This window comes from Bubalus bubalis, chromosome 3 (assembly GCF_019923935.1).
Source record: "Bubalus bubalis isolate 160015118507 breed Murrah chromosome 3, NDDB_SH_1, whole genome shotgun sequence".
Taxonomy (NCBI): domain Eukaryota; kingdom Metazoa; phylum Chordata; class Mammalia; order Artiodactyla; family Bovidae; genus Bubalus; species Bubalus bubalis.
This window is the reverse complement of record NC_059159.1, coordinates 108,910,399-109,054,577: the sequence shown is the minus strand read 5'-3', so window position 1 is coordinate 109,054,577 and position 144,179 is coordinate 108,910,399. Positions and strand designations below refer to the sequence as shown.

General features: G+C 42.7%; 2 protein-coding genes and 3 long non-coding RNA genes across 5 annotated transcripts in view; 3 read left to right on the top strand and 2 right to left on the bottom strand.

Moving 5' to 3' along the window:
- The window catches only part of TRPM3 (transient receptor potential cation channel subfamily M member 3), a gene marked incomplete in the record, with an annotated part of 593,048 nt that extends 587,633 nt beyond the window's left edge, over positions 1 to 5,415 (top strand). The window contains 1 exon segment of the mRNA XM_045165065.1: positions 2 to 5,415. Within this exon segment, the coding sequence (XP_045021000.1) occupies positions 2 to 1,454 (1,453 nt within the window).
- Positions 5,416 to 38,156: 32,741 nt separating this feature from the next.
- LOC123332841 lies at positions 38,157 to 39,744 on the bottom strand. Its single transcript, XR_006549934.2, has 2 exons — positions 38,806 to 39,744; positions 38,157 to 38,320 (listed from the first exon to the last, which is right to left on the bottom strand). It is a non-coding gene; the product is annotated as an uncharacterized LOC123332841 (long non-coding RNA).
- A 14,718-nt stretch (positions 39,745 to 54,462) lies between these two features.
- On the bottom strand, positions 54,463 to 100,960 carry LOC102415561. The gene is made up of 3 exons (XR_329538.4): positions 100,827 to 100,960; positions 58,081 to 58,145; positions 54,463 to 55,167 (listed from the first exon to the last, which is right to left on the bottom strand). It is a non-coding gene; the product is annotated as an uncharacterized LOC102415561 (long non-coding RNA).
- A 3,215-nt stretch (positions 100,961 to 104,175) lies between these two features.
- On the top strand, positions 104,176 to 132,432 carry KLF9 (Kruppel like factor 9). The gene is made up of 2 exons (XM_006080617.4): positions 104,176 to 105,988; positions 129,031 to 132,432. The coding sequence occupies exons 1-2, from the start codon at positions 105,484 to 105,486 to the stop codon at positions 129,258 to 129,260; spliced, it is 735 nt and encodes a 244-aa protein (XP_006080679.1). The 5' UTR covers positions 104,176 to 105,483; the 3' UTR covers positions 129,261 to 132,432.
- Positions 132,433 to 139,080: 6,648 nt separating this feature from the next.
- LOC123332839 overlaps positions 139,081 to 144,179 on the top strand; it is an 11,366-nt gene continuing 6,267 nt past the window's right edge. The window contains exon 1 of the long non-coding RNA XR_006549932.2: positions 139,081 to 139,990. This is a non-coding gene — a long non-coding RNA (uncharacterized LOC123332839). The remainder of the gene's footprint in view (positions 139,991 to 144,179) is intronic.

Sequence of the window (144,179 nt, the reverse complement as noted above, 5' to 3'; positions counted from 1 at the left end):
GGGTGGAGAATATGTCCATGCGGCTGGAGGAAGTCAACGAGAGGGAGCACTGCATGAAAGCCTCGCTCCAGACTGTGGACATCCGGCTGGCGCAGCTTGAGGACCTCATCGGGCGCATGGCCACAGCCCTGGAGCGCCTGACAGGTCTAGAGCGGGCTGAGTCCAACAAAATCCGCTCGCGGACCTCCTCGGACTGCACAGATGCAGCCTACATTGTCCGCCAGAGCAGCTTCAACAGCCAGGAGGGGAACACCTTCAAGCTCCAAGAGAGTATAGACCCTGCAGGTGAGGAGACCTTGTCCCCAACTTCTCCAACCTTAATGCCCCGTATGCGAAGCCATTCTTTCTATTCAGTCAATATGAAAGACAAAGGTGGGATAGAAAAGTTGGAGAGTCTTTTTAAAGAAAGGTCCCTGAGCCTACACCGAGCTACTAGTTCCCACTCCATAGCAAAAGAATCCAAAGCTCCTGCAGCCCCTGCAAACACCTTGGCCATTGTTCCCGACTCCAGAAGACCATCTTCATGTATAGACATCTATGTCTCTGCCATGGATGAGCTCCACTGTGATATAGACCCACTGGACAATTCCATGAACATCCTTGGGCTGGGAGAACCAAGCTTTTCAGCTCCAGTACCTTCCACAGCTCCTTCAAGTAGTGCCTATGCAACTCTTGCACCCACAGACAGACCACCAAGCCGGAGCATTGATTTTGAGGACATCACCTCCATGGACACTAGATCTTTTTCTTCAGACTATACCCACATCCCAGAAGGCCAAAATCCATGGGACACTGACCCTCCAATGTACCACACCATTGAGCGTTCCAAAAGTAGCCGCTACCTAGCCACCACTCCCTTTCTTCTAGAAGAAGCCTCCATCGTGAAATCACATAGCTTTATGTTTTCTCCTTCGAGGAGCTGTTATGCCAACTTTGGGGTGCCCGTGAAAACAGCAGAATATACAAGTATTACAGACTGTATTGACACGAGATGTGTCAATGCTCCTCAAGTGATTGCTGACAGAACCACCTTCCTGGGAGGTCTTGGAGGGAAAGTGGAGGAATCGTTGTGCTGCCATCCCGAGCGAGAGGCAGAACTGAGTCACCCCAGCTCTGATGGTGAGGAGAATGAGGCCAAGGGCCGGAGGGCCACCATCACAGTGCCCCCCCAGGAGGGTGATAATTCAGACAGAACCCTGTCGAACAACATCACAGTTTCCAAGATAGAGCGCGCCAACAGCTACTCAGCAGAGGAGCCAAGCACACCATATGCCCACACCAGGAAGAGCTTCTCCATCAGTGACAAACTTGACAGGCAGCGGAACACAGCAAGCCTGAGAAATCCCTTCCAGAGGAGTAAGCCCTCCAAGCCAGAGGGCCGAGGGGACAGTCTGTCCATGAGGAGACTCTCCAGAATGTCTGCTTTTCACAGCTTTGAAAGCAAGCACAACTAAACCTTCTAATAAGCTTTGCAGGAGGCTCAAGAATCCAGCCCTCAAATTCTCCCTGAAATTCACCTGTTCCCGTTTCTTGAAACTCACCTGCTTTATTCTTAGCTGAGCAAAACAAGTCATTCCTTGGGAGTTGTTAACTAAAAGGTGACTTCTGGGTCACAGATCAAGAAAACATTGGATCTGGCCCAGTGCAAAATGCAGGGGATTTAAGTCATGTTCACACTAGATGGGTAGGGAGGGGAAAGAGGGAGAAGAAGGGTTGAGATGAATGTGTATAACTAGTCATTTCAGAAAGCCATGAGCTCTGGGAATGAATGGGGCATCAAGCATGCTCCATGCCAGGAGGCATCTTTCCATTTCTGACCATTATCAAGAGTTTTAGGATGCAGGGCTAAATTGCAAAATAAAATAAAGTAGCCAGCATACAAATGAGATATTCTAAACTTCAATTCTGTTTTCTTTTCACATTGGCTCCATCACTGGTGACTGATGAAGAGCATCCTTTTTATTCAGTATAAGCCGGCAGCAAGCAGTTCTACCTAACGTCCCACATCCTTCTCATGCCAACACTTCTGTAATTGATCATTATAAAGAAAAAACAAGGTAACAGTCATAGTTCACCTGTCTCTTATATATTCATTTCTGGTGCCACAACTTTTATCTCTTTTGAAGAAAATAAAGGGAAAAGAAATGCCTTTTTGTATTGCAATCAAAATGAAAGAAGAGTTGATGTTAAAAACAATTGTCAAGTGGTTTATTATATACAGTGGGCATTCAAGTATAGTCAAGTAAGCTCAGGATGAATGTAATTAAATAATTTTATATTTTTTAATTTATTTTGTATCTCACTTATCATCAATGAAGCCACTCACTGAATATAATAGTGAACTTTAAAAAAAAAATAGTAGGCAGAACTCACCTAAAACTGCCATATGAGATACTGCTATATTCCCACCATCTATGTTATGTGTGATGCTGCTGTGTGACCCTCATCATGTGTATGAATCCACCATGTCTTCTGAACATCTCCAGGATGTAACTGCCAATTTTCCACACCACCTATCACATGACCATTTTGTATATGAATATCTGGTTACATGTGGATATTTTCATACCTAGAGTTTTGCCATTTAATCTGAGCTCAGCATAAATTTAATTGGAGTTTTTCAAGGGCTGGTATCTTTTTTATGGGAATGTTCCAAAGCACTTTTTAGGGAAGTTTCAAAACCATAAATAACCTTAGAATTGACTGGGAGTTTGGTATCAACCCAAGCCATCAGTAGCAGGCATACCATGAATATTTTTCTTATACACAGAGCTATAAAAAAGATGCAGTAGACTAAAATAGAAAGCAAATAAACATATAAAGAGTTCTGTAGTATATGCTGCTTATATGCATTTACACAGAGAGACATGTTAATATATAGTTTATAAAAAGACATATAGAGCTTTCTTAAAAGGCTTGGACTTTTCTATCATCTTGAGATATAACCAGGATTTTTTAATATCCAAGGAGTTCCACTGAAAGAGTTAATTATATTAAATTTTGACATGTTGAAATTATAAATTTTTAGAATCCCTATGACCTTAGCTTTTCCTTGTACAAAACTAGAGTTGCCAACATCACTCACTACCTTCCCTTTGCCTCTTTTTTCTGTGGAAGCACTTGCTGTCATGGCATCTCGTTTAGTCTGGTTTCTCCTGCACAAAGATTATTTCAAGTACGTACGGTTCTAAACCAGATAGTATTATGGACTCTCAAATATAGGCATACGTTTCTAGATCAGAAACTGGACTTAAAGTGGGATAAAGAAATCTTTATCAAATCTTTGGATTCCTATTTGGATCACTGATTTAAAGGAGAATAAAAATCTTTAAGGAAAAAGACAATACTTGCTGGTTATTTTGTTTTTCTGTGGTTTTGAATTCCAGATTTCTCATTATGTGAAATCAAGTGAATACATGGACAAAATCTCTAGCCTTTAAATATTTAAAACAAAAACCAAAATCTTCTGAACAAGCTTTTCAGGTGTAGAGACAATGATGTTGCTGCATATAAAGAATTAAACAATTCCATCTTCACTCCTTGGATTTAAGTGAGTAAGAAACAAGTCACCAGAGTCCCTCATATATAATTGCTCTAGAAACAATTATATTTTTACTGGCCATTTCCCCTCAATAAACATGCATTTGGTCTAAGAATAGATTAGTTGCCCTAAAACTTCCTTGAGTCATGAATCTCCTTGAAGATCTAATGAAAGCTCTGGGCTCACCTCCCAGAAAAAAAAAAAAAAAAAGTATGTCCATGTAGAGTTGCAATATAACCTTAAAGGGTTCATACCCCTGGTTCCATATTGATTGATAATGAGGAAGAAGAACCATGTTTATTCATAATCCGTGCAGCTGTAATAGACACTTTACATTTCAAGACCATTTCTCTGTGATTCTCAGGAAGGCCAAGTCTCAGCACCAGAGTTTAAACCCAGATTTTGTTACTTTTGTTCCTTGGATTAGCTTTTGCTAGTTTGATGTATTTACATCCTAAACACTTTGATGATTTTAAATATGGAACATACTTACGAAGCCAGAGGCTTCTCTAAATCTGTGGAGGAATCTAAGAAGGAGGTGAAATTATTCTTCTTTGGTCACAGAGCAGGATATCACAGCACCTCCAGGGCCTCATTCTGGACCAGATTGAAAATAGGGGAAAGAAATTATGAGCATGAGTGTTTCCATTCATTGTGATTTCTGGAGAGAACCAAATCTAGGAAACAAAGTATTTAACAGCCTTGACCTTGTGACTCCCTGGTCCTTTTGTTGTGCATGAAAATGAAGTTCTTAAATCTTTTGTGAAGTGTGTGAAATATATAAGTCAAATTTAAGTGACTTTAAACACAACCTGTATAACTTCCATGAGCCATTTCTTTCCTGTGCATTTACATGTGTGTTACGTTTCCATCCATTTCTTTCCATTTCTGGGTGTTCTACACACCAATGTGGCATTGATTCTGTGGCCTTGTACGGTCAGCTTGTGTCTAGACCATTTATTTCGCCATGTCCCTGATCAAGGGGATATTAATTACCTTCTCTGTGAATTAAGCAGCCCATGAGCAGCAAGTTATTGAGGAATATAAATAAAGTCATAGACCGCTCAAGGAAATAATAGCTTTGGTTTAATCATATGCTTCTAAGGTGCCAATTTTTATATACTACTATATGGAATGATTTGTTCTAAATTGCTCAGTCCTTTTGAAAAAAAAAATGTAAGGATGTTTAATGAAAATTACCTTGGGAATTCCTGATTAATCAACAAACTTTATATTTATACTTAGAAACTCTCTCCTGGGTGAATTTGAATGAAGCTGGAAAGCTTGGCTATAATTGGCGGGGCTAGTTTGTTTCTCCAGCCAGAAGGTGTATTAGGGGTCAGAATGCAGCACTTTACAGAACTGGATTTTTTTTAAAATCTAAGCTTCCAGGTCTAGGATATTATGTAGCACTTTGAAAGTTCCCCCTTAAAAAAAAAAAATATATATATATATATATATATATATCAGAATTATCAAATAAAAATGTACTTGTAAGAAACACAAAATGTGTTTCTTCTGAATGTTTCAAATGTATTCTAAAAGATGGTTTCTATAGATAATATTATGGTAGATAACTGGATAGTACATTTTTTCCACTTTCTAAGGCTATACAGTCTAATCTTTCTGAACGTTTGGGCTGTTTCTATAATTATATATTATCCAGTCATCAATCATGCTATATCTATAAGCTATACTGTTCAGTGTGTGTGGGGCAATGCTGTATTATAAAACACATGTAAACATATATGTAGCCCGTATTTAACTCAGCATAGCTGTAGCATGTGGTTGTATTAATGAGCGTTACAGGATAACTTTATAATCCTTTACAAATCTGTAACATTCAATAAAGAAGCACATGTTGCAAGGATTAATGATGTTCCCAACTCCATGTTATTTAGCATCCTCGTGAAATGGGTACTTTTGTTCCTGATCTGCTTCATCTTTTCCACATTCCCATAGACCATTGTAAAATATTTGTATGAGCTGATGTGCATCCTCTGACCAGCCCTGCAAGCTGTGGTAGGCAAGTTACGGTTTTGTGAAAGATGAACTGGCATGTTATGCAAAAACTATATGACAAATTGAAAATAATATCTTAAGCTCCAGTTGAATTAGCTGTCTGTTTACATCTGCTAACCCAATGTGGAAGCAGTGTACAGTATTTTAAGTATGTTCATGTAGTAACACTAATATGTTTGTTTCTCGATAAAGTGATGCTAGTGTGTAGGTGGTTATATACTTGCTCTAAATACTGCATTATAGCTCACTGTTCTTTAACAATATTAATGTGACTTAAATGAAGTAATCCCTCTCCAAATCCAGTCTTAATTTTTGTGGCGACAAAATGCATGCACTGCTTTATGCATTTAATTTAACCTTTTAAAGGCACTTAATGTTTTACTATTGCCTGCTGTGATACTTAAACCAGTTAGGAACTCACTCAAATTGTTGGGCTTCTTACACTGTTTGGGGATTATGTCCAATTTAAAAAAATTAAAAACAAAAAAGTAACCAAGGATTTTTTACTATTTTTTTAAGCTCTGAACAAATAATATGGAATAAAGTATTAACTGCAGGGCCTATAGCTATGTAACCTGGAGATAGCTAGCCAACACCACTTGGGTTTACCAAGCTCTAGTGTTGGTGCATCTGTGATATATGAAGGACATATTTCTGAGTCTTTAGGGCCATTGGGTGCAAGTTGCTAAACCAGAGATGAGAGTGAGGAGTCCATTCAAGACAGTGTAGAAATCCACGTATCAGTATGGATGAATCCATTGGACAATATGTGACCACTCTCCTACCTTGGGGCTTTTCTCACATTGTGTGTGAGCCTGGCCTGGGGGGGGGGTGGTGAGAGATGGGTGACTGCGTGTCTCATTGAGCACAGGTTGACTCTGAAGAGTGTGCGCTTCAAGGAAGTCACCATTTCATTGTGAAAAGCCATTCAACATCTGAACAAGGGAGGATGAAATTTGCATAGTCTTATAAATGATGGCTCCTCAAAAAGTAGAGAGAACTTTTCTGTCAGCCTGCACTGGCCTAGGCTTTCTTTTTACCTGTCAAACAGTCTCTTTCTCAGATTGGAGTCAATCAAAGGAGCAGTTGGTTCTGATTTTAAGGAAAACAGGATTTTTTTTTTTTTTTGGTACTTTATTTGAGAAGTTGGTTGCGTTACCTTTTCTCTGATGAATTCCTTGCACTGATCACTGTTAATGAAATCAAGACATGACCATTTCTACATGTGTCTAAGAGGAATTCAGTGGCCAAGTAATCCAGGTGGCAGTAAGAGTGAGGTAAATTTTCCCTTCCCTAACTGACCTGCTCTCCCAGCCCCATTAAACCTTCAAGCCATTGCCCATTTACACAAAGTTTGTGTGCTGGGAAGTGAAAAGAACATGTATGGCTAGAAGGCCATAGGTTTTCTGAACAGCGTCAGTGCCAACCTTGACCTAGGCCTTCCTCTGGAGCTGGGGGGCTGCTGAGGGCTGGGGGATGCAGAGAGAGGTTCAGCCTTGGGCCTGGATACACAGCCTTCTTCACCCCCTTCTTTCTTTCTTGCTCTTGGCCCAGCACAAGGTTTTTTGTTTTTTTCTGCCAGACCAGTTGACTTTATCTCCTATCACCTCCTACCCTCTGGACCCTGGCAGAGGAAACTGAACCAGCGGCTGCAAGCCTTCAGACTTTGTCCAGCCCTCATCTTCCCACTGACTTAGCTTCCTCCCCGCAACTTCACCCCATGCTCCTAACTTCACTGGTCTTTGCATCAACCTCATCAATTCTTTGCCTGTCTGAATCCCAGAAGAATCAGTCACATCTTTACCCCAGCTTATCACGTATCATCAGCAGCAGCCGTCTGCCTCTAGATTGTGGGGTTGCAAATACAAATACGTGGAGGGGCTGGATCCAGAACACAAATGCGGAGGTTGGGCTGGGAAAAACAACATAAAGAAGTAGGGCTTACAGGGCTTGAGAGAGCACGTGTCTGCTACGAAGACATTCACATTCAGATTTGCAAACATTGCGCTAGCCAAACGTGTCTGCCAGCAGCTTTCAAACCTGGAGGCAATAGTTTGGGACCTCTGAGTCAGAGCCAACCAGGACCATATTCCTGATTCCAACTTAGTGAATACATAAACAAAATACACTGAAAATGGAGGTGGGAGAGAAAGGAACTCACCCTATTCAGGGTTCTTTCTGTTCTCTCAAATGATATGTGCATGTATATTTGCTAGCTGCATCATTCTGGACCTAAATGTGGGATCTTTGTGAGGGAGATTCAGAAGAAGAGTACCATAGCATTGTATCAAGGCTTATCTGCTTCCTGCCACTACAGTGTCTGACCTGAGTTTATTTTGCTTCTCCTGCTGTTCAGAACAGTCCATGCAGTATACTATACTCATTGCTGTTCCATAACACAGAACTTAGACTCTCATTTGTAAACGTTCTAACCATAGTTTATAATGGGGAAAGTTATTCAAATATCATTTTTAAATGAATTCCTATAAATAAAATAATTTTGCAATTGGGTTTCTTAAGTATATATACATCTTTTCCTTCTTTGTGTATAGATAGACAGTGGTTTGCATATCTATCAACATTATAAATATATATAAATCCTTAGAGGAAGTTTTCTTTTTTAAAGGTCTTATTGGATTCACAATGCACTTTGAGCTTGTTTGTTTAGATAAATAATTCGAAGCAGAAGTTGGCAGATACCATGGGAAAAACTTTCTGAAATTTCTGTAACAAATGTTTTGCAATAAAAAAAAAAAAAAAAACCTCAGTAGTTCAAAACATGACTTGGACTTCTTTGTGCATTTATTTGCCACCATGTGATTCCTACCATTCTCATGACAAGAATTGCTGGGGTACAGAGAGATGATTGCCTTGGGCTCTATAATTACTTGTAGAGCAGAGGCTGCAACTGGTGGTCTGTGGGTCATATCCAGGCATCAGAGAAGGAATGTTGTTGTCCAGCACAAATGTTTTAACTTCAAATAATAATGGGAAAAGAAATTGAAGAACACATATATGTACAATCTTTTATTTTTACAAAAAATTTGTTGAGTACCTGTTCTGTGCTCAATGGTGTGCCAAGGTGAATAAAGCAGGCAGAGTCCCTGCCCTGTGGAGTTTTGACTCTGACTATAATAAAGTATGATCAGATATAATTTTGTAATTACTATTTCACCACCTAAGAAGTAGAGCATGAAAAATAAAGAGTCTAGAAATTCAGAGGAGCAACTGTGCTCTGCAGCTCAGGGCAAGGAAGGCCCTTTGGGGCAGATTACACCAGAATGTGCCCTGAAGAACAAAGAGGGTTTAGCTAGTCGACAGGAGGACGACATGCCATGTAAGGGGGACATTAACTTTTTTAATTGATGTATAATTGCTGTACAATATTATATAAGTTGCAGGTGTACAATATAGTGATTCACAATTTTTAAAGGTAAGGGGAATGTTAATTTGCTAAGCACCCAAATGTTACAGTGCTTCATCCTCATTAGAACCTCTAGACAGCCCCAACCTCGTGGACTTTGTCTCCAGTATGGACCCCAGTGTGGAGAATGAATGAGGCTTTGCTCCAAAGAGTACCTTTATCTTTACCTTTCCCACTGGCTCTGTTTTCAGTTTTTTGGAAAATGGAATGGCTGGCATAGCTTTCTACAAGCAGATTGTCTATGTTCATAAATGTGCACATTTATGTAACACATACAATATTCAATCATGTGTCCTCAGATTTCCTGGAAAATTGGATCATCCATCATTTGCTGCCAAAATCTCAGATTTAGATCAACATGGAGCTTCCTTGAAGGACATATTAATGGAGGTAGAGAAAGATTAAATTTTCTAGAGATAATTTATCACATTTACTTGTTTATATTACCCAATTTGATTAAAAGCCTGAAGATAACTTACCCTAGAAAGGCCTGGGTTACCACACCCTTGTCTATAGAAAGTTCTCAGTAATTGTTTCCTTTCTACCATGCCCGATCTCTGGTGGTTAACTTGGCCTCTGCCATAACATCCAGCAAACTACTTTTTTATAGTATGAGCCATTTTCCAGAAGGCTTGGTCTTGGTCACAGTCGTTATCTTACAGTTGATGACACAAAGCAGGCACCACAGAGAGGCCTTCACTCAAAATCATCATCTATTGTCCCAATATTCTTTATCTCAAGCACTAAACAACTTTTTATTTTTAAGACTGGGTGTATTAATCTGCTAGGACTGCCTTAACAAAACAGCACAAACTGGGTGACTTAAGCAACAGAAATGGATTGAATCTAGATCTGGAGGCTGGAAGTCCAAGACCGGTGTTGGCAGATTCGGTTCCTTATGAGGGCTGTGAGGGAGTATCTGTTCCCGGCCTCTGTCCTGCTGCTGGTGAGTTTCTGGCGATCTTTGGCATTCCTCAGTTTATAGAAGCATCATCCTATCTCTGCTTTCATCTTCACATAATATCCTCCCTGTGGTTTATACTCAAATTTTCCCCTTTTATAAGGACACTGATATGGGGCCCAACCTACCTGAATATGGCCTTATCTCAACTAGTTGCTCCTGCAAAGACCTATCCCTTAATAAGGTCACAATCTGAGCTACTGGAGGTTAAGATTTCAACATATAAATATGGGGGTGGCAAAATTTAACACTTAACACTGGGTGAATTTGTGAATAGGAGTGTGGTGGTCATCTATCTTTTTAATATCTTTTAAGGTAAAAAAAAAATCAGAATTCAAGAATCAATTGGAAATATGTTGATCAATAGAAGAAAAATATGGATCAATTGTGCGACCACCTGGAGCCATTAAAAATGATTAAATCTTTGTATATTGACATTGGCTTCCCCCATGGCACAATGGTAAAGAATTTGCCTGCCACTGCAGGAGATGAGGACCCTCAGCTTCAATCCCTGGGTCAGAAAGATCCTCTGGAGGAGGGCATGGAAACCCACTCCAGTATTCTTGTCTGGAAAATTCCATGGACAGAGAAGCCTGGCAAGCTAGAGTCCATGGAGTCACAAAGAGTCAGAGCATGAACTCGCATATTGACATTAAAAAATGTCACTGGTATATTGTCTTTTTAAAAGGAAATACAAAGCATCATATAGGGTGTAATCTGAATTTTTATAAAAACTAAACCAAGTATACAGATACAGATATATATACAGTATATATACTATATATACTGTATACAGATATACAGATACAGTATATAAATAGTAAAAAGACTAGAAGAATACAGAAAAAGGGAGAGAAAGGAATAAGTTTTGCAACAGAATTTTTTCAGAAATTCGAATACTGTTGAAGAGTAACCTAAAGTGGCCTAAGTCAAGTTGGTTCAAGTACCAGTAGACATCAACCAAGAGGGTTTTCTCTGACTTCTTTCTGTCCTGGGCGCTGCAATAATCACAAGCTCTGTAATAGCAAGTCCTCTCCACTAAAAAATGATAAAGGTGGAAGAAAGAAAAGTGTTAGCAATGCTTTAACTATTAATGTCATGAAACTGTAATTTTAGGCACAAATACAATCAGTGCCTTTCTAGCAGGTACTTTGTTCCTCTGGAAGAACTGAAAATTTTATTAAAAAGGCAAGACTGTCATGACTTAAAAGATAATTACATACTCCAGTTATTTAATTAGAGCTGCTGAAAAAAATGGAATGAGCAGCCCAAGTTTAGCTCATCAACACTAGAAGTGTTCATGTAGAAGCAGCATGGCCACCAGGAAGGCAGTGTGTGGATGGTTTTACATTCAGGCAGGAAACAGGGCTGTGTTATGTCCTCTGAGACTCTGCATAGAACAGCACAGAGATGCTTTTAGAAGTAAGAGGTCAGAAAGAGTATTGTAGCTAGGCAGGGCCTCAAGGAATGTTCAGGACTGAAAAGACAGGAGGTGAGGGGAAGGCTGGGGTCCAAGGCAAAACAAACGTGTAGCCATGAGAACACATAAGACACTGGGAGAACTCTGGGAAGCCAACCTATAAGGGTAGAGGGTCCACGCTGGAGACTTGTGGGAAAGAAGAACTATCCCTAATACTCACTTAATCTTCTCAACACATCTGTGAAATTGGCATTCTTCTTCTTCTTCCCCAGACAGGAAAAGATGACTCAGCATTTTATACATAAATGCCAGGTTTGAGTTTGAATTCCATTCTGTATTAAAAAGAAAGCGACTGAAGAATTCTGGGGGAAACTGTGATGTGTAAAAACATGGTATGGTCAAGAAGGGAGAGGAGCAGTCAGGGGAACTGCAGGATTAGGCAAAAGGAGATTAAACCCCCTTGATGAAAAGACATTCTGAAGAAATTTCACAACTCCCTAATTCCAGAAATATTTCATGGGTACTGTATGAGAAACACTCAACCAAGTGTTGGCGCATTCTGTTTGAAATGTCATCCTCTTACTTCATTCCCTGGTGAATAACTAGTCATCCTTTCTAGAGGATTATTTTTTAGTATGTGCCCAGCTGAGAATCCTTTGAGATACCTCCTTGCTGGCAGTTGTTTTGTACAATGTGGACAAGCTGTACCTTTTCCCTCAGGCACAATTTTGGCTACATCTTTGGGAATTTGGAGTAGAGGCAGGGGTAGGGACAATCGCTGGCTATAACCATAATTTGCAGACTCAGAAATTGTCTACAGTCATCTCCCTACATGGGCTTCCCTGTAGCTCAGCTGGTAAAGAATCCACCTGCAATGGAGGAGAACCCGGTTCGATTCCTGGGTTGGGATGATCTTCTAGAGAGAAGAGATAGGCCACCCACTCCAGTATTCTTGGGCTTCCCTGGTGGTTCAGCTGGCAAAGAATCCACCTGCAATGTGGGAGACCTGGGTTTGATCCCTGGGTTGGAAAGATCCCCTGGAGAAGGGAATGGCTACCCACTCCAATACTCTGGCCTGGAGAATTCCATAGACTGTACAGTCCATGGGGTCACAAAGAGTCGGACACGACTGAGCTACTTTCACTTTCACTTTCTGTCTTACATGGTAAGCACAGCAATGCTTCATCAAATAGGGTGCTGTCTTTGTTTAAAAAAGAAAACTGAGCTCTCTTTTGCATCAGTTTTGCCAAGGGACCCACTTTTTCTTTAAGACAGTGGGTGGAGGGGCCATGAGGGGAGGGCCGTGGATGGAGAGATGGAATTTGTTGATAGAGATCTTTCTCAATGATATTTTTTCTCCAAGCTCAAACGTAATCTACACAAAGGAGCTGCTCCTAAATTATGTTTCTTTCTTAGGAATTTCAACCAGACTTGTCTGCTATTTGGGGTTTCTATGCTGACAGCAAAAGCTCCCTAGTGGCTCTATTTCATTCAACCAATTTTACTGGGCCATTAGCTCAGTCTGCAGTGGCAGAAAATCAGGTCAGTCCTGTAAAGTATATGGACATTCCCAAATTCAATAACTGCTTCCTTTCCTAATTTGTTCTCTCAGTTTCTCTGTCTGTTATGAGATGTTTAGAGCCTGGACCAGATTAATGGTGCTTACATTTCTTGAGTTATTACCACTTATGGGATCTATTGAAAGCTAGGAACCCTCCTTAGGGAAAAAAAAAAAGGTTAGATCTGGGAGACCATTTAAAGGGGCTCCTGGAAGCCACAAAAGCCACCCATAGTCACCAAGGGAAGACTGTCTGAACCCTAAGTTAAGAACCAAATGTTCCTCCAGCTCTAAAGCTCTGAGACTCAATGGAGACTGTCAAAACAGAAAGCACAGGGTCATTTTGAAACATCGTCTGCAGAAAAAATCAAGTTGACAGCTGTATGAGCCTTGATGCAAGCGACAGGTGCTCATCTGTCCTCCTCCACAGCTGCTGAATAAAATGCACTGAAGTTGGACCAGAAAGACCTGGAATAAAGTTGGTCAATCTATTCCCAGTGAAGTCAGTATGAACCATTTGTGTGCCTTCAAGTCTCCTGCAAAGCACAGATTCCACAGCCCTCCAACCGGAAGCTCTGCCTGCAAATAAGGGTTGATAAATAATCTCAATTATCTGTTTGTAGAGATCAAGCTCCCTGACTCCCTCTCATGAAGCACTGTGCATTGATGAGAAAGCCACCCCTATCTAAGCACCCACCTTTTCTCATCATGACTTTATGGAGTTGACTAACAGTTTTAGTAACTATTGAGACATTCCTTGACTTAATCAATTATTATATAGGGCATTGCAAAATGCACCCTCCCTCCCTCCAGAAAGACTCAATACAAAGGAGCAGTCCTACACTCACATTCAAGCGAGGTGAGAACTAGATCTGATCAATGTGCCGCTACCACGACTTCTTGATGTCACATGGTGTCACTGTGGAACACTGGCTCTGCACAGTCTCAAATGTCTGGCCCGAATCAGACCACTTTGAGCCTCTTCCCTGAACAGGCTGCTGTGTCTGTTAAAAAGGCCTGTCCCTGTACAAGAGTGCGAAGTGGAGCTGTGGACTTCGCTCCCCTTGGGTTCCCACTTCAGGTCTCTAGTGCACATACACCAGCGATCCCAGCACATCCACCCACCCCTGGAGTGCTGATTCACAATGACTCTGGCATCTCCCACTCATGGACCCCATGATGGAAGTAACTCCGTTCCTTTCCCAGACCCACATTAGGGAACAAGTGGTTTTTCCTTCAGAAAAAGCGGATCTGATGAGCTCCCTTTCCCATGTACCCTTCTAGGGGAAGTCATGCTCATGTCCCAGAGATAAAGTACCCTTCCAAGAGTATCTCCCCCAATGACTCTAAGGTAATTACACCCTTCCTTCTATGGGTCACCTTCAAAGTTTCCAAAGTTATTTCTGGCATCTCTACACAGAGAAGAGCAAATGCACAGATTTAATCTCCAGTGGACCCTCCTATGTGTTATCCATCTGCAAAGTACCTGCTATTGACACTTACACAATATACCTATGCTCCCATGGTTTTATAGCTCTTCATATACTTTCTTCATAAGGTATTGATACAACCTGTGACTATATATAAGCTAGTCAGATAATTAGCTAACCTCTTTCAAAACCTAATAATCTTCAGCCAGACCAGAGGACAGAACTGAAAAGCACTAATATTAGTATATAAAGGAATCCTAAGAGGCAACTCTACAGGGCAAATAGCTCTGGTTAAACTAAGTGTACTGAATTTATCAGCACAGACTACAGACACCGTTATCATCATCAGAACCACCATTTATTAGGCATCTGGTGACTGAGCCATGAAATTAAAAGACTTTTGCTCCTTGGAAAAAAGCTATGACCAACCTAGACAGCATTAAAAAGCAGTTACATTTCTTTGCCAACAAAGGTCTATCTAGTGAAAGCTATGGTTTTTCCAGTAGTCATGTATGGATGTGAGAGTTGGACTATAAAGAAAGCTGAGTGCCAAAGAATTGATGCTTTTGAACTGTGGTGTTGGAGAAGACTCTTGAGAGTCCCTTGGACTGCAAGGAGATCAAAGCGGTCAATCCTAAAGGAAATCAGTCCTGAATATTCACTGGAAGGACTGATGCTGAAGCTGAAGCTCCAATACTTTGGCCACCTGATGCGAAGAACCGACTCATTGGAAAAGATCCTGATGCTGGGAAAGATTGAAGGCAGGAGAAGGGGACGACAGAGGATGAGATGGTTGGATGGCATCACAGACTTGATGGATGTGAATTTGAGCAGGTTCCAGGAGTTGGTGATGGACAGGGAAGCCTGGTGTGCTGCAGACCATGGGGTCACAAAAAGTTGGACATAACTGAGTGGCTGAAATGAACTAATTGTTGTAAGACACTTCATGTACAGTATGTCTTACCTTCGAAACAGTTCTACAATGTAGATTTTCTTACTTCCAACTTAATGGATAGGAAAGTTGAGACTCAGCATAGTTAAAGATATTTCCAAAGTCACACAGCTAACAAGCAATGGAGCCCAAATTCAAACACAGATCTCTCAGACTCTAAAGCCTATGTTTTTCCCACCTCTGCCTCTAAGAGAGTATGCAAACCATGTATCTGCAGCTCTATACCTCTTAGGGTTCTGGGATGCCAAAGAGTAACTCTTCAGTTGGAACTCATTTGATGGAACTAACCAATGAATGCTGACAATGAATTATCTTCTCAAATCTCTGCCTTCCATATTTGTTTTTATAAAGTACTATAAAATAGGTTTAGTCTTAGTATTTATCTTCTCCAAATTCTTTTGTGCCAAGAAAATCTTTAAAAAAAAAAAACAAAACCTGAATAAGGTTTTCAAGGCACTTTTTGTGTTAAATTTCGTCAATAAGTAAAACTGATAGGGGAGGGAGGACTGGAATCATAAATATCTATTTCCTGAGCTTGCTGTTAAGCTAAGCTGAAATGCTTAAATGTTTCCCACTTCTACATTACAAAAGAATGACCACAGCATCCCATTACTTACTATTTTGACAACATGTAATCCATCTCATCCAACTCACCTGTTGGAAAGCAAATGGCTCCACTGAGCAAGCCAGAAGATGATAAATGGAGAGCAGAGTCTCTGCTGGCTGTGGTTCATCCATCATGTCTCCCAGGAAGTGAAACCCAGGGGAGCAGCTATGAGTGAGGAGACACCCCATGTTGCCACCAGGAAGGAAGAGGCCACCAACATGGCATCTCCATACCTGCTCAGCTTCAGGATACAGCATTGCCAGGTTTCTTCCCCTTGTACTCAGCATCTGAGTCCTCTAACCACACTTCTCTGAGGCAGCCCCCGCTTTCATCAAGAGGCACTCAGATAGACAAACTTTTCATGTATTTTTCAGTTCTCTATTTGCTCACTTTGATAAAAGAGAAGAAGGTCAGTGTTCACCAAGTGCTGGCTCTGAGGCAGCCAGTCTGACACATGTTCACGCTGAACAGCTACCGCAGCCCTAGAAAGTGGGCATTATTATTCCCTTTTAACAGAGAGATTGTATCTCTTGCTCAAGGACACACAAATATCACATAACAGCATTGAGAAATAATCCCAGGTCTGTGTGGCTGGCTAGTCTGTTAACTCTTGACCCTCCTTGTAAGCATGTCCCTCTTCTGTTCTTTAAGAACATGTGTCACCAGGATGCACTTCAAACACTGTTTTAGCCTCTGGAGACTTGGAGCTGAAAGAGAAACTAAGTTATCTACTTCCAATGGCTCTTGCCTCTCTTCTCTGCTATAATGACTTATACTCCCTTGGCTAAGCCACTCTATGCTGGCAGTAATCTCATTCAAGAAAGCAAATCAGAACTCAAAAGATTTGAGCAGCATAATGATTCAGGACCACGTTGAATCTGTGTTCATTTTTTAAGTAAATGTTTACAGCCTTCACAATTTTATTATTTTATCTTTAATTACTGCTGTATTATTCTCTATTATTCTATCACAATCCTGGGTTGAGAATCCTGATCGAGTTCAACCAATAATCAAGGAAAGTAAAGCCCCAGTGAAGATAAGTGATTTGCCCAGGTCACACCACTCCAGGCCTTTGTTCCTACCACTACACCACAATATCCCACTATCAGTCCTGGGCCAGGACAATGTCTTGTTCCTAATTCTTCCTGACTCCCCTCTCTGTGCCCTCTCTTCACCTTCTTGCTATCTTTTCATTGCTAAGTCTGGATCTTTTATGGACAGAGACTGTCTTTCTCTCCACCCCACTCCCACACCCAATGCCTCTCTTAACTGGCTATCTCAGAAAAACAGAATTCAGCCCACATTCCAAGGAAGCTGTGCCACAGAGCAGTGGTTCTCAAATAGTTTGATCTCAGGCTGCTTTACACTCTTCGAAATTATTGAGGACTCCATAAAGCTCCAAAGCAAGCAAACAAACAAAAGCATTAGTTTATATTTGCAAACCTCTTTAATGTCTGGCTTAAGAGAAGACAACAGGATTCTCAAATTTGCTTCTGCATTCGATTCATTGTGATGTCACCTATTGTGTAGCCTCTGGAAAACTCCACCATACAATCATGAGAGTAAAAGGGGCAGATACTATTTTAATAATACTATGAAAATAGTTCTGATTTCACAGACCCACTGAAATAGTCTCCAGGACCACCAGATGTCCCAGGATCATATATTGAAAAATCAATGCATGGAGCATGGAGCTCCTGGAGTTACAGGAGCTCCAATCCTGGTGAGTGCTTAATAGCTACATGACCTAAATTCATGCAGAAGAAACAGCCTGGCATATACAGTATATTAAAAAGTTTTTAAAGCCTTCCCAAAAGATATTTATGTAAGAAGGGAGCATGCCTAGGGATAGTACCTGAATACAGTGAATGACTCTAATGATGGGATATCAGGCAGGCAAGGAAACAGGAAGTGAAATGTGAAAACTGGTGGCAGTGGTATGGATTATCACTTCCAGATGTCTTTAGGTTCACGTAACACATGTGCCTGCTTTCTGGAAAGATTCTGGCTATAGCTGCATGTGTTCTACTTAGTCCAGTGATATGTGGGTCTTTCGGTCCACACTGACTCATCTGAACCCACCTCTGCCTACAGCATAGAATAGGAAATCTTCTGAGGTTTGCCCTGCAGAAATGAGTCCTTGACTGAATGATCCATCTAAGCGTGTTTGTCTTTGGGCCTCCCTTTCCCCTCAGCCTGATGGATATCCCCTGGGAAGCCCTTCTCCTCCCACCATCCCCATGCCATAGGCATGGATGGGGTCTGGGATGCATTTCAATCTATTTTCTCACTAGATAAGGAGCAGGAACTCTTAATTTTACTTAGTGTTTTGGGGATTGTTTTTGTGGGTGTTATAAATATTAGAGTGTGGTCTGCATTCCGAATTATGAAAATTATTTTTGGTGGCCTGGTGCACTCTGCTCTTCCTATTCACCTTTCACAGCCACGAAGGACCAAGAATGAGCAGTAAAATCATATTCCTACCACTGAGGAAGCAGGGTTTTAAGGAACTTCTGACTGTAATTTTAACTGAAACACACTGTCCAACACTCCCTGTCCCCCACAGAAAAACACAAAGACCTGAGGGAGGATCGTGAGGCCCTTGCAGCCCTATCTGGCCCATCCTTTGAATTTCGATTGGAATTTAGTTGGAAACCCATGACTAAAATATTTAAGAAGAAAAAAAGGCGGTGGTGGTGGGGAATACAAATGCCATTACCTGCTGCCCTCATCTAGGCACTGTCAGATGGGAATTGTGGTTGGCAGGGAAGTACACGCTCCATCTAAAGGGGACTGCTATCTATCACACTACAGAGTGGGCCCCATGGTGCCAAAAGCTTTCTCTCAAATCTCTCTTTCCAAGAGATTCTAGAAATCTGGGCTTTTCTTTTTTTTTTTTTTTTTCACATGTGAAATCTTCCCACACAAGTGTTTATATGTTTTTGAATAATGTGTTTTTCCCCAGTTTTATTGAGATATAATTGACATACAGCAATGTGTAAGCCTAAGGTATACAGCATAATGATTTGACTTACATACATTATGAAATGATTATCACACTAAGTTTAGTGAACACCATCATCTCATATAGATACAAAATTAAAGAAATAGAAAAACATTTTTTTTCTTGTGACAAAAGCTCAGGATTATACTCACCAACTTTCATATATAACATGACAGCATTAATGATTATATTTATCATGTTGTACATTACATTCCTAGTACTTTTTTATAACCAGAAGCTTGTAGTTTTGACTGACTACCTTCATCCCAGTTACCATTTCCCTCTTTCACCTCCTGCCTCTAGTAACCACATATCTGATATGTTTTTCTGTGAGTTTGTTTCTTTGTTTTTGAAGTATGATTACAACAGTGTTAGTTCCTAGTACACTACATAGTGTTCAGTATTTCTATATATTTCCAAACGATCACCACAGTAAATGCACTTACCATCTATCAGCATACAAAGATACTACATAATTATTAACGCTATTCCCCACCCTGTATATTTCATCCCCAAGACTCATGTATTTTGCAACTGGAAGTATATACTTCTTTTTTTTTTTTAATTTATTTATTGACTTTAATTGGAGGGTAATTACAACATTGTGATGTTTTGCCATACATCAATAAGTTTGTTCTTCTTGGTGGTGGTGGTTTAGTCTTCACCTATTTCTCTAGTACTTAAATGTTTACAAGTTTCTGAATGATTCATTTTTTGTATTTTTCAATAAAAATTCAACAATTTTTTTTTTTCAAAGTCAATTTCAACAAAAGCATCTGTGGGCTGCCAGTTTGTCCTCTAGCCCCAAATGTCAATTCTCAGGATGTAAGACTGTTTCTCCCAACCCCAAACACTGTGGCTCCTGCCTAACATTACCTAGGGCTCAGTTTTTGTTTTTGTCTTCTACTATGATGAAAATTTGCACTTTACACGGTCACAGAACACGTAGGAATGTAACTGATGTTTCACAATTTCAGGAGCTGATCTGGTGTACTTTTGACAGATCTGACATGTTTACACAAGAATATTCTTCTGGAAAGTTACCGAGATCACCAAGTAATTATGGCCCTGGAGTTCTCTCTTACTTCAGTGACCATCGTTGCATCCCCTTGGTCCCCCAGGGTGCATTGCTGCCCAGCATGGTCAATGTTTTTCTTGATAACCTTGGCACAGATGTGTTAAAGTAGAGATATCAATCAATCAATCAATCCTAAATCATCAGGGAGAACTGAAAGGAAAAGCAGAGCAATAAACAGAGAAAAAGAGAGAATAACACTATAAAAACACTTCAATTTACCAAGTACAATTCTCTGTTCCCTTCTTTCATAGGGGAAAAAAGGGCTTTATTCCTGTTTTAATGCTGTTGCTATTTATATGCCATAAATGATACACAGTACTGTCTCATAGATTTTAATTTTTCGTAAATGATATATCACTGTATTTGTCCTATAATCTTTTGTATTTAATATTATGTTTTTGAAATCGTTTTTGTTATATATTGACCTAATTCAGGTCCTCTCTCTTTTCATCTTGGTGACCCTGACTAGAGGATTGTCAGTTTTGTTTACTGTTTCAAAGAACTAGCTCTTGCTATTGTTTTCTTAATCTCTATTTGTTTCTTTCCTGATCTTTACTATCTCCTTTCTTCTGCTGACTTTAGGTTTCGTCTTTTCTTTTTTCTAATTCTTTTAGGTGTTATAATAAGTTAGGTTTTTTATTTGAGATTTTTCTTGTTTTTTGAGGAAGGCCTGTATCGCTGTGAACTTCTATCTCAGAATTACTCTTGCAGCATCCCATAGATTTTGTATGGTTGTTATGGATCTAGTTCATTCCTCTTCATTGCTATATAGTTTTCTATCACTTACATCACAGTTTAATTTAGCCATTCTCCTTTTGATACACATTTAGGATTTTCTTTTTTTTATTCCCACTACTATGAATGATGTTGTACGCCTTCAACACTAAGTCTTTCTGGAAAGAGAATTGCTGAGTTGTAGCCAATATACTTTCCTCTGTTTCAGATTTTGTCAAATTGTTTTTCAAAGTAGTTGCAACAATTGACAGTTTCCAACTGTCTATGGGAGGCTCTTCTAAAAGGGTCTTGTTTTTAACTGTGTGGTCCTGAAGGCTGGTAAGATCTGGTTAGTACATGAATACAGTGAGAAATATGCCCTTTTAGAAATGTGGAATATCTCTGAATAACGGGCTGTGCTGTGCTTAGTTGCTCAGTCATGTCTGATTCTTTGTGTCCATGAGGATTCTCCAGGTAAGAATACTGGAGTGGGTTACCATGCCCTCCTCCAGGGGATCTTCCCAATCCAGGGATCAAACCCAGGTCTCCTGCATTGCAGGAGGATTCTTTACCATCTGAGCCATCAGGGAAGCCCAAGAATATTGGAGTGGGTAGCCTATCTACTCAGTAGTAATATTCAAGATAGATTGTTAAGTACAAAAAGAAAGAAGGAAACAAAAAGTATGTATGGTATACTATAACTTATCTAAGAATTAGAAGGATATAAGTAGATATATGCACGTTGCTTATACTTTTTAATGGAATGATAAAACAATTTTTAACTACAGATAGAAGAAGAAATAGGTAGAGGGAACAGGAAAAAGGCTAGACTTCTTTGAATATACCTTTGTTTTATAGATTTAATTTTGGGACTATTTACTATCTTGCATAATTATAACAAAGTTAATATAGTATAAAAACAACCCTAAAAGTCAGAAGTAGAATAAAGCAAATCAATCTAAGTATGTGTATAATTGGTGGCAGAACCACTCCAAGATGAACTAATCTAAATCACTTTATGATATAGAACTGAAAAAAAAAACAACCTTATGTTAATAATTAAATTATTGGTTGTGGTGTTGGTATTGTTAGTTTTAGACTGGAAGAGGGTGAGAATAGAGCAATTTAGCAATTATATTGTATCATTAGAAATCATACTTTTTAACATGAGAGAAAGATATACACATATACATACTTTTCACCATATTTCCACTGATGCACCTCCTGAATTTGGGTAACACTTTGAGCCTGTGTTGAATGGGAGGCAGAGGAGACCATGTCTAAAGGGGTTTGACTCTTCAAGATGAAAGATACTGTGAAATGTCCATTTCTATAATTTCTATATGTTGGACAATACCTAGACCATTAGAAAATATAAATTATAATTCATATATATTCTTTATATAAAAATATATGTCCTTTTATCTTTTTATATAAAAATGGAACCTCAGAGAACAGCTCCAGAAACTGTTACCATGCCAAGGTTTGTGACTTTTTTACAAGGAGGGGATTTCTGATATATTGTGAACACAGCATTAAAGGGATGAAACAATTTCTTAAAAGAAGGACTAAAAAAAGCAGACAGCTCCCCTGCTTCTCATGGTGTCTCAATCTTTTCCATATTTAGTGAGTAAGAGTCAAAAATATCAAAACTCCTGGGAAATTCTCAGTAAAAGAATTTATTTTTGCTCAGCATAATTTAGTTCCATTTGTGGCTTTATCATGCAAGGCTCAGGATCCCTTATACTTGAGAGAGAGATTGGAAACAGGATGATCCACGATTGTCAATCAGCAGTCCAAAGATTCCTTTTCATTTGGTCATTTTCTAACACAGGTTTATGATATCAACAAAATGGGATCAAAAAGAATGAGTGTGGTCTTAAATAACAAACAATCCTTAAATAAAGAACACTAGGCTGTGATTTCATTAATGATAAAAGAGATCTTATATCATCTATAAGACCACATAATGAAGGAAGCAAATTTATGATAAACAGTGCCATGCAATGAGCAGGACATTAATTTAAATTGCTCTTAATTTATTCTGCAAGCCAGACACAAGGCAAGGCTTGGAGAAAGTAATGATTTTTTTTAAACCTAAACCCTGACATAGAAGAGTCCATAAGGACAGAGAACTGGGTTCTGCTTGAATCATCCTTTAAGAAGACATTTTTCCTTCTTCCGAAGTAGCTTCTATATCTACTGTCCTGTAATATGGGCTAGGATCTTCCCTCATAGCTCAGTGGGTAAAGAATCTGCCTGAAAGGCAGGAGACCTGGGGTCTGTTTCCTGGGTTGGGAAGATCCCATGGAGAAGGAAATGGCAACCCACTTCAGTATTCTTGCCTGGAGAATCCCATGGACAGAGGAGCCTGGCAGGCTATACTCCATGGGGTCGCAAGGGTTGGACACGACTTAGCGACTAAACCACCACCACCACCACCACCAATATGGGCATATGTTAAAATCTTGGACCCAGAACCAGACTTGCAGTTACTGTGAATGCAGGATTCCAAGTCTCAGCTAAGAAGGAAATTCGGTGCCATATAGCAGAAGCAACCAGGTATTTTTAAGGCATAATACTTGCTCTAGGTGTTTGGCTATGCTATTTTAAGTCCATTAGTAATGGCTGATTTAAAAGTTAGCACATCCAAACTGGAATAAACCTTGGGAATAATGCCATATCTGCTGGCTGTGGGCTAAACTGTATCTGCCTACAAAGTTCATATGGTGAAGCCCTAATCCCCCGCCATATGACTGTATTTGGAGGTAGGGCTTGGAAGAGATGATTAGGTTAAAAGAGGTAATAAAGTATGGTCCTGATCCAATAGGACTGTGATATTATATGAAGAGGCAAAAGGAGATCTCTATCTCTCTGTCTGTCCCTGGCACACACTGGGGAAAGGCTGTTTGAGAACAGTGAGAAGCTGAGCCATCTACAACCAGGAAAAGGGACCTCAGCTGAAACCAAGTGACCAGCACCCAGAGCTTGGCCTTCTAGCCTCCAGAACTGTGAGAAACACAATTCTGTTGTTTAAACCATCCAATCTATGGTATTTTGTTATGGCAGCCAGAGCTGACAAATACACTGCTTTTAAAAATTGCCATGCAGATGCTATAGGTAAATCATGTTTAATGAGCTCAGGTTTCTAATTTAGTATACAATCATATAATTTTAGGATTTTTCAAGTTTAGCGAAATTCTAAAAAATGTCTAGTCCTGGGATACCTTGCCTCATGTCACTGGTGGTATGTATGGGCACTGTGCTAAGGACTCTGGTTAGGGTTGAGCTCAATGAGAAGAGAGAGCTGAGATCAATTAGGGCTGCTACTGCCACCTCTCGATCCCTGGAGTGTGCCTGTGGGGGCACGGAGGGAAAAGAGGCATGTGTGGATTACATTAACATACATCTGCCACCCCTGGTCAGAGCCAACAGCCCACTTGGGGGCAAAAGACCCAGATTTACTCCTAAACTCTACCACTAACTGGTCAGGGCCAGTAACCTTAGAAAGCAAAAATAAGTCACCTAAAATATTTAAGCCCGGGGTTATTCATCAGCAGTCAAGTGAAGATAGTAATTAATAGTACTTGCTCCAGCTCTCAGAGAAGCCAGGTGATGAGATCAAATAAGGTGATGTTTATGCAAAGGTTTTGCAAATCCCAAACACTATGCAAATATCAGTTTGATTTAAAAAAATAATTAATCATCCCATGTAGATAGATGGCTACTTATCTTTCACCCACGTGGAACCACTGCTGGCTGTAATCCCCATGTGGGCACTCCAGTATAATTAGGAAATAAAATCAGCCAGAACCGTTTTTAAGCAATGTGGGTTTCTTTTCTAAAGGGGTGACTATTTTTAAAAGTTTCCACTTATTAATTATATGTATTTACATATCCCCTCTTATCCACAAAGCCTTGGAGGCAGTGTACAAACTGCATAAAAGTACATACAATACATGTTACTAGAACCAAAGGGAAAGGGCACAAAACTGTCAGACAACATGGAAATTTAGAATCTGAGCTTCCTGACAACCGAGGAAAAATAAAACAACAGAGTTATATAATTCTCATGTTGAAAAAGGAAAAAAAAAGCTTTACATAAGAGTTATAATGAAAAGAAACTTTCTTCACCGTACAGAAAAAGATAGCCAATATTTTTCCATCAAGCCCCATTTGCCCATGTAAATGTGGACAGACCTAACAGTCTCTCAAGAGAACTGTAAATATAAAAGAGTCCGTGTCCAGGAGTGAGGACGTGCCCCTGAGGCTGCACAGAACCCTGTTAAGAACGTGGAACTGAGAATCTAAACCTGTTCAAGGCCCAGGTTTAGATTTTCTTGGCTGGGTAGCCACAGGGAAATATTTTAATTCTCTGGGTCTTGGTTCTCTCTCTAATAAGAAGGAATAATTATACCTACCTTTGAGAGTTGTGATGAGGAAAACACAAAACCTATTTGGCAAATGCTTAACTTGTAAAGCAGTAATGACATGTTTGTTTTTATTAATCCTCTTGTTTACAGCTCATGAATGTACCTAAAAGCAATGTGCAGCATGTATTGAATGCACACTAATCCCACATCTTCCTTGTTGGAGATTTAATGTGTCCATCAGCATGTTGCAGGCCTGAAAAGTCCCACAAATAAAATGCTGTTTAGCTGTTTTCACTGCCTATTTCCAGAGTTACTGAAATACAGATCCCACTTTTTTTTGTATGACTCCTAGTCCATAATCCATTTTGAGAGAACATTAAACTAACCTATGTAGGGGAGCAACTTGGCCAGCATTCTTCCCCCAGTTTTTCTAGATATTTCTTCTTCACCTTCTTATAATGCCTCTTCACTCAAAGGAGTTGAATGTTTTCACATGATCTCATATTTTATCTTCACTCTAGTCACATATACTAGGAACCTAATACAAGTTGCACAAATTACAATGCCCCTGGGATCCAGCTCTCCAAATTACCCCCAGTGAATTTCACCTCCTGTCATTCACACACTTGTGTAGTTCCCTCCCACACTGAATGAAGCCACTATCTGAACACATTCCTGGTTATCAGAACAGGTATGTGGTGGGGAGTGAGGGGAAAGTGAGGGGAAGGCGGGAAGAATTCCTGTCACTTGATGTGCAGAAACCAAGGATTCTGCTAAATGTCTTCCAATGCACTGGACAGGACCTCCCCTCCAACAAAGAATTCCCAGACTCAAAATGTCAGTAATGCCAAGGTTGAGAGTGAGTGAAGTCGCTCAGTCACGTCCGACTCTTTGCGACCACCAGGCTCCTCCAGCCATGGGATTTTCCAGGCAAGAATACTGGAGTGGGTTGCCATTTCCTTCTCCAGGAGATCTTCCCGACCCAGGGATTGAACCCAGGTCTCCATCACTGTAGGCAGACGCTTTACAGTCTGAGCCACAAGGGAAGTCCTGGTGCATGGGCACCAGGGATGCTGAGGTTACAAAACTCTAAATTAACCCCTTCTTTAAAATATTTATATTTCCAACCTGCCTATTCTTTCAGGGCTGACTGGCCCAGAAATCTATTAATACTACCTTCTGTGATGCGTGAAATATTTCCTTCCCTCTGATCTTCTTTAGTTGGCTTAGCTTATGTATCTATGGTACTCCAGGGTGTCACAAACAATCCATGGGACTCTCATGGGTTAAATTCTCACCTTGCTGAGTCAGATTAAATCCATCAGTGCTGTGCATTCCAGGCCAGTCATAACTACATAGTTGTGTCGGGGGTCAGCACCGTCCTTGCCAACTCCCCTGCTTCTCTCACGGCTGCCCATCCTGCATCTTCTCCGAGACGGTACAGCTCCTTCCTGGAGTGAAGGACCAATCCACAGCCAGTGCTGCAGATACAGCAGAGCCTTGCCGTGAGCTGGTCACTTCCCACCAGAGACCACCGATACACTTCCCAGGCCACAGTCCAGAGCCAGAAAACATCACCTCCTCACCATAGTTTGCAAAATGTCTTTCTCTGTATAATGCATACAAGAACCAGCTAAATTGTGCCCATAAGGTAACTTTCTTTCCTTTCCTGTGATTAAGTTCCCTTTTTCAGCTCCCACTGTGCTCAAGGGTAGAGCCTTAATCTCAGTAAGTTGGGGATTCCTAGAGTCCCATTACCTCAGAGCTCCCAGGATTTCAGGGGATGGAGGCAGTAGGTCCACTGTGTCATCATCTACCACAGTGACACCACAGAGGGCTCCCCACCCCCTACCGTCGTCCGCCATGTTGTTCTGGTTGCGCTCATGTTCACTGACTCTGTGCCCCATCCATGCCACTTTCAGAAGCACGAGTCCAGGCTGCAGTTCTCACATTACCCTGGGCCTCAAGAAACTCAGAGGATTTGTCTGAGGACCTTCACATTCCATACTCTGCTGGGCACTTTCTTGGGCTCAACCTTCATGCCCTGTGCCTCAGTTTCTCAAAAGCACCTTGGGTACCATCATTTCTCCCCCAGACTTGGGCCAAGGTCAGGCAGGGCACAGAAATCCTTCCCAAAGACTCATCTCTCCCCATATTTCTCTTCCCCACTCTGACTTTTACTCTGAAAGAGTGTTTCCCTGTTTGCCTATTTTCATTCTTTTTTCCTTCTCATTATGTATTCTCTCTGCTCTGAGTTCCCTTATGACCCATGCTTTTGAAACTCCAAAGCTTAAGCTTTTCCTTTTTTTTTTTTTAAACTCAAAGTACCATCTCCTCTTTTTGATTTTCAAAAGTCTGTTTAGATTCTTCACTCTCTCTCTGCATTTTCACTGAGTCATTCATTCACCAAGAGACTAGAAGCAGAATGTTGTTAGCCTGAATTCAGGGAAGGGCTAGGGGCCTAAGGAAATGAGGGGGAAAACTTTGGTTAAACTTCAAAATAATATAATTATCCCGTAATAGTGAGCCCCTGGCCATTTGTGGGTCCACTTTAGTGGCCTGTCCATGATTTTGTATCCTATCTTGACAGAGTTTAAAGTTTCACTCCCTGGAAGAGCTGGGTGTAGGGGTAATAGATTTCATCTCACTTTCTAAATTCAGTTGATTGATAGTGGCTGCATGGAATAGTGTTGAAAAGGATTTCTGAGGCCTCTTGGGCTCAGTGGGCATAAGTGGATTAGTCACATTTGCTATGGGTAAAAAAGGAGAGATGTGATAGCCTCTGTGCCAAGAATTAGCCATCACCAGCTTACTCTTATCTCATCTAGAACTTCCCTTTTTCAGTTCATACAAGTCATATTGTTAGAGGGCCTGATAGAAAGCCTACGGTAAGAGGAAGTTCTCCAATAAAAAGGGTGATGAGCTAATAAAGGCAGGATCATCCCAGAACTGACTCCCCAAGTGGTACCCCTCAGAATGGGAATGGGCTATGACATATTTTCCCTCCTTCTCCCCAGCTTCCAGGCCTGCCCTCGGGGAGGGGTGGAAGAATTAATGGGGTTTGTACCCTCTGGAGTTAAGCATGGGATATTTTGTTTACACAAACTAATTATTTATACCACAGGCAATAAGAGCCAATAAGGATGGGTTTTGAGTAAAGGAATAACAAGAGAAGACAGGGCTTTAGCTAAATGAACTTAGAAGCCACAGAGAATGGATTGGAAGGGAGAGTTTAGAGGAAAAGTTGCCATAGTAGTCTATGAAAGGGAATGAGTGAAGAGATAATGTTTAGACAACACAGACGGCCGACCACCCTCACCTAGTTGCAGGCCAAGTCACAGGCCTTCCAGAAGCCCATGTTGCAAGCTTTCTTGATAATACTTTGTGCCTCTAGCCTCTGCCTTTTCTTTCAGGGGAGCAAGGGATTTGCAAAAGTCCGAGTGCCTGAAAACAGAATGCTGCCAGCCTGGTCTGATGCAGGGAGACCTAGTTGGCTAGTTGGAGCCCTAAAAGGAGACAGAATGCACCCAGCCCCTGCAGGCTCCAGGGCAGCAGGCACCGGGCATGCCCAGTTCCCAGTGCCTGCATGGCCATGGGCAGCTTCTGGTCTGGGCTGGCTCTAGGCCATCCTGAGAAAGGTCAGGCTGCACTGTGATGTGGCTATAGCTCTGGGCTAGGCGTTTCTCCAAGGCTGGGAATAATTCCTCCAAGGCACAAATCAGTCCCTCCCACTGAAACAAACTAAACCAGAAACAGAAACGAAGCTGGGTACAGCAAAGAGATGCCTAAGGAGGAATACACTCTGGGCTCGGACTGCTTTTTGACCTATCCAATTGAGGGTAACAGGTGGACAGGGTTGGGGGGTGCTGTATATCCTGACATGGGAGTGGAAGGAAGCATAGAGATAGTGGGAGTCACTCAGCAAGATAAGGAAGATCCTTTTCTCCTCCCCCAAGGTCTGGGGTCCCTAAATCTATTCCCCTCCCCTTCCATGTCTCCATGACATTGATTTGCCTTTTTCTCTGTTCCTGGCTGATCTTTCCTCCCCAGTTTACCTTTCTTGCTCTCTCTACTTTCCCCTTTTCTCATCCCTCTACCTAAACCCAGTCACAACAGAATGTACTTCTGGGTCAACCTAAAAGAACCCAGAGCAAAACATTTATGACCATCTCTTCCAGACCCTCAATCCCAGGGTGACCCCAGGGAAATGTCCACGGAAAAATTACTCTGGCTGAGTTATCCAGAGTTGCCTCCATCACCCATTCCTAAAACCTCACCCATGAATCAGGAAAACACGTGGGTTCTTGGGCCAGGGCTAACAGAACTTCAGCCTGGCTCTGCTGGTTTCTCGTACTGAGGACACGCAGGGTGAAGGGCTGGGCGGGTCAGCCTTCATGTGGCTGCAGCCCTCACTCCGAGACCCACCCCACCCCAGCACATCAGGACACGTCAACAGGCGAAGAGGTTACTAACCACATGAGGCAGCAGGACACATTCCCAGCAGACACAGACCAGGCTGTCAATGCCAAGTTCCGAGGGAGAGGAGAGACCATGGGAAGGAGCCTCACAGGCAGAGAGAGAAAGTGCATCCCAGGAGGGGATGGAAAAGGAAAGAACCCCAAGCAGGGCATTCTGGGGACTCTGAGGAGGGCAGGACTGCATGGAAGGAAGGGAGAACTTGTGGTGGGGAGTGGGCGAGAGGAAAAGCTAGAGAGCTAAATTGGAACTAGTTTGCAGGGAGCCTTGAATGCCAAGAGTTTGGAATTTCTCCATTCATATTAGTGAGATATGGAAGACTGTGGAATGAGAGGAACATTATCAAAATGATGTATAAGAAGATATAAAACAGGGCCTTTCTTGTTGCAGCAGAATTGGCACTCGCCCACAGCTGAAAACAACAGCTGTTAAACAACATATATTGTGAAATGTAAAGGAAAAAATGGGGCCAGAGACCACTCTTCCAGGGGCTGTGGTTCCACTCGAATCCCCCCACTTTGAAGAGCTAGGTAAGCACTTCTGCTGGGGCAGGTGTAGAGATTGGAAGGAGTGGGGGAGGGGGAGTCCCAGTGGCTTTGCCTCTTCCATGCAGCAGGGATGCTCCTTCTTCCCTGCCCCATCCCGCTAGCCGTGTCAGGAAGAGACTCCCACAGAGACCCAGGCACTTGAAAGAAGGGGAGGCAGCCATCCTTGGCCTGTCTAGGCAGCAGGGTGTTATTCTCCATCTGAACCAGGAAAAAGGAAATCCAGTGACAGCAGGTGGCAAGGGAAGGCAGCTGTCAGGCACCCGCACAGCCACCATTTGGCACCAAAGTTCTCGGTGGGCTTCCTGGGGGTCACCAGGATGCCTCGAAAGTAGCTGGGCTTAGAGACACAGAAGGTCACATAATGCGTGGTTCCATATATGTGAAATACCTGGAACAGGAAAATTCATAGAAAGCAGATTATTGGTTATCAAGAGCTAGAGAGAATGGGAAATAGGGAGTAAATGCTTAAAGGGTTGGAGAAGGAAATGGCAACCCACTCCAGTATTCTTTCCTGGAAAATCCTGTGGACAGAGAAGCCTGGTGGGCTGCTGTCCATAGGGTCGCACACAGTCGGACATGACTGAAGCGACTTAGCATGCATGCGTGCACTGGGGAAGGAAATGGCAACCCGCTCCTGTGTTCTTGCCTGGAGAATCCCAGGGACGGAGGAGCCTGGTGGGCCACCATCTCTGGGGTTGCACAAAGTTGGACATGACTGAAGCGACTTAGCAGCAGCAGCTTAATGGATACAGGGTCTCCTTTTGGGATTGATTAAAAGTTCTGGAACTAGATAGTGGTGATGGTTGCACAACACTATGAATGTATCAAATACCACTTATTTGTATACTTTAAAGTAATTAAGTTGGTACATTTCATAGTGTACATTTCACAGTAGAGTGTGTGTGTGTGCATGTGTGCTCAGGCGTGTCAGACTCTTCAAGACTTCATGGACTGTGGGTCCAGGCTCCTCTAACCACGGGATTCTCTAGGCAAGAATACTGGAGTGGGTTGCCATTTCTTTCTCCAGGGGATCTCTCTGACCCATGGATCAAAGCCATGTCTCTTGCATCTCCTGTGTCGGCAGGTGGGCTTTTTACCAGCTAAGCCACCCGGGAAGCTCCTTCATGTAGTAGCAGTTCAGTTCAGTTGCTCAATCATGTCCAGCTCTTTGCGATCACATAGACTGCAGCATGCCAGGTTTCCCTATCCATCACCAACTCCCACAGCCTGCTCAAACTCAAGTCCATTGAGTCAGTGATGCCATCCAACCACTTCATCCTCTGTCATCTCCTTCTCCCCCTGCCTTCAATCTTTCCCAACATCAGGGTCTTTTCCATTGATAAATTCTTCACATCAGGCGGCCAAAGTACTGAAGTTTCAGCTTCAGCATCAGTCCTTCCAATGAATATTCAGGACTTATTTCTTTTAGGATGGACTGGTTGGATCTCCTTGCAGTTCAAGGGACTCTCAAGAGTCTTCTCTAACACCACAATTAAAAAGCATCAGTTCTTTGTCTCTCAGCTTTCTTTATGGTCAAGCTATCACATCCATACATGACTACTGGAAAAAACATAGCTTTGACTAGACAGACCTTTGTCAGCAAAGTAATGTCTCTGCTTTTTAATATGCTGTCATGTAGTATATTTTACCTCAGTAATTTTCTTTAAAAAATAGTAGCTGGGCTTCAGCCATCTTGTCAGTCTCTCACCCAGCGACTCCCTGTAAGAAGAGGAGATCCAGAGGCTGCTGCTGCTGCTGCTGCTAAGTCACTTCACTCGTGTCTGACTCTGCGACCCAGAGACAGCAGCCCACCAGGCTCCTCCATCCCTGGGACTCCCCAGGCAAGAACACTGGAGTGGGTTGCCATTTCCTTCTCTAATGCATGAAAGTGAAAAGTGAAAGTGAAGTCGCTCAGTCGTTTCCGATTCTTAGCGACCCCATGGACTGCAGCCCACCAGGCTCCTCCATCCATGGGATTTTCCAGGCAAGAGTACTGGAGTGGGTTGCCATTACCTTCTCCAAAGGCAGATGCCATGAAATGTACTTCTGGTAATGTGAGGGGTGGGACAGCGGTCTTCAACATGGGGTCTGACTTCCTTTGCCAGAGGAGATCATGCTGAATCTTCTGAAGAACTCACGGATGTGCCCTGTTGTAATTATCAGTGCTGTTTCCAAATGTTCGAATGTTAAGAGCACCCCTTCTGGGCACATGATAAGATTGTACTTCCTGCCCCCTTTTCTGGTTGAGTGGGGCCACATGACTAGTTCTGGCCAATGAAATGTAGGTATAAGTCATTCTCGGCCTCCTGATTCAGTCTTGGTATGAGGCCTTCTGCTAGCTCTTGTTCCTTCCCTAGACTCTGACAATGGTGGAAATGAGGGCTGTCCTGTGAGCCTGAGTCTGGGTGATCTGGTGAGCAGAGCTTCTGCTGACCTACACTGGACATGTAGCATGAAAGAGCAGTAAGCCTTTGCTGATCTAAGTTACTCAAATTTGGGGATGATTTGTTACTACAGCACAACTTAGCCCGGTTTCTAAGTTGTGATAAACTGAAATGACCAGGACACGGTGAGAGCTCCCCAAGTGATAAGGAGAGGGAAAGTCTGCAGAGCTTGACTGACAGCAGTGACTGGGACCTCGGGACTTTACTTCCCAGCAGGAAGCAGACACTACCTTCAGATGGAGGTAATTTAGGAGAGTTTAATAGAACAGGACTATTTACAAGTGCTGGGCAGGTTAAGACTACCAATAGTAAGGAGAGGCTATCATCCTGAAGCCCATAGGTGAGAATTTAGGTGTGGCTATAGAAAGGAGTCCCCAACAGGAGAGGTGTGGTCTATGGGAGAGAAACATAACCACTGCTGACCCTCTGGCCATCTGGGAGGCAGCCCAGGAGAATGAACACCCCAAACATATCTTCCTCCTGCCCTTAGGGTCCTTGCCAGTGTTCCCTAACTGGCTGAACTCAATGGGAAGCTAGAGGACAAGGAATCCCTTTGATACATCCCTAAAGGTCTGTCTCCTAGGACTCAGAGCATGATGGAGAAGGATTTGATCAAGAGGGGCAAATGGAGGCTATCTAGGACCTCCCCCTCCTGAGTGAGACCATGCCATCAATTGTTTTCAGGTGTTTTAGGAATAATATTTTTTTTTAATGGGTGATGCTCTAGATAGGGCAGGATGGAATGGAGATAAGAGGACCACCGAAGAAACAATTATAGTAGATCCTGTCAGATAATGAGTGGACAGGCAGAAGGGAGGATGCAGCAGTGTCTAGGAGAGGAGAGGACAAAGAGGAAGACGCAACCTGAGCAGGAGAGGCTAACCTGTTTTGGGTGTCGCCGGTGACCACCCAGGAGCTCTTGTGGAAGAGTGATGAGGATGAAGACTGTATTAGTTAGTGTCCTGGCAGGAAACAGATGGACACTCAAGAAAGTTGACAGTAAAAAACTTCAGGAAGGGACTCTCTAAGGTGTAGGCAGGATGAAAGGAGCCAGAAAGAGATAATGAGTCATCCAGAGACTCACGACTGCTGGAAGCTGTTTCCATCCCTGTGCCTGAAGGAGCAAGAGAGAGGGTGGTGGCACTGGAGCCATGAAGGAACCCCTCCCACCAGGAGCTGGGCCTACCGAGGAGCACAGCCTCTGCCAGAGCCTTCGTGAGGCTGCCACAGAGGATCAGAGGCAGCCAACGCTTCATTCCACAGCTCTCACACCCTCCAGTCTCCTGTCATGCCTCCACTGGGTGAATCAACCAGAAACCACAGGGCAAGGGAGCCCAGGAGGGGCAGAGAATGGATCTGTGGGGACAGGGGGACAAGTGGAAAAAACACCCACTTGGGGGAAGGAGGAAGTAAAAAGAGGCAAGGAGACAGTGAGGAAATGGCAGCAGGAGCAGTGGGCTATTTTCTGGGTAAAGAGGAAGAGGGATGAGAGAAGAACATCAGGAGCAAGCAAAGGTGTTTTCTAGGCAAAAGCCACGTGAGCTTTCTTTAGACTGAGATCCAATTTACCTAAACCACACCACCGACATCATGGTGATCAGTTAATCCTGGCCCACATCACATTGGAAAGTTTCTGTAATTTCAGGTGCCCCAAAAGATACCAAGGATGAAGTGAAAGGGGCAACATGGTCACAATAACATTGCAAGCTCCTGTTGGCTCTAACTATCCATCTTTCACACAAGAGAAAGGTAATCTTTTAGAATAAGAAGACCTTCAGTCATAGTAACACAAAGACTACCATATTACATTCCCTGGCTCCCTGGAGGCTGGCTGGATCTAGCTCAAATAACTTCTTTCCAGAGTTTCTGTTGCCAAGATTTAGAATAGCAAACAGTGATGGTAGTCAATCTAGGTGAAGTTGCCTGTGCTTTTCAGCCCCTTTTCCTGGGCAATTTGAAGAAATCAGCATCTGACTTTCCAGCAACAGGCAAGTGCCAGCAACCTGTGCTGTGTTCATTTTAAAGGCTTAGCTGTCCTCTGCAACATCATTCATCAGGATGGCTAAAAAGGAAAGATTCTCTTCCTTGAAGTTGGAGTGGTATGCAGTAAGCATCTGAAAAGCCTGCAGAATCTAGATTGCTAATGGGTAGTTAACTAAAAGAGATAGCACAGACTGCTGTATTTGGCATGAAGTGAAAATGCGCAGAAAGGTAGAAAGTGATAAATGGTCTTAGACAGTTAGCTGAACAGGAAAATGAGGAATTAGTCTTCAGAGTTCAACCTCCTCAGTGGTTCATCACCAAAGTCAGGCAGTTCAGGAGTTCAGCCAGGCAGGTTGTGCACAAAACAACCCTCCACCCTTGACTGCAAGCTCTCCTGTCAAAGGGGCAGGGACATTTGAACTCCCATGTACTTTCCTCCCAGCAAGCCATGCAACCTAGCATACAGGTGTCCACTTAGAGGAAAAGGTGACTTTTTCTTTTCATGGAGATGCTATTCCCTTGACAAGCCATGTTCCTTGGAAATGGCACCACTCGGAGATGAAGGGAAGGGTGTATTTCTGATTCTCACAGAGATGGTATATGTTTATAGCAACCCTGGCCAAATTCTTTCTAGTTGCTAGTGATGTTTTTTACTTTTCATCCCTTGCCTGAAAGAGCATTACATCATAATCAGAGTATGAGTGTGAAAAATTCAGAAAAGATGCTAATGGTAATGACAACAATGACAATCCCTCATTTGGATTTAGCCCTTAACCTTTATTATAAAAGTACCTCCTGTATAGGATCTCATTCAAGCCTCAGGACAACACCCCCATTTAACAATTACGGAACTCAGCCAAAGAGAGTCAGGACTGAAACATCAGTTTGCTGATTTCAAGTTCTCTGCTGTTTGCACAATATAAACAACAACAAAAAAAAATCTACACATTTAGAGAGGCTTCTACATATTGAGTTCCTGGATAGCAAGCACCTATTGGTATGTCTCCTGAGTAACAGAACAGTAATTTTCCCCTGGGATCTGCTGCCATTTCTCTGTCCACTTTCTTCAGCCCAGGGAGAGGCTTGTATCTCAGGTCTGGCTCTTCAGGGCACTGCCATAGTGATTGGTTCAGGAATGGCATGTGATCCAATCAGAGCCAGTGAGAGAGTGAGAGACAAGGCTATATTTGCATCAGTTCAGTTCAGTCACTCAGTCATGTCTGGCTCTTTGCAACCCCGTGGACTGCAGCACACCAGGCCTCCCTGTCCATCACCAACTCCTGGAGTTTACTCAAACTCATGTCCATTGAGTCAGTGATGCCCTCCAACCATCTCATCAGCCATCGTCCCCTTCTCCTGCCCTCAATCTTTCCCAGCATCAGGGTCTTTTCAAATGAGTCAGCTGTTCACATCAGGTGGCCAAAGTATTGGAGTTTCAGCTTCAACATCAGTCCTTCCAATAAACACTCAGCACTGATCTCCTTTAGGATGGACTAGTTGGATCTCCTTGCAGTCCAAGGGACTCTCAAGAGTCTTCTTCAACATCACAGTTCAAAAGCATCAGCTTTCTTTATAGTCCAACTCTCACATCCATACGTGATGACTACTGGAAAAACTATAGCCTTGACTAGACAGACCTTTGTTGGCAAAGTAATATCTCCACTTTTTAATATGCTGTCTAGGTTGGTCATAACTTTTCTTCCAAGGAGTAAGCATCTTTTAATTTCATGGCTGCAGTTACCATCTGCAGTGATTTTGGAGCCCCCCAAAATAAAGTCAGCCACTGTTTTCACTATTTCCCCATCTATTTGCTATGAAGTGGTGGGACCAGATGCCATGATCTTCGTTTTCTGAATGTTGAGCTTTAAGCCAACTTTTTCACTCTCCTCTTTCACTTTCATCAAGAGGCTTTTTAGTTCTTCACTTTCTGCCATAAGGGTGGTGTCATCTGCATATCTGAGGTTAGTGATATTTCTCCCGGCAATCTTGATTCCTGTGCTTCTTTCAGTCCAGCGTTGCTCATGATGTACTCTGCATATAAGTTAAATAAGCAGGGTGACAATATACAGCCTTGACGTACTCCTTTTCCTATTTGGAACCAGTCTGTTGTTCCATGTCCAGTTCTAACTGTTGCTTCCTGACCTGCATACAGGTTTCTCAAGAGGCAGGTCAGGTGGTCTGGTATTCCCATCTCTTTCAGAATTTTCCACAGTTGATTGTGATCCACACAGTCAAAGGCTTTGGCATAGTCAATAAAGCAGAAATAGATGTTTCTCTGGAACTCTCTTGCTTTTTCGATGGTCCAGTGGATGTTGGCAATTTGATCTCTGGTTCCTCTGCCATTTCTAAAACCAGCTTGAACATCTGGAAGTTCATGGTTCACGTATTGCTGAAGCCTGGCTTGGAGAATTTTGAGCATTACTTTACTAGCATGTGAGATGAGTGCAATTGTGCGGTAGTTTGAGCATTCTTTGGCATTGCCTTTCTTTGGGATTAGAATGAAAACTGACCTTTTCCAGTCCTATGGCTACTGTTCAGTTTTCCAAATTTGCTGGCATATTGAGTGCAGCACTTTCACAGCATCATCTTTCAGGATTTAAAATAGCTCACCTGGAATTCTATCACCTCCACTAGCTTTGTTTATAGTGATGCTTCCTAAGGCCCACTTGACTTCACATTATAGGATGTCTGGCTCTAGGTGGGTGATCACACCATCGTGGATATCTGGGTCATAAAGATCTTTTTTGTATAGCTCTTCTGTGTATTCTTGCCACCTCTTATCAATACCTTCTGCTTCTGTTAGGTCCATACCATTTCTGTCCTTTATTGTGCTCATCTTTGCATGAAATGTTCCCTTGGTATCTCTAATTTTCTTGAAGAGATCTCTAGTCTTTCCCATTCTATTATTTTCCTCTATTTCTTTGCACTGATCACTGAGGAAGGCTTTCTTATCTCTCCTTGCTATTCTTTGGAACTCTGCATTCAAATGGGTATATCTTTACTTTTCTCCTTTGCTTCTCACTTCTTTTCTTTTCACAGCTATTTGTAAGGCCTCCTCAGACAGCCATTTTGCTGTTTTGCATTTCTTTTTTGGGGGATGATCTTGATTCCTGTCTCCTATACAGTGTCATGAACCTCCATCCATAGTTCATCAGGCACTCTATCAGATCTAGTCCCTTAAATCTATTTCTCACTTGCACTGTATAATCATAAGGGATTTGATTTAGGTCATACCTGAATGGTCTAGTGGTTTTCCCCACTTTCTTCGATTTTAGTCTGAATTTGGCAATAAGGAGTTCATGATCTGAGCCACAGTCAGCTCCCAGTCTTGTTTTTGCTCACTATATAGAGCTTCTCCATCTTTGGCTGCAAAGAATATAATCAATCTGATTTCAGTGTTGGCCATCAGGTGATTTCCATGTGTAGAGTCTTCTCTTGTGTTGTTGAAAACAGGTGTTTGCTATGACCAGTGCTCTCTTGGCAAAACTCTGTTAGCCTTTGCCCTGCTTCATTTTGTACTCCAAGGCCAAATGTACCTGTTATTCCAGGTGTTTCTTGACTTCCTACTTTTGCATTCCTGTCCCCTATAGTGAAAAGGACATTTTGCGGGGGGGGGGGGGGGGGGGGGGGTGTTAGTTCTAAAAGGTCTTGTAGGTCTTCATAGAACCGTTCATCTTCAGCTTCTTCAGCGTTACTGGCGTTTTGCATAGGCGTTTAAGATGGCGGAGCGGGGAGACTTGAACTCACGGCAGAGATGCCAAGTTCAATATTTGGAGTGATTTTCCCTGCAAAGAAACTTAACAACTGGCAGAGCGGCCCCATCACATCAGACAAAAGAGAGGGAAGCCTCATGGAAGCAGGTAGGAACGAGGCAACTGCGCCATCAATCCGACCCTCATGCTTCCCCACCCCCTGGCAGTGGGGCCCACAGTCAGGAGGGAGCTCAAAACCTGGAGCTTCTCTGTGAGGAGCGACGGGCTCCTACCTCACTTTGGGCACTCCCGCTTTAAAGATATTTGCCTTAGTTGGGACGGGTAACACCCACCTTTTCCCCATTGGTCTTGGGCAGGGAAGAAGGTGTGCCTAGGGGTTTTGGCTGCAGTCTTGCCCCCACGTGGAATGTGGGGATAAATAGAACCAGTGTGAGTGATAGCAGCCAGAAAGTGACTGGAGGCAGGGTCCTAGTGGCAGTGTCGGAGCCTGTAGATGAGTCCCATGCCTAAGCACGTTTTATTTACTTGAGCCACTGTATTTCTTTTATTGGGCTTACCTGGTGCCTCAGATGGTGCAGAATCTGCCTTTTGTATTATCTGTCACTTTCAACTAAAATAGCTTGGCTAGTTCAGGTAGTTTCTTCCTCTTTCATCCATTAACCATATGAGAACGCAGGCAGTGCCATTCACAGTGCTGGGGACCAACATAAAGGTTGAGTTGCCAAAGACTGAACTACAGAAATTCCCTCAGTGCTGTTCTATGACTACTCACCAGCCCTTCTCAGCAGCCTGTAAGAGTTGGAAAAATTCCTTTTGCCCAGATGCCAGAAGACTAGCCTAACCTACTGGTAATTGTGAGACAATTGTGTGGTATAAGTAGCCTCAGTAGAGGTTGAGCTGGGCTCTAATTGTGCATGGATACCTGGGTCAGACTGATCCCTGATGGTGAAAAGTTGTCTCTCAGTGGTAATGAAGGCTACATAAAGGGGAATCTTCTCCCCCAGACAGAGGGCATAAGCCGTCTCCTTCAGTCTGACTGGACCACCAGAGGTCATGTACTCCCCACTGGATCAATAAAGGTTGCCAGGAGCAGGCCATTCATTGGTTGGTTTAAACTAATCAGAATCTACCTTGGATCCAGAAATGGTGTCACATTGGTTACCCCTGAGTCACATTTGGGAAAGATAGATGCCAAAACTGGAAATGTGTCTAGAAGAAAGAATTAAGGACTAAACGTTGGGTAAGACCAAGAATGTCCTTATTGATCATGACATTACTACTTGATCATGTGACACTGGGCATATCCCTCTAACTCTTTTGGCCACAGTGTCCTTGTCTGCAAATTGAAGACAGAATGAAGGATATCGACAGTCCCTTTTCTACTCTAATGTGCTCTGACTCTGTTTGACTCCGACTCTATTCAACTCCAAACACAAAACACATGCAGTATGATGTGGAAGGGAAAGTTGATGATGTGGGTAATTAATTCAAAATTGCTTCACTTTGCCGGGGGGGGGGGGGGGGGGGGAGTGTTGTTGATAAGATACAGGTGTGTCCCACCTTAAGTGAAAGTGAAGTCGCTCAGTCATGTCCGACTCTTAGCAACCCCATGGACTGCAGCCTACCAAGCTCCTCCATCCGTGGGATTTTCCAGGCAAGAGTACTGGAGTGGGGTGCCATGTCCTACCTTAGGAAAACCCCAAATCAGATCCACAAAATACAGAAACTTAGGTGAGACGACACATACTACATTTGCTTTGCAAAGGTATTTACCACAGTAAATCGTCTTTCCTGATTTCTATTTATTTCTAGGTACTATGATGTCTTAAGTTTGAAGAAGTTGCTTTTACAACCTTTTGAAGTTTCCTTGATTTTTTTTTTTTTTTGAGAAATTCTGCTGCTTCTCCACACTTGAGAGGGTATTCCAGGTGGTCTTGAGTAATGACTATGAGAGGGAGCAAAGAAAGTGTGGGAAAACAAGCTTCAGCTTAGTTGCTGCAGCTTAGTTCAGCATCAGCATTTAAATTTTTTTTAAATTTTATTCCTGGGTATGCTGGATCTTCGCTGCTGCTCAGGCTTTTCTCTAGCTGTGGTGAGTAGGGGCTACTATGCCATTGCAGTGCGTTGGCTTCTCATTGTGGTGACTTCACCCTAGAGCACAAGCTCAGTTGTGGTGGTGTTGCAAGAAAGGGTCCCCTTCCAGGGCCCAAGAGTGGGTTCTTGTCTAACAGTGGGAAATGAGTTGTCTGAGGAGACACTCATGCTGACAAAACAAGAGATGTTATGGAGAAGGGCCCCCCCAGGGAAGAGAGCAGGAGGGAAGGGGAACCTAGGAGGACTTCTCTGCCATATGACTTGCAGTCTCAGGTTTTATGGTGATGGAATTACTTCCCGAGTTTTCTTTGGCCAATCACTTGACTTAGGGTCCTTCCTGGTGGCTCATGCCATTGCTCAGCCAAGATGGATGCCAACGAGAAGGATTCTGGGAGGTGGTAGGACATATGACATCTCCTTTTGACCTTTCTTGAATTCTTCTGGTTGGTGGTGGCTTATTAATTCCATGTTCTTTACCAGGACCTGCTGTTGTAAAATAACTCAGGCAAATGGTAGCCATGGTGCCTGGCCAGGGTGGGCAGTTTCAATCAGCGTGTTTCCTCCTAACAGTCGCACAGGGGTTTAGTTGCTCCATGGCCTGTGGGATCTTTCCTGACCAGGGATTGAACCCATGTCTCCTACACTGGCAGGCTGATTCCTTACAACTGAGCCACCAGGGAAACACCTCCCCGCCTTTTTTAAAGATTTTTGTTTGTTTGTTTTTGATGTGGACCATTTTTAAAGTCTTTATTTAATTTATTACAATAGTGTTTATGTTTTATGTTTTGGTTTTTTGGTCACAAGGCATATGAGAATCTTAGCTCCCTTACCAGGGTTTGAACCTGCAACCCTTGCATTGGAAGGGGAAATCTTAACCACTGGACCACAGGGAAGTCCCTAGCATTTGTTTTAAAAATGTCCCTTATTACTCCTGAACTCTATTAAGGACAGTTATGTCCAAGCAATGGTTTTCTCCTTTTCCACTGTTCTTTGTTTTTGTTTAGGATGAACTTCCCTGGTGGCTCAAATGGTAAAGAATCTGCCTGCAATGCAGGGAACCCAGGTTTGATCTCTGGGTCAGGAAGATCCCCTGGAGAAGGGAATGGCAACCCACTCCAGTATTCTTGCCTGGAGAATCTCATGGACAGAGGATCCTCGTGGGGTTGGAAAGGATTGGACAGGACTGATCAGCTAACACTTTCACTTCCTTTCAAAGTCATACGAATGAGGGCGCACCATAGCAAGTATATCAACTGGTTCCACAGGCAAATTTTCATTTCAAAATCTAGCAGCTTCTAAAAGCATGACGACAAATCAGTCTTACTCAAATCTAACTCTCAGCACTTCCTTCTCCCTGTGACAAAATTCCAGTGTCCTCTTGGTGCCCTCCTACCTTTGACCTGAAGTACTATCTATCTTGTGCCTCCCCTGATACTATTTGCCAGCCACAAGCAGGGCCATTGTGAGCAGGACCCGTGTTCTTCCATGACACTCCCCTCCTCCCTTCTACCTCAAGACCCATCCCAGGTTTTCCAGACTACTGAAAACCATACAGTACAGCAGGTATGATTCCTTCCAGCACAGAACTCTTTCCAGACCATCTAGCCCATCTAGCATGTCAAATCCTTAAAGCATAGGAAACTGCCAAAGAATAAACTATGTTTTCTAGTGCCTCTGAGAAAAAGAATGCTTCTCCCCCTGCAAAACAGCCTATGGAGGAGTTAGTCCACAGAACAATTGGAAGTTGTAGAAATGGAGTGATTTACTAAAAAAACAAACCAACCCTCCCCCAATTTTTAACAGGTTCCCACCTGTAAAGTTTCAGGGTTCATAAAATGATGATCTAGTCCTCAAATGTGCTTTTTGACATTCAGTGTTCTTAACATTGAGAAATTCTGCATACAGATATTAATGTGTATCTTCCTCCCCCTACCCTGACAAAGTTCTGGCAACATTAAGATCAGATTCATTTGGCAGTAATCAGCCAGAGTTGGGTCAGTATTACCCCTTGAGATAGGACTCCTGCTTCAGCCCAGCACTATGCTCCTGGCTGCCTGGTTTCTTGCCCTTCTCAAGCACTGACCAGTCTGACCAAACCACCCCCCCGCCTCCCCACCCCCGGCAGATGTGTGAGATTGCAAATCCCAGTTTACAAGGCACTGCCCCCACCACCGCGACTGCTTCATAATCTCTTCTAGGCTTCACAACAGTCCTATGGAACAGGCAAAGTGAAGATACCTCCACCATCCCCCTGCCATAATAATTTAAAAAACACTTTTTTCCCAAATTTATTACAAAATCATATTCTATGGCATATAGAAAGCAAATTCTAGGCAATGATAACCTGTTTACGCAAACACTAGATTAAGCTTCCCGACCCTCCCACCAGGTCCAGGAAAAACAGTTATATCTACATTGTAGATACAGTGTATCTACAACATATTGGAAATACTTGGAAAGGATTTTTTGTTTGTTTTTTGGCTTTTTAAAAATTGATTTACAATATGCAATATTAAGAAAAGACCCTAGTGCTGGGAAAGATTGAAGGCAAAAGGAGAAGCAGGTGTCAGGATGAGATGGTTAGGTAGCATCACTGACTCAAGGGTCCTGGATTTGAGCAATGTCCGGGAGATAGTGGAGGACAGGGAAGCCTGGGGTGTTGTAGTCCAAGGGGTCGCAAAGAGTCGGACACAATTTAGTGGCTGAACAACAGCAAGTTCAGCATAGTGATTTAATTTTTTAAGATTATACTGCAGTTAAAGTTATTAGAAAATAATGGCTATATTTCCCCGTGCTGTACAATATATCCTTGTTGCCTATTTGTTTTATACATAGTAGTTTGTATCTCTTAGTCCCATACCCCGTCTTCTCCTCCCCTCTTCCCTCTGCTTGCTGGTAACTGCTAGCTTGTTCTCGTTATGTGTGAGGCTGTTTCTGTTTTGTTATATATATATTTGTTTGTTTTATTTCTTTAGATTCCACATATAAATGGTGACATAGAATATTTGTCCGTATCTGACTTCTCTTTCTAACCTTCTAGGTCCATCAATACTGTTGCAAATGGCAGGATTTCATTCTTTCTTATGGCTCAGTAATGTTCCTTTGTATGTATATGTGTATATCCATACTTTTATCCATTTATCAGTCAATGGACAGTTAGGTTGCTTCCATATCTTAGCTATTATAAATAATGCTGCCATGAACATTGGGGTGCATCTGTTGATACCTTTTCAAGTTAGTGTTTTCCTTTTCTTTTGTTATATACCCTTGAATGAAATTGCTGGGTCATATGGTAGTTCCAGTTCTAGTTTTTTGAGGAACCTCAATGCTGTTTTCCATAGTGGCTGCACCAGTTTACATTCCCACCAACAGTGTACAAGGGTTCCCGTTTCTGTGCAACCTCGCCAACTTTTGTTGTATGTAGGCCTTTTGATCATAGCCATTTTGACAGGTGCGAGGTGGTATTTTGTAATTTTGATTTGCATTTCTCTGTTGATTAGTGATGTTGAGCATCTTTTCAGGTGCCTACCTGGTAAAAATTTTAAAATCCTGATGCCAGGATGCATCCCAAACCATGTAATTCAGACTCTGTAGGGGTGAACACCAGGAATCGATAGTTTCTTTAAATCCCCAGATGATTTAAATATGCTCTCCAGGCTGAGAATCACTGCCTTGGAGTCAGCCCTGAAACCAGCAGCATAGTGAAAGGAAATGAGTTAAGCATTTCCCAGTTCCTGACTATAGCAAAGATACTATTGTTACCAATTTTTTAAGCTAAATATTGTTTTGTTATATTTATTTTTATTTGGCTGTGCTGGGTCTTAGTTGAGGCATGTGGGATCTATTGCCTGACCAGGGATGCAACCTGGGCCCCCTGCATTAGGAGCTTGAAGCCTTAGCCCCTGAACCATCAAGGAAGTTCCAAATAGTTACTTATCTTTAAAGGCTTATAATTCCTGGGAAATTTGGAAAAGAGGTGTTGCTCTTAGAAAAGATTCTAAGCTTTAATAACTAGATGAATGGGAATTCCTACATCTGACAGATTCTAATTAAACCATACTCTCTTGTAAGATGGCCCATTACCCACGTATCTCACATGCAGATGAGTGGCCAGTCATACCTCTGAAAGTACCTCTAACAGAGGCTGTGAATAAGGCTCCTTAGCAGAAGGTCACTGAAATTATTTATTATAAAATTATTTTATATTAACTTATTATGATTTTACTGCAGAGTGCTTTCACTAAAAGGGGCCAAAGAGGGCACTCTGAATGTTCCAAGTATTTACCAGGCAGAAGCACTTAAGCAAGAGGGACACCTTCAGCTGGAAATGCTCCAACCTGGGGCTGGACCAAGTATGTGTTCACCTGTGGCCTTGGCCAGAGTCTAAATGCAGGCACTGGAGGTCAGCTCGGACAGCATAGGGGCATTTAAGGTGAGGCAGTGATTTAGTTCAAGGAATAACCTGTTCTGTTTAAAGCATTTTGAAGTGTTCCCCAGGCTCTGACTTTTGAGACTGACAATATTCCAAGAATCAGAGGCTAAATATTGGAGGCAGGGAAACTATTCCTACCACTCACTCAGAAATATTTGATCATTTCTTGCCGCAGGAGTGGAGAGGAGCTCTATGTTGGAACCAAGAAGTTGTTCACTATTTGTTCAGTCATTATCTCTCTATGACGTGAAGGCTGCAAAGCACTATTAATCACCAGAAGTATTATTAAGCAGCTGCTGGCTTAACAACTGTACAAGATGACTAAAAGGGTTTGGTCTCTAATCCCAGTTGGTGCCTATTAAATATATACAGCAATTGATTGACTTACAAAAATGTATCAGGCTTCCCTGATAGCTCAGTTGGTAAAGAACCCACCTGCAATGCAGGAGTCCCCAGTTCGATTCCTGGGTCATGAGCAGCCCATGGAGAAGGGATAGGCTACCCACTCCAGTATTCTTGGGTTTCCCTTGTGGCTCAGCTGGTAAAGACTCCACCCACAATGTGGGAGACCTGGGTTCGATCCCTGGGTTGGGTAGATCCGCTGCAGAAGGGAAAGGCTACCCACTCCAGTATTCTGGCCTGGAGAATTCCATGACAGTATAGTCCATGGGGTTGCAAAGAGTCGGACATGACTGAGTGACTTTCACTTCATTTCACTTCTGGTAAAACCTGCACTCAATAGCTACCACTCACCCATAGGCTTTACTAAAAAGAAAAGTACTCTTAAGTTTCCTTTCTCTGTTATCACATTATTACCATCACTTATAGCTTATAAACCCAGTATAGACTTATAAGCATATTACTGTAACTCTTGTTCAATATGAGGATTTCATCTCCTTTTGAGATATGCCTTATGATATGCCTGTCATATCAAACCACAGAGGATCATCTCTTATCATGTGCAGTGATGCTAAGCCAACTGTTTGCACCAAGGTGCCAGCATGACCAGCATAGAATCTCCCAGTGTACTCTGAGTGGCTGGAGGATATCAGTACCAGGCAAGGCTCTGTGAGAAGGAACTTTTTTAAATTGAAGTATAATTGCTTTAGCAGTGTTATATTAGTTTCAGGTGTATAGCATAGTAATTTGGGGGTATTTTTTTAACAGATTACATTTTGCTATAGGTTATTATAAGACATTAGGTATGATTCCCTGTACTCTATAGTAAATCCTTGTTACTCATTTGTGTTATGTATAGTAGTTTGTGTCTGTTAATCCCACACTCCTAATTTGCCTCTCCCCTCCCCACTCTCCCATTTGATAACCATAAGTTTCTTTTCCCTATCTGTGAATCTTATTCTGTTTTGCTGTATACATGTATTTGTATTATATTTTAGATTCCACATATAAATGCCATCATATAGTATTTGTCTTTCTCTGCCTGACTTATTTCACAAAGCATAATTTTCTCTAGGTCTATCCACATTGCTGCAAATGACAATATGTCACTCTTTATGACTAAGTAATATTCCATTATGTCAATGGAATATTGTGGACATTATGCGGACATTATGTCAATGTCCACATCCTTTCAATCCAGTTGTTTCTTGATGAGCACTTGGGTTGCTTCCATGCTTTTTTGGCTATTGTAAATAGTGCTGCTATGCCCATTTGGGTACATCTATCTTTTCAAATTAGTGTTTTCATTTTTTTAGGATATATACCCAGCAGTGGAATTGCTGGATCATTAGGTAGGTCCATTTTTAGTTTTTCAAGAAACCTTCACTTTTCCAAAGTGGTTGTATGAATTTACATTCCCACCAACAAGGTAGAAGGATTCTCTTTTCTCACACCTTCTCCAACATTATTTGTAGACTTTTTGATGGTGGTCATTCTGACTGGTGTGAGGTGATACCTCATTGTGCTTTTGATTTGAATTTCTCTAACAGTTATCATTACTGAGCATCTTTCCATGTGCTTGTTGGCCATCTGCATGTTGTCTTTGGAAAAATGTCTGTTTAGGTCCTGTGCCTATTTTTTGCTTGGGTTGTTTGTTTTGTTTTGATATTGAGTTGTATGAGTTGTTTATAGGCAATAGTTTGGATATTAACCACTTGTCAGTTGCATCATTTGAAAATATTTTCTCCCATTCCATAGGCTGTTTTTTTCATTTTGTTGATGGTTTTCTTTGCTGTGCAGAAGCTTTTACATTTGATGAAGTGGCATTGGCTTATTTTTGCTTTTACTTCTTTTGCCTTGGGATGCAGGAAGGATTTATACAGGGGAAAAGGCCATGCTCCTTTATCCCCAGAGCCTTACTAAATCAATAGATTCACTTTGATCTGACCCTCAACCCAACCTGAACTGGAATGAGACTCAGACTAGGCTAATTAGGGAAACTTTTTAGTTGTAGGTTATAGAATCTCAATAGAAACTGACCTAAACAAAGAGATATTTATTAAGATACAGTAGTGGCTGGATCTAAGCACCTCAGAGATGTTTATCCAGAATCAGTTGTTTTCCATTTCTCCACTGTGATTTCCTCCATATTTGCTTCATCTGGGCTTCCCTTGTGGCTCAACTGGTAAAGAATCCGCCTGAAATACTGGAGACCTGGGTTCGATCCCTGAGTTGGGAAGATCCCCTGGAGGAAGGAAAGGATACCCAATCCAGTGTTCTGGCCTGGAGAATTCCATGGACTGTAGTCCGTGGGGTCACAAAGAGTCGGACATGACTGAGCAACTTTCACTTTCACTTTGCTTCATCTTCAGACAGGTGCTCTACAAGAGGTGACAATAATAACAATAATAACCAGAAGTTCCTGGGTCAGATTCAACCAGCTTGGCATCCTCAGATCATTCTTTCAAGAACCTGGGGCTAATTTCCATTGGCCTCGCCAGAGTTACATACCATCTCTGAACCAGTAACTCTGACCAGGGAAATGCAGTTTCTTACCAGCCTGAGCCAGCCTTGGTCTTATGCCCACTCCTCATTCGGGGTAGGGAGGTCAGCCCTGATCATCCAACATGGACTAATACTTCAGGGGGACCAAAAGATAATTGGGATATTTTCCTGGAAGGTGAATGGAAGCTGAGTATCAACAACAATAGCTCTGGGCTATAGTCTGCTTGCTCTGTTTGTGGATGCTGGATACTTCTTCCTCATTGTCATTGAATTTTTTGTATTAATAGCCAATTTAATAATCAGTAGCTTTAAAATTAATAAATTAATGGACGACAGTATAAATATGAATCATTTAAATACTCTACACTGTTTAGTGCCTAAATGGATGATACAAAAGCAAAGATGCAAAGATAAAAGAAGAGATCAGGAGAAGAGGCAAAGTCTGAATGGGGTCTTGAATGATTGATAGGTATAGCGAGGGGCAGGGTGGTGGAGGTGCATTCCAGGCAGGGACACAGCCACTGAGATCAGACAAGCCCCATGCCTCCAGGGAGAGAGAGGCAACTTGGCAGGCTGAGCTTCATGTGGGGAAACGGTGGGGCGTGGGGAAGGTAAGATGGGGCTGATTACAAGTCTGGAATGACCTTCTGCATAGTAGACACTGGGTGGGGTGAAAGGGTGAGTTAGCACTGAAGGAAGGGAGGAAGCATCCAGTTTGGGATAGGATGAGTTGGCAGTGTCCGCAGGAAGCATGAAGTGGGATGACAGTGCTGCTTTGGGAAGATAAGCCTGGTGGAGATGGGGAGGGTGAGGGGTTGTCAGGGGTGAACAGGAAAGCAGGGCAGTAGTTCGGAAATTAGTTTAGACACTGTCGTTTGGTAAAGGTGATGAGAGTCTGGCCACTGTCCTTTCAGACAGCTGTTTGCAACCCAGCCTCAAAAGTCCATTCATCAACCTGCCCCACCCTTATTCTTGCTCTCTTGCTACCTCTCCTGCCTCTACTTCCTGAATGCATTATGAGATATTTGACTATATTCAAGAAATGTTTAAAATACAAGAAGGCTCCATTGAGAGAGGGAGTAAAGAGTACCATGAGAAAAGACCAAGCCTTGCTAAGAGATACACCCAAAGGACTGACGGGGATGACGTAGAGGCCCAGATAGCCCAAAGAAGACATAGCTTATTGTCACTCTCTACTCTGCAAGCTGAGTTTGGATCTCAGCTTCACCATTCACTGGGTGGATGATCAGGGGCATGTTATCTCCCTTAACCTAAATATTTCTTGTCTGTAAAATGGAGGTACTTGTACTTTCCTCAGAGATTTATTATGAGAATTGTGTTAACAATGTTAAGTACAGCTCCTGACTCAATAAATGTTATTATCATTATTATTAGCAACAGCTGCAGCAGTGATAATATATTTACAGCTGTGAACAAAACAAGCAGTCTTGCTGGTGGAATTCACCTTGACATCCTCCCAAAGCTAAAAATTCCTACCTGAAAGGGCAGCCTTTGGAAACTAAGTTAAGCTCTTCTTCACTCATCCTCAGACTGAGCTGAGACTAGTGAACTGTTCTCTCCTGAAAGATACCAACCACTAGAGGGAGAGTGGATTTCTAGAAACCACAGCCCCTTAATCTCTATGTCTTTCACACTGCACATAGCCACACAGTAGTAGTTTTGATACCAATTTACTGCAATCCAAATAGTGTTTTTTTTAATGGAATGGAATAAAATTGAAAATAGCATTAACTGCAGAAGATTCAGGTAGATATTGTTTCATGAAGTCCTTTGTTTTAGTTACATAATTATGTTTGTATGTGTAAAATGTATTTCTCACTGTGAGTCATGATCAGCCATCAGTAGCATAAGAAACACTGCCTTAAAGGATATTCAAGAGAAAACTATCTTTCTTCTTTAATTTTCAGACAGACTGTTGTTCAGTTGTTCAGTTGTGCCCGACTCCTTGCAACCTCATGGACTGCAGGCTTCCCTGTCCTCCACAATCTCACAGAGTTTTCTCAGATTCATGTCCATTGAATTGGTGATGCCATCCAGCCATCTCATCCTTTGTCATGTCATCCTCTTTTCCTCCTGTCTTCAGTCTTTCCCAGCATCAGGGTCTTTTCCAGTGAGTCATTTCTTTGCATCAGGTGGCCAAAGTATTGGAGCTTCAGCTTCAGCATCATTCCTTCCAATGAATATTCAGGGTTGATTTCCTTTAGGACTGACTGACTGGATATCCTTGCTGTCCAAGGGGCTCTCAAGAGTCTTCTCCAGCACTACAGTTTGAAAGCATCAATTCTTTGGCACTCAACCATCTTTATGGTCCAGCTCTCACATCCATACATGACTACTGGAAAAACCATACCCTTGACCAGACGGACCTTTGTTGGCAAAGTGATGTCTCTGCTTTTCAATATGCTATCTAGGTTTGTCAGAGCTTTTCTTCCAAGAAGCAAGGGTTTTTTAATTTCATGGCTGTAGTCACTGTCCACAGTGATTTTGGACCCCAAGAAAAAACTCTGTCACTGTTTCCATTTTTCCCCATCTGTTTGCCATGAAGTGATGGGACCAGATGCCATAATCTTCATTTTTTGAATGTTGGGTTTTAAACCAGCTTTTTTACTCTTCTCTTTCACCTTCATCAAGAGTCTCTTTAGTTTCTCCTCACTTTTTGAAAGTAGGGTGGTGTCATCTGCATGTCTGAAGTTATTGATATTTCTCTCAGCAATCTTGATTCCAGCTTGTGCTTCATCCAGCCCAGCATTTTGCATGATGTACTCTGCATGTAAGTTAAATAAGCAGGGTGACAACATACAGCCTTGATGTACTCCTTTCCCAGTTTGGAACCAGTCTGTTGTTCCATGTCCAGTTCTAACTGTAGCTTCTTGACCTGCATACAGATTTCTCAGGAGGCATGTAAGGTGGTCTGGTATTCCCATCACTGTAAGAATTTTCTGCAGATACCAAACAAGTTACATTCATGTGAGTCATTTTTCTGTATTAAAGAAGAATCAGATACAGGAATGCAGGACTAGATTTAACTAATGGTGCCTAATATTGTTAAAAACTTGTGTTATTTTTTGTATCTTCTTCCTCTGGTATAAACATCTCTCAAGATGTAACCAGGCCATCTTTTTTCACATGTGTGTAAATTACTTTCATAGCTCTTTTTCTAGGTGATGACATCAACTCCCAAGATTTTCAATGGTTCCTTTAAAGTGGCTGAATCCTAAATTACTTCTCTAGCTCTTAACTCCAGACATGTATTTCCAAATGATGGCTGAAGTTCTCTCCATAAGATGTCCCATACAACCCTCAAATTCAACCTATCTGAAAGTCAGTGTATCATTTTCCCTTTATTAAAAAAAAAAGTTGAAAAGCCCTTCCTGTATTCCTTCTCTTGGCCCTTGTCTTAGTCTATTCAGGCTACTATAACAAAATACCACAGATTGGATAGTTTATAAATAACAGAAATATATTTCTCATAGCTCTGGATGCTGCAAGTTGAGGATCATGGTGTCAGCAGGATTGGGCCATGACCCAGGGTCTTCCAGGTCTCCGATTTCATGTTGTATCCTCACATGCATCCTCCTTATTGCCAAATTCAGACTTAAGTTGAAGAAAGTGGGGAAAAATACTAGAGCATTCAGGTGTTACCTAAATCAAATACCTTATGATTATACAATGGAAGTGACAAATAGATTCAAGGGATTAGATATGATAGACAGAGTGCCTGAAGAACTATGGATGAAGGTTCATGACATTGTACAGGAGACAGTGATCAAGACCATCCCCAAGAAAAAGAAATGCAAAAAGGCAAAATGGTTGTCTGAGGAGGCCTTACAAATAACTGTGAAAAGAAGAGAAACAAAAGGCAAAGGAAAAAAGGAAAGATATACCCATTTGAATGCAGAGTTCCAAAGAATAGCAAGGAAAGATAAGAAAGCCTTCCTCAGCCATCAATGCAAAGAAATAGAGGAAAACAATAGAATGAGAAAGACTAGAGATCTCTTCAAGAAAATTAGAGATACCAAGGGAACATTTCATGCAAAGATGAGCACAATAAAGGACAGAAATTGTATGGACCTAACATAAGCAGAAGATAGTAAGAAGAGGTGGCAAGAATACACAGATGAACTACACAAAAAAAGATCTTCACGACCCAGATAACCACAATGGTGTGATCACTCACCTAGAGCCAGACATCCTGGAATGTGTAGTCAAGTAGGCCTTAGGAAGAATCACTAAGAACAAAGCTAGTGGAGGTGATGGAATTCCAGTTGAGCTATTTTAAATCCTAAAAGTGATGATGCTGTGAAAGTGCTGCACTTAATATGCCAGCAAATTTGGAAAACTCAGCAGTGGCCACAGGGCTGGGAAAGGTCCGTTTTCATTCCAATCCCAAAGAAAGGCAATGTCAAAGAATGTTCAAACTACTGCACATTTGCACTCATCTCACATGCTCATTAGCAAAGTAATGCTCCAAATTCTCCAAGCCAGGCTTCAACAGTATGTGAACCATGAACTGCCACATGTTCAAGCTGGATTTAGAAAAGGCAGAGGAACCAGAGATCAAATCGCCAACATCCACTGGATCATCGTAAAAGTGAGTTCCAGAAAAACATCTACATTTGCTTTATTGACTGCACCAAAACCTTTGACTGTGTGGATCACAACAAACTGTGGAAAATTCTGAAAGAGATGGGAATACCAGACCACCTGACCTGCCTCCTTGATCTGTATGCAGGTCAGGAAGCAACAGTTAGAACTGGATATGGAACAGACTGGTTCCAAATCAGGAAAGGCGTATGTCAAGGTTGTATATTGTCACCCTGTTTGTTTATCTTATATGCAGTGTACATCATGTGAAATGCAGGGCTGGATGAAGCACAAGCTGGAATCAAGATTGCTGGGAGAAATATCAATAACCTCAAATACGCAGATGACACCACCCTTATGGCAGAAAGTGAAGAAGAACTAAAGAGCCTCTTGATGAAAGTGAAAGAGGAGAGTGAAAAAGTGGCCTTAAAACTCAACATTCAGAAAATAAGATGATGACATCCGGTCCCATTACTTCATGGCAAATAGATAGGGAAACAATGGAATCAGTGAGAGACTTTATTTTGGGGAGCTCCAAAATCACTGAAGATGGTGACTGCAGCCATGAAGTTAAAAGACGCTTGCTCCTTGGAAGAAAAGCTATGACCAACCTAGACAGCATATTAAAAAGCAGAGACATTACTTTTCCAACAAAGGTCCATCTAGTCAAAGCTATGGTTTTTCCAGTAGTCATTTATGGATCTGAGAGTTGGACTATAAAGTAAGCTGAACATCAAAGAATTGATGCTTTTGAACTGTGGTGTTGAAGAAGACTCTTGAGAGTCCCTTGGACTGCAAGGAGATCCAACCAGTCCACCCTAAAGGACATCAGTTCTGAATATTCATTGGAAGGACTGATGCTGAAGCTGAAACTCTAATACTTTGGCCACCTGATCTGAAGAACTGACTCATTGGAAAAGATCCTGATGCTGGGAAAGATTGAAGGTGAGAGGAAAAGGGGACAACAGAGGATGAGATGGTTGGATGGCATCACTGACATGAGAGACATGAGTTTAAGTAGGCTCTGGGAGTTGGAGATGGACAGGGAAGCCTGGCTTGCTGCAGTCCATGGGGTCGCAAAGAGTCGGACATGACTGAACTGAAATGACTTAATGAGAATACCAGACCATCTTACCTGTCTCCTGAGAAACCTGTTTGTGGGTCAAGAAGTGACAGTCCGAACCCTGAATGGGACAAATATTTGGTTCAGGGTTGAGAAAGGAGTATGACAGGGCTGTCTGCTGTCACCCTGTTTGTTTATATGCTAAGAAAGCTATACATCATGAGAAATGCTGAGCTGGGCTAAATGAGTTACAAGCCGGAATCAAGATAGGTGGGAGAAACATCAACAGCCTCAGATAAGCAGCTGATACCACTCTACTGGCAGAAGGTGAATAGGAACTAAAGAGCCCCTTGATGAGGGTGAAGGAAAAGAGTGAGAGTCGGCTTGAAACTAAATATTAAAAAACTAAGATCATGGAATCCAGTCCCATTCCCAGTATTCCCAGTGTTAGTCACACAGTTGTGTCTGACTCTGTGACTCCATGGACTATAGCCTGCTAGGCTCCTCTGTCCATGGAATGCTCTAGGCAAGAATACTGGAGTGGGTTGCCATTCCCTTCTTCAGGAGATCTTCCCAACCTAGGAATCGAACCTGGGTTTCCTGCATTGCAGGCAGATTCTTTACAGCCTGAACCACTAAGGAAGCCCTCCGGCCCCATTGCTGCTGCTGCTGCTGCTAAGGCAGCCCCATTACCTCATGGCAAATAGAAGGGGAAAAGGTGGAAGTAGTCACAGATTTCCTCTTGGGCTCTAAAATCACTGTGGATGGTGACTGCAGCCATGAAATCAGAAGACATTTGCTTCTTGGCAGGAAAGCTAATGACAAACCTAGACAGTGTGTTGAAAAGCAGAGACATTACTCTGCCAACAAAGGTGCATATAGTCAAGGCTGTGGTCTTCCCAGTGGTCACGAACAGTTGTGAGAGCTGGACCATAAAGCCAGAGTGCCTTCGAACTGTGTTGTCAGAGAACACTCTTGAGAGTCCCTTGGACAGCAAGGAGATCAAACTAGTCAATCGTAAGGGAAATCAACTCTGAATACTTGTTGGAAGGACTGGTGCTGAAGCTGAAACTCTGGTATTTTGGTCATCAGATGCGAACAGCTGACTCATTGGAAAAGTCCCTGATACTGGGAAAGATTGAGGGCAGAAGAAGAGGGCATCAGAGGATGAATGGCTGGATGGCATTCTGATGCAATGGACATGAGCTTGGGCAAACTTGGGGAGATTACCTACCTTCAGGAGGTACAGAGAGGCCTGTTGTGCTGCAGTCCCTGGGGTTGCAAAGAGTCGGACATGACTGATCGACTGAACAGCAACATCTAATGACCTAAAACCCTTATACTGTCAATTTCCTCAGGACATTCAGTAAATTGGGGACCACTGTTGGTAACCTGAAAGAAATCCACACACTGGAGGCCTTTCCTTTCCCTACAGGAAAATGTTTTTTGCTGTATTTTTGTCGCTTGAATGCCTTAGAGGAAAAAAAGAAAGGAAGAAAGAAAGAAATCTAGGAGAGGTGGTGACAGACTTGTTCCTTTCCAGTGTGGAAGCCGGAGCACTGACTCAGAGAAAGGACATCACAGGCATTTTGTTCTTCCAAGAATTTTAATGCTTGGGATTTTTAATTTCGAGCAGTGAAAAGCAAATGATCAGGGCCAAAATCAGAGAGAACACAACGATTTCAACAATTTGGGGGTTATCTTCCCTGTTTTTTCCCCTCTGTGTCTGTATGGTTCCTCAAACAAAGTGGGTTGGAAAAGTTCAAGCTTAGTTCACAGAAGAGAACATTCTGTACTCTGCACAACAGGCTGGGCTGCTCTCTGTAAAACAAAATCAACAGCATGATCTCAGCCACCGCGGCGGCAGGCACCACGCCGCCAGCCCACAGCCCCAGCGTTTGAATAGACCGGCTGTCAAAGGCGCCCCATGGACAGGACATGAGGAAGGTGCAGTGGCATGCGCATGTGCCACACACACACACACACACACACACACACACACACACACCCCTTTTCTGCCCAATTGTTACTTCACACACACACACACACAACTTTCTGCCCCATTGTTACTTCTTCTCCCCAGAGGGTCAAGGAAGTTGTTTGGATATTTCTTTCTGGAGAGTTATTACAGCTGAAGCATTTCCAAGGAAACAGCCCCCGGATGTGCACTTCTGCTCTGGCATTGACTGGGGCTTTTTAGTCTGTTAGGATGTTACTGTGATCAAATGACAGTATCAGCACATCACTGCTTCCCTACTAAGGGAAAGGGAGATGAGGAAAGAGGAATCAAGGTGGTGTTTTCACCCTTCTTCCACCCCATCAGCTTTTCTGTTTACTTCTGGATTCGCAGCCTTTGCTTCTTTTGTCTAGAATGTAGCATGCATGTAATTCAGTAAATATTTGTTGAGTGCATATTTGGTACCAGGTTCACAGTAAAGTAATACCTATAGCAGGGTTATTCTTGCGAAGTGAAAACCTGGCCTTGAAGCCAGGCAGTGGAGGAAGAAAAGAGATTTTTGACTTCCCTGGTGGCTCAGCTGGTAAAGAATCCACCTGCAATGCAGGAGACCTGGGTTCGATTCCTGGGTTGGGAAGATCCCCTGGAGAAGGAAAAGGCTACCCACTCCAGTATTCTGGCCTGGAGAATTCCACGGACTGTATAGTCTATGGGGTCACAAAGAGTTGGACACGACTGAATGAATTTCACTTCACTTCACTTCACCAGTGGAAGGGGGAGAGGGAAAGGAAGGGGGGTTCTCCAGGAGGATTGAGAGATTAAGGTACTAGAAGACCCCAGGCACAGGTGGGTGAGCTTCAGGAAGACAAAGCAGACATCTGGAATGGGGCTGCTAGCCCAGTGCTCCTTCCACACTGAATTCAAGCCTGTTTGTTCTAGGGAGAAAAGACAATAAGAATACACAACTGCCCGCAGCAGAGAGTGGAATTGCTGTCCCAGGCCTTCTTTAAAGTCACCCTTTCTGCAGCTGCTGCAGGACCCAGAGACTGGGGATGAGGTGGGGTTGAGGACAGGGCACGTGGAGACATGGCAAGTGAAAAAGCAGCTTTTTGCCCGGAGGGGCTTGGAATCTTGGCTTACTGTGTGGCCCTAGATGAGGTTCTCAGACTCTGTGCCCGTGAGTCTCTCCAGCTGTGCCCTCCTTCAGCTGTTAACTGGGGTGAGAAATCCCTGTTTATTAGGACTATTGACTATTGTTATTACTAATATATAGTAAGTTCTGTTCAGAGAAAGCTGTTAACCAGGGCATCAGTTAAGAATTCCCACCGGTGTGTCCGCTCAGATGTTTTCGTGCCCTCCTAGTTCACAGCTTCCTGGCTTCCTGGGTGTCTGCTGTCACCTTCACCCAACGTCAAGCTCTGTGCAAGGCAAGACGACAGGCATCGGACCGACAGAAGACTGTCCTCAGGAAGCTCTCTGCCCTGACCAGGGAGGGGTTTACACAGGGCAGTGACCACCCTGGGGCTCAACAGATACTCCTCAGAACCGATCTTCCTTTGTGCTTAGGCTCATTTTTTCTGGGTCCCAGACCACCTCTTTGGCTGTCCAGCTGTCCTACAGAGAAAGCTCCTGGGGGGCGGGGATTGGTTGCAAACAACCCTCATGCAAGACATTTCTCGAGACTGCTCTTCCAGAATGTAAACACCCTTCCTCACTTCAGGACCAGAGCTCCTGCCAGGACTTTGAAAAACAAGTTACACAAGCACCTTTGGGGTGCTTGGTCATGCCACATCCCAGGTGCTGCTACTTGGGGAGGTGGGGGAAGGGTGACCTCAAGGACTCAGTCAGGGACAGTGCATAAATGCCAGACTCACTGGGCCAAGAGTTCAGGAAAACACAAGCCCTTGGGCACCACAGTAAGACACCGCCTGGGGAAGGAGTCAGTCATTTAAAGATCATTTCAGAGTTGCTTCATGCCATCACTGAAACAATCCCAGGGCTCAGTAGAAGAATCATCTGCTATTAGAGCCAGGTCCCAGGCCAAGGTGGCCCTTCCTTAGAACTGCTCACTGTGATATCTTGAATTTTCTCTCCCCTACAGAGATCACCTCCCTGACTATACTCACCCCACCTGTTTAAAATTTTGGGAGCAGACAGCCTGTCACAAAAACACTTCACCCTGTTGAACCTCCTTTACCAAAGGCTCCTGCCAATTCCAGCCAGTTGCAGGTAGAACTTCTCACAAGGACAGAGTGAGCGTGAGACAGCAAAAGCAAAGCCCTAAGGATCTGCAGTAGACCGAGCGAACTATTATAAATCTGGGGACTAAGCAGGTAACCAGAATCTCAGGGAAGAAATGAAGGGAAGTGGTTCCTAGTTCATACCCCTCAACAACACATGCTTGATGGGAGGAGAGCCTAAGAGAGTGATGTAGGTTGGCCATTTATTATATGCCAAGTGCCTTCCATACATTCTCTCACTTAATTCCCATGATAATGCTGTGTGGCAGGTAGTGGTGTTATCCCAGTTTCAAAGGGCTTAAATAACTGGCCCAAGGTCATGCAGCCAAGTACATGGCAGAACTTGCACTTGAAAGCCTGTTTGTCCAACCTAAAAGACCAGGTTCCTTTCATTACACTAATCTGCCTCCCTGTAGCAAGAATCTTACTAGAATACCATTGGAATCATCTTGTACATTGATTTTGGTTTCTCAGAGATGGATGTCTCAAAGTTCTGACACCAAGTCTCACTGTCCAACGTCAGATATTTTATTATACCTTGTCTCAGTAGATACCAGTCAGCAGTAGTTATTGAACATACACCAGCCGTTGTGCTGTGCTCCCTGGGGAAGAGAAAACTGTTATGCATGAGAGCTACCTTCAAGGAACTTATAGTCTACATAGGATATTAACGTACAATTAATTTTTATTTATGTTATTATTCAAATAACTTCTGACTCTAAATGGTCGTTACGACCAAGGTTTACTTCTTACTCATACCACATACCCATTGTGAATCAGCTGGGTCCTCGCTCTTACTGCTTCTTCCCTAAAGGGGCTCATGTCAGTTCTGCTCACATTTCCTTGGCCAAAGCAAATTAAACAGTCACACATAACTTCAAAGGTTTGATAAATACAAACCTACCATGAGTCTGGAAATGGAGAAAGACCTGAAAACTCTGGTCAGTTCAGTTCAGTCACTCATTCGTGTCCTACTCTTTGCGACCCCATGGACTGCAGCATGCCAGGCCTCCCTGTCCATCACCAACTCCTGGAGTTTACTCAAACTCATGTCCATTGAGTCAGTGATGCCATCCAACCATCTTATCCTCTGTCGTCCCCTTCTCCTCCTGCCTTCATTCTTTCCAAACATCAGGGTCTTTTCAAATGAGTCAGTTCTTCACATGAGGTGGCCAAAGTATTGGAGTTTCAGCTTCAACATGAGTGCCGAAGAATTGATGCTTTTGAAATGTGATGTTGGAGAAGACTCTTGAGAGTTCCTTAGACAGCAAGGAGATCCAACCAGTCCATCCTAAAGGAGATCAGTCCTGAGTTCATTGGAAGGACTGATGTTGAAGCTGAAAACTCTGGTAAATAGACCAATTAATGACCACATTCTGGGAAGAGGAACAGCCTCAATGCCTCATGCCCCAGATTACAAACAATGAAAGACGGAAAGATCTAGTGCCATTAGAGAGGATGTATTCAAGACAGATGTCCTAAGGACTCAGGAGAGAATCACGCCTGGACCCAAGACCTCAGTGAAGTACCCTGAGAAAGTGAAGACCTGCATTGAGCCTTGAAGAGTGGGTGGACTTAGATGGACCTACAAGACCAGATCAGTTGCATCCACCTTGGCCTTCAATAATGTGATGGTAATATACCACCAGTCACTCTCATGAACTACATAGGTGCTTTCAGGCCTGGAGAGACCACCCAAATGAGTGCCTGAAGGTGAGAATGTGCACAGTGGGCTTGAGGGGAAAGGCCCATCACAGCTGGGCAGAGTATTCAAATCAGGGAGAAATGCTAGTTGGCCAGAGCATTACTTGAGAAGGAATAAAAGATCTTTAAGTGAGAAAGTCATGATTACAGTGGAACTTTGGGGATTTTAATCTGTTTTAAAATTAAAACAGATTCTTCTTTCATCTGTTTCTTCTTTGATTTCACAAGTGCTTTAAATATTTTGCATAGGAGAAACAAAGGTAGATAAGGCTTGATTCCCACCTGTAACTCTTCAGTGGAAGAAGAAATGTGTTTGGTTTTTTACCATTGCCTTTTAAGAGGAGTTGATCTCAAAGAGATACTTCATTTGCTAAATAAGATCTAAAATTTCAAGGATGTGCGTTTATGAATCAGAAAGGGCTATAAGGGCCAGTCGACTAAATGGAATTGGGGTGGTGATAAGGAATCTAGGAGTGGGAGGAGCATGGAAATGGAGGAGGCAGAGAAGATAAGACAGCTAGAAATGAGAGAAAAGCCTTTGGGTATGATGGAGATTTTTAATGGGGGGTTTTATGAAGTTTAGCCATATGGTGTCCAGTGTAAGCCCTCCGCTTTTCTCCCTTGTGAGCATTTCAGTAAAATATATGTTACTCAAAATGCTTTGGGAGGTGACTTGAGAGGTCACGTGGGGGCAATTGGGTAGCAATAAAGTGTTGATTGTGGCCTCAAACTGTACAGAGTGTGAGCCAGAACTTGTGAAGAGAGCACAGTAATGTTTATGTTAAATAGATATGTGCAATCACACTTCGGTGGGATAAAGTGGCAATGCTAGGTGTGGGAGAGTTTGTCAAGGAACGCTTCACAAAGGAGATTAAAGGAGATCCTGAGGCCAGGTGTTGAAATATCAGAAAGTGTCCCAACCCATCTGGATTAATGAAAATCATTCCAGTCCAGGCACAGAGAGCAGCATGTACGAAGGTGGTGGGGTGTGGAACAGCCTGCTTTATTGGGACTACTCCAAGCAAACATTGATGGGTAGGTTTATGAGGGATAGGGTCAAAGGGAGCAAGTCCAGTAGTCTAATCCATGTATCAGGGTCTGTGGCAATAGGGACATGTGTTTACCTTCAAAACTATTTATTCAGCATTTATTTACTCTCATATATTTTCCAGCTTTTATATTGTTGCAAAACTATTTTGATTTGGCAAAAAAACTAGAAAACTAATGATTTCCTATTTTCTTACCTATTGGTAAGACAAATGGTGGATCCAGAGATTAACTTTTCTAAGGATATCCTGACTTATTTATATTCACGGCTTCTGTACAGCATGTCAATATTTGCCTGGCTGCTGAGCCCCCCTCCCCACGTGCAGTGCAGAGAAGTGCCAGGATTCTTCAGGTCCTCTGTCCCAGGAAGTGAAGGATTGCCTGAGACAGCAGCAAACAGAAGCAGATAGCTGGTGACTATTAAAACACACTTCTTGATTTACAGTCACCTGTCAGGTTGCAGAATTTATCACCGCTGATCAGAGCAGAAAGTACCCTGCGTGTGAGGTATGTGTGCGTGTGAGTGCCTGAATATATTTTAAGTATCCACCTGGGAACTCTCTAAATCAGCATTTATTTTAATAATCTCATACATTCATATGGCACCTTTCTCTATAAATGCTTTCAAAGCAGTTTGTAAATTTTATTTAGCAGGGGAGTCATCACTGCTGGAGTAGAAGGAAAGAGATGCTTATCAGCTTCCTAATGGGAAACATACTTTTGTTAAGAAGTACAGAGATCCAAGAATGTGTGTGTGTTTAAATGATTTTGTATTTTATTAAAATAGTATTCAAATTTCCTCTGAATAATCCATTCAGATTCTACCTAGCTTTCCAGCTCACCTCTAGATTCAACTCTGCAGTTGATGCTAAATTTTGGTCCCCTAGAGCAAAGAACTGTCACTTTGTCCTGGATGTAGCTCTTCCTTTAATACCCAGAAGAATAGAATTGGGTGGGAGACCTCTGTCACTCTCAGGGGTATACATTATGCATTTCTGGCCCGTTAGGAGGCTGTGCAGTACCTAAGTGGCCAGTGAGCATCTGGGAGGAAATTAAAGGAACTTCAACTCATTCATTCAGTAAGTAATTATTTATTGGGCCATTACTATCTTCCAGAAACTAGTAGGGTGCTAGAGATACAACTAAGAGCACCAGAGACAGGGCCCCTGTCCTGGAAGCCAGTAGTCTGGCAGGGGAGGTGATCATTAGTGAAATAATCACACAGATCATTGTAAGCTAAGAATCAATGTAAATGCTACAGAGGATGGTTCTGAGAGTATAAGCTGGGAACTCACCCAGACTGGGGAGTCAGGGAAGGCTGTCTGAGAAAGTGAAATTAAGGCTTCAGCTGAAGGATGAGTAGGAGATAACAGAAAGAGAGAGGAAAACAGAAGAAGGGAGAGGGTGAAGGGAAGAGGGAGGGAGGAAAAGAAGGAAGGAAGGAAAGGAGTATGTGTGGGGTGTGTGTGTGTGACAGCCTCAGTTTCTTCATTTGTAAAACAATGATAGTAAGTTTTACAGTCTAATTTTGGAGTCCCCAAAAGCAGATCCTGAGATAAGGACTCTTGTGAATGTGATTTATTGGGAAGTGTCCCCAGGGAAAACTGCTAGAGAAGTTGAAGAATGAGAATGGGAAGGAGGTCAAGTAAGGTTGAGAAGGAAGCAAAATGCTGTGGAGAGGAGACCTGGAGACAAGACAGGTACCACAGGTAGCTGGGGCACTTGTCCTGTGGAGTTTCATTACCAGTAAAGTCCTGGCACTTCTGCTGTCCATGCTGGGAAGCAGAGTGGCTCCAGGAGCTTGAGGACTGTCCACTAACACAGAGTCAGGGCGCTGACTGCTGGGAGCACAGCACGTGGTGGTAAGGGTACAGGAATATGAGAAAAGGATGTGGAGGGAGAGCACTGGCGGCCTTTACCACATAGGACACAGGGGCAGGCTAAAGGAAGCAGTGCATATAAGGAACAGAGTGCAGTGCCTGACACGTATTAGTGCCCAATAAATACTCTCACTGTGATTCTTATTTATTGACTACGCATTGATGTGGCCTGGAACAGGCTTCATCTGCTCAGCTATCTCTGCCTGTTCTGATCCTGCAGGAACCACTCTACCTGCTTGCTACTCCCCACCACGTCTCCTGAGACAAACACACGTATAAATACAGCAATATATATTTATATTTCCCAGGATTGGCACATTTTGCTGAGCTCATAACAGAACTGAACAAATAGCCCTGTCATCCCCCATAATATATCCTATTATTCATTGAGGCCACATCTCTCCCAGTCCTTCTGGACTCCTGGAGCTTAGAAATTCATGTGCCTGGCTACTTCTTAAATGTAATCTGTACCAGCCTTATCAGTTCTCAGGCCTGTGTTTCCTGGACAAGTTGATAGAATTTTTAGACCAGAAGGACTTCCTCGATCTGCTCATCTTCTTGAGTGGTATATTGAACAATTATTTGCTCCTTCAAAAAGCAGCATTTTAAATAAAAAGGAATGAGCTGTGGATATACTAACAAAAATGAATCTCAGAACCATTATTCTGGGTGAAAAAAGTAGACACAAAAGAATGTATATGGTATGATTTCATATATTGAGAATTCTAAAACAGACAAAATTAATGTGTGGTGACAGAAAGCTGGTCAGGGATTGCCTGGGGCTAAGGCTGGGGCAACTGTAGAAAGGCATGAGGAAACTTTCGGGAGTTGAAGATGTTCCATGTCTTGGTTGTGGAGAAGTGTCTACATTTGTCAAAACTCAGAGTGGTATAATTAAAATGGGTGTGTTTTATTACATGTAAATTATACCTTAATAAAGTGTATTCAAAATCAGATAGGCATTTTATTGCCTGACCAGGAGATCAAAAGTAGATCCAAGACTTGTCTCAGGGAGTTCCATCTGGCCAGACACACAGAAGCCTTTGTATTGTTCTCCATCCCCACCCCCTATTTTTTCCTTTTGGCAAGAAGTTGGTCTTTATTATTTGCACCAATGGAGAGGAACAATGGCCCTGAGACTCTAAAAGGGGAATAATCCGTGAATCATTTACATCTGGTGGCTCTGAAATGTGTTTTTCGTAGCCTGTCTGGTATTTGAATAGAGATGTGCCTGCTTTATTGGAGAAGGAAATGGCAACCCACTCCAGTATTCTTGCCTGGAGAATCCCAGGGACGGGGGAGCCTAGTGGGTTGCCGTCTATGGGATCACACAGAGTCGGACACGACTGAAGCAACTTAGCAGCAGCAGCAGTGCCTGCTTTACATCCTGAAAATTCACTTCAGATGAAATAATGAAGTTCGCTCTAGAGACCTGAAGTGTTGGAAGCTTGGGAAACCCTTCACTTTCCCTGCCTGACCTCGCTTCTCTGTTCTCCTCAGTCCAAGCAGGAAATGCAGTTCACCCAGGCCCAAACCTTCCTTCAGGTAGGTTCTTTCTCTGTTGGTGCCTCTGCCTTGTGAGATTTGGTGCCTCGGTGTTAACATGCAGTGTAACTAGAGGGACTTGAGATACTCAAGCCATTGAAAAAGAGACTTGATAAAGTTTTCTTGCAAGCTAAGTGGAATCAGCTACTTGCATGCAGATAATTGAGAACAGATTCTATAAAAATTGATTTCTTATATTTAGGATAGAGTTTAGCCAGCTCTGGCTCTGGGAAGTCTCTGCTGGCACCCCCACACCACCAGCCCTGCCATTCTCAAGGCTGGGTTCACTGCCCCCACCGTTTGTACCACCTCCAACACCCTGGACTTTGCCCTTCGTGGCACTCATCACGTGGAGGGCAAATGCTTGTTTGCTAATCTGTGACCTGGACCTGACTGAAAACTCTTTGAAAGCAGGGTCTACTGAGATCACCAGTGTATCCCTAGCTGCTACAACAGTGCCAGGCTCATAGTAGGTGCTTAATAAATAGTCATTGAGTTGTTATGATTCTGAACACATCACAACAGAGTTTATTTAAGGTTTTCAAAATCAACTGCACAAACAGGAAAACTCTGGTGCTTCCAAAAAGAACTCCACCCAGACAAGAGCTCCAGCAGGAAATACCAAAAAGTCAGTATCTAGCACCGAAATCACTGTATGTGTTTCAGGGCAAACTCTCGTGAGCTGATCTCTGAGAGGCTGTGGAACAGTCTGGAAAGCCCAAAGCTTTAGAAACTCTACATAAGAATTCTCCAAAGCAAGTGGCACTCTCCAAGTGGGGGCAAGGTAGGGGGTGGGAGGGGAGGCTCCAAGGAAAACGCCCTGGGGCTCTGGAGAAACCCTGAACTTGGTGACAGTGGACAGGCTGGGCACCTAGACTCTCAGAACCTCTGTAAATGACATTAATGACACCTCCCACAGAGTCCCGTCTGTCAGTCCATAAGGATGATAACACATTTTAGCTGCCTGTATCATCAGGAAAAACAACAAAATACACCAGCGACTTTAACTTTGATACACCAGAAGAAAAAGAATGAGGAAATTCTAAATGAAAATCATAAGTTACTCCTCATTTTTCACACATTGACTTCCAAGATAAAAACCACCCCAGTTCTTTCTTCCCCATGGCCTCCTGGGTGCTCACATTGGGCTCATTTATTCCGCATGAGTGAAAAGAGAGCACAGAGCACTTAATTCACTCATTGTCCCTACGTATTATCCACATTAGAATTGGGAAAGAGACAGTTTAAATGAGCATATGATCTGAATCCCAGTGTTCATAAATTCATCCTGGTGGGCACCTAGGCCTCAATATAAAAAGAACAAAATTAGTTCCTTGATTCATGGTGCCTCTTTCACTAAAATGCTAAGAAGCGACCTCTTGAACTTCACAGAGTACTGTGGCCTAGACCCATCAGGTAAATTACCTTGAATTTAGATAATGAATCATGCCAGTATTTGGGGAAAAGTAAAAAACTGCAGATTATCAGCAATCAGGTCAACTGCTAGAGAACATGTAACTGATGCCTATCATGATGTCACCAGTCATCCATTCATTAAATCATTTGTTCAACAAAGGAGAAGATCTTCAAGTCTGGTATGAATCCTTCTATTAGTAATGTTGTTGTTCAGTTACTAAGTCGTATCATACTTTTTGCGGCCCCATGAACTATACAGCACTCCAGGCTTCCCTGTCCTTCACTATCTCCTGGAGTTTGCTTATATTCATGTCCATTGAGTGGGTGATGTTGCTGAACCATCTCATTCTTTGCCACTCCTTTCTCCTTTTGCCTTCAGTCTTTCCCAGCATTGGGGTCTTTTCCAGTGAGTCAGTTCTTCATATTAGGTAGCCAAAGTATTGGAGCTTTAGCATCAGTCCTTCCAATAAATATTCAGGGTTAATTTCCTTTAGTATTGACTGGTTTGATCTCCTTGCTGTCCAAGGGACTCTCAAGAGTCTTCTCCAGCACAGGAGTTTGAAAGCCTCAGTTCTTCAACACTCAGTCTTCTTTATGGTCCAACTGTCACATCCATACATGACTACTGGAAAAATCATAGCTTTGACTAGACAGACCTTTGTAGGCAAAGTGACATCTCTGCTTTTTAATATGCTGTCTAGGTTTGTCATAGCTTTTCTTCCAAGAAGCAAGGGTCTTTTAATTTCTTGGCTGCAGTCACTGTCCACAGTGATTTTGGAGCCCAAGAAAATAAAATCTGTCACTACTTCCACTTTTTCTCCTTCTGTTTGCCATGAACTGATGGGACTGGATGCCATGATCTTTGTTTTTTGAATGTTGAATTTTAAGCCAGCTTTTTTACTCTCCTCTTTGACCCTCATCAAGAGACTCTTTAGTTCCTCTTCACTTTCTTCCACTTGAGTGGTATCATCTACATATCTGAGGTTGTTAATATTTCTCCTGCCATCTTGATTCCAGCTTGTGATACATCCAGCCTGGCATTTTGTGTGATGTACTCTGCATAGAAGTTAAATAAGCAGGGTGACAATATACAGCTTTGTCATACTTCTTTTATTAGTGATACAACTTTCATCAAATTGGGTGTCCCTTCCCTTGTAGATTGCAGATCATAGTAATTCCTACCTTGGAGATGTGCCATGAACATTAAATAAGTAGCTTTAATTATTAGTAATAATAGCAGCAATAGCTATGGCTCAGAGCAGACTACATGCATGAGGAATTTAGAGTCTCCTTCTCCACTCTAAGAATGTTCTCTCCAGCCTTAAGGCCTTAAGTGGGTGTCATTGCCCTCATGGTCACATGCCACAGGTAGACATTAAAGAGAATCTTATACAAAGAAAGCTTTGCAAAGTGTTATGTTTCTAGTTAAGACGATAGTTCCATCAGACTAAGCCACCTGGCTGTTTTGGAGAAAGAAAAAGAGCTTGAATGAGTAGGAACTGGAAAACAGAGAAAACAAAGGATGAAGGTAAATACATAAGAAACCCAGTTTAAGCATCTCAGATCATATCTTTCTAGCACAGAGTTTTGATGAGCACAAAAGGTTCTCTAAATGTGTCCCTACTAACCACAATTTAAGCAGTGTTTTGTAAAGAATGTGTGCGGCCAGTATACGCAGTAAATATTTTCTTGCCTTCATGGGATAAGCAAGAGTTCAGTTCAGTTGCTCAGTTGTGTCCGATAAGCGAAATGAGAGAACCAAACATGAATTACATGGTGCCCTCCCCTAGGGCATCTGTCTGGTAAATGCTCAATGACCTAAAAAGAAAGTTTTCTATTTCAGTTCTAGTTTTCAAATTCCAGAGCACTTTACCTGTCTCACTCTTAGGAAGCAGTTTCTCCTGAGTCTATAGTTGATCTCCCTTGCCAGAGAAGGCAAGGAATTGGGATGACCCCATGTCTGGTCCACCTGGTTCACTGGGTGGACCACAGAGCACCCAGTAGAGTGCCAAACACAGTACATATTTTCCTCCTTCCACCTCTCTACACACACACACACCCCCCCACCCAGACACACACACACACAGTACTCTGTTTAGAACTGTCACACCTATAAAGGCCTTACTTTAGAAGGATGCAGAACTGACCATAGTTGTTTATGTCATCCTAGCAGTGATTGATGAGATAGGCAAGGCATTTAGTTGGAACATCCAAACTCCTATCTCTTGCCTGTTGTGTAACACCTAGTTCTTCAAAAAATAAGGACTACCACATTTCCCATCTCTTCAAACCTCATCACAGCCTCCGTCCAGATATATCTTTCTCTGGCTACCTGTAAATCATTGACTATTCGGAGCTGAAAGAGCCAATACAACACACAGCCTCCACCATACTTACTATTTAGTGAAATTCAGATAGTGAATCAGAAGGGGGATGCTGTACATCATACAGTCAGTTATGTGGTCAGAAAGAGGACCTAGGTCCTTAACTTCTTGTCTTTCACTTGTTCATTTTCCAAGAAATTTAAATCCCAATTTGGAAGCAAGACTTTATTCAAAGAGATAACCAAGAGGGCAGCAGAAATAAGGAAGCAGTCCCTTCCTTACCTTTGTTGACTTTGAATTTTAAAGGCTATTGGGGAAGAGTTGTTGAATTATACATAGCAAATGTACATGTACACACACATTTCTTTGTGCATAAGTATTGTTGTTTAGTTACTAAGTCATGTCCAACTCTTTGTGACCCCATCAACTGCAGCATGCCAGGCTTCCCTGTATTTCACTATCTTCCAGAGTTTGTTCTAACTCATGTCTGTTATGTCAGTGATGCCATCCAATCATCTCATCCTCTGTCGCCCTTGTCTTTCTTGCCCTCAGTCTTTCCCAGCACCAAAGTCTTTTCTAATGAGTTAGCTCTTCACGTCAGGTGGCCAAAGTATTGGAGTTTCAACTTCAGTCCTTCCAGTGAATGTTCAGGATTGACTGCATAAATATATCCATCTATAGTGTTAAGCCCTAAGATATGTGTGTGTATATATAGTATTATTGTATGTTATTATAATACTATATATAGTATTATAGCATATATATGTTAGATTCAGTTGGCCTGGTCAGCTATTGAGGTTGGCTCCTGAAGAATTTTATTTGCATATAGAACCAGGTGCCTCATGGGAAAAATTTGACATAATGAAATGTGAGTCTCAAAGCTTCTGCTTTGTTGAAGAAGTCAGTTTGCCTTAAAAAAGGATGCCCAGGGGGCTATTCCTTGGAGTACTTCTGCCCTTTCTTCCTGCTGTGTCTTCCTGAAGTTCTCTCCTCTCTTTGTGATGTTATCTTATGGAGGATGCTGGGGAAAATAAGTCTGCAGCAACTGCATCAAAGCAACAGTCCTGGGTTACACCTCCTGCAGGGGAGGGGTGGTGACTGTGGGAAAGCACTCTGGCACTCTTCAGTGCGGGCACACAAAGGAAGAAAATGGGGTTTGTCCCATGCAAACTGGTTAAAGACTGAACCAAAGAAACACTTTCTGTTTGTCCCTGGTCTTTTCAATGACATCAGCACCTCTACACCCAAATACTAGAACTCAGCTGTTGTTTCTTGAAGGAATCCTTTCCTCACCCAAGTTTGAAACCAGTTGAGGAAAAGAGGAGTCAGGCAGATGGAGATGAAGATGCTCTCCTTACTGTTTGCTATAGGCTGACTTTGTGCCCCGCAGATTCACATGTTGAAACCCTAATCCCCAATGTGATGGTATTTGGAGATGGTGCCTTTGGGAGGTGATTAGGTTATGAGGGTGGGAACCTCAGGATGGGATTAGTGCCCTTATAAGAAGAGAAATGAGAGAGGTTGCTTCGTCTCTCTGGTCTATGTTATGTGAAGATACAGAGAAAGGACAGCCATCTGTAAACTGCAAAGAGCGTCCTTGTGGCAACCTGACCATGCTGTTGTTAGACCTTCCCAGCTTCCAGAAGTGTAAGAAATAAATGTTAAAATAAATGTCATGAGTCTATGATAATTTGTTATAGTAACCCAAAGTGACTAAGACTCAGGCTGGGTGAGAAGATGTGTGAAGTATGCAGTAATAGTGAGTTTTCTAATACCAAACCCCAGAACTAGGCAGACAACTCACCCCATAACAGGCAGCACTGAATGAGTACAAGGCCCCAGCCAAGGCAAAGGCTGCTCTATATAGAGAATGCATGAGCAGTAGAGAATGGGGCTTTTGGCTGGCAGGCCAGTCCCAAGAAGAGGGAGAAACTGAGCCACACAATTCAATTCCTTGTCTCAAAGTCATCATTCTGTTATGTCACCTAACCTGTCCTGGGAGGGATGAGTAAAAGGGAATGGAAAGGCCAGGAATGTTGCTGTAATAAAAGGCCCTCCACATGGAAGGAACATTATGAGTCAGAAGTAAACATTCGGCAGCATGAGCCAAGACACAAGCCAAGCTTCAGGTGACAGTGGAGGTCCCCAAGCATGGCTCAGATGTGGTGCTCTACTTCCCAAGTCATCATCTTTCCTAACTTTCTAGTCTCACTTTGTTTACAGTCCCTTGGGCTGCTCCTCTGGATTTTGAGTCATGGCACTCCATCATGAGGGAAAGGAGTAACAACTAAACCCAAGGGTTTGTTGTTTCTGGTTTTCACTTAGATGACTTGGCGGAGGATAGAGAATGGACAAGGAAGAGCAGGTCAGATTGGTACACAGTACCTCTGCCTGCTAACCTTTTCCCTGTCTTCCCAAAAAAGACAGAACACAAGCAAAAGTACTCTAAAGTCATGGCTTTGCCTTAGCTAGGAAATCAGGAGTCTACCTAAGAGCAGTCTTTTGGATTTACAAAGCCCATTATTTCCTGGTAATATTCACTCATGCATTCATTCAGCATTTTCGTTGAACACCTAAAAGGTAGGAGGTACTAGGTCCTGGGGACACAGGCACAATCCAAGCTCCAATGAGGTTTCTGTTGATCCATTAGTCAAGAATTTATGAGCATCTGTTATGCACCCCATTGTGCCAGACAGTGAACACCCGAGATTTACCCCCTCTAACCTGCTGAATGTAACTGTGGAAAGCACAGACTTGGAAGTGTCCAAAAGCATGGTTCCCTTTGGGGTGAGATTTCTTCAGATTGCATGAGAGTGGTGGAGGGTTTAGAAAAGCAAAGTAAATGACTGATTCAACTAACTAAAATGTCTCTCATGGACGACTGCACAACTTCTGCACCCCTTAGAAGGGCCAGTGAGCATTACTCTTCAGTAGGTAAAGTGAAAGTGAAAGTCGCTCAGTTGTGTCCAACTCTTTGCGACCCCATGGACTATACAGTCCATGGAATTCTCCAGGCCAGAATACTGGAGTGGGTAGCCTTCCCTTCTCCAGGGGATCTTCCTAACCCAGGGATCGAACCCAGGTTTCCCTATGTGGCGGCTTTAAAAACATTAAAGGCTTGAGAATCTGCATCCCATCCTTGATGGGGGTGTGACTGCTGGCCTGACCGTGGCTCTTAGATGAATTTGTACATTTTTAGACACCATAGATTTCTTTCTGTGTGAGCTTCTGAGCATTGTACATTTTGATAAAATTTTAAAACAGCAGGTAAAATAATAAAGGCTTTTCTCTCCTTTAGTCTCAATATATCTGTGTATGAAGGGCAGAAAGCCAAAAAGTTCATGTCTAAAAACATGTCAGGTGCTCTTTGTAGCTTTCTAATGAGCAAAACTATGGGGGCCACTTACTCATTCATTTTGTTACTACAAAACTTAGCATGAAGATAGGCACATTGTAGGTGTTCAGTAAGGGATTATTGAATGAATAAATCAATGTCCAGAGATAAATCTCCAGTATGTCCCGCATTCTACAAGCACAGAGTGACTTTGGGACTGGCCAGCAGTAACTACCATGTTTATACCCCACCTGGAACTAGAAGCAGAGAAGTTCTTATATGCTGACCCTTAAAAGGAAAAAAATGAAGTAGAGAAAGAGGATGGACTCATTCAGGAAGAATGCTGAACCCTAGACATAGAGAACTAGAGCACTTGAGAGGTGAGAGGACTGGAAATTTGTACACCCAGTCTTGTCCTCCATAGCTCAAGCACTATTAGGGGACAAGGGAGTATCTTCTCAGACCGGATTCCTGATTCCTCAGAAACTGTGAGATAATAAATGTTTGTGGTTTTCATCCACTAAACTTTGGTGAATTTGTTACATGGCATGGATAACTGATATAGTTATAACAACACTGGAAAGTCGGCAAAAGGTACAGATTATTTTTGAGCCTAAGATACTGTTTCTTTCTTCCTTTTTTTTGGTGGGGGGGGGGTGTGCATTTGGCCTAGTATGTGGGATCTTTATTATTGATAGTTCCCCAACCAGGGATCAAATCTGGGCCCCTGCATTAGATGCTCAGAGTCCTAACTACCGGAACTGCCAGAAAGTCCAGATATTGTGTTTCTTTAAAATGAGCTTTATTATACAAACTACAACTACTTTCCTGACCCACGTTTGTCTAAGTGCCCCATATTGTAAATATCCCCATTCCACCCCATTATGAATATCCAGACCAGGCTCCTGACTATGTAAGCTAAAAACTAACAGCTTTCCAGTGGGAAGTAGTCCCTTCCTTTTCTGCCTTCCTCCAGCCTCAGTGTGGGGCCACCACTGATGATTGTTATGACCAGTACATCAGTTGATCACAATCTCACAATCATATAATCAAAGAACCATAAGATTAGAAAGAGCCTAAATGAGATTTATTTACTATAAATTTAATAAAGGTAAAAATTATATGCCCAGTTAGAGAGGAAATCCTTAATAACTCTTCTCTCCCCTACCAAAGAAATCTCATAGAGCCAAGAGCCCACTGAGTTCTTTAATTTTTAACTTTATATAATGAAAATGTTCAACATAGAGAAGTAGAACAATATAATAAACCCGTAACTCTTGCATCCATCTCTCATCTTCAACAATTACCAACTCAAGGCCAATTTTATCTCATCTCCTGCTCTCTTACTTCACTATTCACTTAACCCTCACCCTGACCCTTTGGGTTATTTTAAAACAGATTTCAGCCATCATATCATTTGTAAATACTTCAGTACATATCTCCAAAAGAGAAGTTGAGAACTTTTTTTGTTTAACATAATCATGATACCATTCTTATGCCTAAATTTTTTTAAAGGAATTCCTCGATGTCATCAAATATCTAGTCACTGTCTTATTTCCCACAATTGTCTTATGTTTTGTTTTACAGTTGGTTTGCCCAAACAAGGTGTACACATTGCTTTGGTTGATACGTCTCTTAAATCTGTTTTAATTTAGTTCTTCCTCCGTCACCACTCCCTACCTACTACGCCCTGAACTAGTGGTACATTTTGAGGCAATCTTTCCAGCCTTAGTGAACATGCTGTTCTCTGATTTCCGCTAGTGACTCATCTCTCCTGACCAACAAATAACAGCACACTGGACCTCCTTCTTTAAGATATAACTTTAAGAGATGTGCTTGAACTTGGGTCCATTTTAAAGTATCAAAGAGAGAGAGACTGATTACACATCAACCTGGAGGAGATAGAAGTCAATTTCACACTACAGTTGATATAACACTTTTAAAAAACGCTCCTATTGGGGGATATTTTGTGAAAGTCAATAAATATTTTGGTCCATTGATGCTGCCCTTGTCATAACTTTTAAATAATAAATATGAGACAAGAAAGTGTTTCAGCAGCAGTACACATCACTTACATCAGGTGGCCTTTCTTCTAAACCTCCTTAAGATTTTTCTTATTTTCTCTAAAGTGGGATAAAACTAATAGCTTCACAGGAAAAATCTCACTGAGGCCTCTTTCCAAGTTTTTCCCAAGCGGAGGCGCATCTGTGGAGAGTTGGTGTGAAGTGAAAACACAGGGAGTAACTGATATCTGTGAATTTATTGGGGTCATCATGATGCTATTAACTACAGGGTTTTGACAGGAATGCTGTGAAATCTCCCAAGCCTGGTGTTGCTTAGGACCCAGGAGGAAGCACACTCTCAGGGCCTGTTTACTTTTCAGACCTGTCTCCCTGGGCTTGCACTTCACCTCTGCACTTAATACCTAATCAGTCAGAGCTGGGCACTGCATTCTTGGAGGTGTGAGCCTCATTACGGCTTTTCCTATGGTGCATGCCTGGGATTTGTCCTGCCTTGGAACAGGCAGGACTTGAAAGCAGATGGCACCTTTTCATGACTTGAGTCAATTAACAAGGGATTCCAATCCAGCCTGGAAGGCCTGGCTGCCAGAAGGGCCCTGGAGCAACAGCTGGAATAAAACTAATAAAAACAACTACAGAGCAATTTGTGAAAATGTCAAGGCCAGTACAAACACACTGACCCTCGTAAACCTTAATGTGAACTTGGAGGGGTTGGCCCAGCCTGCCTTCAGGATGGCAGAGCGGGTGGGGGCGGCTGCCTTCTTGCCAATTCTGGGGTCTTTCCAAGTCTCCTACTGGCTTGCTCCACTGCCCAACCCTCTCCTGATATGGCTTGCTCCAGTGGACCAGTCATCTGGGACATTCACTCTCTCTCAGTAGACCCTCTCCATATATGAACTCCATCTGCAATGAATGGAAGTGTCAGATGTATCAAAGGGGGCTAGAGCTGGTAATTCTAAGAGCCTGCTAAAAACAAAACAGCAGTTCCTCAAGCCCATACAGACACTCAGAACTTAAATAAGTAAATGTTAGAATTCCAAACTTCTTTTCTCTCTTCCTCCCTCCCTCTAAATGGTTTGGGGTGTGCTCACCACTGTTTACACAAAAGCAAATGCCTCTCTCAAGATAAATGGACTTTTTGTAAACCTACAGCTATGTAAGCTACAAACAGTTACAGAGGTGATTAATTGATCAAGACAACAGCTTAGCTTATATAGACACAGGGCAAAAGGCAGCCCAGATCACAATTTTGCAACTACTGTAGGTATTTGACCAAATGCCTGTTTGAGGACCCCTAAAGTCAGTTAAACTGAGGTCAGGAAAAATTAACCTATATTGAGAAAGGGAAAATAATATCTGCTTTTATTTATTATTAATTTCAAATGTGGTTTTTAAAAATACTTTCATGAGGATAGTGCTTCTCCCTGGGACAAGAGGACAGTCGCCCAGAGGGAGCATGAAAAGGGCTGCTGGAGGACTGGCAGTGTTGCCCCTATTTGGCCCAGAATGATGGTCACAGCAAAATTTGCTTTGTGATCAGTCACATAGTTGTATATTCCTATTTTGTATGCTTTTCAGTGTATGAGAGTGCTTCACAGTTTTATATATGTATATACAGTATGTGTGTGTATATATATATCTTGTTTTCAAGATTAATAGACAGTCCTAAATAATGCACAGTCCCTAAAATCAGTTTGCAAAAGTTCATTTTTAAAGTATTGGGTTGGCCAAAAAGTTCGTTCCGGTTTTTCCATAAGCTGCTATGGGAAAACCTGAATGAACTTTTCAGCCAACCCGATACTTTCTTTTTATGGGTGCCTGTAAGAACCCCCTGTAACTTAAACTGTGTCCCTCAACTGCCTGTTTCTGAGTTACGTGGGATGATTGTTATAAAAGCAGAAAGTGGGATCCCACCCAGCTCAAGTGACATAGACTTGGGAGAGGGGAGGCAGGAGGGAGATAAGTAGTTTCTTCGGAACCCAATATCCAAGCCAGAAAACGGAGACGATTTGCGCCTCCCTCTGATGCATCACCCACATCCAGACAACTGTCTCATCCATTCTGTGACCCAGCCTCTCTGCTCTGCCTTTCCTCCCTGACTTCCTCGTATGTCTTCAGGTCCCATTCTTGCCCTCCACCACTCATCTGTACCATTTCCCGGATATGTTTCTAAAACACAAACGTGACTGTGATACGAGATCCCCTTTGCTAAAGCCCACCTTCCTCCTCCACACAGCCCAGCTCCTTGGCTGGGTCTACAGCTGTACCTCTCCACCCTCCTCTTCCCCAGGTATACCTGTGGTCCCTCCCACACCTCCGATCTGCTCTGCAGGTTACAGAGGTACCATGTTCTTTTGCACGTTCTTGTCTTGGCTAATTTTGTCTCCTTCCTAGAAGTTCTGTCGACTCCCTTCTCCAAGCACAGTCCTACTCAGATATCTCCTTATCTGCCTTCCTTTCCTGCTGCTGGAGACCCTATAAGCCCCTCCCTTGCCATGACATGACCTCTAGAATGATACATTTTGTCTGTTCTTTCTTACAGAGAACTTGCCTACACAGTTATAAACACCTAAAGAAAGAGACACTGCCTTGTTTCTTTTTAAATTCCTTAAACCTTGCACAGTTTGAGGCACAGAGTTGGTGCTCAAAAATGTTTCCTCCACTGAATTTAATTGACTCTAACAAAAACCCAGTAAAACCTATCACTTGCCTCCTCAGCCTTGGATCCTGTTACCTAAACTGTTCGCTTTTGGTTCCTTTCCAATCAGGGTGAACATTTGATCATTTCTGGCCTACACTGATGCTTCTCCTAATGCAGGTCTCTCTCCTAAGCCTCCTCTTATTGGCCAAGCTTGGGCTTGAGCAGCCAACACTGGTGCCAACATCTATAACAATTACACACTTTTCCTGCCAAAAGCAGCCATGACCCAGGGGTAAAATGAGCATGGTCACTGGAAAGTGTTCAGTCTTTGCCGGTTGATGGAACATTCTCTGGTCACCTTCTGGAGCAGCATGCAATAGATAGAATTACCCTCACCTGAGGTAGAGGTGTCTGGGAGGATACTTATCTCCCTCCAAACCAAGCCATCTTTTCTTCCAAATGCCTTTGCAGTCTAGACTTCTGCCTCCCTTCCCTGGAACTTGTCTTCTTGGAGGTTGATTTTCCAGCCTAAGATGGCAAAAAGTCATCTTGGAAAGCTTTGAGTTCTGCAGGCAGTTGCACTGATGCAGGGGCTAAGTACAGCTTTTATTCACGCTGCCCAGAGACACCCAGGACTGAAAACCGTGGGCCAAGCACTGGGTCCATAAAGTATTATATTAAAATATTTGGACAGTGCACAACATCAAAAAGGACATGGGGTAAATCTCAAAATGTAAGAGGAAGAATTTAGAGATCAGCAAGTCCACGGTCCCATTTTACACACAGGAAGCTGAGGCACACAGAGGGGGAATAGCTTGCCCACATCACACAGCTGATCAGTGCTGAGCCTCACTCCACTTGGGGCTCTTTCCAGCATCCTTCCATACTTAAGTCTGAGGAGTTTCTGGCAAAAACAAAGTCCAGGGTTTTCTAACACCTCTGCCCAATCCATCTTTCATCTGCTCAGTTGCTTCTATAGGGGTTGCATTTCAGATCCCCGATCTATTTATTTACAGAGCACATGTGACCCCCAGCGGCTGCAGAGTGTGGCCCCTCTCCTGTGCCCTTGCAGCACTTTCTCTTAAGCCATGGTTTCTAAACATGCACCAGACCACCTGGAGTGATTTTTTAAAATATAGAATTCTGGTTCTCATATTAGTATTTTTTGTTTCAGTAGGAGAGGCTCAAGAATCTGGTTTGCTTTTGTTTTTAACTCTTTCACTAATTCCCTTGTAAAGTAAAAATTCAGGACCACCCTGACAACTTTCCTTTTTAGGTCCTTTCCAACCTGGAGGTTCTGTGCTTAAATGTCATATGGAATCTCTCACTTCTGATTTACTGGCAATCAGCCATCATTCCTAAAAAAGAGGAAAGGAAAAGAGAAAAAGGAAAGATACGATAGGAAGTATGGGTTTGTTGTCCAGACTTTGAGCAATAAAATGAGCATCCAGAAGAGAATGTGAAAGTCGCTCAAGGTCACCCATGGCCTGCCTCTATCCATAGGAGAGCCCAGGGGTTTTAACTCACTGACCACGAGGTGATGCTGTCCTGTAGAATAAGCAGCAAAAAGGAGACCTGTGACCCTGAACGACTCAACCATTGCCCTGCAAGGTCAAAGTCATAATGTCTGTGTACCATCTCTTCATCCATGACCTGAGAGTGATAATGCTTGCCTCCGTTTGACAGAGATGCTTATAAAAACACCGAAAGTATAAAAGTGTTAAGAGAAGACAGACTGTCTTTTTAAAATAACTCACACGCTATTTCCTCTTAAGTGGCTGTGTCAAGTAAAATTTCCATTTAGATCCAGCATGGAAATATGAACTATGAGAACACTGACATCTTAAACCACTGTTCATATAACTTGGGCTGCATAGGTGGCCTCGCTTAGTGTGGCTACTCCAGTTTATAATTTATTGAAATCAGTCTAACACCAAGATAAAACTTTATCAGGTCAGGTGACTCTTTTAGTCTCCAGTCAAATCCAAAACCCCCTTTATAGAGCTTGCGGTATGGAAGGTACCTCTAAGGCAAAAGTCATAAACCCTTCAGCTACAAACTCTGGGCTAAGGAGTTAGAAACTAAGAACTGGCTGAAGCCCACTGCTTACTGATCCAAAGCAGGTTCCTATAATCATTGCAGATCCCTGGCAGAACCTCTGTATTAACCATCTACTCCATCTTTGTCCCAACTCCCACTAATCTGATGAGGTGATGGGAAACACTTAGGCCTGACCAGTAGAATACCTTAGATAGAATCAAAAGCTTAAGAAAGCCTTGAAGGACTTCTCTGGTAGCTCAGTCGTTAAGAATCTGTGCTTCCACTGCGAGGGCACAGGTTCGATCCCTACTTGGGGAACTAAGATCCCGCGTGCCATGTGGTGAGGTGAAAAAAAACGAAAGCCTTGAATAAAATTCCCTTAGATGTATGGGATTTCAGTGGCTACCATCTTGTGGGATTTAATACTCTACAGTGCTTAAGTTGTTTTGCAGTGTTCTTCCACCCGTGTAATGCTCAGACTCAGAGATTACTATGGTGTTCCCAGTGGTCTGTGGGATGGAAAATTCTGACCAGTCTTCACATACATGTAGTGGGAAACTGCAGAGAGAACAAATGGGCAGAAATACAGAGGAAACAGAGAGATTAGGAAAAATGGAGCACCAGGACAGACCAGAGAGAGCAAAGTGGAGACACAGTGAAATAATAAGGTCGTGTGTGAAGCTGGAGAAGCAAATGTGAAAAAAGATAAGGGAGAAGAAGAAAAGGCAAAAAGGTGAGAATAAGATATCTGCCTTTCAAGGAATCCACATGCCAGGTAGATGGAGATGAAGACCATTGTCTATTCCACATTGTTTTGAGCTCAGGCAGTAGTAATAGAGATGGCAGTGATTGCAGTTTTATTGACTGCAAGGAGAGGAAAGTCATGTCAGCCTGCATACTGACTCTAGCAACAACTGACCTTCCTGGGCCAAGGGAGCCACGGGGAGATCAGGCCTTCTGGACTGGTGTGCACAGCAAAGCCTTGGGTTGTAAAATCAGACCACCTGCCCAGGTTCTCTGCAGAGCCCGTATCTCTGATAGAAGTCAGACCTGGGGGAAACACAGATTTCCACTTGTCTGATTCAGCTCAGGCTGCAATAACAAAATACCACTGATTAGATGGCTTAAAGAACAGACATTTTTTTCCTCACAGTTTTGGAGTCTGGGAAGTCCACTATCAAGGTGCCTGCTGGCCGGTTTGATTCCTGCTGCAAGTCCTCCTGCTGGTTCACAGGTGCCTGCCCTCGTGCTGTATCCTCACATGGCAGAGAAAGAAATCATGCTTGTTGTTTCTCTTCTCATAAGGGCACTGATAACATTTGTGAGGGCTCCACCCATGACCTAATTAATTTACTCCCCAGGAATCCACCTGCAATGTGGGAGACCTGGGTTCAATCCCTGGGTTGGGAAGATCCCCTGGAGAAGGGAAAGGCTACCAACTCCTGTATTCTGGGGTCCCAAAGAGTTGGACACGACTGAGCAACTTTGTTTCACCCCCATCTCCAAATACTATCACACTTGAGAGTAAGACTTCAACATAGGAATTTTGAGGGGACACAAACATTCATTCTGTAGTACCATCAGTATTTGTTTTTCTTATGAAAATTTTTAAACTGCAGTGAAGTATAATATAAGCCACAGGGCTTCCCTCACAGGTTAGTTGGTAAAGAATCCACCTGCAATGCAGGAGATCCCGGTTCGGGATCTGGGTTGGGAAGATCCACTGGAGAAAAGATAGGCTACCCACTCCAGTATTTTTGGACTTCCCTTGTAGCTCAGCTGGTAAAGAATCCGCCTGCAATGCAGGAGACCTGGGTTTGCTCCCTGGGTTGGAAAGATCCCCTGGAGAAGGGAAAGGCTACCAACTCCTGTATTCTGGCCTGGAGAATTCCATGGACTGTATAGTTCACCTGGTCACAAAGAGTTGGACACGACTGAGTGACTTTCACTTTCACCCACTACCCAGACTTAAAATTGTTAATACTTTGCTATATTAGCTTTAAATCTTTATTCTAAATGTTACGTCTATGCTTGGAAACTTATCTGGACCCTTCTCTGATCCTGTTTCCTGAGAAGTAACCACAGTTGGGAAAATTGTGTTTACCCGTTTTATCTGTCTTTTCATATATTTTTTTACTACATATATGATATGATAAGTTGCTTCAGGCATGTCCAACTCTTTGTGACCCTATGGACCATAGCCAGCCAGGCTCCTCTGTCCATGGGATTTCCCAGGCAATAATCCTGGAGTGGGTTGCCATTTCCTTCTGCAGGCGATCTTCCTCACCCAGGGATCAAACCTGGATCTCTTACGTCTCCTGTTCTGGGAGGCAGGTTCTTTACCACTAGCGCCACCTGGGAAGCCTTACTACATATATATGCATCCATAAACAATTGTTGGTATTTGTGTTTTTAAGTTTTGCATAAAAGGTAAGACATAGGATCCTGAAACTTGCTTTTTAAAATTTAAACATTATGCTTTTGAAAAGTAAAGACAGTATTAGTCCCTCAGTTGTGTCAGACTCTTGGAGACCCTCTGGACTTTACCCTTCCAGCCTCCTCTGTTCATGGAATTCTCCAGGCAAGAATATTGTAGTAGGAGATCTTCCTGACCCAGGATCAAGCCTGAGTCTCCTGCATTGCAGGCAGATTCTTTACCATTTGAGCCACCAGGGAAGGCCTGATGCTTTTGAGATTCATTCATATTGTTACTTACAGATCTAATTTATTCTTGTAGTTGTTATATGCTATTTCCTTATCTGAATAGCCCTCAATTTATTTATTCATTCTCCTTTTAATAGACTTTTGGTTTTCATTTTTTGCTGTTATAACACTGCTTTAAAATTCTTGTGAGAGCTTCTCTTGGATATATGCTTGGTGGTAGGGTACATATATATATCCAGCTTTCATAGACATTACCAAGTTATTCCTGTAGCAGCCCTCCCAGTTTATGTTCACCAACAGTGTTTGAGGTTTCCTTTTCCTCCACACCCTCACTATTGTTGTTGACTTCTAATTTTCACTAATCTGATGGGTTTGAGATAATATCTCATTTTAATTTTAATTTGCATTTCTATGATGACTAGTGAGACTGAGCATCTGCCCCTTCAGGTCAGCCTCTTCTGTGAATTTCCTGTCTTTTCTTTTCTTGTTTTTTACCTTTTCTTTGGTTAGTTGGTTTTTTTTCCTGAAGTATTTAGGGAAGTTCTTTGTGTGTTGTCTGTAATGCAAAGTCTTTTCCCAAGATGTAATTTGTATTTTAACTCTGTTGTTTTTTTGTTTGTTTGCTTGTTTTGGGGGGGGTTCTTTTATTACTTAGACTAGGTTTCTTTTTCTTAATATAGTTTCTTAATTTTTCATTTATGGTTGCTGTTTTTGTTTTGTTTAAGAAATTCTTCCTTATTCTAAATTATAATCTGCCATAGTTTTTTTTTTTAAGTCTTGCTTTTTTTATTTAGAGCTTTAATTATGTAGAATATATATATATACACATATATATATATATACACATATATATATTTTTAAGTATGATGGAATGTAGAGATATATTTTTGGCTTCCTAGGTGGTGGTAGTGGTAAAGAACCTGCCAGCCAATGCAGATTAAGAGACACAGGTTTGATCCGTGGGTCGGGAAGATCCCCTGGAGGAGGAAATGGCAAACCACTCCAGTATTCTTGCCTGGAGAATCCCTATGGACAGAGGAGCCTGGAGGGCTACAATCCACAGGGTTGCAAAGAGTTGGACATGACTGCAGCAACTTAGCATCAGCAGTAGAGATATATTTTCATATTTCTCATATAAGATATCCAAATACCACAACACCATTGAATAGTTTATCATTTCCCTTATTGATTTGTAATGTGCCTTTACCTTACATTTTCTTGTATGTTTGTCTTTATGGGCTCTCCATTCTTTTCTATTAATCTCTGCTTTATTATTCCACCAGTATCATACTGTTTTCATTAAATAGCTGTATAATAAATAACTCTTGATATCTGCTAGAGCAAATCTCCCCCATCCACCTTCTTTATTTTTTCGAAATTCTCTTAGCTTATTCTTGACTTCTTCATCATCCAAATTAATTTTCAGATCAGCCTGTTAATTTCTATGAAATTTCTTTGGGATTGCGTTCATAAAGAATTGCATTAGTTAGGAGTTGAAACACACAGAAACACACAACCACTGTGAACAACATAGAAGAGGGATTTATTATAGGGCTGCATCTGGTGTTGGACCTGCAGTCGACAAGGCTAGCAATAGGGAAGGAAGAAAGGTGGGGCAGAGCAGAGGCCAATTAGGAAACCACAAGGGCAAACCTGTGTCTTTCTCTCACTGTCCCCAACCTCCGGGATATAGATGACCTTTCAGATGAGCTGCCATAGAACTGTCACACAGACCTGTCCAGCTGCTACCTCGTGAGTTGCAACAGGGTCTAGCCCTCAACAGAACTTCAGAGCCTAATAAATTACTGCTGCTTTATCTCCGCCCTCCAATTCTCATGCTTATCCTAATCCAGGACCATTCAATGAAGGGAAGCCGGGTGACAAAGTTCCCATCTAGCTAAATTGATACTGTTCAAAACTACCTCAGGAACTTTATTTGGAATGGCTTTAAGTTATAGAATAATTTAGACTAACTTTTATCCTTAAAACATTTAGTCATTCCATGAAACCAATTTCTCTCCTTTTATTCAGATCTTCCTTTATGTCCCTTGAACATTTTATGAATTTCTCCAGAAGAATCTTGCACGTATTTTGAACCCTAAGTACCTTTCAATTTTGTTTAATATTTTGAATGGAATCTTTTAGTGTTAAATATCTTAGCTGATTACTAATGGTTTATAAGTTTTGATTTCCGTAAGTCTACCTGCTACTGTTCTGAACTATTATTAGTTCTAATCATTTGTGTACTTGGATTTTTCTGTTTAGACAGTCCTATCAACTGTAAGTGTTGAAAATTTTGCCTCTTCCTTCCCAAACTGATGCTCCCCTGCCAAAAAAAAAAGTGTTTTTGTTTCTTTTTGTCTTACTGAATTAACTAGAACTTCCTCTATAGTCTAGACTAGCAGTGGTAAAGGGGGCATTCTTATCTTGTTTCTGGCTTTAATGAGAAAACCTGTAGAATTTCACTACTGAGTATCATATTTCTTATAGATTTTTGGAATGTACTTTATATTAATGTAAAAACTTTTCCTTCTATTTCTAATTTAAGTCTTTTATCATGAAGAAATTTTTAACTGTTTTCTTTTTTTTTATTAGAACAATTATGTACATTTTCTCCTATATTTTGGTTGTGATAGCCAGCCTCTAAGATGGCCCTAGTAATCCTCATCTCCTGGTATTCCCACCTTTGTGTAATGCCCTTCCATTAGTGTGGGCTGGACCTAGTGATGTACATACTTCTTTTTTCTAAAATTACTGTTTATTTTTTTAACTTCTTATTTTATGTTGAATTATAGATGATGAACAATATTATGATAGTTTCAGGTGGACAGCAAAGGGACTCATCCATGCATATACATGACTCCATTCTCCTCCAAACTCCCCTCCCATCGAGGCTGCCATATAACATTTAGCAGAGTTGCATGTGCTGTACAGTAGGGAGTGATGTATGTACTTCTAATGATAATGATTTCTAAAATTAGGTTTAAAGTTTTTTGTGTGTGGTTTTAATAAATGAAGTAGTTTTCTGTCTTTTGCTGTTCTATAAAACATTTAATAGGAGAAATTATCTGTTTCGTAAAGATTTAGTAAAACCTGTTTGTAAAATTACCTGGGTCTAAATTAGTGTCATTTAACTGAAGATTTTTAAATTTCCAAGCCAATATCTTAAACAGTTACTGATAATTCTTCCTGATTTACTTTTTGGTGCATTATATTTTTCTAACATACTGTCCTTTCCATTTAAGTTTTTAAATATTGTCTTAACCTAATTCATATTTATTATCTGTGAAGTTTTAAATCTCTAGCATCCATTGCTGTGATCACAATATTGTTTATTTTTACATTACTCTTTTATCCCTTGATTAATCTTTCCAGTAATTTGACTGTGTTATTAACCTCTTCAGAAAATCAGTTTGGGGCTTTTTTGAGAACCTCTGTTGTTTCTTGGTTTTCTATTTTACTTAATTTCAGTTTTATGATTATTGTTTTCTTGACTCTACTTCCTTTGGATTTACTCTGTTATTTTCTATTTTCTCTTTACCTTCTCAAATATGGTATTTAATTTGGGTCTTTCTTCATGTCTAGTAAATGTGTTGAATACCCCATTTCAAGCAAAAACCTGTCTCTTCACTGCTTCTGCCTGATTTTGGACCCAGAGCCTGCTGCTTCAGGGCTACTCCTTATTTGTCTTTCTGCTCCTTTGCTGATCAACAAATGTTTATCTTGTCTTTGAGCATGGCTGTGTAGTTTTATTTTCTCATTTTATTTTTTAATCTTTCAATGGTATCATTGGAGCAAAGATGCTGATTGAAGCATAAACTTAAAATACAATCTTGACAGAAGCCTCAAGCTAATTCTTGTATGGAGCCTCAAAACACAAAACCTTTGTCTACATGGAAAAGTTTAACGCTCATGGAAGGGACAGGGATGTCATTCCAAATGTTGATTCAAAATCTGTGTTTGGAGACCTGAAGCTCTTTTTTTTTGTTCCCATCCCATATGCTCATTTAAAGAATTTTTTTAAAAATGAAGTATAGTTGATTTACAATGTTGCGCTAATTTCTGCTATACAACAAAGTGATTCAGTTATACATTTATATATATTCTTCTTTATTTTCTTTTCCATTGTGATTTATCATGGGATATTGAAACAGTTCTTTGTGCTGTACAATAGGGCTTTGTTGTTTATCCATCCTATGTATAATAGTTTGTATCTGCTAACCTCAATCTCCCATTCCAACCCTCCCCCAACCCCCTCCCCCCTTGGCAACCACAAGTCTGTTCCCTATGACTGTGAGTCTGTTTCTATTTTGTAGATAGGTTCATTTGTGTCATATTTTAGATTCCACATTTAAATGGTATCATATGGTATTTGTCTTTCTCTTTCTGATTTACTTCACTTGGTATGATAATCCCTAGGATCACCCACGTTGGTGTGAATGGCAGTATTTCATTTTTTATGGCTGAGTAATATTCCATTGTATACATATACATCTTCTTTATCCATTCATCTATTGATGGACATTTAGGTTGTTTCCATGTCTTGGCTATTGTGAATAGTGCTGCTATGAACATGAGCAAACATCTATATTTTTGAATTAGAGTTTTGTCTGGATAGTGCCCCAAAGTGGGGTTGCTGGATCATACAGTGATTCTCTGTTTAGTTTTATGAGGAACCTCCATACAGTTTTCTTGTGGCTGTACCAGTTTACATTCCTACCAAAAGTGTAAGAGGATTCCCTTTGCTCCACATCCTCTCCAGAATGTTTTATTTGTAGAGTTTTTAATGATTGGAGGCCCACAACTTTGAGTGCTGGCCCACATAGTCTCCCTAAATTTGAGCGTAGGGGTATGCATTTGCTTAGCCTTGCAGTGATTGTGTTCCTGACCAACAGTGGATATTTCAGTAGAAAAGTTGGAGAAGAATCATCATAAGTGAATAAAGTAAAATATAAGGTGGAATGAACTGTCCATTCCTTACTCATTCATTCACTTCAGATTCTTATTTTCCTAACTTTTTAACCAAGGAGACCAGGACTGGAGGTAAGAAGTAGTGGTTAGGATGTTGTTTAAGCCCAAGAGTTTAGTCTTCTTTACTTTAAACATTTCTAGTTAAATCTAAAACAGAAACGAAACCTATGTGCAAAGCAGTAAGGATACCCCAGAGTTAAATATTCTGCTCAAAAGTATGTCAGTCAGCAGTTTTTCCCTTTCTTTCATTCACACCAAAAAATTATTTGCCCTGTCCTAGGTCTGTATCAGAGAAGGCAATGGCACCCCACTCCAGTACTTTTGCCTAGAAAATCCCATGGACGGAGGAGCCTGGTAGGCTGCAGTCCATGGGGTTGCTAGAGCTGGACACGACTGAGCGACTTCACTTTCACTTTTCACTTGCATGCATTGGAGAAGGAAATGGCAACCCACTCCAGTGTTCTTGCCTGGAGAATCCCAGGGATGTGAGCCTGGTGGGCTGCCGTCTATGGGGTCACACAGAGTCAGACACGACTGAAGCAACTTAGCAGCAGCAGCAATTCTGTATAGTCTCCATTTGAGTGCCGTATTTCCCAGTTTGAAACATATGACCTGACAATGAAGCAGAATATCTGAAATTAATACTGTCCCAGAAAATATTTGATTCATTGGAATTGTACTACCAAAAAAAGCCAATGATTGAACAGTATACAGCCTTCCACAAAATGACAAGACATGAGAATGAAATCTCAAATGAGATCATTTTGTCACCACACCTAACCTGTCCTAGATGCTCGATAAATGCTGGCTAGAATTCTCCATATTCTGTTCTCTGCACCAGGTTCCTCACTTCTTCCACCATTGTCTGCTCCCGAGTATTCTCAGGCTTATCTCACACAACAAGGGTTCCTACTGAAAGAGGGCCTGACCATTATTCATTTATTCATTCAGTTTTTCGGAGAAGGCACTGGCACCCCACTCCAGTACTCTTGCCTGGAAAATCCCATGGATGGAGGAGCCTGGTAGGCTGCTGTCCATGGGTTCGCTAACAGTCGGACACAACTGAGCGACTTCACTTTCACGCATTGAAGAAAGAAATGGCAACCCACTCCAATGTTCTTGCCTAGAGAATCCCAGGGACAGGGGAGCCTGATGGAGTCTATGAGGTCGCACAGAATCAGACACAACTGAAGCGACTTAGCAGCAGCAGCATTCAGTTTTTATGTTTTCCTTTACATGTTAGCAACTTTTCACCATCCCAGCCTTTGAAGAGTTATACCACTTTATTTTTGACATAACTTTTCACTCAAAAACTCACAAATAATGAACAAAAAGTAGTATTTCTTCATTAGGGTTTCAAGCAAAAAACCTAATCACCAATTTTCTTGACATCGGTTTATTGTAGGATATATCATTTGGAACCAGTTTACATTGTGAGCCATATTTATATAAACCCCAGACATTTGATTTTGCGTACATGAGCCCAATGAAAGGACCAAAGAGGTCACAGCATATATGACCCTTTGAGCTGTTGAGTGCGTTCACTATTTCCATTTATTTTGAAGCACTCTCAGGTTTAACCTTGATTCTGCCATAGAGGTATTTTCCTGTGCTATAATTTTATTTTTAATCCCATGTAAGTGCAAAAGTCACCAAAGTGTTGAAAAATTGAACAAGAAAGAAAGAAAAAGAATGATAATAATAAGCCTTTAATACATTCTCTTGTATTATATATGGTATTCTCTTGTATTATAAATGGTATTGATTTAATGTTCGACTTGCTGCTTATTACTTAACTAAATTTATTTTTATTGTTCAATTAACATATTATTCTTTACCTGTAGGATCGTTTGGTATCTTGGGATGGGATACAACACAATTTTTCCCGTTAAAATGAATCAGGTTTTTTGTTTGTTTTTTTTTTCCCCCATGTAACCACTTTTCACACAGCAGAATTTTCAGTAAAAATAAAAATCATTGAGTAAGAGATGGGTATACTCTGTTCAGGGCACCCCACAAGGCATTGGAAATCCAGAGATGAATTGAACACAGATTGTGCCTAAAATTCATAATCTGTTAAAAGACACTGATGAATCAACATACAATTTAGAAAGCAACAAGACGAATGCTATAGTAAAAATGCAGGGAGAAGTTTTGGTCAGCCAGAGGTGCAAGGATGAACTCTAAGACAGCATAAGAATTTGACATGGGAGATAGTTCAGGACTTTTACTTAGGCCTCCCTCCTTCAGCAAAACAAAAGTATCTTATTCCTTTAGAACTTTACAAATTAACTAGACTGTTAATCTGTAATAACGTAATTTAAGGTGAGGAGGTAGCGGCTAATAATTACTCAGCTGTCTACTAGGCAATTCCTCTGGACTGTACCACAGATACTGTGAACTGTAAAATATATTTAAAAAATATTTATTTGGCTGCTCCAGGACTTGGTTGTGGTATGTGGGATCTTTAGTTGCAGCATGAGGCATCTAGTTCCATGACCAGGAATCAAACCTGGGCCCCCTACACTGGGAGTGTGGAGTTTTAGCCCTGGACCAAAGAAGTACACCCAAACCTGATTCTATATCCTCACCTACAAATCTGTGTTTGCCACAGTTGTTGAACTCAGAAACCTAGGAGACATCCTTAGCCCCTCTGCCCTTCTCCACCAAATCTGATCCCCAACCCTTGTTGGTTTTTCATCCTAACTGTATCTCAGCATACTTCTGTCTATTCTTTTGCCACCATCCTGTTCCAAGCTACTTGCATCTGTTCTCCGGATTCTCATTTCCCTTCCTCTAATCTCAGTTCTTTTGATTCATTCTTTAGACTGCAGACAGAGTTGTGTTTCTAAAATGCAAGTCTATATCCCTTTCTTGGATAGAGCCCTGAATGACTTGCTATTGCACTTAGGATAAAGCCATATGGGTATTCACAGCCATTTAAGATCTGCTCCATGCTTGCCTTCCCAGGCTCTCCGCTTCTGCCTTCCCAGGCTACACTTCTTTCAGTTCCTTATATGTAGCCTGATCTCTTACCTCAGGACCTTTGTACTGCTATTGCCTCTTCCTCGAACATTCTTCCACCCATTTCCCCTCCTTGCTAGCCTAACTCCTACTCAGCTTAGCTCTCAGTCCTTCCCTGATGCTCTTATAAGGCAAAAGGACCCCTATTATATGCACTGTTTAATTCTCTTGTCACAGCAGTAATTATATTGTATTACATTTGATGATCTCTCCCCCCAACCCCACTTCCAGTACATAGGATTGGGGAGACAGTAGTCGTGTGTCTTCTGTTCACCATTATATCCATTGCGCCATTCTGAGTAAAAGCGAAAGTCACTCAGTCATGTCCAACTCTTTGCGACCCCATGGGCTATACAGTCAATAGAATTCTCCAGGCCAGAATACTGGAGTGGGTAGCTTTCCCCTTCTCCAGGGGATCTTCCCAACCCAGGGATTGAACCCCAGGTCTCCTGCATTGCAGGCAAATTCTTTACCAGCTGAGCCACAAGAGAAGCCCAAGAACACTGGAGAGGGTAGCCTATCCCTTCTCTAGCAAATCTTCCTGACCCAGGAATCGAACCAGGGTCTCCTGCATTGCCGGCAGATTCTTTACCAACTGAGTTATCAGGGAAGCCTTTCTGAGTAGCGTGATGAAATCTTGTGCTGTCCTGCTCCATCCCACCTGGTTCATGAATTGTGCCTTTGTCCAGAGTATCCTGCCATCTTGGTTATTATGTGCGGTATCTCAGTGCATGTGTTCTTGTCACCCTTATTTTACTTAATAAGGGCCCCAAAGTACAAGTTATGCTGGCCATTCAGATATGCCAGAGAAGCCATAAAGTACTTCCTCTAAGTGAAAAGGTGAAAGTTAGAAATTTAATAAGGAGAGAAAAAAGTTGTATGCCGAAGTTGCTAAGAGCTGCGGGTGAGAACGAATCTTCTATTCGTGAAATTGTGAAGCAGGAAAGAGAAGTTTGTACTAGTTTTGCTGTCACACTTGAAACTGCAAAAGTTACAGCTTCAGTGCATGATATAGGCTTACTTAAGATGGGAAAAGCATTGAATTTGTATAATAAGATAGTTGAGAGAAAGAGGCCGCTTTCACTTGTTTTATTAGAGTATACTGTTATCATTGTTATATTTTTAGTTATTGTTAATCTCTTAGTGTGCCTAATTTATAAATTAACTTTATCATAGGTATATATGTACCGGAAAATACATGTAGGGTCTAGTACTATCCATGGTTTCAGATATCTACTGCGGTCTTGGAATGTATCCCCTGCAGACAAGGGGTGAGGACTGTATAGAGGAGGTGTATCTGAAAGTGTCTTTTCCCAGGGACCTCTTCTTGGTCCCTGAAGGGCTGTGATATTGATTCTAGGTTCCTGTGAGGCCCCTGTTAATCTCTCCACATCACCTGCCCACCTCCTTCAATGACATGGCACACTCTGTCCTTGCTGTAACATAGCCACTGTACCAAAATCTCAAGACCCTTCTCTGAACAGCTTCCCCATTCCCAAACTGTGGATTATTCAGAGCCTGTGTGCAGACTGGTATCTGCCTCTCAGAGCATGTCCAGTAGCCCTGCATCTGGAAATTGGCCTACTGAGCCTCACAAAACTCCCAAGTGCTGCTGCATATCTGACTCACCATTTTTTTCTGCACCAACAAGGCATAGAAAGAAGAGTGATAAAAGATAAACATAATGATAGACCAGATATGCAAATACAAAAGTGATTATGTAATGAACTCTATGACAGCTAACACATTCCCTAGTCAGATCTGTTTCCTCCTTGAAGGGGTGAGGTAGGGAAATTACATATCAAATCTCATACGGGGTTAAGCTGACTCTCTGAGTTGAGAGCCAGAGAACTAGTTGGACAACTTTTCTGCTTTTGCTTTTGGAACTGTTAGGGACTGCTTGGGGGAAACCTTAGAAACTTGCTTATCAGTGCTGTAACTAGTTTATGGTTGGGTTCCCAGGCAACTCTTCACTAAGTTCAAACTGATATAAATTTTGTGGAGAGCAATTTGGCAACACAGAGCAGTCCTGGCATTTTCCTCTTTGCTCTAAGCTCCGTTTTTGCCCTTCCATGCTCTGCTCTGCAGAACCAAATCCATATTTGCTGGGTCAGCGCAAAACAAAAATGCTAGACTGCTCAAAAAAAATTTCAAGAGTGACAGCATGGGGCCCTTCTAAGGGTGGGCCCTCTGAACTTATGAAGCTGGCCTTGCTTCTCTGTATCACAGGGAGCTGGATTCTGCACATTTTTCCCAGACTTCTTTGCCATTTTGATTCAGATTAGGTTCAGTCGATTGTGGGTATTGGTGGGGTGCGAGGGACCGCCTGATGGCAGGAAGGAAGAAGGCTTTTGTATCCCTCTCTGCTTCGGGTCTCAGAGGCAGTGGAGTACCCTGTGGTTCCAGCAGCTGCAGTAGTGTGACTGTGGTTCCCACATCCTACAGCAACTCTGCAGCAGCGTGAATGGTTTCAACAACAATTCAGTCTTCCCAGTGTCTGCAGTAAGCATGTCCTAGGTTCTGGCCATACTACCTCCTTCTGTTTGCTCCCGTAATCCTAGGGTTGGTAGAAGCTTCTTGCAGTTACCAATCTAGGGGTTATCTCACCTTTTTGCTCCTTCAGCCCTTCCAACAATAATAATTATTCCTTAAATAGTTACCCTGATTGAAACAATTGCCATGGTTTCTATTTTCCTGGTGGGGCACTGGTTGACAAGTAGCTAAATACTTAAAATTACATCTACCCATTGACCCAAGTATTCAACTTCTAAGGATTTATATACTAAGTATATAATCATTACAGAGGGGAAAGAACTAGCCAAAGTACTACTTACTACAGCATTGTCTATATTAGTGGAATCTTTGAAAAACTTAATTCCCAAATATCCAACAATGTATCCATTAACAATAATGAGGTGGGAAAGACAAATATTAATGAAACAAAATGTAGCATAAAATCCAGAAATGGACTCAAACATTTATGGAAATTTAGTATATGACTAAAGTGGAATCTCAAATCAATACATAGCAAGGACATTACAAGGAAAGACCAATATGAGGGATACAGACCAAAATCCCTCATGAAAAGAATATGAAAATCCTAAACAAAGTATTATCAAATAAAACCAAGCAATATATGAAAAGGTAATAAATTATAACTAAGTGTGATTTATTCTAGAAATGCAAGTTGACTTAACAGTCTTAAGTTACACCACATTAACAGATTAAAGGCCAAAAATAGCATATGATCACCTCCATAGCTATAGAATAAGTACTTGTTAAAATTAATGATAAAAACTTTCAACAGGGACTTCCCTGGTGGGCCAGTGGCTAAGACTCCACCTTCCCAATGCAGGGGTCCCGGATTTGATCCCTCAGGGAACTAGATCCCACATGCCTCAGCCGAGAGCTAGTGCAGCCAAATAAATAAATAAATATATTTAAAAGGGAAAAAAAAAATCCTGTCAACAAACTAGGAATAGAAGGGTACTTTCTCGGTCTGATAAAGTGTGTCTACAACTTAGAGCTAACATTGTACTTACTGGTTATGGCTTCCTAGGCAACTCCATACACTGCAAAATTGTTCAAAGTGGCATAAACTTTATGGAGAGCAATTTGGCAACACAGAGCCAGCCTGGGACTTTACCAGTTTGCTCTCAGGTAAGGTCAAGAACATGGCAAAGATGCTCACTCCCCCTAATTCAGCCAATATTTTACTAGAGATTTTAGCAAGTACAAGGAGGTAAGAGGGGGAAAAAAAAAAAAAGATGCACAAAGCTCAAAAAAAAAAAAAGGGGAAGAAAAACTGTCTTTATTTAGTGGTGACATGATTGTATCTTTAAAAAAATAAAATCAACACATAGGATTAAAATAACTAGATATCATCTGGAAAAAATTTTAATTGGGTACACACTTCACAAATTATGAAGTACAAAGTAAAGTCGCTCAGTTGTGTCTGACTCTTTGTGATCCCATGGACTGTAGCCTACCAGGCTCCTCCATCCATGGAATTTTCCAGGCAAGAGTACTGGAGTGGTTGCCATTTCCTTCTCCATCAGAAATTACACCCCAAAAAAATTTTAAATAGATCACTAAATCATAAGAGGACTATAAGAAGCCATGGGACAATTATATGAATGGAGAAGGACTTTCATATTACAAAATATCTAGAAGTGTAAGAAACTGATAAATGTAACAATAACAAACACACTTGTGCATGACAAAAACTCTAAGCAAAGATAAAAGGCAAATGACAAATTGGGAAAAAATATTTGTGATTCATATCACAAAGGTCTAATATAGAAAGACTCTAGAGGGGAAGAAAATGGATAATAGCTATGGGTTAAAAAAAGAAATATCCAGAGCTCTCAAACATATGAAAAGGTTCTTAACCTCATCTCTAATGAGAGAATGAAAATTTAAAGCACCCTGAAATACTGTTTTTATCAATCAAGTTGGCAAAGATCAAACAAATTTTTAACCATCTCATTGATGAAGATGTAGAGAAACAGGCACTTTGTTTTTTTCTTTTTAAATTTTTAATTTTGTACTTGGGTAGAGCTGATTAACAATGTGATGGTTTCAGGTGAACAGCAAAGGGCCTCAGCAATGCATACACATGCATCCATTCTCCCTCAAACTTGTCCAGGCTGCTATGTAACACTGAGCAGAGTTCCATGAGCTATACAGTAGGGCCTTGTCAGTTATCCATTTTAAATACAGCAGTGTGTACAAGTCCATCCCAAACTCCCTAACTATCCATTCTTCCCATCCTTCCCCTGGCAATCATTCTCTGTGAGTCTGAGAAACAGGCACTTTTATACTTTGCTAGTTTATGTTGTGAGAAGAAGAGAAGGCAATGGAGAAGGCGATGGTACCCCACTCCAGTACTCTTGCCTGGAAAATCCCATGGACAGAGGAGCCTGGTGGGCTGTGGTCCATGGGGTCGCTAAGAGTTGGACACAACTGAGCAACTTCACTTTCACTTTCCACTTTCATGTATTGGAGAAGGAAATGGCAACCCACTCCAGTGTTCTTGCCTGGAGAATCCCAGGGATGGGGGAGCCTGGTGGGCTGCCGTCTATGGGGTCACACAGAGTCGGAAATGACTGAAGCGACTTAGCAAGCAAGCAAGTTTATACTTTTATTCATTGCTGTTTGGAGTTTGTACACATACATGGTACATGGTACAAACTCTAGGGAAAGCAGTTTGATATCCATCAAGATTACAATGGCATGTAGCTTTTTACCCAGCATTACACTTTTAAGAACTTTATCCTTGAAGTATATTGCTCCAGAGTAAAAGAAGTTTATTTAAAGTAGTCTTTTTCGAAATCCCAAAAGATACAACGTAATGTAAATGCTGAGCAGCAGGGGACTGGTTAAATAAATTAAGGTACATTGGTATTAGAATTCTTTGGCAGCCCTTAGACAGGAGTAAACAGGAGGAAAAGACCCTGATGCTGAGAAAATTTGAGGGCAGGAGGAGAAAGGGACGACAGAGGATGAGATGGTTGGATGGCATCATCAACTCAATGGACATGAGTTTGAGCAAACTCCAGGAGATAGTGAAGGACAGGGAAGCCTGGCATGCTACAGTCCATGGTGTTGCAAAGAGTAGGACATGACTGAGTGAACAACAAAAAAAGACATGAGGTAACTATATGTATTCATCTGTAATAGTGATCACGAAGAGATATATATATGTGTGTGTGTGTGTGTATTTTAATTTATTTATTTTAAAAAGTGTATTTGGCTGCACACGCAGCATGCAGGACCTAAATTCTATAACCAGGGATTGAATTCAGGCTGTGTCCTAACCACTGGTGCCACCAGGGAGTTCCCCAAGATATTATTATTAACTTGGTAAAGCAAGATGCATAACCAGAGCTTCCCTGATGACTCAGTGGTAAAGAATCTGCCTGCCAATGCAGAAGACACAGGTTTGATCCCTGATGTAGGAACATCCTATATGCCATGAAGCAACTCAGCCCATGTGCCACAGCTATTGAACCTCTGCTCCAGAGCCCATGCTCTGCAACAAGACAAGACACCTCAGTAAGAAACCCACACACAGCAACTGGAGAGTAGCCCCTCACTCTCTGTAACTAGAGGAAAGCCCACACAGCAATGAAGATCCAGCACAGGCAAACAAATAAAATAAAATTACTTTTTTTAAAAAGATGCATGACATTGCTATGATACTAACCATTTATATAAAAATGTGGGCAGTGTTTTCGTATTTCTTGGATATATAAAAAATATCTCAGGAAGGATTTACAACAACAACTTAGTTGCTTCTGGAAAGGGTGATTAGATATCTGAAGGGTAGGGTTGGGGAAGAGATTTTTCATTATATATCCCTTTAAACTTTTAAAATTGAACCATGTGAATGTTTACTTATTCAGAAGATAATTATTTTAAATAATAAGGTAGAATGTAAAATAATTTCAGCTAGAATTGTTAGCTGAAATTATTCAGCTGACTTGTTAACACACCGAAAAAAAAATTATAAATACATATATATGGCCTAATCTCACTTTTTTTTAATGTATAGTTGTTCATAAAAAGGATAAGACCAATATATACTGAAATATTAACCATGGTTACCTCCAGGTTTGTGGTATATGATTGATTTTTATTTCTTTTCTTTGGGTTTATCTGTATTTTACAATGAAAAGAATTCATTTTGTAACAAGAAATAAAAGTTATTAATAAAGCCCCACAAATACATGCTTTACCATCTCAGCTGGGCAGCTGTTGCTATTTAATGATCCTGTTACTCATACTGAGTCAATTCATTCTTCCAACAGATAGAAACTGCCATGTGCTAGGCCCAGTGCAAGAAGATATAAATAAGGTGGCTTATTTCAATGACAGGCGTTCCAAACCCTTGCCATGTTCCCCATGGCCTCTGTCACATTGCCCATCATCTCCTTTGCACAGACTACCTTGTTTCCGCTCCACAAAGAAAACTGGCATGAACTCCCCAGGGCTTTCCTCTTTTCTACCTCCAAACTTCTCCATGTTTCAGCCAGATTCACATTGTTCTTTCTGCCTCAAAGGAAGACAGAGCTTTCCATTTTCCTTCTAGGCTCTTGAGACCATGTTACCCTCTGTACCTTGTTGTATCAGTGATGTCCTCCTTCATATATTACAAATTTCTGCCTAACCTCTAACTTCTCCTCAATGAAACATATTAAAATATTTGCAATATAGAATGTTGAGCATCTTTCCTTCCCTCTATATATCCCTACATCCTATTTTCCCCTTAACCTCCCAAATTCTTGCAAAACTACCCCATAGTGTCTGATGTGTGTTTACCTATAGTTCATAGCTCAGCTGATTTGAATTTGATTACTGTGCCTCTAATCTACTGAAACATTTCTTCCTAAATGTTTCTGGTAGGCTGCAAATAATAGAGCACCTAACTGTCAGTGGCCTATACTTTTAAAAGAGCTCTTGAGAAAAGAAACCAGGGCAGGAATGGAAGCAGGAAGACCAGCTGAAGACCACTAAAGTTATCCATTTGAGAGATGAAGGTGGTGGCAGTAGAGGAGACCAGAAGGGCCAGATTCTGGCTGTATTTGGAAAATACAGCTAACAGGAGTTCCTGATGGAAAAGCTGTGGGGTATAAATGAAAGAGAGGAATCAAAATAACTCCTCAGTTTGGGGCCTGAGCAATCAGAGTCACAGAAACACCGTTCACCTAAGATGGGAAGGACTTTGAATTAAGGAAATAATTAATAGTTCAACTTTACTTATTTTTATTGATGTATAGTTAATTTACAATGCCGTGTTAGTTTCAAGTACACAGCAAAGTGATTCAGTCATACATATATATGTATTCTTTTTTGAATTATTTTCTAATATAGGTTATTAAAAGATACTGAGTATAGTTCCCTATGTTATACTCAGGAGTGCAATTTTAATATGTTAACTTTGAGATTCCTGTTAGATCTTCCAAGTGCAGATGAGGAATGGATAGTCAGGTATGACATTCAAGACAGAGGTCTGGACTGAAAATAAAACTTGGGAATTGGAACTTCCTTTGTGGTCCGGTGGTTAAGACTCTGCCAGTGCCACAGTGTGGGTTTGATCCCTGGTCAGGGAACTACGATCCCACATGCTAAGGCAACCAAAATATCTTTTAAAAAGATCCTGCAGGTCGCAGTGAAGATCAAAGATCCCATGTGCCACACTAAGACCAGGTGAAGCCAAATCAATAGATATATATTTAAAAAATAAAGTTTGGGGGAAAAGAAAAGACAGAAGGGAGTACCACATATTTTTGTCCTGAAGTGAATTATTTAGGAGAGAAGGACAATTGATTAGCAGGAGATGAGATAATTACAGGAACAATCATTAAATAGTCAACAGGGGAGGAGACCATGGTGCCAAGGTCTTGCTTTAGATAAGACCAGAGACACTACATACATGAGACAGGAGGGAAGGCAGAGTCCAGGCAGAGAGGCAGGTAGGATGGAAGACATGGTGGGCCGAAGATGAGGAGTTCTTGCAAAATTGCTTTTATTTTTCTCAGTGAAATGAGAAGTAAAGCTTTCAGCTCAGAGTGAGGAAGGGGAGAGGTGTTGGATATTTGGGAAAGGAGGTGCAATGTAGCAATTTCAGAGTGTGGGAAAGTAAACCAACTAGGGAAATGCAGAGGGCAGTGCTGAGAGCCCACTGGAGATTCATGACCATAAATTGAGTGACAACAGCTAGCACCGTTATTTTTGGTGTGTCAAGCTGGACAGAACCAGGGTTTTTCCAGGCAGGTGGTACCAGGTACAAGGAAGTGAGGAGTATATACAAAGGGGTGATATAGTGATAGACTATAAAATCTAATATGTAGGTAGGAAAGATGTGAGAGTATAAGGGCTGTGATGAACAGTGGGAACATAGATTGGAGGTAAGAGTAGGGGCAAAGAAATGTTCAGATGGGGTTATTAGGGTTATTATTAAAGAAACTGGAAGGGAAAGAGGTGTTGATCAGGGAACAGCATGTTTGAAATGAAAAGTTCAGAGTGCTGCTGTTATTTGGTGATGCAAAGGTCCAGGGTACCCAAATGACAGTAGGGTGGAGAGGGATGCGGTTGGAGGGTTTCAACAAGGATATGGAATTCACTGAAAATGTTGGCAGGAATGCGGTGGGGGTAGAGGACTGTGTGTCAGGTGCTAGAATCTCCAGGGAATAGGGGGTGGGGTGGCTAAGACAAGAGAGAAGTGGCAGAACACAGTAACGAGCAAGCTGTGGTATAGTCTGATGGCAGGTACTTCAGAGCAGCTGGGGGGCAGATGGGAGAAACAGTCTTACTTGGGTAGTAATTCTCCAGGTGTGGGGAGACCTGCTGTGTTATGAAGTCTACTCTCTAGGGCCTCAATAAACTCCCTTCTCTCCTTCGCCTCTGAGAGGCCATCCATGGTGGGATTTATTCAGGGTGATGGAGTCAGAAGGAAACCAGGGAACTGTTGGGACTTTCACTCCTCTTCTCTGCTATCAAAATACCAAGACAGCATCTGTGCAACATGTGTGCTGCTGAAGGACAGGAAGCTGATAACAGTGGCCGGCCCAGGGGTAGTGAAGAGATGGTTTTTAAATGGGGTGAACTTCGGGCAGGTGGCACCCAGAGCTCAACTCTCATGGCCTCCTCAGAACTCTGTTCATTCAGCTTCCTTAGGGGGAGAGGCAGGAGAAGGCAATGGCACCCCACTCCAGTACTCTTGCCTGGAAAATCCCATGGACAGAGGAGCCTGGTGGGCTGCAGTCCATGGGGTTGCTAAGAGTTGGACGTGACTGAGAGACTTCACTTTCACTTTTCACTTTCAAGCACTGGAGAAGGAAATGGCAACCAACTCCCGTGTTCTTGCCTGGAGAATCTCAGGGGAGCCTGGTGGGCTGCTGTCTATGGGGTCGCACAGTCTGACATGACTGAAGTGGCTTAGCAGCAGCAGCAGGGAGAGAGGTTGAATTTTTCCTCTGCTGGGAAGCTGGCTTGGAAAGGGAAGGTTTTGCCAGATTCCCTATGGAGAGGGTGTGTCCCTGCGAAAACAGGAATCTGCCTGAAAACCTCTGTCAGCAGGGAACTTTGGGCACCCTGTCCAGAAAGGGACAGCCTGTGATCGCAAATAAGCCAGCTCTGCGGCATCCTGGATGCTGAATTCTTACACACTGTCAGTGCTCTCACTACCTGTCCCTGGACAGGTGGCCACTCATGGGGGTGGCCCAGAGCCCTGGCCAAAAAGGCAGCCAGGCAGGGCCCCCACAGGATGATATCTGGTGCCAAGTGGGGAGAGGAGGAAGGGAGGGAGGCAGGCCTCTTACACATTCCTGGGTGGGGAGCCCCAAGGGCCTTTCCAGGACACAGAAGTGCCCCAAGTGGACACAGGGCAGGGCAGGGCAACCGGAGCCACAGCCCGAGTCCAGGGAAGTCTCATGACTGCAGTGTTTTGCTGCAGGTTTCCCAGCTGCTCTGGGCAGGAGGCAGCGTGGGGTGGTGGGGGCGAGGAGGAGGAGGGTGGAGAGGAGGCGGGAAGTAAACACAAGACCACAGAGAGAGCCAGTTCCCTGCGTTCAGAGAACACCAGCCGCCTCCGGTCCCCGGTGGGTGGCTGTATGTGTGGAAATGAAACTGGGAGGGGACTGGAGAGAGGGAAGAGTAAGCAAGTGGTTCTAGGCTGTTATCCACCCATCTCGCCTTTCCTGACCCACCAGCTCACTCCTCTCTGGGGTGAGGGGCTGGGAAGGAGATGCTTCACGAAGCGCCCATCCCCTATACTCGTAGCTAGTTCAGCTGTCGGTGAATCAGACGGTCTGAGCAGCTGTCACCTGCGCTCAGGAGGGGAGCAGGGGGGCGGCCTTGGGAAGGGGGAGAATGGGTGAGTGGCAGATGCTGTACTGGCCCGGGCGTGGGTGCCGCCTGGGGCTGGGAAGAAGGGGTGTCTACCTTTCAACACCTACACACTGCTGACCCAGTCCCAAGGACACTGGGTTATCTGGGGTGGGACGAGGGCATGGGGGCACAACTTAAGTGGGAACTGGAAGCGAAGGGGGGGGGGGGTGAAAGGCGGGGTTGGGGGTGGGGGAGAGTCTGTCTACTGCGGCGGGAAGCGCTGGGGAACAGGGCTGGCCGGGGCCGCGGGGCAGGCTGCTGCCCGCCGCCTGCCCGCGCGGGGTTATGCGAGGTAACGGCGAACCGGGAGGAGGAGGGAGGCTGCGGGGGCCGCGGGCCGGGGTGTCTGGCGCTCGTTGGACAAAGAGATGATGAAACGTGAGCGCTATATTTACCAAGGGGGTGGAGATCGGGCGGGGGGCGGGGAGTAAAAAGGACAAACTGTTCCACAACAACCGCAGGAAACACAGCCCATCTGACTCACCGGGAGGGCCGCGCCGACCCCCTCTCAGGCTTAGCCTGGAGGCAGGCACGGGGCTAGAGGGCGCGGAGGGTCCCCGAACTGACCTAACTGGGCGCTACAGCTTCGTCTGGGGGATGGGTTGATTTATATAAATAAAGGCACTTTAGAGCCAAGGGCTGCGCGCAGACGTGTGTGTGGCTTTTGTGGGGCAGGGGAGAGCGCGGAATGGCACGAATGTTTCCTAACCCTGTGGCCCGACCATTGCGGGAGAGGTTTGCCTGCAAACTCGTCAAGCTTGATTCCTGCAAAGTCATCTCCTCCCGCACAGCCCGGCCAGCCGGCCCGGCCCGCCCCGCCCGCGGCCAGCAGCACGCGCTTCCCCCGCTCTCCCGCCCGAGTCCAGCACTCGGCGCTCAGAGTTGGGGTGCGGTGCGGGCTATGTTTAGAAGCTGATGTCATCCAACACCCTACTCTGCAGTGTTCCCAGGGGGACCGCAGGGCAGGTTTTCCTCTTCCTCACGGGCGTGGGTGACGGAGAAGGTACCTCCTCCTCCCAGCCCCTCCCCCAACACCTATCTTACCCCGGGGATTTTTTTTCTTTTCTTTTTTTTATGCAATCCCGCCAGAGTTATGAAACAGGGTGGTGGGGGCCGTACGCGCAAGCAGAGGGCGCAAACCCTAGAGCTTGGGCCACGAAGGGCCAACTGGCGGCCCCCGCCCACTCCCACCCTCTCCCGACAGGGTGAAGGGGCTAATTTCAAGGTTAGTTCACGTGGGCGCGGGCGCCCGGAGCTTCTTGCACGAGTTTGGGGCGGGTTCCTCATCCCCCAATCTAGGGCAGTTTGTTCAACTGCAGTAAAGGGAGCTTGATGTTCCAGCAGGGAAGGGATTTCTGAGAACTAGGACTGTCCTCAGATGAACTCGCCTCCTCCGGCTGCTGCTGCGGCGGCCGCCTGCGGAAGACTTTTTAAAAGGGCGATGCCAGGCCGGGGCGCGCGGCCCGCGAGTGGCTGTGCCGCCCGCCAGTCTGCGGCCCCAGCGGAGCACCCGCCCCCGAGCTCGGGTGATTCAGCGTGCCCGGCGCGGGGCTCCTTGGAGCGCAGGGGGCTGCGAGCTAAACTTATCCTCCTGCATATGCATGAACGGGTGGCCTTTCTGCTTGGCAAAGGAGAGGCCTGGAGTTTTGCGGAAGGCTGCTAAGTGGAGCGAGAGCAAAGTAGGGCATCGTGCAATTTTTCGCTGGGCCGGATACCCCCACCCCCCTTGCGTGTTAACTGTCATTATGGCCGCGGGCGTTTCACCAGATAGGGGTTTACCTGATTGCATTTCAAATCCGGGCACACCGCCATTGTTGGAAGCCCGATTCCTTCAGCTTCTCCTCCGTCTTCCCCAAACTCCCACCTTCCCCTAATTCCTCAGCTCTTAGTAAAACGAAGACTGTGCTTCTCCCACCGCACCTCTCCCCCGCCCCCCCCCCCCCCACCCCCAAGGTACCCTCTGTGCCTTGATGGGATCGCTGAAGTCCAAGGGCCTGGGTCCTGAAAGAAGTTTTGGATCCAGCCCAGAGTGAGGTCCGACACGTGATCCCCTACCCCCAGTGGGCCATCTGTTCTCCTTCCTTCCCGCCTGGAGCCTGGCAGCTCTGCCCAGCACCGTCCACGCCTCCCAGCAGGAAAGAAGGAAAGCGAGAAAAGCCAGCGTTGGCGGAACCCACTACCTACAGAGTGCAATTTTAACCTAAACATCTCTGAGCCTTGGGCATGGGTGAGACTGGGCAATGTGTATATTAGACTAAGCTCCAGGTGATTAGCTCCCGGGGATTGCTTTGGGCTCCTTTGCTTTGGATTAAAACCAACAGGGAATGCTCCTGGGAATGGGCTGAATTTGCCTGGAAATAACTCACTTATTTCCAGGAGCTAGGGTGGGAAACTTGCCTAGGAAAAGGGGTGGGATTCCGTGACACCTCTCTGACCCCAGGCCACTTCCCACAAACTAGTTTGAAGAAATAAAAAGAACACGAAATTAAGGAATAAAGGATTTAGGGGATCTTGGATGATTTTATATTTGTGCCTGCTCTCCAATTAAATATTGATTTAAGGTATTCTGACCTTTACTGCCCTAAAGAACTGTATTTGTAAATGCACAGCAGATGAGATGGTGTTTAAAAAACCCAAGTATTAAGTTTTTTTGGTTGGGGGACGAGTGGGGCCCAGAGACTATGTAGATGTATTAGTTTAGTCTCGCTAATTCACAGATAAGGAAATAGCTCTAAGAGGTTGCTTAAGGTCACACAGTCCAGGAGGCCAGTTCCTTACCCCATGGTGACTTAAACACCTGCTGAAAATCAGCTCACTGTAGGTACTGCCTCTGAGAAGGGGTGATAATGATAATTACTTTAGGATGCACAGAAAATCAGACTTCTTGCTACAGGCATTGTTCTTGAGAACTCAGAAAATAAAGCCAAGATTTAGACAGGAATTAGGGAGGAAAATGCATACTTTAAAACGGTAAGCACAGTTCTAAACGGTAATTCTAAAACGGTAATTCACAGTTCTCTGAATGCTTGTGCTCCTCTCAGTTGGCTTGTGTAATTTTGAAATGTATGTTTACAAAGATTAACTTGGAAAACAGAGTTCTTATATTTATGCGGCATAATGTATACTTTACTAGTAAATTATTCATTGTAATTAGGGATGATTCCCATTAATCTGGGATAATTTATTTTGCCAGAATTTTAATTGGGACAATTACATACTGGCAAAAAAGCATAAATTAGTTTTAATCACAAAACTATTATAATACACACCCTAGCACAGAAAGGAAACCCTATTGTTGAAAATACAAGAAAAAATCCTGATGTAGGAATTACTACTTGTTGTGAGATATCTGTAACTATCTATATTTGTTTTTAACATTATGCCTCATTGAGGATAGATTCTCTTTTCATTTCTTTATTTACCCTTGCCTAACTCATTAGCAGAAACAAATATCTGCAGAGGGAATGAGTGGAAAAGGAGAAAAAAGAGAAATCATTCTACAATTGTAGAATTATTGGGTTTAAAAAGATTGTAAATCAAGTAGCAGTTATGTTTGTAAATGTGTGTGAGAAATTCATGTGAATGAAATCTCAGTTGTATTTTATTACCTCTTGTATAATTCTGAAATGAATGGGTTGGAAGAGTTTAGGATTTATGTCCAGTCCAAACAAAATTAAAGGGAGTTAAAGAGAGCAAGAAGTAAATGTATACTTAAAAAAAAACCTATGATGATTGCCTTATTCAAGTTCCTGGATACAGTCTTCAAGAAAAGATACAGACTTTGTTTTTTGGAATAACCCCACGTTAACTCTAGAACTGTCTGCTATGAAGGTACCTGGTGCAATGACAGTTACAATGCAAATCTGAGAGAGTAACAGGCCTTGATCATAGTAGTCCTAGAGAGATCCTGCTGGTATTTGTGCTGGACCTTAAAGGGGCAAGCAAATGTGAAATTTCTAACTGGTTATGTAGCCTTGGGGAGAGAGTCTGCTCCAGAAAAATCATGAAGTAGGCAAATTCCTTTGGGCTTCAGTTAATTCTTTTCTAAAATTAAGGGGATTGGAATACAAGAACTCTAAGATGACTTCACATGTACCTACCTTACTATGATGATGGTGGTGGTGATGATATTCTTAGTTGACCAGCACCCCCTTTCTAAACTTCCCTTTCCTGTGTAGTCACATACTGCAATATCTTTCTGTACCATTTTAAAAGCAAAGTCAAAAGAAACTACACTAGCCTTCAAACTAGAAGGGTAAATTTGAGACCCCTCCTTTAGAGACCAGAACCTTTCCCAAACCTTAACAAAGGCTAATAGCCAGTGGGGGTTATGGTTGGACCTCATTGCACCGGTGTTACATAGAAGCAGGTACCTCTCACACCCACTTAGGAAAGTAAATGTATTTTTAATCAATTCTGTGGACAGTACACCTCCTGCAAGAAACATTGGCCCTAGATGCCTTTTTCAGCTATCAAAATGGATAACAACCCCATCATTCTTTCAGAGAGACACAAACCTAATCAGACTCTTAACAGCCATACTAATTGTTGATCAAGTAATGCCACAATATTCAATGGCTTTGGCTGGTTCCAGTTCTTAAGAATCTGTTAAGCAAAGTTAATATTTCACAAAACCAGAGTTCAGTTCTGAAGCCCAAAGAGCTAGGAATCAGATTTATGTTTTCCATGGAGTTCTCTACCTGGTAAGGTAGACAAGTCACTTCTTTGCATCTTAGTGCTCATATCTGTTAAGTGAGGGAAGGGATACATACACACCCTAACATCCCACAGGGGCTGTGGAAAGAAAATGAATTAAAAATGTTTTTGAAGTTTTAAAAGTTATACAGGGCTTTTTAGCTCCATTTATTTGAGGAAGATTAAAATAGCATCAAAACAAAACGAAAACAGCTTACTTAGAATAAACTGCAGGAGGGAAGAAGAGGAATTAAAGATGCATCACAAAAGCAAAGATGAAGTGTTCAAAGTAAGTGTAGTCAAAACAAAACAAGCTTTAAAACAAAACTTTTGTCAGCTCTGCATTTTCAAGATGAATTAGTCATAGTTAATGCATTGGGTGGAAGAATTATTAAAAATCTACCTAAAAGTATGCTGCTTCCCAAAACGGAAAAAAACGAATTGATGCTTTCTCATTTGTGTTTATTCTTGGGCAACTTGGCCTGATAATATTTAGTTGTTTTCTTTATTTATAGACTCACTTTGCATTTATTCATCACCCCTGCCCTCCCATACATATCTCCATTTTACTATCAGCAACACAAAGTACAAGGATATATTCAGTTTCACTACAGCTCTTCCCGTTTACAAGTGTGGAGCGCTTGTCTTCGGAACGCCCTTCTGATTGGCTAAGCCAATGTCAGTGACATCAACCAACTTACTTTTGATTGGAAGACTGGTTGCTGGGACTGTAGCGTTTGCAGGAAGTCACTTAACTGTTTGCGAGCTGGAAAATCGAAACGGACGTTATCTTTTTGTCATAAGAAAGAACGCAGCTGAGTAGGGAAGGTGTATCCTACAACTCCGCCAGCTGGAACGTGAGCCAGGAGGCCTGGACCGGCTAAGGGATTGAGGGGCACTCCCAAAGACGTCCGGCTGCTCCTTTCCAGCCTCCCGGCTGTTACCCTTTTAAATGTCAGCGTTCGAGGCTGTAGGGGTAGCACGAGGCATCGAAACGGAACGGTCGGATTGGCCGCGCGCCTCAGTTCTAGACGCACCTCTCCACCGAAAGGCCGTTCTGACTGGCAGCGGGAGAAAGTAAACAGAGTTGAATCACCCTCCCCACTGGCCAATTGGAGGGGGTTCGGATTGTGACGTGATGGGATTCTGCGAAATTGTTACTGTGCGAGAGAATGCCGGCACGGTGCGGACCGGCAAGAGCAGGGGCTCAGAAGCTGTCAGTGGACTGGGGGAAAAGTGTCTCTTAGACCTGGCGCTTCGTCCGGCGCTTGCCACCCGCGTCCAGGTGGTTGGGTGAATGTCTTGGGGCTTTGGCTCGACGGAGAGGCGGCCGAGGGCGTGTACCTCTCTTGCAGTTTCCTCTCTCAGCGCCTCGGGGGCGTTTTCGGTCGAATAAACTTGCGACCGCCACGTGTGGCATCTTTCCAAGGGAGCGAGCTCGGAGTGGCGGGCGCGCCCGTCGGTGGGGATCGCGCCCGGCTCTGGGCATCGGCGGCGGCGAGAGGCGGCAGCGCGGCGGAGCCCGGGGCCGTGGATGCTGCGTGCGGAGGCGCTGCCGGTTACGTAAAGATGAGGGGCTGAGGTCGCCTCGCGCTCTGCGAGTCGGAAGCGCCCCGCGCCCCCGCCCCCTTGGCCACCGCGCGGCGCAGCGCTCGTAGTCCGAGGCCAGGGCACGGCGAACCGAACCTCCGCAGCCACCGCCAAGTTTGGCCGCGCCGCCGGGGCTGCTGTCGCCCGCACCATGTCCGCGGCCGCCTACATGGACTTCGTGGCTGCCCAGTGTCTGGTTTCCATTTCGAACCGCGCTGCGGTGCCGGAGCATGGGGGCGCTCCGGACGCCGAGCGGCTGCGACTACCTGAGCGCGAGGTGACCAAGGAACATGGTGACCCGGGGGATACCTGGAAGGATTACTGCACGCTGGTCACCATCGCCAAGAGCTTGTTGGACCTGAACAAGTACCGACCCATCCAGACCCCCTCGGTGTGCAGCGACAGCCTGGAGAGTCCGGATGAAGATATGGGATCCGACAGCGACGTGACCACCGAATCTGGGTCGAGTCCTTCCCACAGCCCGGAGGAGAGACAGGATCCTGGCAGCGCGCCCAGCCCGCTCTCCCTCCTCCACCCTGGAGTGGCTGCGAAGGGGAAACACGCCTCCGAAAAGAGGCACAAGTGCCCCTACAGTGGCTGTGGGAAAGTCTATGGAAAATCCTCCCATCTCAAAGCCCATTACAGAGTGCATACAGGTTAGCGGCGTCTCCCTCTCCAACCCAACTCTGGGGTTAGTTAACCTTTGGCCAGGCAGTCTTCCTGGGCGTTGAGGATTCCATATGCGGCCGAAAGGGTGCAAAATTTTGGATGATTCTTTAAAATGATTGAACCTGGTAGAGACGGAGAGCTCACTCTCTTTAATCGTCCCCAGCCTCTAGAAGCCATGGAGAGCCTTAACTTGGGGGACAGAGCGAGTGCTGAGTGCCAGCCCCTGTGTGTGGCTTCATGGGGAGTGGTGCGGCCCCTCCCCTGTCCCGCCCCGCCCCCCACCCAGGACTCCCGCACCGGGCGACTATGGGGCCACCCAACCTGGGCAGACGCTGGCGGGGGCTTGAGGGGGACAGTCAAATGATGTATCTTTTATTTTATTCTCTTGTGGGATTGCAGCGAAGTGGCCGAAACCTGGGGAGAAACGGCGCACTTTACATGGAACCTTTTAGGGATGACTAAGGGCTCGGTTAGCTGTATGCTTGCTACTTTTCAGGGCTTGCCAAGGTGGTTTTAAATATGGCCAAGAGTCCTCAGAGAGGTTTAAAATAACACTGCTTCAGGCAGCAGAGGAGTTTGATCAAGTGATGGCTGGTTAACTTTACGACTAGTTAGCCTTTTTAATAAGATTTCAGAGCGGATTTTTTCCCACGTAATTTAGCACCCTCCACCCTGAATAGAGCACTTAGCAAGGAGGTGTGGTCCTTGCCAGAGGTCAAGGCTGATAATGAAGGTTGGGGTGTTTTAGAGACCCCGTGGAAGGGGGTCTCCCAGGGAGAGCAAAAGGCAGGTCTGATCACTGATGCATGTGGCTGGTAAGACTTGTGCAGTATAAAATAGGCTTTGGAGACTTACAGGAACGTCGGTCAGTCAATACTGTTGGTTCTGTTTAACATATTCAGAAAAAGTTGGGAAGCTTTCATGCTTGACCATGCCCTCTCACCATGTTTAGTGTCAGGGTCCTTTATCACTGCTCTTCGGATAAGGAAGCACTGTGCCTAGTCCTCTTGTGAAACTCCTTTTCCATCTGTCCTATGACACCTATGTTTAAGAGGAGGTTGTCAGAGTTCCTTGGAAAGTATTGCCGGTTTTTGGTGTAATTGTTAGTGCTTTTAAGATGAGGCCCTGGGCCTGTGGTTTCAAAATGATCATTGGTTGGTGTGATTTGGTTTTGCTTTTTTAAAAAGGCTACGTTATTGCATCTCATATTTTGTTTCCTTTGGAAAGTGCTTCTTGTAGAGGTGGCTGCTGGCACAGGAGTAAAGCTGAATTTCCTCCACTGTTAATGTAAAATCAGGTTCTCTTTGGGGTTGTTGTCTAGGTTGCCAAAAAATAGCACATTTTACAGTTTGTATCTTGTGCCTGATTTGGGGGATGTGACCTTTAGCATGGCTCCGGGGGTGAAGTAGGGGTATACTAACCAGAGGGTGTTACTCACCAACAGCTGTTGGGCGGGCCTGGCTGTGTCAGCCATGTTCCCGGAGTTCAGCTCACAGGGACACTCTCTGCCACCTTGAGCAAAGGCACTTTCTCCTTCAGGGAGCTGCCCAGTCGTGCAGTTGAGGAGGCCTGCAGAGCTTCTTTGTGAGCTCCCTGAGTCTGCCCAACTCAGAAAGGCATTCTGGACCATTCAGTTGAGTGATTTTTCTCAGGCATTTACAGAAATGGCTGCCTATGCGTGCGTGCATGCGTGCTGCTCTTTAATACTCCATGAGGCAGGTCAGCTCAGAAGAACCTTTTACACCCTAGAGTGGAAAACGAAGTGAAATATTAATCCCATTTTAAATGTTACAGTCAGTCTTTTGAAACTAGTGATATGGTAGTCGCAGTTGTCTTATTTAAGTTTGGGGGCTCTGTGATAATACTAGGACATGGTCAGACAAAAACCACTGCCTCTGTAAAGACCGTCAGAAGTGTACTCCTGCTGGAGAAGATACTCTTTCTCCTGTGCAAAGGCTACTCTAAATAAAAGACTTGTAGGAGGTCTCATGCATTTAGAAGTTTCTGATTCAGCCTCCAGTTAGATTATTTTTGGTGTGGGGTACAGTGCTCTTGCCTGGGGACAGGGGAGCCTGGTGGGCTTCCGTCTATGGGGTCGCACGGAGTCGGACACGACGGAAGCGACTTAGCAGCAGTAGCAGCAGCAGCGTCTTGATTTTTTAAACTATTGGCTGGTATTAAACCCAGAAGATGGCTAAGAAATAGCAATTGGAGTGTCTGTATTTTGTGGAGACTTTAAAAACTAAAATTCCAGCCACACCCCCCTGGTCTGTGTGGCCCAACCAGAGCCCCTCCTGCTGCTGGCTCTCCTCCCCCTGAGCCCCGTACAACTGCCACTTGTATAGAACCAGTGGCTTTAAAAGCTGAGCCACTTAAGCAAAATTGTGGTTTAGTTCAGTGCAGTTCCTTCTAGAGTAGCCTAAGAGAGAAGATCCTTTTGAGGTGGACTGAGCTGCATTCTGATTTGTCTTACTGTTTCTGAGTTGTGAGACCTTAACCTAGTTCCTTAAATTCAGAGTTTGTAAACTAGAGGTCTGCTACTGAATTTGCTTTTTGCAAATTTTTTGGTTTGGTCAGTGCAGGGTTTATAAACATTTCTTTACTAACGTGGAAAAATAAGGATTTCCACACAAATCCAGATTTCTGGCTTCTCTGAAAAAATCGAACAATCTGGCAATATGGGGCCTGAATTCCTGCCCAGCAGCAATTGGCTTGAACTGACCATTCTTTGTAAGGGGGATGTCCTTTATTTTAATCATTTACATGGTCTCTGTTGGCATTTAAGTTTGCAGTCTCTTCTCTGTTTGAGCCTCAGTTTCTTAATCCACAAGATAGGGTACTTTCTCTGAACTTAAGGTTTTGTGTAAAGATAATAGTTTGTGTGTGATAGGCAGAGCTTAAAATCAGCAAACATAGGAGAAACTTACTTTTAAGTAGTACTGTACTTTACGTTTTCTAATACTACGTTCAGTTTGTTTTTCTGTACCCTCTAGATCAGATATCTTCTCATCTGATATACCTCTAAAGTTTAAGCAGTGAATCCATGTTAATCTGAAAACAAGTAAAACAAATATGAGCTTTTCTATCTCCAGACTCTTTGGAGAGTATTATTGTTTTGAGTAAGCATTAGACCCACTGGTGTACGTACTTTGCCTGAAAACATATTGAGCTTATTATTTGAAAATGCAACCAACTTTTATCTTGGCACACCCACATCCACACCAACACGCTCCCCCCCACCTTGGAGCATACACCCCAAATTGGGCCTCCACAAGCCCCCACCCAAACCCACTGATTTCCCAAGACTCTCCCACGTGCCCTCAATCTCTGTACAAGCACACAAACAAAAAGATTATCCCAAGTTCCCTGACTTTGTGGTCACCCTGTACACACACACACCCACACACATGGGAGTAGCTTTTGGAGAAGTAAACAACTACATCCAAATTCCAGCTCAGAAGTCATCAGAAGCAGCTGATACAGAGTCATCCTAGGGTTGACATCCCAAGGATAGACACCCTAAGCCTATTCCATGCCAGGTGCAATTTCACTATCGTTTTGGAGGGACTTAAATCAACTGTCCCCAAGTGGTGACGATGGGTTGAGGCTAAGGGCACTGGTTACAGGATTCTGAAAACCAGAAAGCCCTAAATCCCAATTATCACACCCCACCTCTGTAGAAAAATATTTTTTTCAATAGGGCAGAAGGGACGTTCATGAAAAACAAGGAGAGATAAGAGTTGCACAGGGCTCAACGGTGGCTGCTTCTGTTTCTCTTTATCCTGTTTGAACATTTCCCTGGGCTACTTAGAATATGTGGTGGAGGGGACCTGGGGAGTTCCCATCATGGAAGTTATCATCCAAACAGGAAATAATAGCTAAGACTTCTTTTACATTTTAAGATCCAATTTTTGCCCTATGGGGGCAATTTTTTGGCCTCTCTAGGAATGTCCACACTGGCTAGCTTTCACTCAGGTCTATTTCCTTCCCTAAGACCAAAAGTTTTAAAATTTTGGTCATATAAAATGAGTCAGGCCTGCTCTGTGCCTCATGAACTCTTCTTCCTTAATTGCTCCAAAAAGCTTTGGAATCAAATTTTTGGTTCAGGAGACTCTAGTACCATCAGCGGTATGAGATGGACCCAATTCTGTCACCCAGACGGCAGGGGTTCGGGGACAGGGCAGGGTCTTGAAGTGGCCTCTAGGCAGTCCATAAAGTAACCCCTGCTCAGTCTTTTCCACTTATTCTTGTCTAGTAGAAGGGAGGCCTTGTGCCTTGATTCTTAAGGAAACATTCTCTCTCCCCTGTTCTTCTGTTCATAAGGCTCCCCAAAGTGATGTAGAATAGTATTTCATAGCCTGACATGCTTCATTAAGTGTAAATATACTTAATATGGTGGTGGCTTAGTTGCTAAGTCATGTCTGACTCTTGTGACCCCCATGGACTGTATCCTGCCAGGCTCCTCTGTCCATGGGATTCTCCAAGCAAGAATACTGGAGTTGGCTGCCATTTCGTTCTCCAGGGGATCTTCCTGACCCAGGAATCAAACCTAATCTCCTGCATTGCAGGCAGATTCCTACTTAATATATGTCAGTGTAAATATACACTTAAATCTGAGTGAGATCTGCATAGATAATTGCTTCCATACCCTTTATTCCCACTTTTTCTCCCCTAAGATTAGCCCTTTTTCCCCCCATAACTGCCTTCCCCCATGACGTTTTGATACCACAGATATACTATAGAGCTGTTTATGTACTGTGCCCCTTTTGAAGGCCACAAACATTGGAAGAGCTAAGACTTTCCACCTGCCTAAGATCCAATTTTTGCCCTATGGGGGCAGTTTTAGCCCCATCTCCACCCTCAATGAGACTGTCTAGGCACAAGCTCATGTATCCTGTCAGGAAAAAATGAGAGCAAAGAACTGCAAATGGGCTCTAGCTGTGGAAGATGATAGGATTCTAAGGACTGCAAGGATGGCCTGTTGGGTTTGCTTCTGAGTTTCCCCTGATTCCAAGGGAAGATGGCCCACAGCTGCTTGAGTCCCAGCTCACTGCTGGAATCTCACCCCGGGGGCTGAAACCTGTGAGGGGACCTGAGAGCTCTTTATTCCTGGTCCCCGAGAGAGGAAGGACCAGTTGCTTCTTCCTCACTGCCCTCCGCCCCCTGCCCATCCTTCATCACCCTCCATATGGCTGACCTAGCAAGACAGAGGGGAGTTGCCTTAGAAGAGCTGCTGTTGCTGGCAGGATTACTGTATTACAATCAAAAATACAAGAGGAGTAGCATTACAGAATAAAACCATTGTCTCCTGTGATTGTCCTCTCAAATCTTCTGAGAGTCGTGAGGAGAGGGAATGCACGTGGGGCCTCGGTCAGCGAGGGAGGTACCAGAGTACATTTCGCTCTGTTTTGATGGTAACACCTCATTACCTTCAGCAAAGATGTAACCTGAGGAAAATGAGTTCTTGGGACTCTGAACATAAGGGTCAGATTTACATTCCTGGCCCAACTGTTGATGTTTATCCCAAGAACTAGTCATTCTGCAACGTCTGTGGGAAATTCCCAGATTGAACTTCCCAGGGAGAAACATCATATGACATATTGGGAAAGTGGCTGACAATGGTCTTCCTTAATAAGCTCATTGAGAAAAAAAGTGGGCGGGTGATTTCCCAGTATTCAATCATTCAGGAGCCCCTAAAACAACCTGACGTTGTACCCTGGTTAAAGTCGGGTTTCTTGACAATCATTTTAATTTCTGCATGCCTTATGATCATGAGCATTCTTGATTCTTTTTCCTTTTTTTTAAAGCTAGCTTTGTCATTTTTGTTAGTCTTGACTACCAAAAATTTTTTCCTTTTTTTTTTTTCCTTTCCTCCCCTTGGCTGCTCTCAGGCTTGGAGAAAAAGCTTGCCGCATTCCAGGCCTCTGCTGCTCGAATCCTCCCCCACATCCGACCCTCCTACCTTTTCCTAATGTTTCTCCAGCAAGCCCAGAGCCCACTGAAGAACGTAAATTAGTGCCTAGTAATTGGTACAAAGGCACTTTCTGTTTCCATGCAACAGACGCAAAAAGGAGGGGCAAAAGGAAGGAAAAAACCTCACAGATGGTTAAAAAGGGAAAGAAATGGGATCCTCTGCAGTGGTCTTTGAGCAGTCCTGTGTCTTGCTCCGCCCTACTTTTTGTTGGGAAGTTAGTAAGGGGCCTAAGCCCAACTCAGAGTGCTTGGTGGCAGTTGTTAGCATCAAAATAATAGAATTTGGAGGTTGGAAGTGACCTTGAGAGGGCATCGCATCCATCATTTTGTCTGTAAAAAAGTGAACCCTTTTTACCCTTTCAGATAGACGGAGATCGTTCCGTAGAAGAACTGGGGGGCTATGAAGGGTTTGGAAAAATAGCACCAAGGTTCAAAGGCTGGCTGTCTGCCTTAGTAGGTTCCTGAAGTCTCAGCTTGCTCAGCAACACAGTGAGGGCACCAGGCCCTCCAAAGGTGAAGTTCTCCAAGCCAGAGTTTAGCCAAAAGGAGATCTTCCTTCACTGAATTCTTGGCAGTTCTTAGACTTGAATTCCTTTCCCCCAAGGTCTCCTGAAGATTTCAATCTGCTTAAATCTGGTAAATTAAAAAAAAAAAAAAAAAAGGCAACCGAAACACAAAAAAACCCTGGATTTAAAGAACTGCTTTGCATTAACCAGATTAACAATGGAGTGAAAGGGCAGAGGTGGAGTCAGCCCTTGGGACCTCTCCCCTTTTATTATGGGAGCAGCACTCTGAAACAGCCCAAGGCCAGCAGCGCCTGTGAGATTTCCTACTCCTCCCTTCCTGGAGTCCTTCTGAAACTTTAATACCTTTTTGGTGCATTAAGGCCAAGAGTAAACATTTGTCTTATCCCAGCCTCTAGCAGTACCCTCAGCAAATAATAGAACTAACATTATCATTCTTTGAGAATGCCTTTCCCACTAAGGGAGTGAGATGCATCCATTTTTTATGCGTGGGATCTTCCATGGCATCCTTTCCGTTTGTGCTTTAAACCCGTGTTTATGATGGTACACCTTCAGGCTTCCCTTGTAATATCAGCCTTTGGAGTTTGGAGGTGAGAACTGAACATCTGGATCTGAAATCTAGAGGTTCTGGACCTGCAGAAACTAGTAAGTTCACCATCCTAAATCCAGGACCACTAGGCATTTGAATTTTTTTTTTTTTTTAACTGAACTTGATCAAAAATTCAAACAGCAGAATGGAATTCATCCCTGACTGAGTCCCCCTCTTGTTTTTTTTAAATTGAGGACTCTATTTTAATAGATTAAAGAGATGGGCGCTTAAGCCATACAAAATTAATGACAAGGATTTGAAAAGCAGGCAGCAGTATTTTGTATTAAACGAAGTATAAACATTTTTCCAAGGCGAGTCTCCGCTGTTTTGGAAGTGAGTCCCTCCCAGAGGACCTGACTTCAACCAAAGTGGGGACCAGTGAGGTAGGCAATAGAAGCCCAGACATTCTGCTTGAGAACTACAGATATTTCAGAACTGGAAGGAGTCCTTTAGATCCTCTCTTTTCAAAGAGACGGAGATGGGGCAAGGTTTCACCCTCTCTCCCTTCCATGGAGCCAGCTTTGATGGGACAGTGGCAGTCAGAAAAGCAGAGTAAGGCCTGTGAAGAGGAAACCAGCCCACCCTTAGGAACTTGAACATGAGGGGTCGCCAAAGAGGTCTTTACCTTCAGCAAAAAGGCAGTAGGTAGAGCTAGTAGAACATGGGCTTTGGGGGTCCCTCACACACCTGTGTTTGAATCGTGCCTCTGCCACTTTCTCTCTCTGAGCCTCAGTTTTCCCATCTGTAAAATGGAGTTCAGTAATTACATACTGAAGGAGTTTCTGTAAGACTTAATTCATTTGAGGTATTTAATGCACTTAGGACAGTCTCCATTTAGGAAGTATTACACTTAAAAATAATTCACATGTGTTGCCCAGAAGTCTTTATAGTTCCCAGAATTTTTGTTTACAGTTCCACATTAATCCAGCAGCTTATTCATTTAAATAATACTTACTATTGAGTACTCTTACATGCAAAGAACTGTGCTAGATGTTAATAGCAGGCACTGTGAATGTTGTGAATAATAATAATAATGATAGTAATAATTGTAAATTATTAGTATTAGTAATTTTATTAATAGTAATAATGATAACATCCAGCATATATTACACGCCAAGTTCCAAGCCAAATGGTTTACACACACTGTCACATTTCTACTCCCAGAAGTCCTGTGAGATAGGGTGGTACCCACTCCAGCATTCTTGCCTGGAGAATTCCATGGACAGAGGAGCCTAGTAGGCTACAGTCCATGGTGTCACAAAGAGTTGGACACAACTGAGCGACTAACACTTTTGTCATATTATAGGAGGAAACTGGAGTTAATAAACTTGGTCCAAGGTTACTCTTAACTTTTCCTTGACGGTTTCTAGGTGTTTGGAGTTGTGCCATGATGGTTGTTGGCGAGGACCCCTTAGGTTTTTGCCAGTGGGAAGAAACCCCGTGTTTTGCGTGGCTCTCTTGGATTTGGCTGCAAAGCACCATTGTCTCTACTCTTGGGTTCTAGCTCTGGCTTGTGGTTGGTTTTTATAAAGCTTGGTGAGGGATACCTTCAGAAATCATGGAGCTGGCCAAACGTATCCTGTGTTTTCCAATAGTATCCAGAACCTGCATCCTTCCAATTGAAAAAGACCCCAATTCTGGGCCCACAGCTGATTTAATCAAGCCTCTTGGTTGGAAGGGAAAGAACCCAAACTTGGACTGGCTTAGTAAAAGTGAGAACTTTATTGGCTGCCATTACCAACTCCTTTGCGGGTAGCGCTAATGTCAGCATCCCTGGATACAGGTGGTCAGCGTCTGCCGCTCTCCCTGGCCCAGCCTTGCTCTACTCTGCCTTGGCTTTGCTTACGGGTAAGCTGTCTCTGAATGGTGGTAAGATGGCTGCCAGCAGTTCAGTCTCCCTTCCTGCCAATTCAGCAAGCCCAGTGGCAAGACAGTTCCCCTCTCCTAATGATTCCAGCAAAAGACCCCGGCTTCAAGCTGCATAACCAAGTTAGAACTTTGTGCCTGTCCCTGGACTTAGTCACTGTGGCACAGCTGGGGCACATCCAGCCTCTGGGCTGGGGTGTGGGGTTGCCTACCTGGAATTATGTAAACTCAGGGTGAGGAACGGGTGGTTTCCAAAAGGAAATGCTAGGTGTGCTGTTGATTATCCCAAAGAGGCAATAGGTGCCGGACAGGCAGCACCAACAACTCTCCACTCTGTCCACGCATTTATAACTACAGACAGCTATTCCAAAAAGCAGAGTTTGACAAAATGAGAGACTGAGTAGTATGACAACATTTTTCCCCCCATATTTTTCTCCCCTTTGAAGAGAAAGAGCTCTGAACTCTCTCTGGAGTTCAACCTGTAAGATATCTACCAGAGCATATACTAAGTGGTCTTTGTAGAAGACAGATTATCTCAACATGTATTTCTTGTGGTCAGGCTTAGCCCCATAGGCCCTCCTCAGTGGATGTTCTAGAAGCCAGAACCCAAAGACTCACATGGAATACGGGCAGCCGCAGCAGTGTGATCAGCAGCACCGTTCACTTGGTCTCAGTTCCAGTCGTCTATTTTAATGCCCAGGGGAATGAATTACGTTTGCCTGAACGTTTGTCACCTTGTATGCTATTAGGTAGAGACCTTGTCTGTACAAAGATGAGCTGTTTATATGGTGGTTCCCACTGGGATTCAGAAGTCTATTCAGTGTATGTAATGCCCAATAAGAACACCGTAATAAATCATAAGAGGCAAAAATTAGACCTTAAAAATAACTTACAAAAACACATAAAAATGACTTAAACCCCTACACTGCCATAATTCTGCAGTAGTTTTGTACCATTGCTGTTTTAATGAAAATAGGCAGAATGACGAACAGCTGTTTTCCGTCTTTGGTGTTGCAAATCACCCATGGCCAGCCACAAAATGCTTGTCTGCTGAGCATCACCCACTGAAGCAGGGGTTCCCAGTGTGAAGGAAACCACCAGCTGCTCCTCTGACCTGAGTCATTTCTTCTCAATGCCCTGCTTGCTCTCAAACTTCAAAGCCTGTCCAGGAATGCCTGCCCCAGGAGGGCTGGGGGAGTCAGGAGGGGCTATTTGGTAAGAGCTGGACAGCTCAACCCTGTCCTTCTTCATGGTCTTTGGTGACAAACACCAGACTGTATGAATTAGTGGGTCACTCTGTTAAGGCTGGAAAAACTATTTGATGGCGGCACATGTGGCATGCATGAGTAGGATCTGTGGTCATTACAGCCTTACTCTCATGCCAGCAGTATACAGAGGTGGAGCCCAGAGAGAAACAGCTGGAAATCTGGCACTGTAGCAGCATCACTGATAGTCACTCTGGGTCACGATGAGTGCCGTGACCTGGGAGGCCGGAGGAGGAAGGAGGAGGAAGCATTCACTTACCAGACAGCAGTCTCCTGTGTTTCCTGGTGTTACCCATTGTCTTTTGAGCCAACGGCTCCAGCTCTCTGGGTAGCACTTGCCCCCAGACTGGAAGCTGTAGGCGCTACAAAAAGTGTTACCTAAAGGCTCACATGGAGAGGTTTTCCTTGCGTTTCCACCAAGATTTCTGGCCCTCAGAATGCAACTATGTCCCTGGGTAAGAATTTCCCAGTCACGAGCCTGGGAAGCACCAAAAGGGAACTATTCATAACCAGAACTGAGTTCTCTTGAGCCCCCTCCCTTCACCACTGTTTCTGCTGTTGGGTGGGCAAACTTTATTTTGGCAATTTGGAGTCTCTCACTCTACTCTTTGTTAAATTCTCTTTTGGGTACATGCTCACAAAATCAGAGTTCTCTCTCCCTTTCCTTCTGCATTTCTTTCTCTTGGGAGTGATTTCTTTGCTGGGCAAGAGCCTGGTCTCTTCTGGCATCACGGGAGGGCTGTCCACATTGCGTGGCCTCCTCTGGCCTTGCTGGCCTCCCTCAGGGTGCCATGCCCTCGCGTGGGTCCCGTTGCTTATATGTGGGTGTCCTCTGCTGAGGAGGGCCTCTGTGCAGTGTCTCCCTGCTCTCCGTGCCTTGTCCTTCCCTAGCGTCCTCCCCAGTGCTTGGACTTAGACTTGGGAACAGTCTCTTCCCCCACCCGACATTTGAAGGGGTGGAAACTCAGGCAGGCCCTGGAGACCCTTTTCTCGGCGTGGCTGCCCAACTCCTTAGGTGCCCCGATGTGTGTAGGGGGCTTCCCTTGAGGGGCTTGGACAGGCTCCAGGCATGCAGTGGGCCAGGCTGCACGGGCCACTACCCTCAGACCGCCCCAGCCTATTTCTAATAGGAGAGTCCAGAATGCCTGCCCCCCTCAGAGACCTCTGCATCTGTTCCCTAACACGGCCCCTCTGATTTCTCTCTCTCTCTCTGCAGCTCAGGTCTTGCTAGGAAGCTTTGGAAAATTAAGAGAATTTAAGGGTTTCAGCGTCTGCTTTACATTTTTAAAACTCTATTTTGAAACCTCAAGCTCAGCAGCAGCTTACTTGTTTTAACTGTCTCTCCCTCCCTGAGGCAGTGTGTCTTGAAAGGAGGGCCTGGGAGTAAGGGAATTAGAAAAACACGGAAGAGGTGCGCTCTACATTTAGTTAAGGCCTGTGTTCTTTCACCTCTAATCTTGTTCTGTGCTCAGAACAGAAAAAGGGATTTGGGTGTCCTTGGTCGAGTCACTGGCCCTCTGAGTTGGCTTCACTTGATACAGGTTTGAATTACATGGTCATAAAAATGACTCAAAATGCAAAGATACAAAGAATCTCCATTCTCAGTGTAGTTTTGCCATCAAGCTTACATATCCTTTTCAGTGTTTAGTTCCTGATAGGTAATTATTATTTATTTATTATTGTTTTTTTCCCTGCAAAAACTGCACAGAGGCAGCACACCACAGTCTGGGTTGTGAGGAAGAATGCACTCATGGGAATTGACTAATCTGGGCCTAGAGCTAGCTGTGTGGACGAGGGACAATCACCGCACCTCTCTGCCATTTCAGAGTTGCTGAGCCGGGACCAGGAAGTGGAGACATGAAGACGTAATAACATATCGCTTGCTGGATTGAGCAGCTAAAGAGTCAAGACCCTAGTCTGTCATCTTCATTTCTGAGGTCCTGGCACACGCGCCCTCTCATGAGTCAGTTGAGGTTAGAGATATGCAAGCAGTATTCAGACAGGCGGACTTGCTTCCGTACACCTAGACACCAGCTCCAGTGAGGAAGCATGTGTGACAGATGTTACAGACACCCACTTCCCAGTTCAGAACCCCAAATCTGGGGACAGGCTGCTTTCCACAGATAAACACAGGGACCAGGAAGTAAAAGCTCACATCCAGACTCTATCATGACTCTTGTATCAACAAATGAAATAAATGTAAAAGGAAACCAAATCACAAGAAGGATTCAGACAGAGAGAGGCCAGGAGCAAACCTTAATGTGATGGGATGGCATTCAGGCAGGATTATCCTTCTAATGCTATCAAGAATTTTTATTTTTCAGGACATCTACCTGTGTAGATAGTAGCAATATTTTTGGTGAACACGAGTCTCTTAATTTCTTGATTTTTGAGTTTGGTACTAATTGGAATGGTTTATGCAGGAAACTGTAGAATTGGCTATATCCAGACGATGCACACCTCTTCGTAAGTGTATGGGTGCGTCTGCACTTGGGTAATAGAAATGAAAAGCAGTAAGCATCGCTCGCATTGTGTACCTGCAAGTTAGCATTACTTTCCTGTGGGGAATGAGTGTTGATGATAGTGGACAGTGAGGTGTCGGTGCTGCGGTCAGCGCAGGGACCAGCCTGGGCTCTGGGCTTCGGGCTTCCTGTAATTGCCCTTCTCTCCCCCCCTGCTTCCTGGGAGCCTGTGCCTGGATGGGGCAGTCCTACCATCACTGCCTGTGCCACTCAGGGTCTGAAGGGAGAGTCCTGTCTCTTCTTGCAGGGGCCATCTTCCTTTCACATATGGAAAAAGTAGGCGAGGAGGAGGTGGGGAGGGGTGAGAAAACAGAATAAAACAGTTTATTCTGAAAGTCTCTCACTTTCCAACAATTGGAGAAGGAAGCAGAACAAGCCTTCACCTTTCTTCAGTTTGGGACACTTGAGTCTATTTCTCAATAGAGTGTAAATCCTCCCCTGCCTCTGGAATCTTGATCGACCCATTGATGGAAAAGTTTGAACTCATACTCATCATCATTATGTAAGACTCTTCAGACTTCTCATTATGAAAGAAATAGTACATACTCTTAAAAAAATCAGAAAACATAGGGGGAAATTACCCCCCAAAAAAGTAGAGGTTATCCCCTCACCTCTGGATGACCATTTTTCATATTTTGTGTATATTCTTCCAAGATGTTTCCTCTCCATAAATGTTTACACACATACACAGCAGATCATGCACTGCTCTCTTTATTTAGCCACGAATTGCTAACATCTTCTGTACAGAACCATCGAGGACCTTTATAACAGGCACATATTATTCCTTTGTGTGGAACACTGAAGTGTTCGACCAGGTCTCTGTTTGACATTTAGGTTGTTACCAAGTTTTACCTTTTATGAACAATGCTGGTATCCCTGTATATTTTCGTATTCCTCTCTTATTGTTACCACAAATAATTCCTGGACAAATGTATTACCAGAAGGTCCTGGAACAATTATAAGTTTCACCCATGCCTATTTTCTCATGCCACCATCAATGATTGGTATATGAACGTACTTTGTAACATTTTTACCATCCTGATGTATATTTCACTGGTGTTCTTGATTGGCATGTTTTGATTACTTATGAGATTGAATATATTTTCATATATTTATTAATTGGTTGTTAGTATTTCTTTTTTTCCTTAGATTATTTTGTTTGCATCCTTGCCCAGTTCCCTGGTGGCTCAGATGTTAAAGAGTCTGCCTGCAATGCAGGAGACCTGGCTTTAATTCCTAGGTCAGAAAGATCCCCTGGAGAAAGGGAATGGCTGCCCACTCCAGTATTCTTGCCTGGGAAATCCCGTGGGCAGAGGAGCCTGCCAGGCTACAGTCCATGGGCTTGCGAAGAGTCGGACACAACTGAGCGACTAACAAGAAGTTTTTTAAGTTGGGCTATGTCGACTTGCTAGTGTCCTTTTTGTACCATTGATTTAACCTTTTGGCTTATGCTGCATTTTCCTTTAGTTCACTGTTCACTGTTTTGGTTCTTTTATATATATATATTAAATTCTTAAATTCTCTTTCCTCTATATGTATGATTTCCTCATTCCATCCTTTCTTAGGTTCGAAGCATGTATCTTTTTTCAGATACCTTAATATGTGTCTATCATTAACTAACATGCGGAAGTGCATCCCATAGTAGGTTGTATGCAAACTCTCCACCAGGTTCAAGAGGTAGATGATTTCAAAGAGCTGCAAACTGCAAACATTTTAACATTTTTACGTATTTCAGAACTGTCTTTCAAATAGGATACTGCCTTTGGTTTCATGTTTAGAAAATCTCTCCCTACGCCAGGATTCTAAAAATATTCACCTGTATTTTCTTTTACCTTTGAGGTTTATGTTTTACATTTATGTGTATAGTCCATTTGGAACTTGAATGAAATGTGTAAGGGTAGGGATTCAGGTTTAATTTTTTTTTTAACCAAATATCTATGCCATTTATTGAATTAAGTATTCTTTTCTTCAGTGATTTGAAATGACCCATCCCTATAGTCTTGGGTTTATTTTCAGACTTGACTCTGCTCCACTGATTTGTCTTTTCCTGTACTGGTATTACAGTATCTTAATTATTACAGCTTTAATCATACATTTTAACAACTGGTATTACAAGTGCTCATTTGTTACTGTTCTATTAAAAATTTTTCTTGGCACATTGAGTGTATTTATTCTTCCCAGTGAACTTTAAAATAATTTTGTCAAGTTCAAGAAGATTTTCTTTAGTGTGTGTTAGTTTTATAGATTAATTTGTACAGAATAGCCATACTCACACCATTGGGTCTTACCATCCAAGATCATGGGAAATGTCCCATTTATTCATTCCTGTCATACCATAGTTTTATGATTTTCTTTGTGCAGGGCCTGAACTTTATTTTAGGCTTATTCTGACTGACTATGGTTAGCATATAAGAAAACCGTTGCTCTTTGGTATATTTATACCTATGAATGCATTTTTTTTCTTCAAATTTTTTTATTGAAGTATAGTTGATTTCAGGCTTTCTTGGTGGCTCAGTGGTAAAGAATCCACCTGCCAATGCAGGAGATGTGGGCTGGATCCCTGGGTTGGGAAGATACCCTGGATAAGGAAACAGCAACCCACTTCAGTATTCTTGCCTGGGAAGTCCCATGGACAGAGGAGCCTTTTAATTTGTCCAAAAAGGAAGTTTTATCAGTTGCAAGTAATTCTTACTTTGCCTCCTCCTTCCCACAATTTACTTCTCAATTTGTTATCTAATTGCATTCAGTAGCATTTCCTGAATAACATTTGAATAACTGTGATGTTTGGGGCAGGACTCTATTCCTGCCTTGAGCTTGACTTGAGTGGGAATGCTACCTTCTTTTACTATTGACCTTGCTGGGGAAATGTTTGTATCTATGTTTTTTATTCTTTAAGGAGCCATTTTGTTTTCCTAAAAAAGAAAAAAAGGATAGATGTTGAATTTTATCAAATACTGCTCTACATTTTTGAAGGCAAGATGTGTGTGAGCAGGTGAGGGTAAGTAGGGGTGAATTTAGCCTGTTAAAATGAGGAATAATATCATTATGATTTTCTAATATCAAATTATCTTTTTATCTCTGGAATCCTAGTTGCTTTTTTGTAATTATGAAAAACACTATTTTCCCTCAAGAAACAGCCTTGATTTTGTACATCTGTGTGATGCTGCGATTATTAATTGGCATTTTTAGAATTCTGTTTTGAAAAAGAGGCCTAATTCCATTAGATTTGTTTTACTAGACTGAGTTACTTTTGCTCAAAGCAGTGGAAGTATCAGGGTGTTTTTAACCCTCTTGTGTCAATTAGGTTTAGCCCATTTTTGGCTCTTCCATGGAATTGTGGAAGGAGAGCCAGAGAGGGGAGGGTTGAGACTCTAGGGTGGGACCTCAATGGCTGCCCATCTGAGCTCAGGGGAGCCTGAACAGGGTTAGATGTATCCAGTTAGCAATCTCCAAGCTTGTCCTCTTTCTCCTTCTATGCAGAACACTCAGCACTGTTCATTTCACAACTTTACACAGAAGAATAAGCCTCACTTGGCATTGTCAGCCAATCACCAGGTAGGGTAGAGGTTCTTTTCTTAAAAGCAATGAGCCATCAAGTTGGCAAATGCATAGCCAGCCGGCCCTACACTACTTCTCTTGAACCTACTGGAGGCCCAGAAGACTTCTAGAGGCCTGACCTGTCTCTGTAAAGAAAATCTTTTACACGTTTGGTGCAGTGTTCAGTAGCCACTTCGATCTAGTTTATTTTATACTCAGAGCTGAGTCTGTCAGTGATAATAAGCACTTAGCTTGTTGCTGAAAGGGGAGGGGAGGGGAGTGGTGTATAAATAATGAGAACACACAGAAACTTGTGCTGTTAACAGCTCTGCTTCAGTAAAGCAGCCTTTATTGTGTCGCTGCCTCTGGGTGTGTTTTCCTGTGAAGACCAGAAATAAAGCACTAGTCTTGTACATGTCTTTTTTTTATCCCCCCCTACCCAGGAGGATGGTGACTCTCTCATTAATATGAAAGATAAGTTTAAATATTGTTTAATTAATTGTTGCTTTACCATATGATTTTTTTATATATAAAGAAGGCTACCCATTCTTCTGGCATCTTAGACTTGAGCTGAAAGGAAGGGCCTGACTTGATTTACCCCCAGCTGCAGGATGCAGGCAAATCACAGCCCCTCTGAGGCCCATCCTTCCCTCTCTGCACATCATCTCCGGTCTCATTCAGCCTTAAATTCTCTTTCCTCTCTATGTATAATTTCCTCATTCCATACTTTCCTAGGTTCAAAACGTGTATTATTCCAGATACCTTAACGTGTGTCTATCGTTAACTAACATGCGGAAATGCATTCCATAGTAGGTTGTATGCAAACTCTCCACTGGGTTGAAGAGGTGGATGATTTCCAAGGGCTGCAAATTGCAAATCACCAAGAAGAATTCAAGTCCCCTGCCTGCTTACTGCTTGGCTGGTACAGTGTTTTATCAGATGTGGAGTTTGAATGCCTTTCTGTGTGGAAAGCATTCCCCAGTTGGCTCCAGATTCCTCTACAGTCTATGATCCAGTCTAATATACTGGGCATGTCACCCACTTTTATTTTGTGTCTGATTCCTGAAGACATTTAGATTTATAAATTCTGGTGTGCACCAGATAGAGAATCAGGCCTGCAGGTTGAGATCAGGGGTCAGCCAACTTTTTATAAAGGACCAGATAGTAAATATCTTAGGTTTTGTGGTCCGTACAATCTCTGTCACAACCACTCAGCACTGCCTAGTCAGGCTCCTCTGTCCATGGGGTTTCTCCAGGCAAGGATACTGGAGTGAGTTGCCATACCCTCATCCAGGGGATCTTTCCAACCCAAGGATCAAACCCAGGTCTCCTGCATTGCAGGTGGATTCTTCACCAGCTGAGCCACCAGGGAAGCCCAAGTAAAAAGGCAGCCATAGATAATACATAAACAATGAGCATAATTGTGTTCCGATGAAACTTTGTATGGGGACATGAAAACTTGAATTTCATATGACTTTTTCCTGTCACAAAATATTTGTTTGATTTTTTTTTTCAACCATTTGGTAAAAGCTAAGTATAAGGATGGTGTTTATTCCAGCAGGTCAAACTTGACCTATGGGTCGAAGTTCGCTAACTCCTGATTTAGATCATTGACCAAATGCCCCTAATGCTTTTCCAAAGGATCCAAGAAAAATCAAAACAATCCTAGAGCTTTTAGACTAGCAACTCACTTCCAAGTAGATCTATTTTTAAATGCTTGGAAACTGTAAGCTTGAATTATACACATTACATGACTCCAACAAAGGCTACTATTGGCTCTGATTTGCTCTGGGCCCTGTGGGTGGCTTTCTCCTCTCTTAAGCGCTCAGGGAAAAGGATGTTGGGGCAAGGACAGTCAATCACTTGACTACTGTGAGGGGCAGTGAAGAAAGTACAGCCAGAAGCCAGAATGAAAGTGAAGGCAGTGGGAACGGACCCTGATTACATTTGGAATGTTTGTAAAGCAGTAAACGTATATACTTAGCAGTTCTCCAGTACACACAGCCGGTTCAGGCTTCATGACAGTTTTCCACTGACTATCACTTCCATCTTGCTGAAACAGGTAATGCCTTATTTCTTTTCCAGTCTTAGCACATGCTGGAGTGGTCTTCTGACCCATTTTTCCCACAATGGACACAGATTCATTCAAATAAATTAATCCCTCCTCATGATGCAGTTGAAAGAAACACGTGCCAGTGAATAACTAAACCACATTACCACACCCTCAAGGAAACTGCCTCTGATGCGCATTTGAAGCATAGAGAAAACACGGAGCTTTTCCTTGTCATCACTTCCCTCCCACCAGATCATCAAGCAGTGAAGAGAGGGCTCCAATGTAGGGAGAACAGAGAGAGGGGTTTCTGGTCTTTTTTTTTTTTTACAGCTTTTCATGCTGTAAATTCTAACCATTCATTATATTTTTTAATGTAACATGTTTAAAAGAACACTTCTCCATACAGCCTTCATTGAGGTTAGAGAGGACTCTGCTGCTGTCTGATTCTGAAATAGCCCAGAAATCTTTCCGTGTTCTGGGAAATTCTGAGCAGGATTTGGTCTTATGAGAGACCTGGAGGATGAGCAGACTCAGTACACAGTTGAGGCATTTAAAAGCTTGGCAGCTCAGGTAGCTCAAAAGTCAGACATGACATTGTCCTTGCCCCAGGAGGCTCAGACTTCATGGGTTTTGATAAAACCTGCATTTTGCCTTTTGCTCGAAAGTTCTGCTGAACTGGGTACAAATGCTTTTTAATCCAACAGAAGTTACAAAACTGTCGTTTTCAACTCTATGTTGTTGGTGTTTTCAGAGGATTCAGCTTGAAGCCCCTTCCTTGCACATCATCCGCCTTGGGTAGAGCTGGGAATTCACGGGCTTGCTATATGGCCTTCAGCTGCTGTGGCTTTTCAGCTTAGAGCCCAGGGAGGAAATATTTATACTTTGACCTTTGTATAGTGAATCTGTGTATAAAAATTCATTTTGCCCACATCGGGTTTCCCATAAGAGCAGGTAGATTGTACATGGCGTGTCACTGTTGCTCTGCTTAGAGAGCAGCAAATAAAATCTTAGTCATGTATAGATTGTCACAGAGGTGATAGCGGTATTTTGTTGTTATTCTCATTATTTTCACATCTCTGGCACAGGTTAGGAGAAGCTGGGGGAAGGAATCATTTCTGGATGACTCAGATGCACCACACTGGGCAGCTCCCAGCCCTTGGAGCCTCTCTCTGGGTTCCATGAAGGTGAGGACAGGAATGAGACAATATTCACTCCTCACACCTACCTAAGGAGTGTCTGGAGACTTTTGTGGAAACCAGAGTTTGTGCCCTGAGTCTGTGAAGCAGCTGCTTTGGGCTGTGCTTGGAAAGGCGTGAGGAGCAGGGATGCAGGTACCCAGAGCTGGGGGGGTAACAGTCACAAGAAGAGCAAGCGATTCTCATCCGAAGTAGCTCCTTCTGCCTTTCTGCTTGTGTGTGTCCCTCACAAACGTGGACACAGACTCTCCCCTGCCAGTCTAGGGGGCAGGAGGCCCCCAGTGCTGGCCTGATCATGTCTGGAGGGCAAGGCTTAGCTGCATTTTAAGTGGGACAAGGAAACAGGAGCAGGAATCTGAGGAGAGCAACGATAATGGAAGGGATGTGGAAACACTGAGGAGTGTTAAGCCTGTTTCCTTATTTGTAAAATGGGCCACCTTCATGGGGTATCATGTAAGAATTCCATGAGATAATACATGTGAAACCATTAGTCTGTACATGCACTTTTGTCATTCAGTTCACTTCAGTTCAGTCGCTCAGTCGTGTCCGACTCTTTGCGATCCCGTGAACCGCAACACACCAGGCCTCCCTGTCCATCACCAACTCCCAGAGTTCACCCAAACCCATATCCATTGAGTTGGTGATGCCATCCAACCATCTCATCCTCTGTTGTCCCCTTCTCCTCCTGCCCTCAATCTTTCCCAGCATCAGGGTCTTTTCAAATGAGTCAGCTCTTTGCATCAGGTGGCCGAAGTATTTGAGTTTCAGCTTCAACATGAGTCCTTCCAATGAACACCTAGGACTGATCTCCTTTAGGATAGAGTGGTTGGATCTCCTTGCAGTCCAAGGGACTCTCAAGAGTCTTCAACACCACAGTTCAAAAGCATCAATTCTTTGGCACTCAGCTTTCTTTATAGTCCAACTCTCACATCCATACATGACCACTGGAAAAAACATAGCCTTGACTAGACGGACCTCTGTTGACATAGTAATGTCTGTGCTTTTTAGTATGCTGTCTAGGTTGGTCATAACTTTCCTTCCAAGGAGTAAGCATCTTTTAATTTCATGGCTGCAGTCACCATCTGCAGTGATTTTGGAGCCCAGAAAAATAAAGCCAGCCACTGTTTCCACTGTTTCCCCATCTATTTGCCATGAAGTGATGGGACCAGATGCCATGATCTTCGTTTTCTGAATGTTGAGCTTTAAGCCAACTTTTTCACTCTCCTCTTTCACTTTCATCAAGAGGCTTTTCAGTTCCTCTTCACTTTCTGCCATAAGGGTGGTGTCATCTGCACATCTGCGGTTATTGATATTTCTCCCAGCAATCTTGATTCCAGCTTGTGCTTCTTCCAGCCCAGCGTTTCTCATGATGTACTCTGCATATAAGTTAAATAAGCAGGGTGACAATATACAGCCTTGACGTACTCCTTTTCCTATTTGGAACCAGTCTGTAGTTCCATGTCCAGTTCTAACTGTTGCTTCCTGACCTGCATACCGGTTTCTCAAGAGGCAGGTCAGGTGGTCTGGTACTCCCAACTCTTTGAGAATTTTCCACAGTTTATTGTGCTCCACACAGTCAAAGGCTTTGGCATAGTCAATAAAGCAGAAATAGATGTTTCTCTAGAACTCTCTTGCTTTTTCAATGATCCAGCAGATGTTGGCAATTTGAATTCTGGTTCCTCTGCCTTTTCTAAAACCAGCTTGAACATCTGGAAGTTCACAGTTCACGTGTTGCTTGAAGCCTGGCTTGGAGAATTTTGAGCATTACTTTACTAGGTGTGAGATGAGTGCAATGTGCAGTAGTTTGAGCATTCTTTGGCATTGCCTTTCTTTGGGATTGAAATGAAAACGGACCATTTCCAGTCTTGTGGCCACTGCTGAGTTTTCCAAATTTGCTGGCATGTTGAGTGCAGCACTTTCACAGCATCATCTTTTAGAATTTGAAATAGCTCACCTGGAATTCCATCACCTCCACTAGCTTTGTTCGTAGTAATGCTTTTGTCATTGTTTTAGTTTATTTTAAAATTTGTACTTATTTATTTTTGACTGGGTATTTCCTCAGTTCTAGGGGCTGTTAATGAACTGGATCTTCATTGCGGTGCATGGGCTTCTTGTTGCAGTGGCTTGTGGAGCACAAGCTCTTAGGCATGTCGGCTTCAGTACCTGTGGGCTTATTAGCCTCGTGGCTTGTGGGATCTTCCCAGACCGGGGATTGAACCTGTGTCTTCTGCATTGGCAGGTGGATTCTCAACCACTGGACCACCAGGGAATCCCTGCCATTATTTTAGAATAATGTGAGTTCTTCTTTTATGAGAAATATAGAAGAACCTGGGATTATTTCATCCAGATAAGAAAAGAGACAGGCATGATGGTAATCTTCAGATAGTTAAGGGACTATTATGTGGCAGAGGGAACAAACTAATTCTTAGGGTTGAAATATGGCCTTCACAGGGAGACAGGTTCACATCAGTAACCAGTTTATTACAGGGATGCTCGGAAACAAGCAGGCTTCCTTGGCAAATATGGGGCTCTGCCACCAGACTTGTTCAGGCAGAAGCTGGATGGCCAGGCCCCCAGGAACTTGAGGGGAGATGCCAGCCCCTGGCAGGAGGTTGGTTGGATTAGATGCTCAGTTCTCTTCCATCTCTACAATGCCAGGAAACTTAGCAAGGGCTAAGGTTTGAATCCTCAGAGAGAACTCATGAAACCAGCAACAGCACATAAAAAAACTGGAAAATGTAGTCTCCAAGGCTCTTTGGGGATCCATTGGGTATAAGCTCATTTACCTAACAGAGATGAGTCTCAGCAGTTTCTTCATGGTATTACTTTGTTAAGGCTGCCATGACAAAGTTCCACAGACTGAGTGGCCTACTAGCGATCTCCAGCCTTTTTGGCACCAGGGACTGGTTTCATGAAGGACAGTTTTTCCATGGATGAGATGGTGGGGATGGTTTCAGGATGATTCAAGTGCATTACATTTATTGCGCCATTTAATGCCACCACTGATCTGACAGGAAGTATTGGTCCATGGCCCAGAAGTTGGGGGCCCCTGGCTTTTAACAACAGAAATTTATTTCTCACAGTTTTGGAGTCCAGGAGTCCAAGATGAAGATGTTAGCAGAGCCAGTTTCTTCTGAGGTCCATCTCCTTGGCTGGTAGATGGCCACCTTCTCCCAGCATCTTCACACAGCCTTTCCCGTGTGAGGTGGTGACCTAATCTCCTCTTCTCATAAGGACACCAGTCATTGGATTAGGGCCCAACCTGATGACCTCATGTAACCTCAGTTAACTCTTTAAAGACCCTGTCTCCAAATACAGCTACATTCTGACTGAGGTACTGGGTGTTAGGACTTTGATCTCTGAATAGGGGCAGACAGTTCAGCCCAGAACATAGAGGCCTTATCCTTTGAGTCATGGTGATAGGGTAGTCCACCAGGACCAGCCTGGAGAGTTTTGGTGACCTTTGGTGACCTTTAACCTCTGTCCCTGATTCCCTCCTCTTAGGTGAACGGCCCTTTCCCTGCACATGGCCAGACTGCCTTAAAAAGTTCTCCCGCTCCGACGAGTTGACTCGCCACTACCGCACCCACACAGGGGAGAAGCAGTTCCGCTGTCCGCTGTGCGAGAAGCGCTTCATGAGGAGCGACCACCTGACCAAGCACGCCCGGCGGCACACAGAGTTCCACCCCAGCATGATCAAGCGATCCAAAAAGGCGCTGGCCAACCCTTTGTGAGGTGCTGCCCACCTCAGCCAGGGAGGGACAGACCTGGAAGGACAAACTACTCCCAGCGGACAGACAGACACGTGGGAACCACGGCCCCCAGGAGGCCTGCTGCCAGCATAGGAAGTTGCTGTTCTTTGGTCTCTAGTCTAATTTTCCTCTCCCTGCGTTGTTTTTAAAAGCACATTGTAGCCTGAGATCAAAGTCAACACTTGGTCCCCTTGCAGAGGCAACTCTGAACTGTCTCTGACTGTGGGAGGGAAGGCAGATGCTTTTTTTTTCCCTCTCCTTAATTTTTTGGGGGGGGGGTGGTGGGTGGGGGGGAGGGAGTAAGGCCAAGACTGGGGTAGAATTTTAAAGATACAACACTGGTGTACATATGTCTGACTGGGTGAGTTGACCTGTGGCATCACACAGTGATTCTGGGCCCTTTCTGCTTGCTGTCTTTCAGAATTGTTTTCTTACCTTTTAATGTAATGACGAGTGTGCTTCGGTTTCTTTAGCAAAACCACTCTCTTGAATCACGTTACCTTTTGAGATACAAAACGCCATAGCACAGCTGTCTTTATGCAAGCAAGAGCACATCTACTCCAGCATGATCTGTCATCTAAAGACTTGAAAACAAAAAAGTTACTTATAGTCAATGGGTAAGCAGTCTGAATTTATACTAATCAAGACAAACCTTTGAAAGGTTACACTAAGTACAGAACTTTCAAACCTTGCTTTGTATGAATTGTACTTTTTGAACATAAGCTGCACTTTTATTTTCTAATGCAGAGGATGAATAAGTTAAATACATGCTTTAAGGATAGAAGCAGACATTCTGTTTGGAAACGCATTATAATCTGCTTATTTTACAGTACATGTTTCCCTGTGAAATGGCAAAGATGTGAGGGCAGAATATATACAACAGATGCTGAAGGAGAAGGAGGGTAGTATTTTTTTTTTTAATTTAAAAAACAAACAGAATTTTAGCTCTATTAACTTTTCCAAATTTTCCAATCCTTTTAATTAACCTCATCTTATTGTACCATAATGCCATGAACAGGAGGGCTTTGACTCTGTTGGGTTTTATTTGAATGAGTGCATAATGGTAACTGGCTCTGGGAACGTCTGCTTTCTGGGGAAAAGCATTGTTGGTTACCATCTCATATTCCTACAAAACTCCCACTAACAGGTGCAAGAGTTATGTAAAAAGAAAAGGGGGGTGAAATGTGAAAAGAAAAATAATACATCCCTGTAAGTAGTGAGTGCTAAGGGAAAAGACCACAATGATTTCAGAGGAGACGGCAGAGTCGTCTCTTTCAGAAAAGGAAGGCACATGGAACATGCAGGGATGAAAATACATCACTGTATCTTTTACATTTTACATCAGTAGCCTCACCACTATAGATCTTGTATCCAGGTATCTAAAATGGCCTCAACCACTACATCCATAATATGCCATTTATCTGATAACATAATTTTGGCCTTTATGTGGTCAGAAAAATGAACTGAGTTTTCATCATTAAGAAGAAACCTCAAATAGGGGAGTCAGCACTGATGGTGGGGGAAATGTTTACATTTCTTTTTTTCATCAGAAGCATTTTCTGACAATTTTATCTAATATTTAAAACAGGGAGCTATGGTGCACTCTAGTTTATACGTGTGCTATGAGATGTGTTGTGTAAACCTGGGGTGCCCACCTATTGGTGAACTCATCATTTCACCTGACACATGCTTGTTTCCAGTTCAGAACCAGTGTGGGCTCTTGCAGCAAGCATGGGTCACAGCTGATTCCAACTTCCAGTACAGTAGCCATCACCTGCACGGCGTTTTTCCTTGATTTGTTTAACCAGTGTAGTTGCATTAGTAGTTCTATAAAAAGAACTGCTTTTAACATTAGGGACTGGGATCAGTCCATGGGATAAAAAGGAAAGTGTTTTCTCACGGGAAAACATGTCAGGAAAAATAAAGAACACTTTCTACCTCTGTTTCAGATTTTTGAAACGCTTATTTTAAACCAAATTTTAATTTCTGTGTCCAAAATAAGTTTTAAGGACATCTGTTCTTCCATACGAAATAGGTTAGGCTGCCTGTTTCTTACTGAACTCATGGAATGGTTCTGCTTGTGATCCTCTGCACGCTGCCTTTTAATGAGTGAGGAGTTTGGGGTTGCCTAGCAACCCACTAACTTGTACAAACTCATCTTTCCCTCACAGAACGAAATGAAGGAAAACCAAGCAAAGTCAGTGAAAGACAATCTTTACAGTTTCAGGAGTAAATCTATATATGGCTTTTGTCCAGCACTTAGATGGATGTAAATGCAGCAACTTGTTTAAAAAAAAAATGCACAATTTACTTCCCAAAAAAAAGTTGTACTTGCCTTTTCAAGTCGTTGAAGAACTCACATTTGATATTCTCTTATATGTTATAATAATATAACGTATAAACTCAAGGCTTTTTATTCTTTGTGATAACTCCTGTTTTAACACGTAACAAAACAGGAACCAGCATTCTAATTAGATTTACTCTATCAAGATATGGTTCAAATAGGACTACTAGAGTTCATTGAACACTAAAACTATGAAACAGTTACTTTTTATATTAAAAAGACCATGGATTTAACTTTAAAAAATCCAAATGCAGGATAGTAATTTTTGTTTACTTTTTTAACCAAACTGAATTTTTTTGAAAGACTATTGCAGGTGTTTAAAAAGAAAGAGAAATTGTTCTATCTAATACTGTAAGTAGTTGTCATATTCTGGAAAATTTAAATAGTTTTAGAGTTAAGAGAACTCCTCTCCTTGGTTAGGGAAGAAGAAAGCCCTTCACCACTGTGGAACGATGCCCTGGCTTTAAGGTGTGTAGCCCTACATCATGCTTCTTTTGAGAATTATATTTGGTAGTTATAATTACAGAAACTGATTAGTTGTCAGTTTGCAGGTAGATTTAGCACAGTACTCATCACTCTGGATAGATTGAGATGTTCTTTCACAACAGATAAATGATCTGTAACACTGTAAGATACTGATCTTTACAACTGTTTAATCAGTTTTATTTTTGTACAGTATTAGTGACCTAAGTTATTTTGCTGTCCCATTTTTGTAAATCAAATGAAATTATAAGAGGATTCTGACAGTAGGTATTTTGTACATATGTATATAAGTTGTCCAAATAAAAATAATAAATGATAAAGATCAAATTGTTCTAGCCATTTGTGTTCTAAGAGGGGTGTGTTTTTGTCATACTGGAGGTTACCTCTTTAACCAGTGCTCACAGGGTTTTATGATGAGTACAAAGATGACTTACTTAGGCCCTTCAATGTGAGATATTTGTGTAGACCTGTCTGTATTTACTATTCACAGACCTCTGAGGAAGGAGATGGAATGGAGGCTGCATTAAACTACTGTATTATACTGGAAGGGAATATTTATATTTTCAGGTAAATCACTTAAAGAGGTCTATAAAGCTTATAACTATTCTGGGGTATACTAGGAACTAGTCAGAGAACATTACTCAGATTATTCTCTTGAGATATGGTATTGATAAGAACTCAAATTGGAGTCTCAAAGGCAAAACAGTAAAACCATAAAACCAAGTGAAGATGAACACCAAAGTGTGTGTGTGTGTGTGTGTGTGTGTAATTTCGTCTAAATATTCTAAAATCTAATCACAGTATAATCTAGTATAAGTAGATACTAGCTAGCTAGTATTTATTAAGCTTTCATTGTGTGTCACAGTGCCAAGTGTTCAGTGCTTTTTTCTCATTTTATCTTTACAGCAGCTCTGTACAGCTCCTTACAGAAGATACCACTGTTATCCACATATTTCAGATGGGGGAAATTACTAACTTGCTAACACATTCTAGTAAGTGGTGTAGACCATATTTAAATCTGGATCTGCTGAACTGAAGCCTCTGTCTTTCTGTGCCTACTACATCAGGTTATTTGCATTTGACCCATGTTATTGAGCAACTGTTCGTGCCACGCATTGCTGTCACTGAGGACACAAAGGTGACAAAAGCACACAAACTCTCTTCATTCATGGAGTTTATAAGTTAGGGGATGAAAACCCATCAACAAGTAAACCAAGTATCCATATAATTTCAGACGGTGATCAGCAGGGCAATGAAAATAGAGTTGGGTGACTTGGGTGTTGGGGAAAGCCTACTTTAGGTTGAGTCTCCCTGGGGGGACTTAAACATATGAGCTGGGAGCTGGGTGACACGGGGGAGCCAGGCCTGCAGATATGGAAGAAGTGAGAAGAGCCAGTGCGAGGAGTTTGGCAGGAGGGTGATCAGGATTTTGGAGGAACTCGAGGAAGGGGTGGCTGGAGCATAAACAAGGAAGATGAGAGTGGATGGGGTGGTTGGCACAGGCCAGATTATAAGGCCTATATTGCAGGTTACAGTGTAATGTTTGATTTTGATTCTCAGAGGGGGAAATCTCATGGAAGGTTACAAGCAGAAGAAGGTTATGATCAGATACACATTTTTCAAGAAGCTCTTTCTGGGTGTGGGTAGAAAATGGATTTTAGAGGGGCAAGAATGGAAGCAGGGAGACTGGTATTAGTCCAGGCAAGAGATGATGATTATTTGGCTCAGTGGCGGTAGGAAGAAGTGAATAGTTCCAAAAATGCCTTGGGGGAAGAATCATTTGGACTTGAAGATATTAGGATGTCAGGGGTGAATGAATAAAAGCTCCAGTCATGACCCTCAGGTTATTATGGGCTGAGCAACAGGTTAATGCAGTTGGATGAGGTGGAGGAAAGGAGATGGCTGGTGTGAAGGAAAGTTGTAGACTCGTCAGTGGACATATTGCCCGTAGACATCACAGGGACGTGTTGAGAGAACAACAATTATACATACTAGTTTAGAACTCACAGAAGTGTGGACTGGAGATTTGGAAGTCACAGGCATGTTTGAGGTAACTGACGCCACAGGAATGGGTGGGATCACCTGTGGTAGAATAGAGAGAAAGTCTAGAACAGAGGAGAAGGGAGGGGGACAGAAAGGTAGCTGAAGAAGTAACAAAACTTAGAAAACTGCAGGTCCTAGAATAATGCACTGGGGTTCCCAGGTGGCTCAGTGGTAAAGAACCCGCCTGCCAAATAGGAGATGTGGGTTTGATCCCTAGGTCAGCAAGATCCCTAGGTCAGGAAGATCCCTAGGTCAGAAAGATCCCTTGGAGAAGAAAATGGCAAGCCACTCCAGTATTCTTGCCTGGGAAATCCCATTGACAGAGGAGCTTGGTGGGCAACAGTCCATGGGATCACAAGAGTTGGACATGACTTAGCGACTAAACAACAACAGAATAAGGGACGGGGTGGGGGTGGGGGAAAATTAATCAATTCTGTTGAATGTCACTGGGAGCTGTAGTAAGACTAGTGCTAAAATGTGTCCAAAGTATTGAAATGAGGTATTTGAGTTAATTGGTGAAACTTATTAGTGCTGCATTAGAATAGTGGAAACAGACATCTGGTTGGGGAAGGGGAAGAGTAATTAGAAGGTACAAAATCATAAAATAGTTATTTCTCATACAATTTGCAGAAAATTTAAAAAGCAGAAAGAGCCTTGATCAATACATAGCACAAGATAGGAAAAAGAAAGGAGATATAGAAACAGACAAAAAAAAGGAAAGTAGAATCCACATGGCACCTAAATTTCCTTATTTAAAGTTAGATTTTCAGTTGAATCAAAATATGAAATTGTGTGTGTGCATATTTCACAAGAGCTTCACTTAAAATGAAATAACAAGGATTATCTTTATCCAGTAAAAATAAATTATTTTTTTGTTGGCCTCTGCCTTGTTTAAGAGTTATCATATTAAAATCAGAAAAGAATAGAATTTAATGAAAAAATGGATGAAAGAAGGGATTACTTTTTTTACATCTTCAAAATATTCTATATTGAAGATGTAACAGTGGCTAGTAACATTCCATCAAAATACACGAAACAAAAAAAGTCAGGAGAATTTCATGAAAACTACAGAATTGCAATCTTACCTAAATAAGAGATGACTTTGGTAGTATACATCTTTTCAACTATTTATGAAACGTGTTAAAAAATATAAGATACAAGACAATAAATAACAGAGATTACACTTTCTGACTAGCAGGCAGTAAAGGGAACAATTCATAACAAGTTGTCACTCACCTGGAGCCAGACATCCTGGAGTGTGAAGTCAAGTGATCGTTTCTATGATCAAAGCTAAGAGGCGGTGATGGAATTCCAATTGCGCTATTTCAAATCCTAAAAGATGATGCTGGTTAAATGCTGCAGTCAATATGCCATCTTATTTGGAAAACTCAGCAGTGGCCACAGGACTAGGAAAAGGTCAGTTTTCATTCCAATCCCAAAGAAAGGCAATGCCAAAGAGCATTCAAATTACAGTTGCACTCATTTCAAATGCTAGCAAGATTATGCTCAAAATCCTTCAAGCTAGGCTTCAACAGCGTGTGAACTAAGAACTTCCAGATGTACAAGTTGTATTTAGAAAAGGCAGAAGAAGCAGAGATCAAATTACCAATGTCCACTGGATCATAGAAAAAGCAAGGGAATTCCAAAAAATCATCTGCTTCATTGAGTACACTAAAGCCTTTGCTGTGTGGATCACAACAAACTGTGGAAAATTCTGAAAGAGATGAGAATACCAGACCACCTTATGTGCCTCCTGAGAAACCTGTATGCAGGATAAGAAGGAACAGTTAGAACTGGACATAGAACAAGGGACTGATTCAGAATTGGGAAAGGAGTACCTCAAAGCTGTATATTGTCACCCTGCTTATCTAACTTATATGCAGAGTACATCATGCCGAAATGCTGGGATGGATGACTCACAAGCTGGAATCAAGATTGCTGGGAGAAATGTCAGCCACCTCAGAAATGCAGATTATACCACTTTAATGGTAGAAAGCAAAGAGGAACTAAAGAGCCTCTTGATAAAGGTGAAAGAGGAAAGAAAAAACTGGCCTAAAACTGAAAATTCAAAAAATGAAGAACATAGCATCCAGTCCTATTATTTCATAGGGAATAGATGGGGAAATAGTGGAAATAGTGACATATTTTATTTTCTTGGGCTCCAAAATGACTATGGACAGTGACTGCAGCCATGAAATTAAAAGATGCTTGTTCATAGGAACAAAAGCCATGACAAAACTAGACAGCATATTAAAAAGCATATAATAGCTTTGCCAACAAAGGTCCGTATAGCCAAAGGTATAGTTTTTCCAGAAGTCATGTATGGATGTGAGAGTTGGACCATAAAGAAGGCTGAGCGCCAAAGAATTGTTGGTTTTGAATATGTGGTGCTGGAGAAGACTCTTGAGAGTCCATTGGATCTCTCTGGGAGATCAAACCAGTCAATCTTAAAGGAAATCAACTCTGAATATGTATTGGAAGGACTGATGCTGAAGCTGAAGTTCCAATACTTTGGCCACCTGATGTGAAGAGCCAGCTCATTGGAAAAGACTCTGATGCTGGGAAAGATTGAAGGCAGGAAGAGAAGGGAGCAACAGGATGAGACGGTTGGATAGTGTCACTGACTCAGTGGACATGAGTTTGAGCAAACTCAGGCAGATACCGAAGGACAGGGAAGCCAGGCGTGGTGCAGTTCATGGGATTGCAAGGAGTAGGACACGACTTAGCATCTGAACAACCACAGCAACATCTTAATTCTTAATGAAAGAGAAAATACAAATTATAATCAGTTTAAGTCAATAAAAATAAGAGAAAAAACTATATATCCAAAATATACCCAAAAGCTTTACTTAAAAGGAAAATTCAGAGCCTTTGTTGTTCTTTAGTCACTAAGTCATGTCTGACTCTTTGTGACCCCATGGACTGTAGCGCACCAGGCTTCCCTGTCCTTCATCATTTCCTGGAGTTTTATTATATGTTTTTATTATTATCCATTAAAAATAAACCAAACAATCAGTTCAAGAAGCAAGAAAGTGAATAAAATCTGGGAAAAGCGTGAAGAAAGAATAGATTAAACCTAAGAGGTGGATCTGTGAAAAGACCAAAAAATGTCCCTTTTGACAAAGCCAAATGGCAAAAATAGAAAATCTGAATAAATGCATGATACTACAAATGAAAAGAGATTAACTATAGATATTATAATAATTTGGGGTATTTTGATTAAATGACTTTCTTAGGAGAAGAACAATTTTGATGAATAGTACAGTATAGACCAAAAACTATAAACAAAGTTAAACAAATGTCAGAGAATTTCAACACCTAGATAATTTTATAAGCAAAATCTTTCAAATATTTAAGGAACCAATATCTTCTTTAGAATTTAAACTGTTAGAACATAAAGCATAGAAAATGATGGGAAACAGTTCATTTAGGAAGCTAGTTTAACCCTGACTTAAAAGAATCGTCAAGAATATTTTTTAAAAGAAAAATAGTATAGGAGAATTTGCTCTACCAGGAATTACAGCCCATTTTAAAGACATAAGAATTTAATATATAAGAGTGACACTCCAAGTCAATGGGGAAAGCATGAATTAGCCAGTGTTTAGCCAGTTAATTATCTAAAAACTATATACCAAATTAACTCCTATATTAAATATTTAAATAGAATTATTAAAGCACTTGAATAAAATATAGGTGAAGATCTATATTCCTCAAATCATGCTTTGAGAAAGAACTCAAATATACAAATCTAAGAGTAGAAGTCAATATCAGAAAATTAGTCGATTTAACTAATAATGTGAAGCTATTATAAAAAAAATTAGCCTAAACAAAATTGAAAGGTACAAATATGGAAAAGTGCACCTCAAAAGGGTTAGTATCTTTAATATATATCTTCTTACAGGTCAGTATAAAAAACATTTAGAAAAATTCAAATAATATGACTTGACACTTTAAAAAATGATAAAAATAGTCAAACATTTAAAAATGTTCACTATGCTTTCAGTCAAAACCACAATGTAAAAAAAATGAGTTACAGTTATATTTTGGAGAAGGAAATGGCAAACCACTCCAGTATTCTTGCCTGAAAAATCCATGGGCAGAGGAGTCATGGGATTGCAAAGAGTTGGACATGACTGAGTGACTGAGCGCACAGAGTTGTATTTGAGCAAACACAGTTGTATTTGCCTAGGCAATTAGTGAAGATTTAAAAAATAAAGCACCCATTTTGTCAGAAATTAGGAGAGATGGGCACATTGTTAGTGGGAACCCAGACTGGCACATGTTTTCTAGGAGACAATTGGGCCACAGAATTTAAAAACTATAAAAATGTTCTGAAAACTTAAAGAAGCAGTGTCTGAAAGGGAGGTTGGTACAGGGCATCCATGCTTCTTATATTGTCCCTCTCCAGCTCACTCAGGCTCCCATAATGTCCCACCTATATTCCTTGAATAGCCTCCTAACTAGTATAGTTTCCTCCATATTTTCTTTTAACATGATCATCTGCTTTGCCATGTCGGTGTTCTAAACATAAACTATCTATGTTCTTTTGTTTTCCAGTACCTCCCATGTTCCTGTCACTTAAAGGATTAAGGTCAATATTCTTAATATGGCTTGCAAGGTTCTCCATGTCCTGACCCCTGCCAAATTCTCTAGGCATACCTTTTACCCCTACTGTTTTGCCGTCCATTCATAATACCCATCTGCTGATACTTTTTACAGATGTGTTACTTCTATTCATATTCTTTCAGTTAGTTCAGTCCTGTCCTCCCGGTCCCCATCACTCACTCTATTTCTTTGCAAAGAAGGCTCTGCGTGCATGCTTGCTAAGTTGCTTCAGTCACGTCTGACTCTGGAGTCCTGTGGCCTGTAGCCTGCCAGGCTTCTCTGTCCATGGGATTCTCCAGGCAAGAATACTGGAGTGGGTTGCCTTTCCCTCCTCCAGAGGATCTTCCTGACCCAGGGATCGAACCTGCATCTCTTACTTCACCTGCATTGGCAGGTGGCTTCTTTACCACTAGTGCCACCTGGAAAGCCCTAGTGAAGGCTGTACCTTCCTTTAGAAAGCTTTCTATGACTTCCTGGGCTGGATTAAGTACCCTCCATTTGCTCCCACAAAACACATTATCTATTCCCCCACGATACTTTTGTGAAATTCATTCATGTCACTGTAAGTAGTTGTAGTTTGTTCACTCTCATTTCTCTATTCAAGTCATCAAAATATTTCACAATTTTCACAATTGTTATTGAATAATTACTCCAGATACTGGTTAATGTGTGTAGTGCTTCTGTTAGCATTCTTGTGCATGTGTTTTGGTAAACATGCACTCATTTCTGTCGGGTATATATCTAGGACTGTAACTGCTCAATCATAGGAGGAGGTAGGCAGCATAATAAAAGCAGCCGTTTAGAATCCTTGCCCTAATGATAGGTTTTCCAGGTGGGCTTTGTAATAGGGAGATAACCAGGTGGGCCTAATATAATCACAGCTGCTTTCAAAGCAAGTGCTTTCTTCATCTGGGAGCAGACAAGGGAGTCAGACATGAAGCGCAAGGAATACTTGCTGTGTTGTTGGGAGCTTGAGGATACAGGGGTCCACCTTGCAAGGACTGGAAAGTGGCCTCTAGAAGCAGAGGATGGCCTTAGCTGGCCCCCAGCAAGGAAACAGGGCATCGGCCCTACAACATCAAAGTCCTGAATTTTGCCAACAGTGAGTTAGGGATGTGGGGTTCTCCCCAAAGCCTCTAGATGAGGACTCATCCTCCCCAACGCCTTGATTTCAGCCTTGTGATATTCTGAGCAGATCACCCAGCCACTCTGTGGTGGACTTCTGATCTACAGAACTGTAAGCTAAAAATAATTTTGTTCTTAAGTTTGTGGTAATTTGTTATATAGCAGTAGAATACTAATATGTAGAATTTCCATGTATTCGTTTTAGAAGATGCTGCCAACAGACATTTATGAGAGTTTCAGTCGCTCTATAAAATCAATACATGTTGCTTTTAGCATAGTCACAAAATACAAAGCATCTAGTAAAAATCTGCCTGATTATTGAACCTAAGTATTAGTCATTAGCAAAACAAAATTAAAAGTGAAATATAGCATTCAGTTTCTCACATAAAATATTATATAAATTATAACATCCATTTCTTAAAAACTTTAAAAATATTCATATCCTTGACCAAGCAATTGCATGTTCAAGGAATTATCATGAGTGTCTGTGAATGTTGAGTTGCAAAAATGTACCTGGTGGCATATATTGTTTATAATAGTGAAAACTTGAAAACAATCTCCATATTTAGTTCTAATGAACCCTTTAACAATGGAATATGGTACATCCATTACAAATGATATAGAACAGCTTTACACCAAAGATATTCTGTAGAACGTTAATTTTCCAAATGTTCTAGAAAGATTCCATGATTAAATAGGTTCAATAAGAGATACTCCGGGCAAAGTGACCCAGGTTTCTCTACTGGAGCTCTTTGCCAGCCTTTGGTCTAATCAAACAGCCATTGTTAACGTCTGAGGCTGGGACAGTACAGCATTGCACAAATCTATTTGATTATGGTCAGTTTGCTTTGTTTTCTGGGACATTTTGCAAATTAGATTTTGGGAAATGACACAAAAACATGTTCATGATATATATATTTAGTGCAAAAAGTGGTATGAATAGCATAGTCCTACTTTAACATATAGAATGTAAAGGATATTATACAAAAATGTCACTGTGATTATGTTGATGGGGAGTTTTTATATCCCTTATCTGTATTTTTCTAAAGTTTCTATAAAATTAATATAGGCTACAATTGTAAAAAAGAGAGAAGAGGAAATACCGGAAGTCAATCTAACTACCATTTCTTGGAACAGCAGTGCTAAAGCCGTAGCCCTTGCACTGGGGTTTACCTGCTATATGGTCCGGCTGAATTAAATTAATGATCTGCTGCTGGGCTGCCTGTCTCTACCATGGCAGGCCAATCTGGGGGTCAAATGCTCCAGTCAGTTTGGGTTGATCTGGGGTGGCCTCTGGGACTGTTACGCCAGGAGAGCAGCGAATTCTCGCATTCCCTCCTCTGTGCTCTAATTCAGGCATGCCTGGTTACCCTGGCACCGAAGGTCTGTCTTCCTGAGTTTCATCTCTTCCGAGTACAGCTTCTACTCCTCCGTTCTTCACTATCAACTTAGGTCTTCCCAGGTTGCAATACCACACTGAAAGTTTACTGAAAAAACCAACCCATGTTCAAACCCTACCTGAGGACCAGGTGGAGGCACTTAATCTTTGAGTCTCGCTTTTCCTCAACTATGAAAAGTGTACATGTATATGTAATGCCATAGTATTAGTAACACGTTATTACTTATACACATTGTAATAGTACTGTTGTGAGGAGTAAATCAGGTTTAAACACAGTACTAGGTTTTCAAGAAATATTGGTTCTTTCCATCTCTCGCTCCTAGAGTTAACATGGCTGTCCATTAGTAGTAAGAGCTACCACCTGGTTGCTTTCTCGTGGGTGGGGCCTGTTTTCTTTGCCTTTGTTTATGAAAGAGCTTGAAGTAGGGTGAGCAGGTGTTGTTGATATTGGTGTCAGCAAACTATGGCCCCTGGTCAAATCTGGTCCATAGATCGTTTTTATAGTCCGCAAGTTAAGAATAGCCGCTGCAGTTTTAAATGGTTGAAGAAACCAAAGAGAATTTTATATCAGACACTTGAAAATGATATAAAATTCAAATCTGAGTGTTTGTAAATTTTCACTGGAACACAAGCACTCACTTATTTGCATGTTGCCTATGACTGCTGTCATACAATGTCTGTTGCGTATGCATGACAGAGACTGTACAGCCTACAAAGCCATGTTTACCATCTGATTCTTTGCAGAAAAAAAAACTACTGACCTCTACCCTAGGCTCTTTCTTTCTTTTGTTCTTTTTTAAAAAAGTAATGTTTACTTATTTTGGCTGTGCTGGGTCTTTGCTGCAGCTAGGCTTTCCTCTAGATGTGGTGCTCGGACTTCTTATTGCAGTGGCTTCTCTTCTTGCAGAAGATGGGCTCTAGGGTTCGTGGGCTCGGTAGTTGGGGCTCCTGGGCTCGAGAGCACAGGCTCAGTAGTTGTGGCTCACAGGCTTAGTGCTCCACAGTGGGGTCTTCCCACATCATGGATCAAACCCATGTCTCCTGCATTGGCAAGCGATTTCTTTACCACTGAGCTACCAGGGTCCTTAGGCTGCTTCTTAAGTATTTCTTAAAGACAAGCCTTAAGAGACATCATGCTCGTTCAGTTCAGTCCAGTCATGTCTGACTCTTTGTGACCCCATGGACTGCAGCACACCAGGCCTCCCTGTCCAGCACCAACTCTCGGAGTTTGCTCAGACTCATGTCCATTGAGTTGGTGATGCCATCCAACCATCTCATCCTCTGTCATCCCCTTCTCTTCCCACCTTCAATCTTTCCCAGCATCAGGGTCTTTTGAAATGAGTCAGCTCTTCACATCAGGTGGCCAAAGTATTGGAGTTTCAGCTTCAGCATCAGTCCTTCCAATGAATATTCAGGACTGATCTCCTTGAGGATTGACTGGTTGGATCTCCTTGCAGTTCAAGGGACTCTCAAGAGTCTTCTCCAACATCACAGATCAGAAGCATCAATTTTTTGGTGTTTAGCTTTCTTTATAGTCCAACTCTCACATCCATACATGACTACTGGATTGGATTGCATTTATTAATTAATCAAAAGAAATGTCTCTTGAAGGCTTGAGTTTTGAAGTTTCCATGTCCACCCCTTTTCTTGATCTTCATGCAGTATGTGAGAAGTTTGGGTTTGCAGGCCTGGCACAGCTAAGGCTGCATGTCCCTTTCTACATATTCTGCCCATCTGTTGGTTAAGAGCCACCAGTTTAGTGGTCAAGACTAGCCTTTAGGGAGTATGTATATAGGTTCAGTTCAGTCACTCAGTCGTGTCCGACTCTGTGTGACCCCATGGACTGCAGCATGCCAGGCCTCCCTGTCCATCTCCAACTCCTGGAGTTTACCCAAACTCATGTCCATTGAGTCAGTGAGGCCATCCAACCATCTCATCCTCCGTTGTCCCCTTCTCCTCTCACCTTCAATCTTTCCCAGCATCAAGGTCTTTTCCAATGAGTCAGCTCTTTGCACCAGGTGACCACAAGTATTGGAGTTTCAGTTTCAGCATCAATCCTTCCAAAGAACACCCAGGACTGATCTCCTTTAGGATGTACTGTTTGGATCACCTTGCAGTCCAAGGGACTCTCAAGAGTCTTCTCCAACACCACAGTTCAAAAGCATCAATTCTCTGGTGCTCAGCTTTCTTTATAGTCCAACTCTCACATTCATACATGACTACTGGAAAAATAATAGCCTTGACTAGATGGACCTTTGTTGACAAAGTAATGTCTCTGCTTTTTAATATGCTATCTAGGTTGGTCATAACTTTCCTTCCAAGGAGTAAGGGTCTTTTTATTTCGTGGCTGCAGTCACCATCTGCAGTGATTTTGGAGCCCAAGAAAATTAAGTCTGCCACTGTTTCCCCATCTATTTGCCATGAAATGATGCCATGATCTTTGTTTTCTGAATGTTGAGCTTTAAGCCAACTTTTTCACTCTCCTCTTTCATCAAGAGGCTCTTTAGTTCCTCTTAATTTTCTGCCATAAGGGTGGTGTCATCTGCATATCTGCTGCTGCTGCTAAGTCGCTTCAGTCGTGTCCGACTCTGTGCGACCCCATGGATGGCAGCCCACCAGGCTCCCCCTGTCCCTGGGATTCTTCAGGCAAGAACACTGGAGTGGGTTGCAATTGCCTTCTCCGCTGCATATCTGAGGTTGTTGATATTTCTCCCAGCTATCTTGATTCCAGCTTGTGCTTCTTCCAGTCCAGCATTTCTCATGACGTACTCTGCATATAAGTTAAATAAGCAGGGTGACAATATACAGCCTTGATGTACTCCTTTTCCTATTTGGAACCAGTCTGTAGTTCCATGTCCAGTTCTAACTGTTGCTTCCTGACCTGAATACCGGTTTCTCAAGA

What these genes read in the sequence shown, in the direction of transcription:
- KLF9 (XM_006080617.4), top strand. Translation starts at nt 105,484, where the DNA reads ATGTCCGCGGCCGCCTACATGGACTTCGTGGCTGCCCAGTGTCTGGTT. An exon ending in CCATTACAGAGTGCATACAG is followed by an intron (nt 105,989 to 129,030) that starts GTTAGCGGCGTC and finishes CCCTCCTCTTAG; the next exon opens with GTGAACGGCCCTTTCCCTGC.